Consider the following 144,179-nt stretch of genomic DNA (forward strand, 5'->3'; position numbering starts at 1 on the left):
ATCATAAACTGGGTGGCTCATAGACAATATACATTTATATCTCACATTTATGGAGCCTGGGAAATCCAAGATCAAGGTGCTGGCAGATTCAATATCTGGTGAGGGCCCACTTCTTGGTTCAGAGACAGCTGTCTTTTTGCTGTAACCTCACATGGCAGAAGGGGCAAGGGAGTTTTCTGGCGTCTCTTTTATAAGGGCACTAATCCCATTCATGAGGGCTCCTCCCTCATGACCTATTCTCCTTCCAAAGGGACCACCTCAAAATTCCATCACTTTGGGAATTAGGTTTCAAAATATGAATATTGGGTAGACACAAACATTCAGACCATAGCAGAGGGAGAATCACATCTAGTAACAGATTAACTTACTACCTTGTGGAAAGTGCTATAATAAAGGTATTACAGGGTGGTATGGGGTCTCAGGTGTGGTGAGGGGACAGAGTTTGGGAAGGGTAAATGGTACCCAATTGCCCTTCACCCCCACCTAAAGTAATGTCCATATTTTTTGCCTTAGGAATATGCAGTATATTCTCCACTACTTTAAGAAAAATAGTGCCTAAAATAAAGATTGAAAGGAACTGTGTAAAAATCTTAGAGTGGTGATAGAATTATGGGTGGCATTCCCATTCCTTTACTCTTTTCTCTGTTTTCCTAATTTTTTCCAACGAGTGTTTAATGCTAAATTTTTATTTTATTGGATTATATAAGCTCAGGATAGTAACACTTGCATCTTACATTCATGAAATGCTCTCCAGTGAATCATGATAGAGAATTTATTGTTTTTTACTTAATATATTCAACATGGTAGCTTTAAAAACATGGAGTTCATGATGGACAACTAGTAAAAGGTGTTCGTAGTAGTGAGAGGTTTGGAAGCCACCAGACAAGAACCCAACGATATTTCCTGGCTCTGGGGTTCTATGGAGAACCCCCCTGGTGTTGCTCTGTGTGTTCTCCTTTGACATGATCTCTTCTAAGAAAAGGTGTGTGGTGATCTGGCAGTTATCCACTGATCTCACTGCCAGGTTTCCATGCCTTTGTAAGATTCTTCGCAAACCATGGAAGCCCACATAGTAATTTTAATTCTTTCCCAGAGCAACTTTAAGGAGATTGGCATTTTTTTGTGTCTAGAAATGGAATCTCAATGGTCAATTGATTTGCCCAGAGAATTTCATAGTTAGGATTAGTTACTACAATTCTTAGAGTCTTCTCCATCCATAAGCCTTGAATAGCTTCAGAGCTGTTGATGGGAATCCCGTTTTGGTGATGCTGCTGTGTCAAGTGCAGCTGGTGTCCAGTCTGGGCTCTGGCATTACCCATTACCTGGTCCCTAACCTCTCTCGTCTGTGGGCTGCATGGCATCTACTTCCTCCATTAAACTCATCACATCTTACTAGAATTACATAATGTCTCTCCCAAAAAACTATAATATCTTTTTCATAGTTCCCCCCCCCAGTGCCTAACACTGTGCCTGACACAAGTGGTAATTAAGTAACTGATGTATAAATTAACAAATAAACATGTGATGTTGGGTCATGTAATGGCTAACACATATTAAGTGCATACAATGAGCGAAGCACTGTTTTAAGTGTTTTACATTCTCCTGACAATCCAAGGAGGTAGGTACTATTATTCATCTTAGTTTACACATGAGGAAAATAAAGAACAGAGTTTTATTAACTTGCCAGGTCACACAGCTAGTGAGTGGTAGAGTTGAGACTTGAGCCAAGTCAGAGTCTGCAATCTGTGCTCTTAACAACTATTCCGGATTGTATTTTTTTTTTTGTCTTTTTTTTTTTTTTTAACATCTTTATTGGAGTATAATTGCTTTACAATGGTCTGTTAGTTTCTGCTTTATAACAAAGTGAATCAGTTATACATATACAAATGTTCCCATATCTCTTCCCTCTTGCGTCTCCCTCCCTCCCACCCTCCCTATCCCACCCCTCTACGTGGTCACAAAGCACCGAGTTGATCGCCCTGTGCTATGCGGCTGCTTCCCACTAGCTATCTATTTTACATTTGGTAGTGTATATATATCCATGCCACTCTCTCACTTTGTCACAGCTTACCCTTCCCCCTCCCCATATCCTCAAGTCCATTCTCTAGTAGGTCTGTGTCTTTATTCCCGTCTTGCCCCTAGGTTCTTCATGACATTTTTTTTTCTTAGATTCCATATATATGTGTTAGCATACGGTATTTGTCTTTCTCTTTCTGACTTACTTCACCCTGTATGGCAGACTCTAGGTCCATCCACCTCACTACAAATAACTCAATTTCATTTCTGTTTATGGCTGAGTAATATTCCATTCTTTATATGTGTCACATCTTCTTTATCCATTCATCTGATTATGGACACTTAGGTTGCTTCCATGTCCTGCCTATTGTGAATAGAGCTGCAATGAACATTTTGGTACATGACTCTTTTTGAATTCTGGTTTTCTTGGGGTATATGCCCAGTAGAGGGATTGCTGGGTCATATGGTAGTTCTATTTGTAGTATTTTAAGGAACCTCCATACTGTTCTCCATAGTAGCTCTATCAATTTACATTCCCACTAACAGTGCACGAGTGTTCCCTGTTCTCCACACCCTCTCCAGCACTTATTGTTACTAGATATTTTGATGATGGCCATTCTGACCAGTGTGAGATGATATCTCATTGTAGTTTTTATTTGCATTTCTCTAATGATTAATGATGCTGAGTATTATTTCATGTGTTTGTTGGCAATCTGTTTATCTTCTTTGGAGAAATGTCTATTTAGGTCTTCTGCCCATTTTTGGATTGGGTTGTTTGTTTTTTTGATATTGAACTGCATGAGCTGCTTCTGTATTTTAGAGCGTAATCCTTTGTCAGTTGCTTCATTTGCAAATATTTTCTCCCATTCTGAGGGTTGTCTTCGTCTTGTTTATGCTTTCCTTTGCTGTGCAAAAGCTTTTAAGTTTCATGAGGTCCCATTTGTTTATTTTTGGTTTTATTTCCATTTCTCTAGGAGGTGGATCAAAAAGGATCTTTCTGTGATTTATGTCATAGAGTGTTCTGCCTGTGTTTTCCTCTAAGAGTTTGATAGTTTCTGGCCTTATATTTAGGTCTTTAATCCATTTTGAGTTTATTTTTGTGTGTGGTGTTAGGGAGTGTCCTAATTTCATACTTTTACATATACCTGTCCAGTTTTCCCAGCACCACTTATTGAAGAGGCTGTCTTTTCTCCACGGTATATTCTTGCCTCCTTTATCAAAGCTAAGGTGACTGTATGTGCGTGGGTTTATCTCTGGGCTTTCTATCCTGTTCCATTGATCTATCTTCCTGTTTTTGTGCCAGTACCATACTGTCTTGATTACTGTAGCTTTATAGTATAGTCTGAAGTCAGGGAGCCTGACTCCTCCTGCTCCATTTTTCATTCTCAAGACTGTTTTGGCTATTCAGGGCCTTTTGTGTTTCCATACAAATTATGAAATTTTCTGTTCTAGATCTGTGAAAAATGCCAGGGGTAGTTTGATAGGGATTACATTGAATCTGTACATTGCTTTGGGTAGTAGAGTCATTTTCACAATGTTGATTCTTCCCATCCAAGAACATGGTATATCTCTCCATCTGTTGGTGTCATCTTTAATTTCTTTCATCAGTGTCTTATAATTTTCTGCATACAGGTCTTTTGTCTCCTTAGGTAGGTTTATTCCTAGATATCTTATTCTTTTTGTTGCAATGGTTAATGGGATTGTTTTCTTGATTTCACTTTCAGATTCTTCGTCATTAGTGTATAGGAATGCCAGAGATTTCTGTGCATTAATTTTGTATTCTGCTACTTTACCCAATTCAATGATTAGCTCTAGTAGTTTTCTGGTAGCATCTTTACGATTCTCTATGTATAGTATCATGCCATTGGCAAACAGTGACAGTTTCACTTCTTCTTTTCCAATTTGGATTCCTTTTCTTTCTTTTTCTTCCCTGATTGCTGTGGCTAAAACTTCCAAAAGTATGTTGAATAATAGTGGTGAGAGTGGGCAACCTTGTCTTGTTCCTGATCTTAGTGGAAATGGTTTCAGTTTTTCACCATTGAGGACAATGCTGGCTGTGGGTTTGTCATATATGGCCTTTATTATGTTGAGGAAAGTTCCCTCTATGCCTACTTTCTGCAGGGTTTTTATCATAAATAGGTGTTGAATTTTGTCGTAAGCTTTCTCTGCATCTATTGAGATGATCATATGGTTTTTCTCCTTCAGTTTGTTAATATGGTGTATCACATTGATTGATTTGCGTATATTGAAGAATCCTTGCATTCCTGGAATAAACCCCACTTGATCATGATGTATGATCCTTTTAATGTGTTGTGGGATTCTGTTTGCTAGTATTTTGTTGAGGATTTTTGCATCTATGTTCATCAGTGATATTGGCCTGTAGTTTTCTTTCTTTGTGACATCTTTTTCTGGTTTTGGTATCAGGGTGATGGTGGCCTCGTAGAATGAGTTTGGGAGTGTTCCTCCCTCTGCTATGTATTGGAAGAGTTTGAGAAGGATAGGTGTTAGCTCTTCTCTAAATGTTTGATAGAATTCACCTGTGAAGCCATCTGGTCCTGAGCTTTTGTTTGTTGGAAGATTTTTAATCACAGTTTCAATTTCAGTGCTTGTGATTGGTCTGTTCATATTTTCTATTTCTTCCTGGTTCAGTCTCAGCACATTGTGCATTTCTAAGAATTTGTCCATTTCCCCCAGGTTGTCCATTTTATTGGCATAGAGTTGCTTGTAGTAATCTCTCATGATCCTTTGTATTTCTGCAGTGTCAGTTGTTACTTCTCCTTTTTCATTTCTAATTCGATTGATTTGAGTCTTCTCCCTTTTTTTCTTGATGAGTCTGGCTAATGGTTTATCAATTTTGTTTATCTTATCAAAGAACCAGCTTTTAGTTTTATGATCTTTGCTATCATTCCTTCACTTCTTTTTCATTTATTTTGATCTGATCTTTATGATTTCTTTCCTTCTCCTAATTTTGGGGTTTTTTTGTTCTTCCTTCTCTAATTGCTTTAGGTGCAAGGTTAGGTTATTTATTTGATATGTTTCCTGTTTCTTAAGGTAGGATTGTATTGCTATGAACTTCCCTCTTAGAACTTCTTTTGCTGCATCCCATAGGTTTTGGATCGTCGTGTCTCCATTGTCATTTGTTTCTGGGTATTTTTTTATTTCCTCTTTGATTCCTTCAGTGATCACTTGGTTATTAAGTAGTGTATTGTTTAGCCTCCATGTGTTTGAATTTTTAATAGTTCTTTTCTTGTAATTGATATCTAGTCTCATAGCATTGTGGTCAGAAAAGATACTTGATATGATTTCAATTTCCTTAAATTTACCAAGGCTTGATTTGTCACCCAAGATATGATCTATCCTGGAGAATGTTCCATAAGCACTTGAGAAAAATGTGTCTTCTGTTGTTTTTGGATGGAATGTCCTATAAATATCAATTAAATCCATCTTGTTTAATGTATCATTTAAAGCTTGTGTTTCCTCATTTATTTTCATTTTGGATGATCTGTCCATTGGTGAAAGTGGGATGTTAAAATCCCCTGCTATGATTGTGTTACTGTCAATCTCCCCTTTTATGGCTGTTAGCATTTGCCTTATGTATTGAGGTGCTCCTATATTGGGTGCATAAATATTTACAATTGTTTTATCTTCTTCTTGGATCAATCCCTTGATCATTATGTAGTGTTCTTCTTTGACTCTTGTAATAGTCTTTATTTTAAAGTCTGTTTTGCCTGATATGTGAATTGCTACTCCAGCTTTCTTTTGATTTCCATTTGCATGGAATATCTTTTTCCATTCCCTCACTTTTTGTCTGCATATGTCCCTAGGTCTGAAGTGGGTTTCTTGTAGACAGCATATATACAGGTCTTGTTTCTGTATCCATTCAGTGAGTCTGTGTCTTTTGGGGGAGTATTTAGTCCATTTACATTTAAGGTAATTATCGATATGTATGTTCCTATTCCCATTTTCTTAATTGTTTTGGGTTTGTTATTGTAGGTCTTTTCCTTCTCTTGTGTTTCCTGTCTAGAGAATTTCCTTTAGCATTTGTTTTAAAGCTGGTTTGGTGGTGCTCAATTCTCTTAGCTTTTGCTTGTCTTTAAATGTTTTGATTTCTCCATCAAATCTGAATGAGATCCTTGCTGGGCAGAGTACTCTTGGTTGTAGGTTTTTCTCCTTCATCACTTTAAATATGTCCTGCCACTCCCTTCTGGCTTGCAGGGTTTCTCCTGAAAGATCAGCTGTTAACCTTATGGGGATTCCCTTGTGTGTTATTTGTTGTTTTTCCCTTGCTGCTTTTAATATGTTTTCTTTGTATTTAATTTTTGACAGTTTGATTAATATGTGTCTTGGCATGTTTCTCCTTCAATTTATTCTGTATGGGACTCTCTGTGCTTCCTGGACTTGATTAACATTTCTTTTCCCATCTAAGGGAAGTTTTCAACTATAATGTCTTCAAATATTTTCTCAGTCGTTTTCTTTTTCTCTTCTTCTTCTGAGACCCATATAATTCAAATGTTGGTGCGTTTAATGTTGGCCCAGAGGTCTCTGAGACTGTCCTCAATGCTTTCCATTCTTTTTTCTTTATTCTGCTCTGTAGTAGTTATTTCCACTATTTTATCTTCCAGGTCACTTATCCATTCTTCTTCCTCAGTTATTCTGCTATTGATCCCTTCTAGAGAATTTTTAATTTCAATTTATTGTTTTGTTCATCACTGTTTTTTTTTGCTCTTTAGTTCTCAGTCCTTGTTATATGTTTCTTTTATTTTCTCCATTCTATTTCCAAGATTTTGGATCATATTTACTATCATTATTTTGGATTCTTTTTCAGGTAGACTGCCTATTTCCTCTTCATTTGTTATGTCTGGTGGGTTATTATTTTGCTACTTCATCTGCTCTGTGTTTCTCTGTCTTCTCATTTTGCTTAACTTACTGTGTTTGGGGTCTCCTTTTCTCAGGCTGCAGGTTCATAGTTCCTGTTGTTTTTGGTGTCTGTCCCCAGTTGCTAAGGTTGTTTCAGTGGGTTGTGTAGGCTTCCTGGTGGAGGGGACTAGTGCCTGTGTTCTGGTTGATGAGGCTGGATCTTGTCTTTCTGGTGGGCAGGTCCACGTTTGGTGGTGTGTTTTGGGGTGTCTCTGGACTTACTATGATTTTAGGCAGCCTCTCTGCTAATGGATGGGGTTGTGTTCCTGTCTTGCTAGTTATTTGGCATAGGGTGTCCAGCACTTTAGCTTGCTGGTCGTTGAGTGAAGCTGGGTCTTGGCGTTGAAATGGAGATCTCTGGGAGATTTTCGCCATTTGATATTACATGGAGCTGGGAGGTCTCTTGTGGACCAGTGTCCTGAAGTTGGCTCTCCCACCTCAGAGGCACAGCACTGACTCCTGGCTGGAGCATGAAGAGCCTTTCATCCACACTGCTCAGAATAAAAGGGAGAAAAAATAGAAAGAAAGAAAGAGGAGAAAATAAAATAAAGTAAAGTAGAATAAAATAAAGTTATTAAAGTAAAAAATAATTATTAAGAAAAAAAATTCTTTAAAAAAAAGGACGGACAGACCCCTAGGGCAAATGGTGAAAGCAAAGCTATACAGACAAATCACACACAGAAGCATACACATACACGCTCACAAGAAGAGAAAAAGGGGAAAAAATGATATATCTTTGCTCCCAAAGTCCACCCCCTCAATTTGGGATGATTCATTGTCTATTCAGGTATTCCACAGATGCAGGGTACATCAAGTTGATTGTGGAGATTTAATCCTCTGCTCCTGAGGATGCTGGGAGAGTTTTCCCTTTGTCTTCTTTGTTCGCTCAGCTCCCGGGGTTCAGCTTTGGATCTGGCCCTGTCTCTGCGTGTAGGTCACCTGAGGGTATATTTTCTTCGCTCAGACAGGGCGGGGTTAAAGGAGCAGCTGATGTGGGGGCTCTGGCTCACTCAGGCCGGGGGAGGGAGGGGTACGGATGCGTGGTGAGCCTGCGGCGGCAGAGGCCTGCGTGACGTTCCACCAGCCTGAGGTGCTCCGTGCGTTCTCCCGGGGAAGTTGTCCCTGGGTCACGGGACCCTGGCAGTGGCGGGCTGCACAGGCTCCCTGGAAGCGGGGTGTGGATAGTGACCTGTGCTCGCACACAGGCTTCTTGGTGGTGGCAGCAGCAGCCTTAGCGTCTCACGCCTGTCTCTAGGGTCCGCGCTTTTAGCCGCGGCTTGGGCCCATCTCTGGAGCTCCTTTAAGCAGCGCTCTTAATCCCCTCTCCTCGCGCACCAGGAAACAAAGAGGCAAGAAAAAGTCTTTTGCCTCTTCGGTAGCTCCAGACCTTTTCCTGGACTCCCTCCCGGCTTGTCCGGCACACTAACCCCTTCAGGCTGTGTTCACGGCGCCAACCCCAGTCCTCTCCCTGCGCTCCAACCGAAGCCCAGTCCTCAGCTCCCAACCCCACCCACCCCGGAGGGTGAGCATACAAGCCTCTCGGGCTGGTGAGTGCAGGTTGTCACCGATCCTCAGTGCGAGAAACTCTCCACTTTGCCCTCCGCATCCCTGTTGCTGTGCTCTCCTCCGCGGTGCCGAAGCTTCCCCTCTCCGTCTCCCGCAGTCTCTGCCCACGAAGGGGCTTCCTAGTGTGTGGAAACCTTTCCTCCTTCACAGCTCCCTCCCACTGGTGCAGGTCCCGTCCCTATCCTTTTGTCTCCGTTTATTCTTTTTTCTTTTGCCCTACCCAGGTACGTGTGGAGTTTCTTGCCTTTTGGGGGGTCTGAGGTCTCCTGCCAGCGTTCAGAACACACTCCTAGGTGTTCTGTAGGAGTTGTTCCACTGGTAGATGTATTTCTGGTGTATCGTTGGGGAGGAAGGTGATCTCCACGTCTTAGTCCTCTGCCGTCTTGAAGCTCTTCCTCCGTATTGTTTTTAAGTCATTTAATCTCTCTAGAGCTTAATTTTTCTAACAGAATAATTGATTAAAATATCTAATCACTGGATGGTTGGAAGAATTAAGAAACAAAAAGAAGTATACATAAAGTTTTGTACACAGGTATTATTACTTTTATTGTTATCATTACTATGTTATCACTAATAGTGTTAATCATTAAATATCATTTGTATAGCAAGAAAAATAGAATATTATAGTTATAAAAACACACTGCTGGGTAATTGATAATGTTAGTGTGTTCAAAGCTGAGGCTTTTTAATCATAACTTTGTTTTTAGACTTTCCGAATGACTTTGGGAAAATAATTTCTTGTCACTTTGTTGGGTTTCGTTCTCCCATCGCATAAGTGGCATTTGCTGCCCGCCCAACTTTATTCATCAATCACTGAACTTGATACAATTCAGGAGATGAGAGAGCTCTGGGCTGGTGACTGAGCAAGGGAATTTACAAGACTTTTTCAGCTGAGGAGGGAAAGAGTCTCCCCCTAGTGTTGGTCTTTGTGCAGAAGGATCTAAACCGCATTTCAGGCTCTTCACGGGGGCTTTTTGGTTTAGTCTTATTCTCAGGAATGAAGTGTGACTTTTGGGGGTAAGAGTTCAGAGTCCCAATTCTACAGCAACATAAGTGGAGATTTATCTAACATATTAAGTGTTTTATATGAGCTACGGATGACTGTAGCCACACACTGTCAAATAGCTATATAGTCACACATGTTCTGCCCATTGTTCTTTTAACCATTTAGTTTTAAGATGCTTGACCCTTCATCAGTTCAAGATTAATAGTAATTACTCTATGATCCAGGAAAGGATTGACTTGAGCAACGCTGGATAAGTAAAGAAAGGAAATTAGTTTTCACTGGGTACCTACTAAGTGACAAGTTCCTTAGCAATCATCATCTTTTCAATTCACATAATGAGTTTTAAGGCAGGTATTAGTTTACTCATAGATATGAGAACTGAGGCTCAGAGAGCTTAAGGGGCTTACCCAATTACTACACAACAAATACATGATAGCTGTAGTCTTCAAGCCCTACATGCTCTGTCCTTTACACTTTGCTGCTTAACCTGCTGCCCTTGGCCTCTCAGAGGGCCCAATATGGTGCCTCAACAGTTCAAGCCTCCACCCAGTAGAGGCTGATACCACATGTTTCTCTGTATTCTTTCCTTCGTTCAGTTAACTTACCAGTCCTAGCTTTAGGGGCTCTGTTCTTCGATAGTTAGCCTGATAAATTCCCAGTGTTACTATTCACAGATAGTATTTCGGTTTATGCTTAATATTTTTTTGATTCACATGCATTTTAATGACATAATTATTGTTGTGCTACATGGTAATTGATCATATATGGTAAGCAACTGACATACATGGTTAATAGATATGACTTTCTAGAGCCTAATCAGGTTTCTGGTTTTGCTTTCTACATATTTGGCCACCTATAATAAACATCCATGTTGATAACATTTCCTGATACCAGGTCCTGTCTAATTCCTATCATTTTTTAAAATTTTAATTTTTTACCAGTCTCTGCTGTACAGCAAAGTGACTCAGTTATATGCATATAGACATACTTTTTTTAAAATATTCTTTCCATTATGGTTTATCACAAGATACTGACCATAGTTCCCCATGCTATACTATAGGACCTTGTTGTTTATCCATCCTATATATAGTAGTTTACATCTGCTAATCCCACACTGCCAGTCCTCCCCTCCCCCACCCCCTCCCCCTTGGCAACCACAAGTCTGATCTCTATGTCTGTGAGTCTGTTTCACAGATATGTTCATTTGTGCCATATTTTAGATTCGACATATAAGTGATATCATGTGGTATTTATCTTTCTCTTTCTGACTTACTTCACTTAGTATGATAATCTCTAGTTACGTCATGCTGCTGCAAATGGCATTAGTTTGTTCTTTTTTATAGCTGAGTAGTATTCCATTGTATACATGTGTGGTTTGTGAATAATATTCTCAGTATCTTCACCCAAAAGGGTGGTGCCATAGATAGAATTGTAGAAAATTAGAGCCAGATAGGGCGTTATTTAAAACATCCTTGTTTTGGGCTTCCCTGGTGGCGCAGTGGTTAAGAATCAGCCTGCCAATGCCGGGGACATGAACTCTGGTCTGGGAAGATTCCATGTGCTGCGGAGCAACTCAGCCCATGCACCACAATTACTGAGCCTACGCTCTAGAGCCCTCGAGCCACAACTACTGAAGCCCGTGTGCCTAGAGCCCGTGCTCTGCAACAAGAGAAGCCACCACAATGAGAAGCCTGCACACTGCAATGAAGAGTAGCCCCCGCTCATGGCAACTAGAGGAAGCCCACGGGCAGCAACGAAGACCCAACGCAGCCAAAAATAAATAAATAAAATAGATAAATTTATATAAAAAAAAATTCCCTGTTTTAAAAAACCTTAGTATTTGGAGATCAAATCTTTTGAAACCTGGGTTTGTGATGGCAAAATAATGGAAGTGATGCTTGTTGGTGAAAAAGAAGGAGTGTTCTTATGTCTTACATCACAGATTTTTCATTCTATATGTAGGGCCTGCCAGGCCAGGAATTTATGATGAGCCTATGTATTATCTTATATTTTCCTATCAATTTAGTATATAACTGACAGTAGGGGAGTGAGGGGTGAGGGAGGAGGGGAGATGTTTGGCAATTGGCCAGTTCCGTGAGCAAGTTTTGGTTTTTGTGGTTCTGTAGTTATTTCAGTGAATAAAGTATCAAATTCATGTAGCCTGGACTGTTATAAGCTGTCATTGAGTGATGGCCAGTTACAAGTTATTCACCTTTGGATCGATATCCCAGACATGAGCTCATTAACCCCAAATCCCATTATCTCACACATGTGAAGCAGATTGTTTTTAATGTGATGACATTTTCACTGTCTACAAACCTGAGTTCTGATATAGTAAAAAGCCTCAGCAGATATGAGCAGAAATGAACGGCTGTGTTGATATCTACACAATGAGTGAAATGACATGTGCAAATTAACAGATGTCTGCTTATACCACTTAGGGGTTTAGCTTGAAAGTCGATGACCTTGGCCTCATCTTATTCCCCAGCACCTTGGAATTCCAGCTCATCCTGGCATCTAGAAACCTTTCTTCTTTTAATATCTGTAGATTATGAGCCCCTGTCTTCGGGTGATTTCTTTATTTTCCAAGCCTTTGGTTTTAGGCCTGTTGATGCTGTGGCTTTTATCTATTTTAATCTTCTTTGTACCTCTCCATAACAATTTTAATTAATGGGCAGACTTTCTTTAGAGATAGAATGCTCATACCTCCTAAAGATATATCATCACAGCTCTTAGAATCATTTACTCACATGCTATCCCATTTTCCATCTCTGCAGAAGCAGGCAAATTTTTCTTCAAACCATTATCTTTACAGCTAATGAATTGAGCCCAAATTAACTCTGAATTACATGGCTGCATATCACACTCGTCTTTTGTTTAAGGAGTCCTCTTTGAGGTTGGCTGCCTGATCATCCCTTTTGTAGTTCTCAAGGCAGGGGGAAAAGCTTTGTCTTTTTACTGAAATACTTTATTTAAAAAATTTTTAGACTGTTGTCTTCTGGTCTGACCCACGAAGTCATCTCAGTGATTCAAAATTTAAATTTTGATTTCACAACAGTTAGTATTACAGGATCTTGTTTTCCCCGTCTATAAAATGGAGGAGAATATATACTCAGCCTACTCACACGACTATTGTGAATATTAAATGCCTTTGCAAAGTATAACATGCCATACGAAACATATATGCACATACACTTATCAATGGTTCTCATCTTGGGGTGCTTTTGCCTCCAAGGGAATCTTTAGCAATCTCTGGAGTCACGTTGGGGTGTCAAAACTTGGTAGGGGGAGATGTTGCTCGCATCTAGTGGGTGGAGGCCAGAGATGCTGCTAAATATCCTATAATACACAGAACTGCCCCACAGCAAAGAATTATCTGGCTCCAAATGGCAGTAGCACCAAGGTTGGGAAACCCTGAATAAAAAGACTCTGATATAAAAAAGCAGAAGTTGAGGCTTGTTCAGTAATCATCCTCTCTCCTGCTCCTCACATCCAACAGTGCTTACAGATACTTTCCTAAGTAGTCTTCCTCTCTTTTGGGCAAGATGAATGAGGGAACGAAATGCTAATTGAAAGCACGACTCCTTCTACAGGTCAGTAGACAGAAGAAGCAAATTTGATAAACACTATTTTTAACCTTTCTTATTAATTAACAAACATCAGGTAGATAATTTGCTTGCTGGAAGAGTCAGGATGAGCAGTTATTCTGTGTTTTTATTTCCATGCTCTGGCTTATCTTTGGTAGAATACCTAGTCATTACAAAATAGCATCCTAGAATGCAGGGTGGTGGTCAGAGGTATCTGTTTCACCTTCTATAGGTCAGTGACTAAGTCGTCAAGACAAATGGTGTCTAATCTCTTTCCCTGTGAATTGCTATTCTAATAGCAATGGTAGTCAGCATCTATTGAGCATTTTTAGGGTTCAGGTACTTCACATACATTATTTTGTCTTCACAGCAACCTGAAAAATAGTTATATCATGTTAGTCAAAATCTTTTTTAGACAAAGTTTAGAAATAAAACTTTCTGCAGTTGAAGCTCACTTCTGCTTGTTCAGTTCTCCTAAAATCGTCAGTCAGTCAATCGCTCAATCAGTATTTGCTCAGAAGTTTCTATCTGCAGAGAATTTTCAGAATTCATTTAGATTTCTTTCAAGAAACATGAGCTTTAGTTTGAACACTACAGCCCAGATCTTTATAAAAACTGTGTAGCCAGTAAAGGAGCTAAACGTCTGCCTATAAGGCAATGGTTATATAAATCATAGAATAGATCTTTATATATTGACAAAGATAGATAATTTCAATGCAGTGAGTTTAACAAATAGACTATTTGTGGAACAGTGTGAGGCATTTATGTTGAAAATATATCTACACGTTCATAAGTAGGCAAATTGTTATGTGGAAAGGAGTTTTGCCAAATTGTGAATCATGGTTATCTTTGGGGGAAAGATTATAGAGAAACATTCCCTCTCTGATTAATTTACATCTTTTATAATGATCATGTATCATTCCAAAGAGCAATAAAGATATTTCTATTTAAAATACGCCACCATAGAAATTAATAGTAGCTCAAGAAAGCCATGTAAAATACAATTTATTACAAAGCGGCAATAATAAACCAAATAATAGCTAATATTAATTGAATGCCTACTGTGTGTGGTATGGTTCTAAGCCTTTTTCATAAATGGACTTATTTAATCATCACAACAGCTCTATGACATTAGTCTGATTTTTATTCTTATTTTGCAAATGAGGAAACTGAGGCACAGAAAAAAGTAAGTAGTCTAAAGTCATGGAGCTGGTATTTGGTTGAGTCAGGACCTGACTTTCAAATATCCTAAGATTAATCAGTTTTCTGGGTGTGGTTAGAATCCATTTCCATCCCATTTTGTAGACAAACTCTTCAGGTGGAAAAAAGGTTTGTCTCTTTTGTGTATGGTCAGAGGTGAGAGGGTATTAAGAGGTTAGAATAGATGGGCGTTTTGTTGGTCATTCAACCTGCATTCTTGAACACCTGTTGCACGGAGACAGTGTTCTGGGGACACAAGACATGCAACGTCTTGTCTTCCATAGAGTTTACATCTCAGTGGTGAAAGTTGTCAGAAACAAAGTGGGAAAACATGGGGAACACAGCGTTTGACCCTTAGGGATATGACAAGCCCGGGGTTTTGAGAGTTGTATGAAATGTATATTTTGTAATCAAGTAAAGTGTTACTTTAATAGATAACTGCAAGAAAAAAGTTCTAATGTCAGACCCATCACTGATGCTGTATTATTAAAATGAGGAAACTAAACTTAATGGCACCAGAGGGAAAATGGTAAAAATGATTTTCTGGTCACATGTTATTAACCATAATAATATAAATAGAGAGATGGTAAGTTGGGGAAAAGACTGGGTTATTCATACCCTCAAGGCCTGGCACAGTTTGCAGGAGATGAAAACTGCTGCTTCTTTCCAGCTTAACTCTTTCCTGGGCTTTACGTAACACCCAAAATGTATGTGTGGCTTTGGTATTCCCGGGGGCATAAAGTCCACCTTAAATGATTCTCATACCAGCCTCAGAGTTATTTTATGTTATCCTTGGAGACAGAAAATAAGCTTTTACCTCTCTTCTGGATTCATTTTCAAACATGATTCTTGGAAATGAGTTTTCCTTAGACACATTTATATATAATGACAGGTTAATATCTTACACACCATTGCTGTATGTAATAACAGTGTGACAAAACTGACAAGAACTAGACTATAGATGTAAGGCAATTAGCTGTGGAGGGAGAGTTATCCAGCAGGAAGTATGAGCATCATCATACTATGTGGTGTCTTAATGGTTACTAAGTGATGAATGTGGACGTCTCCTGAGGCAAAATTTCAAATAATTGAAATTTGTCCTTATGGCCCTTCTTTTCTTTTCTGGCACACACTTGCTCGCTGCCAAGTCCTCCCTGCCATGGAGAAAAGTCTTAGCCCAGAGATCTAACACTTAGTAGGTGATCAGTAGCTCTTATAGATTGGATGCCTGGACTCATTCACTGTAGGGTATAAGGAGCTTTCATATCACCCATTTAAGTTTTGGACAGTGCTTATGTCAGGAGTGAAGTGTTAATGATGGGATTTTAGGGATCAGTGAGGGATGACTTTAAATGGAAAGGACTTCTTTCTGGTACCCTTCATCTCCTGTGCAGTCCAGGTGTGGGGAGGAGAGGCCGAGTGAGCAGACTGGAGCTGGGCTGTCTGGGATTGCATCCCAGGCTGACACTTTCTAGTTATGTCATCTGGCGCATTTTCCTCAGTTGTGATATGGGGCTCATCAGCCTATGGATAGAATAAGGACCATCTCCTCTTACTTGTCCCCTTGCTCACCCTGCTCCCGTCACACTGCCTCCTTGCTTTTCCTCGAATACACCAGGCATGCCCCCCCCGCAGCGGGGCCTCTGCACTAGCTGTTTCCTCTGCCAGGAATGCATTTCCCCAGACATCCCCCGGCTGATTCCTTCACCCCCTTCAAGTTTTTGCTCCAATGTCACCTTCTACTTGAGACTTACTCTGGCCTCCCTGTAACAGTTGCACCCACCCTCTTACCCTCACTGTTTCTGATACCACTTACCATGCTTTTTAAAAAAATTTATTTTATTGAAGTATAGTTGATTTACAATGTTGTGTTAATTTCTGCTGTATGGCAAAGTGATTCAGTTATACATATATATATACATTCTTTTTCATATTCTTTTCCATTCTGGTTTATTACAGGATATTGAATACAGTTCTCTGTGCTATACAGTAGGACCTTGTTGTTTATCCATTCTCTCTCTATATATACTCTATGTTATTTATTATGATTATTGTTTATGTATTTCTCCCCCCAAGTAGGAGGTAAGCTCCCACAGGGCAGGGATTTTTGCATTTTGGGTTTATGGATGTATCCCAAGTGCTATGACAGCAGCAAGCCATATAACAGGCACTGAACAAATGTTTGGTAAATAAATGAATGGTTACAATGAATGAATGAATTACAAAGTAGTTGTAAGTCAATAAAAATGTAAAGAAAAATGATAATCCCTGCAAACACCTAAACTAGAGAATCTAGGGTTCATCTTTGAATCCTTTTCTCTCCGTTTCTTTCCATATCCAGTTGGTCACTAGGTCCTGAGGATTCTGCCTCTGAAATATCCTTCAATCCACACACTTTTCTCCATTTCTACCCCTGCCACTTCATTCATTCTTACTGATTTCTCTAATGCCAATATTTTGTCTTCTCTTCCAATTCCTTGCTACATTCTGACTCAAGGATCATTTATGTAAAATACAGATCTATTTATGTCACTGCCGTACTTAAAAACCTTCAATGCCTCCCTATCAATCCAGGATGAAACCCAAATTGACCCTAACCTAACAGCTCTGCCACTAGCAAGCCCTGTGAGGTGGGCAGAATAATTACCCACCATGTACCACACACAGAAAGATGTCCATGCTGTAATCCCTAGAACCTGTGAATACGTTAGGCTACATGGCAAAGGGAAGTTAAGGTTACAGATGGAATTCAGGTTGCTAATCAATTGACCTTAAAATAAGGAGATTATCCTTATCTGGGTGGGTCTCATGTAATCACAATGGTCCTTAAAAAGTGGAAGCGAGTCAGAGGGAAATGTGACTACAGATGAAGGTCAGAGTAATGCAATATGAGAAGGAGTTGACCATCTGGATTTGAAGATGGAGGAAGGAGGCCACCAGCCAAGGATGTGTGTGGTTCCTAGAAGCTGAAAGACAAGGAAATGGATTCACTTCTGGAACCTCCAGAAGGATATGCTACCCTACTGACACCTGGATTTATATATATATTTATTTATTTATTTATTTATGGCTGTGTTGGGTCTTCGTTTCTGTGCGAGGGCTTTCTCCAGTTGTGGCGAGCGGGGGCCACTCTTCATTGTGGTACGCGGGCCTCTCACTATCGTGGCCTCTCTTATTGCAGAGCACAGGCTCCAGACGCGCAGGCTCAGTAGTTGTGGCTCACGGGCCTAGTTGCTCCGCGGCACGTGGGATCTTCCCAGACCAGGGCTCGAACCTGTGTCCCCTGCATTGGCAGGCAGATTCTCAACCACTGCGCCACCAGGGAAGCCCTGACACCTTGATTTTAATGGAGCGAGATCTGTATTAGAATTCTGACCTCCAGAACTATAAGATAATAATTTGTGTTGTTTTAAGCAACCAAAATTTGGACAATTTGTTATAGCAGCAATAGAATGTACTGTAACTTTTTTGCCTCCTTCGGCTTAGCTTTTCAAGGCTACACTGGAAAATGGGAAACGTGATACCAACCTTTTAAGGCTATTGTGAGCATTAAAGATGATGCTGTTGACCCTTGAACAAGGGGGTTGGGGCACCATCCCTCTGTGAGTCAAAAATCCACATATAACTTTATAGTCAGTCCTCTGTATCTGAGCTTCCACACCTACAGATTCAACCAACCATGGATCATGTAGTGCTGTAGTACATATTTTTGAAAAAAATTTGTGCATACGTGGCTTCTCACATTTCAAACCCATGTTGTTCAAGGATCAACTGTATTTGCAAAATGCCTAACCATGCCCCACACATAGCAAGTTTTGAATAAATAATAGCTCTTAACTCGTCATTATTTCCTTGCAAGTCACATTGTCATTTCCAAGGGTAACCCATCATTCACTCTTAGATACACCTATGGGGACAACCAAGTGCCTCGCTAGTGAACTTCTCATCCTTTAAGACTCAGTTTAATATCCCCTCATTGGACAAGTCTTCCCAAATCCCACTTCCATGCCAGGCAAATATGATATACTCTCTGCTTCTTCAACTCCGTGATTTGTACAATAGCCATATGAAGTAGATATTACTATTCTTAGAGGCTTGGATAAGGGTGAGGCAAGGAAAGTGCCTAGAGTACAAAATTTAAGGAGGCACTTATTCTCAGGTTTGTGCAAGTGTCTTGTGTACCTCACACTAGTCCTCGTCCTGATTAGTTTCATTTTATTGAGGAAGAAACCCAGGTGCAGGAGATGAAGTGTCTTGCTGGCAGATGGTAAAGGGGACAAAGTCTATGTTCTTACTTTACTATCTACGAGTTTCTAGCATAGATCCTGGCACACAGATGATGCTCAAGGATTTGTCGAAAGAATGAACTAAGGTGGTAAGATGGGTAGCAAGTTGGCCTGATATTTGATGACATAAAAATAATGATGATGATGATGTTAATAAATATCCAACCTCTACTGCACATACTCTGTTAAGTGCTTTGCATACAATTCTACTCATAGCAACTGGATGAGTTAGGCACTATTGAATATTTGGCTCACTCAGAATAATCAAAGTCTAGTTATCCACCTAAGGGTTAGCTCTGAAGTTTCAAGGATCTAAGTGTGTTTCAAAAACCTCTCTAAGGAGGACAGGCCTGTCTTATGTCAGCAGGGCTGAAGCAGCAATGAGATACTTGAGGAGGCATTGAAGCTGAAGGAGACAAACTCAGGATAGCAGACATGCCAACCCCATTCTCGTGAAGTGTGTTTACTCATCTGTTATGAGCTCACTCTAATGCAACTTTACCTTTGGTGTAATAAATTGTATTAACTTTATGCTTGAGTGAGTTATCTCTCAAAATAGAAAAATGTGTGTTTCCAGGAGTCTTCTTTCATTTACACATGGAAGTCTATGGGAGTTTAAAAAATGGATTTTAAGAGTCTCAGTGATAGCTAAGAAATTGCTATTTCAGTCTTGAAAATTGCCTTTTCTACCAGAAACACTGAGCAAGAAATCATACCATCTGATCTTGCTGGATTGGAAAAACTTACTCAGGCACTGAGATCGCCTCTAAAATTTGATCCCCTTTCCTCTTGACAGTATGATAAAAATTAAACCTCAAGTTTCATCATCAGAATGCCTAATAAACAGGATAACACAGGAGGCCAAATTGTATCATTTCTTTTCATGAAAGAAGGTACCCAAAGGTTCTGAGTTTTTTTCTTCTCTATTGTGGTGAGATTCAGATAACTCTATTGAAGAGTGTGGTGGAAACTGGGCCTAAATAAACTCATGTGTTTAGTATTAACTTCCTCTATGTAAAGAGCTTAATCTCCTATCTTTAGACCATGGCTACCTTACTTAGGTTTGATGACAAACAGCTACAATTATTTGTCTATATCCCTGTAATTTGAGTAGCCCAAGTCCTCTAGCAATGCCCAATTATTCTTTCTTTTAAAAAGCCACAACTGTGGAAAGTCAAAGATCCTTCCCAATCAAATTCTCTCCAGTGTGGGAAGAAGTGTATTTTCTTGATGGTTGCCTTTCACCCTTGATTGCAAATGTTACCTGCTGTCAACATATTTCTTGATCACCTCTTGGTCATCTGCCACCTACTGACCTCTCTTCTACTGCTTCATCCAAAGCATGTTCCTTTTTCCTCCTTTGTAAAAGCCCCTCTAACAATGCTATAGAATGTAATGGACTTTTCCTGAAAGGTAGGGACTCAGTGGGAAATTATAACATAGAACAGGAAGCAATCCAAAAATGAATATTAGAATTTCTGATTTCTAGATAGGATGTAGAAAGCTGGAAAGAGTGTTGCTCCCATCCTACCAACAAGAAAAACTTAAATAATTGACAAAACCATAAATTTTCTTGAATCTGTCAGAAAATTGAGTTCATAGTGAAAATAGCTGTCTTGAAGTCCAAGGGAAGTCAGGGTTCTCCAAGAAGAGGCAGGGTGCAACCCTGGCACATATCAGGGTCCACCATGCCAGCAGGTAAGAAGAGTTCAGTTAAATGGTGTAATGAATTGCTAAAGCCTAAGGGTGGGCTAGTATGAGACTACAGAACACCGGGGTACCACACAAGCAAGGAAAATACATCAACTCACAGGCCCTTCTTTACCAGTGTTCACAAGAAAGATTAAGGGTAGATGGAAACCTAGAGAAAGCCTACATCTATAATGCAGGCTTAACAGAGGGAAGCAATTCCTTCTGTGGAAAAGCCATGAAGCCCTGTCTGGATCCTTTTTTTTTTTTTTTTTGTGGTACACGGGCCTCTCACTGTTGTGGCCTCTCCCGTTGCGGAGCACAGGCTCCGGACGTGCAGGCTCAGTGGCCATGGCTCACGGGCCTAACTGCTCCGCGGCATGTGGGATCTTCCCGGACCAGGCACGAACCTGCGTCCCCCTGCATCAGCAGGCAGACTCTCAACCACTGTGCCACCAGGGAAACCCCTGGATCCTTTTTTATTTGAAGAATGAAGGCCTTAAGACCCTGGAGGGAGAGCAGAAAGCCTGGAACCCCTAAGACATTGTGAAGACCAATGTGGCTGAGGGGTAGGTAAAAGGGAAAAAGCCCTCCATTTCAAGAGAAGGGACAAGAAACCATCTGACTGAGGACATTAGGGGTCTCTTATGCTTCATACCTGGGTGAGAGGTAGGATCATTAAGAAAGTCTTACCTCTGAGATGCAGAGACACAGAGCCTGCCTAGGACAGAAGCTGGACTAAGACAACAAACAATCCCCTTCCTCTTTCCCCCATCCCCCATCCCCAACAAGGTAGAGAGCACCAAGTAACAAGCAACAGCAGTCTTCTTCTGAGGGAGGGGCTGGCCCTTTCTAAGGCACAGGTGCACAGCTAAGACATAAAGCTGAACATGAAGCAGGAATGTTGAGAAAATCCCTCTGCCAAGCCAGCCTCCATGTAAGTACAGGTCATGCTAGATGAGTTTGAAAAAAGTGTTCCATTGAAGGTAATCAGAACAGTAATAAAACCGAAACCCAGCTCAACTCATGACTAGATTGACTATCCCCCTCTTACCACTACTCCCTCCCCGCTCACCATGTGTGCATGCATGCACACGAGCACATGCACACACAGTCCAATGACTTAGCAGAAGTAAAACTGCACTCATTTTCAACTTCCAGACACAAATACTATTTGACTCAGTCTCTACTTTGTTACATATGATGTCTAGCATTCGATGAAAAATTACAAACATGCAAGAAAGAGAATTCACTCTTAAGAGACAAAATAATCAACACAATCAAACTCATAAGTGACTCAGATGTTGGAACTATTCAACAGGGAATTTAAAGCAATTGTGATTAATATGTTAAAGGTTCTTTTGGAAGTAGTGTACAACATGTACAATCAGATGGGGATATCAGCAAAGACACTGAAACTATAAGAAATAGCCAAATGAAAATACTAGGGGAAGAATGTGGTAGCAGAGGTAAAGAATGCTTTGGCTTATAAGTAGACTCAGTACATCTGAGGAAAGAAATGGTGAACTTGAAGATAGATCAATAGAATTTACCTAAACTGAAATACAAAGAAAAAGGAGTGGGGAAAAAAGAAAACAACCAAAACTGAGCATCTAAGATCTGTGAGACAATATTAAACAATCTAAGATATGTGGATTTTTTGGAATCTAAGGAGAAGGGAGTCAGGATGGGACAGAAGACATATTTGAAGAGATAATGGCTGAGAATTTTCCAAAAATAATGAAATCATCAAACCAAGAAGCTCAGAGAATGCCAAGAAGGATAAATCCATATCTAGATCATCATATTCAAGCAACTAAAAATCAAAGATGAAGAAGGAATCTCAAAGGTATCCAGAGAAATAAAACATATTACATACAGAAGAACAAAATAAAAATTCATAGATGTTTTACTTTGTTAGGGGTGCCATAACAAAATACCACAGACTAGGCAGCTTAAAAAACAGAAATTAATGTTCTCACAGTTCTGGAGGCCAGAAGTCCAAGATCAGTGTTGGTTTCATCCAAGGTCTCTTGCCTTGGCTTGCAGATAGTCACCTTCTTGCTGGGTCCTCACATGGTCTTTCCTCTATGCATGTGCATCCCTGGGATCTCTCTGTGTTCACATTTCCTATTGTTATAAGAGTACCTGTCAAATTGGAATAGAGGCTACCCTAATGGTCTGATTTTAACTTCATTGCCAAATACAGTCACATTCTGAGGTACTGGGGATTAGGGCTTCAACATGTGAATTTTGGAGGGACATTGTTCAGCCCATAACAATAGACTTCTCATCAGAAACTAGAAGACATTGGAGCCTTGGAAGTGCTAAAAGGAAAAAAGTCAACCCAGAATTCAGTGAAAGTACCTATCAGAAACAAAGAAAAAATAATGAAACAAAATGTTTTGTTAGACAAATGAAAGCTGAGAGCTTTCATTGCCAGAAAACCTGCATTACAAGAAATGTTAAAGGAAGTCCTCCAGGTTGAAGGAACACGATACCAGATAAAAACTTGGATCTACACAAGAAAATGGAGATCTTTGGAAATGGCTAAAATGAAAGTAAATATGAAAGACATTTTTTCTTATTTTTGATTGCTCTAAAAGGTAAGTGACTATCGGTAAAGGAGTAGCAGTGTAGTTTGGTTTACAAGTTTATGTAAAAGTAAGATATATGAAAACAATAGCAAAAAAGAAGGGGGGAAGAAATTGGGAGTATACTTTTGCAAGGTTAGGTTCTGATACTAAACATGAAACAATATTATTTGGAGTTGTATATATTATAAACCCTAGGGTAACCAGTAAAAATTTTCACAAAAGAGATTTTTAACAAAAGCCAATTGTGGAAATATAAAGCAAGAAGAAAAAAAGCAGAAGAAAAAGGAACAAAGCACAGACAAAACAAATAGAAAACAGCTAGCAAGATGGTTGACTACAGCCCAATCATATCACTAATTATATTAAATGTAAATTGTCTGAATGCACCAATGAAAAAAACAGAGATTGACAGAATGAATTTAAACAATGACCCAACTGTCTACAAGAAACTCATTCAATAATAATGACATGGGTAGATTGAAAGTGAATGAATAGAAAAAGGTATACCATGCAAACACTAATCAAAAGAAAGTTGTAGTGGTTATATTAATATCAGACAAAGTGAAATTCAGAACAAGGACTGTTACCAGGGATAAAGAAGAACATTACATGATGACAAGGGGTCAGTGCATCAAGCAGGCATAAAAATCCTAAATGTGTATACACCTAACAATGGAGCCTTGAAATTTGTTACAGCTAGAGGGAAAAATAGACAAATTTACAATTTATAGATGAAGGTTTTAGCACTCCTCTCTCCTCTATAATTGGTAGAACAAGGCAGTATAAAATCATTAAGGATATAGAAGACTGAAAGAACTCTATCAACAATGACCTAATTGACATTTATCATAAAGTAAACCCAATAACAGCAGAATACATTCTTTTCAATTGCACATGGAACATTCACCAAAATAGACTATATTCTGGGCCATAAAACAAACCTTTAAAAATTTGAAATAATTGGCATCATACAAAGTAAGTTCTCTGATCATAATGGAATTAAATGAGAAATCAACAGAAAAATATCTGGAAAATCCCTAAATATTTGCAATAAATCAGCACACCTCTAAAGAATCCATGTATGGACCAAGGAGAAGGTCATGAGGAAAATTAGAAAATATTTTTAATTGAATAAAAGTGAAAATAAAACATATAAAAATTTGTGGAATGCAACTAAAGCAGTATGTAAAGGGAAATATATAGCATGTAATTATCAATAAACATATTTTTCTTATTTTTCTTTCCCTATTGTATTGGCCATTATCTCCAATGCTTTATCCAGTAGTGGGTAATAGTGGTGTCCTTATCTTGTTCCTAATCTTAAAAGGCAGGACTCTAAAGTTCCTTCATTAAGTATTACATTAGGGGTTTTGGTACAAAATTTTTACCAAGAATGTTCTTTACTATTCCTAGCTTGTTATTGTTATTTTTTATCTTAGTAAGCATGAACCTCATCAAATGTTTTTCTGCATCAACTGAGATAATCACATTATTTTCCCCCTTTAGTCTATTATGTCACAAATTACAATAAAGTATTTTCTGATATTGATTTTCTGATGGTGTTCCTTACATTCTTGGTTATGATATTGTTTTAATGTATTTTATTTGTTTATTCTATAATTTTATCTAATATATTTAACAAATTAATTTAATACATTTTATGTGTTAGATACATTTAATATTGTAGAATTGATTGACTAATATTTTATTTAGGATTTTTGAATCTACATGCATAGGTTAAGTGGGACCATAGTCTCCTCTTTATATTCTCCTTTCTGTCTCCCTCTTTAGCTGTCACCATCTTGTTGTACCCGTTCTCTCCCAACAAAGTGCTTTTCCATCTTACTTCTTCCTCAAGGCTAGAAGTCTTTCTTCTGGGAATTTTGGTGCAAACAGAATATTGTTTTTAGTTATTATGCTGAGAAATTTAGTTTCCTTAGCCTCAAGTCTCATTGTAAGACAAACCCAATGTGTTGTCATTCATAGTCAAAATGCCATTAATGTGTTTCCCTGGGGTTTTTTCTTAAACTCTCCAAAGGATGAGTGGAAGCTTTGAAATGACAGATTGCCTTTAATACTTCAAAATTCAAGATCACATTTTAGAAAGGGCTCAGGTCAGAGAACTTTTGCTTCTCATTCCAACCTATAGTCTCTGTAAGTGAGAAGGGACACCAGATTTTATCCATTTCCAGAGCAAATCCTTGAAGGTATGCCCCTACCATTATATCACAAACTAGTTGGTCATTCAAGTGGAAAGGGGATATATATGAGGAAAGCATTCAAAGGGCTGAGTTGAAAGACTCCTCTTTCCACTTCTTTAAAAGGAAAACAAAAGAAATATTTGTTCTTTCATTTCTTGAGATGGAGTGCATTCATTCATTCTTCCACTCAACAAATATTTTAGGGCCTAGTATGTGTCAAGCACTTTTCTAAGGGTTGAGGATATGACACTAAAAAGCAGTGAACAAAAAGATAAAGGAACAGGCTTCATGGAGTTTACCATGGAGTGAAAGAGACAGACTCACACACATAAATACATAGTGTAAAACCAGGTAGTGGTAAATGTTTGTAAGAAAAAATGGTAAAGAAGCAAAAAAAAAGTGGCATAAGATGCAGTTATGAATTACGGTCTAGAAAGGACTCTCTGAGGCCTTCTTTTTCAGTCCTTATTCTACTTTTTCCATATCTTTTCTTCATCTCTGAGGAGTTGACACTTGAGCAGATACCTGAGTGAAGTGAGGTAGCCAGCTATGCAGATGCCTGATTGAAGAGTTGTACAGAGAGAAGGAAGAACAGATACCCTGATGTGTTTGTATACTTGGCTCTTGTGAGCAACAGGAATGTAGCAGGTGTGACTAGAACAACATGGGAGAGAAGAGATGCAGGGTGACTGGGTCTGAAACACAGGCTGGGGCCATATGGTGTAGGACCTTGTAGACTGTGGTAAGAGGTTTCCAGAGTGCCTACTTTCTCTGAAATGCCAGGGGGGACTTATTCTTGGACACACACAAATAGGAATATGCTTAAATGTAGCCTCCAGTGGAATCTTTGGGTCTGGGGGACATTTCTGTTTTTGTTGTGTATTTTATTGTTAGAAGAACTCTTTGGGTGGGTACATGGGGAAATTAGGTGACCTGGATAAATGCCCGAATCCATTGCTGACCCTGCAAGTACCACAGGGAGGCTGAAGAGGGCTGGGATTAATGTAGGTAAGGGCTGCTTCAGGGAGAATGTAGATGTATATTATGTGCCTTAGTTCTGGGTGCAGTAGCAGTAATGGGGTCACTCTGGAAATTTTTTTAAGAAACATCACTTTTTCTCCTCCAGATTACTTCCTTCTTCTAGCAAAAGAGACATCTGTTTCTATGTATAGAAAAAGCTTTAGACTCTGAATTATAGTGTGGTAATTCATGCTTAACTGTTTGAATGGCTGCATAGCCCTCAGTCCTGCATCTCCTAATGCACAAGATACTAATTATTAAACTATAATTCACACTATGTGAGTTCTTATTGTTTATCTTTCTTGTAGGATGCAGATAGCTGGGAACATATAGTGCCTTTGAATGACCAGTGTACTCACTCAAATAACATTCAGCAAGCAATTCTGCATAACACTGAGGAAGGTAAGAGAGTAAAGAGAAATAACAAAATGGCCTTTGAGAGACAGGGATTGTTTTCCACAAAATGCATTAGCTAATTGTCAGGGGTGGCAAAGGCACACGGCCTGCTCATATGAAAATTCTCTATCAAAACTTTAGTCCCCCTAGTAAGGAAAAGGTCTTGTAAACAAAACATACAGTCTTTAAAAGAGATTTTGAAAAGCATTGACATTTGCCTGTGAATTCACTTATAGATCTGACAGGGCTTTCCTGATGGATTTGGGAAACCTATTATTTTGTCATAGCCTAAGGAAAAAGTTGTGGTATCTTTTGATGGTTCAAGAACTAGAACTTGTGAAACCATGGGAATAATATGAATCGGTAGAAAACAATAACATTCTCACAGCCGGACCATCTGGTAGATTATTCACACACAACCGTGTACATCACTGAATGGCTCCCATAAAACACCAAATGAAGATAAGAGCTGGCATCTACTTCTAATTTTCCAAGGCTTAAATTGCCTTCAGTTCCTTAAGTTCTGGAACTAAGGACTTCATTTGCACTGGTCTCAGCATTTTCCAAAATAGAACCTTTTAAAACAAATTGTGATGCTAGTAAACTTTAGGACAAGAACCTTACATCATTATCAGTAAAATGTGTCCTTCTTCATGTAAATGTCATGCACTCTCTTATACACTGTCCTGTATGAAGAACACTTTCTGCTTTTATTTATCTTATTTTTAAAAGCTCTCCTTTCTTTAGCAACTCATTTGTTGTGCTACTATTATATAGCAGTCCCTGTTCGAGATACTTTACACAGTCAACAGGTATTTATTACGGTCTCCTGGATGACGAAGGGTTTGGGGATGCAGCTGTGAACCAGACTAGGCTCCTTCCCTATGAAGGAGTTTGGGGATGCAGCTGTGAACCAGACTAGGCTCCTTCCCTATGAAGGAGTACTACTTCCTACTATGAAGTAGTTATTTTTAGCATTATTTTGTAGGTGAAGAAACAGAAGCTCCATGGATTTAAGTAACTTGCTTTTTGCCATGGTGTTAGTTTAAGTGGCAGCTTCCTGAGGAGCAGTCTGCTTTGAAAGCCAATGTTCTGCCCACTACATTTTGCTTTCTTCCTTAGTTTAATGCCTAGAGTCTTTGAGATTCAATAATATAAGTCACATTTGGGGCATTTTGAACACCATAAAGCATACTGTTTGTAATGTGTTGAAATACATTGAATTTTTTTAAAATCCATGAGTCATACTCAATCATGAAAAGGTAAAGTTTTTCCTCTAAGATCAGGAACAAGACAAGGATGCCCACTCTTGCCAGTTTTATTCAACATGGTTCTGGCAGTCCTAGCCATAGAGAAGAAAAAGAAATATAAGGAATCCAATCTGTAAAGGAAGAAGTAAGACTATCACTGTTTGCAGATGACATGATTTTATATATAGAAAATCCTAAAGATGCTGCCAGAAAACTACTAGAGCTCATCAATGAATCTGGTAAGTTTGCACGATATGAAATTAATATACAGAAATCTTTTGCATTTTTATACATTAACAGTGAAATATCAGAAAGAGAAATTAAAGAAACAATACCATTTACCATTGCATAAAAATAATAAAATACCTAGGAATAAACCTACCTAAGGAGGCAAAAGACCTGTACTCCCAAAACTACAAGAGTCTGATGAAAGAAATTAAAGACAACACAAACAGATAAAAAGCTATACCATGTCCTTGGATTAGAAGAATTAATATTGTTAAAATGACCATACTACCCAAGGCAATCTACAGATTCAATGCAATCTCTATCAAAATACCAACAGTGTTTTCATAAAACTAGAACAAATAATTTTAAAATTTGTATGGAAACACAACAGACCCTGAATAGACAAAACAGTCTTGAGAAAGAAGAACGAATCTGGAAGAAACAGGTTCCCTGACTTCAGACTATACTACAAAGCTACAATAATCAAAATACTATGGTACTGGCACAAAAACAGAAATATAGATCAATGGAACAGGATAGAAAGCCCAGAAATAAATCCATGCATTTATGGTTAGTTAATGTATGATGAAAGAGGCAAGAATATACAGTGAAGAAAAGACAGTCTCTTCAGTAAGTGGTCCTGGGAAAACTGGACAGCTACATGTAAAAAACTGAAACTAGAACATTCTCTAACACCATATACAAAAATAAACTCAAAATGGATTAAAGACCTGTATGCAATACTGGATACTATAAAACCTATGGGGGAAAACATAGGTATAACACTCTTTGACATAAAACACAGGGATATTTTTTTGGATCTATCTCCTAGAGTAATGGAAATAAAAACAAAAATAAACAAATTGGACCTAACTAAACTTAAAAGCTTTTGCACAGCAAAAGAAACCATAAACAAAATGAAAAGACAAGCTGCAGACTGGGAGAAAATAATTGCAAATGATGTTACCGACAGGGGATTAATTTCCAAAATATATGTTTTTTTTTATATTAAGCATACAGCTTAATATAAAAAAAAAACAAACAACCCAATCAAAAAATGGTCAGAAGACCTAAAAAGGTCTTTCTTTCTCCAAAGAAAAAATACAGATGGCAAACAGGCACATGAAAAGATGTTCAATAATGCTAATTATTAGGGAAATGCAAATCAAAACTACAATGAGGTATCACCTCAGAGCAGTCAGAATGGTATCATTAAAAAGTCTACAAATAATAAATTCTGGAGAGGGTGTGGAGAAAAGGGAACCCTCCCACACTGTTGGTAGGAATGTAAATTGATACAGCAACTATGGAGAACAGTATGGAGGTTCCTTAAAAAACTAAATATAGAGTTAAATATGTAGATATTATGTAGTAAATCCCACCCTTGGGCATATATCCAGAGAAAACTGTAATTCAAAAAGATACATGCACCACAAAATTCATAGCAGCACTATTTACAATAGCCAAGACATGGGAGCAACCTAAATGTCTGTTGACAGAGGAATGGATAAAGATGTGGTATATATATATACAATGAAATATTACTTGGCCATAAAGAAGGAATGAAATAATGCCATTTGCAGCAACATGGATAGACCTAGATATTATCATATTAAATGAAGTAAGTCAGAGAAAGATATATATCATGTGATATCACTTATATGTAGAATCTAAAAAAATTATACAAATGAACTGATTTATAAAACAAATAGACTCACAGACATGGAAAACAAACTTATGGTTACCAAAGGGCATAGAGCAGGAAGAGGGGGAGATAAATTAGGAGTTTGGGATTAACATATACACACTACTATATATAAAATAAACAACAAGGACCTACTGTATGGCACAGGGAACTATATTCATATCTTATAATAACTTATAAGGAAAAAGATTCCAAAAAAGAATATATATATAATATATATTATATAATATATATTATATAATAATATACATATTTAATATATTATTATATAATATATATTATATAATAATATACATATTTAATATATTATTGTAATTATATATATAATAGATTATATATTCGTATATAATTATTTATTATATACGAATATATATAGTATAATATTCTAATATAGTAGATTATATGTAATATTCTATATTATATAAAATATATTACATAACATTATATATTATTATATAATATAATAATATATTACATATATAATATAACAATATATTACATATTATTTTATAAATATATATTATATTCATATATTCATATATAATATGTAATATAATATATAACATATAATATATAGACTATATTAACTGTATAATTATTATATGTAATATAATATATAACATATCATATATTATATATATATTCTATGGCATGATATGTAATATATCATATGATATGTAATATATCACATATTATATGATATGTAATATATCATATATTATAATATTATAATACTATAATATAAAATTATAATATATAATAAATACATAAAATTATAATAATATAGAATCATATGATATATATTATTTATATCATATATTATATGATATATAATATATATGATATCTAATATCAGTATATTAAGTATAGCATAGATATTAAATATGTATAATATAATATATTACTATTAATATATTATATATAATTATATTATAATATATATTATAATACCTATGTTATGCATTTAGATATAATGAATATCTTATATTATTATATATATAAGAAAATTATTGTGTTTATATATAATATAATATAATAGTAGATAATTATATATATAATTTAATACTGTATATTATATTATATATAATATGTATAATGTATAATATATATTATATAACATAATATAATAATATATACTTCAGATATGATGTATCTGAAATATAATATAATATATCTGAATTACTTTGCTACACACCTGAGACTAACACAACATTGTAGGTTAACTATACTTCAATAAAAAATGGTTTAAAGAAGAGCAGGAAAAAAAAAATCTATGAATCATACAGGGGAGTGGTATTTAAGAAGAAGAAAGCTTTTCTTTAAAGAAGAATGCCAACTAATATGTAGACAGAATAGAAAATCACCATTTTACAACCCCCAATTTAATAATTGATTAAGGTAAGGATTAATAATATATCCTAAAACCACTGGGTAAAAGTTTACTGAAGATCTGGTTATTCAAAGTATCACCCCACAGATTACTTGTTATAAAGCGAAAAGGATCAAATTTAGCATCTTCGATGGTAAGCAAGCTTACCTTATGTGCAATAAGGAATATACAGCATTGTCTATGTAATACTTTGCAAAATTTTGACTCTAATCATGAGGAAAATGCCAGATTCAGAACGTAGAAAAGGTATTCTATGGGGCAGCTGGCCTATGTTCTTTAAAAAAGAAAAAGGTCATGAAAAACAAAAAGGCAGCCTATTATATATTTAAAAAACTAAAGAGATATAATAACCAAGTGTAATGCTAAAACCTTGATTGGATTCTAGATCAGAATTTTAAAAATTTTTATAAAAGACATTTTAGTGTTAAGTGGGAAAATTTGATAATATTTAATTATATTTCTTGGTTGTGATAATGTTATTGTGGGGTTGTGAAGGAGACTATTTTAATCTCAAGATAAACTTGCTGAAATGTTTAAGGTTATATGTAATGACTTCTACAATTTAATTTTAAATGCTTCAGCTCAAAATGTGTGTGTGTGTGTGTTTTCTTGGAGAGAGAGAGGATTAAGCAAGCAAATGTGGCAAAACATAAATAACCTGGGTGAAGCATATACAGGTTATTGTATTTTAGTCTTTAACTTTTTGTGTGTTTGAAAATTTTCAAGATTAAAAGTTGGGAGAAAAAAATACAAACACTGAAGTTTTTAACAGACTAAATAAAGCGGCAACGTAATGCTTCTGGCCGCAGAGCTAAGCAAAGATCAGATTGCTTTCTTTCGTTCTAGGAAGAAGGTGCTTAACCCATAGTTCCCAAATGTGCATGTCTTTGCTTCTGTTAATGGACAGAGTTTAATTAGTGTCTCTGAATCCAAATTTCTGAGAGACAGAATCTAGTTAATCTAACTTTGGTTCCAATTCAGTCTAGTTCTGGATTAATCACTGGTAATCAGGGTGTTTGGATGCTTTTGTTAGCTAACACAACTGTGTGGTGGGCCCTGTCCCTGCAAATGAGAGGGAGGATTGAAGGTACTTGCTGACCAGTCTCCATAGAAGGGGCCCTCTGTGATAGAGGGGGGCTCCTGAGCTTCACTGACATAAGAAATGGGTACAAGTTTGACCAAAGAAGAAAATTTAACAAGCAGCATACTCAGATAATAATAGACTGTGCTTAGGCATTATTCTCCAAGGTGGTAGGATCTCTACATTTTTTTTTTAGAGGAGACTGATTGTAATTCATTTAACTACTACCTTACTGAGACTTTCGATTGACCAGCCATTGCTGTAAGACTGGTACAATCTACATTTTAATAAGATGTAACTCTCAGAAAAGAGAACAAAAAAGAATTCCCATCCAAACATATGCATATTTATTTCTTAATAACTTTCACATATATTCTCTTCTATTAATATTTTATAATATAAAACATCCACAAAGATAGAAATTAACACGTGTGAGATAAAATTAAGTAGAAATCAAAGTTCATATGTTTCCTTCTCTCACTCCAATGTTTTATGCACTCCATTTTGCAACCACTTCCAGTGCTTGATATTTAACACTGGTACTCATTTATGGGTATCTAGATGTGTATTTCTTTAGCAATACCTGAAGCAGCTTTTAATTTGATTTTATAAAGCAAAAAAAAAACCAAAACACTGAAATTCTTAAATTCATGTACTTTAGAATAAGTTATATGTAGTTTTACATAAATAATGTTTATTTTCCCCTATCAATGTCTTAAGGTCATCAATATCTGTAACTTTCCTCAAAATAAAACAGGTACCTTAGCTTGCTTTCCTTCCCATTAGTTTCTGCTTCTCTCTCCCACCTCCCTTCCATTTTGGTATACACTATAGTTTTCGTTATGTACTTTTATGGGTATATTACTTATTCTTTATTTGTCCACTGATCTGTACATTTTTTTGCACTTGATCTTGACCAAAAGGCCAAGAAGTGATTGCAAACTTTTTTGATCATGTGCCCATATTAGTTAAAAGAAAAACAAACTGTGACCATACACATGTACATCTACTTAATTTTAAATTATGTTACACTATATTAGTAGATTGTGCATATTATAAAATTTTCATAAGGTGGAATTTTTTAGGAAGGATATTAAAGAAATAAATGTAAGTAAATATTTTAATAACTTCTTATAGTTTGTCACCTGTATTAGTCAAGGTATTGTCTCACACAGTTGTGGAGATTGGCTAGTCCAAAATCTGCAAGGAGGCTGACAGGCTAAAGACTCAGGGAAGAACTGATGTTGTAGTTCAAGTCCAGAGGCAATCTCCTGGCAGAATTTCTTTTTCCTCAAGGATGTCAGTCTTTTTCTTAGAGCCTTCAACTGATTGAATGATGTCCACCCACAGTATGGCAGGTAATCTGCTTTACTTGATATCTACTGATATAAATGTTAATCTCATCTAAAAAATACCTTCAAAGCAACATCCAGACATGCTTGACTAAAAATCTGCTGAGGCCTAACCAGGCTGACACATAAAATTAACCATCACACCGCCATAACCTCTTGTGTTGATCTGGCTTTCATTTGTCACACTTTGAGTCTCACTGTTTGACAAACAGTAATGTTTACTTATTGAGGCTATTTCTTTCAATCTCCGAATTTATCTTCTCATTAGATTGCTTCCCCTGAGTGTACTTTCAAAGTGGTTCATGTGATACACTTCTTGATTATGCTTGAGAGTATCTTTATTTATTATGCCCTAACATTCAAACAGGACTTTAGCTGGATGTAGAATTGGAGCTTCAGTAAATGTTGTTTTACATCAAAACTTTGAAAACATTACTCCATTATTTTCTTGTATTTAGTGTTGTTGTTTTTGAGAAGTCTCATATCAATCTGATTCTTGTTTGTATGCATGTGATTTGCTTTTCTCACTAGCAGGCCTTTAGAATGTTCTCTTTGTCTTTGATGTTCTCAAATTTCACCATAATGAATTTAGTTGTAAGCATTTTTCTGGTGTTTTCTTGAGTTCTTTAAATTTGGGGCCTTACATTTTACTTTCATTCTTGGTCATTATTTCTTCCAATAGTTCCTGCCCTGCTCTCCTACTCCAATCTACTTTTATCTCCTTCTAGTACTTCTATTATATAGAGCTTGACATTTTTACCACTTTCCTCCATATCTTTTAAACTTTTTTTTTTATACTTTCTCTCTTTAGTCCTTTATGATGTTTTTCAACCTGGTTTTTCAACTTACCAATTTGTTGTTTGGCTCTATTTATTCTGCCACTCAATTTATTGTTTGAGTTGTTTTTTATATCCGGTGTCTCCAAATGGTTTTCCTTCAAATTGCTTTTCCTGCTTCATGTTTTGAATGCCCTCCCTTTCTAATGTTTTCTCTCCTCTCTGAGGATTTTTATTTTACATATTTTAAATTCTTGTTCTATCTGGTCAATCAGTTCTGTTTTCTCTTATGTAAGTTGTTTAATTTGTCATTTTTCTTTTACACGACTTATGTTCCTCAGGTGTCTTCTTTAATCCTCCTGGAGTTCACGTTCTCTGTGGTCTACCAGGTACCTTGGGTGGTGCTGTGTATGTGGGGACAGACAGGCAGAAAGCACAGGGATTAGCTTGTATCCACAAAAATGCATGGGGGAAGAGCATGAATTAGGATGTAGAACCACTGGTATTGTAATCATTCTCTTTTATTTTCCTCTAAATTGTGCACCCTGTGTGCACGCACACGCGCGTGTGCACACCCACACCCACACACATGCACACAGGCGTCTTTTCCCTCAGGGAACCTCCCAGTAAAATCCTGCTACTGCTCTTTCCCCAAGGCTACCTCCCCATATTGTAATTGTCTGACCGATAGTACAGGGGGAGAGAAGAGCAGTAGGGAGAGAAGACGGGGAGAGAAGACACATAGGGACCAGCTAGCCCACCTGTACCTGTTGTCATCCACCCCTCAACCCAACCAGGATCTACTACTGCCTTGATCATACTCCAACCCCTGGCTGGAGTTGGGCTGATGTTGCCATTTGCAGCTCCCACAGGGGCCATAGGACAGTCCTAGAAGAATGCAGAGCATACAAAAAAAGCACAAATAGAAAATGTTACTTCCAAAGTATCCCCATCCCTGCTATCTGGCTCTCCTTTGTGCTGGGCTGTCATTTCCTCTCCAAACTGGGATTCAACTATATCTGTCTTCGAAAAAATTTCTCACTGTCCTAGGATCCATTAACCAGTCTCTTGTTTTGTGGACTATTCAGAGTTGGAGGTTAGAGGAGGGAGTCAATACTCTTTTGCTTCACTGGTGCCGATCATAAATAATGTACATTTAAAAGCATGGTGTAGGCCAGAAATACTACAAGTGTGTTGGTGTTGTTGCTGCCCAGATCCTCTTCCTTCTGTATTGCACTGGCTCTGCCTCATTTTATTCCTCCTCTGTTGTACTGGCTCTGTCTCATTCTGGGACTTGTTCAGCGTTCCATGCTTGTCTACACGAGGCTGATCACCTTTTTTCTTAGGAGCTCTATCAATCGCTATAGCCAGTGTCGCTCAAAATCCAGTCCTTAACTGAGAGCATTCAATTGTATTCACATTTGTCTGGTTCAGGGGGTTTTGTCCTGACCTCTGGATAGGCTGTGAATATTTCAAAGTTATATGTAAAATTTGTGACTATGTGGAGGGGAATTGTAACTTTGATCACATATTGAAAGGAATTTGCATACTTTGAAAAGATAAGCATTAATAACCCAATTATTTCCACTTCTATTTGCTATTTCACAAATTTATTAGCTAGAACTCCTGGGGGTGTGGCTCTTCTCTACAAAATGTGGGGACAGATTACCAATAGGAGGAAGAGGAGACGAATGCAGTGAACATAGGCAGGTAGTCTAGTGGTGAAAAGCATGGACTTGAGGACTAGATTCCCTGGATTTTGAATCCTACCTTGGCCACTTACTAATTGTGTAACCATTGAAGAATTACTTAACCTCAGTTTTTGTAAAATAGGCATGAAAAATGGTGATGTTTCTTTTTTTTAATTTTTTAATTTTATATATTTTTTATACAGCAGGTTCTTATTAGTTATCAATTTTATACACATCAGTGTATACATGTCAATACCAATCACCCAATTCATCACACCACCATCCCCACACCCTTGTGGCTTTAAACCCTTGGTGTCCATACGTTTGTTCTCTACATCTGTGTCTCAACTTCTGCCTGCAAACAGGTTCATCTGTACCATTTTTCTAGGTTCCACATACGTGCATTAATATACAATATTTGTTTTTCTCTTTCTGACTTACTTCACTCTGTATGACAGTCTCTAGATCCATTCACGTCTCAACAAATGACTCAATTTCGTTCCTTTTTATGGCTGAGTAATATTCCATCGTATATATGTACCACCTCTTCTTTATCCATTCATCTGTTGATGGGCATTTAGGTTGCTTCCATGTCCTGGCTGTTGTAAACAGTGCTGCAATGAACATTGGGGTGCATGTGTGTTTTTGAATTATGGTTTTCTCTGGGTATATGCCCAGTGGTGGGATTGCTGGATCATATGGTAATTCTGGTTTTAGTTTTTTAAGGAACCTCCATACTGTTCTCCATAGTGGCTGTATCAATTTACATTCCCACCAACAGTGCAAGAGGGTTCCCTTTTCTCCACACCCTCTCCAGCATTTGTTGTTTGTAGATTTTATGATGATGCCCATTCTAACGGGTGTGAGGTGATACCTCATTGTAGTTTTGATTTGCATTTCTCTAATAATTAGTGATGTTGAGCAGCTTTTCATGTGCTTCTTGACCATCTGTATGTCTTCTTTGGAGAAATGTCTATTTAGGTCTCCTGCCCATTTATGGATTGGGTTGTTTGTTTCTTTAATATTCAACTGCATGAGCTGTTCATATATTTTGGAGATTAATCCTTTGTCTGTTGATTCATTTGTAAATATTTTCTGACATTCTGAGGGTTGTCTCTTTGTCTTGTTTATAGTTTCCTTTGTTTTGCAAAAGCTTTTAAGTTTCATTAGGTCCCATTGTTTATTTTTCTTTATATTTCCATTACTCTAGGAGGAGGATCAAAAAAGGTCTTGCTGTGATTTATGTCAAATAGTGTTCTTCCTATGTTTTCCTCTAAGAGTTTTATAGTGTCCGGTCTTACATTTAGGTCTCTAATCCATTTTGAGTTTATTTTTGTGTATGGTGTTAGGGAATGTTCTAATTTCATTCTTTTACATGTAGCTGTCCAGTTTACCCAGCACCACTTATTGAAGAGACTGTCTTTACTCCATTGTATATCTTTGCCTCCTTTGTCATAGATTAGTTGACCATACGTGTGTGGGCTTATCTCTGGACTTTCTATCTTGTTCCATTGATCTATGTTTCAGTTTTTGTGCCACCATATTATCTTGATTACTGTAGCTTTGTAGTATAGTCTAAAGTCAGGGAGTCTGATTCCTCCAGCTCCGTTTTTTTCCCTCGAGACTCCTTTGGCTATTTGGGGTCTTTTGTGCCTCCATACAAATTTTAAGATTTTTTGTTCTAGTTTCGTAAAATATGCCATTGGTAATTTGATAGGCATTGAATTGAATCTGCAGATGGCTTTGGGCAGTATACTCATTTTCACAATATTGATTCTTCCAATCCAAGAACATGGTATATCTCTCCATCTGTTGGTGTTATCTTTAATTTCGTTCGTCAGTGTCTTACAGTCTTCTGCATACAGATCTTTTGTCTCCCTAGGTAGGTTTATTCTTAGGTATTTCATTGTTTATGTTGCAATGGTAAATGGGAGTGTTTCCTTAATTTTTCTTTCTGATTTTTCATCATTAGTGTATAGGAAGTTAAGAGATTTCTGTGCATTAATTTTGTATCCTGCAACTTTACCAAATTCATTGATTAGCTCTAGTAGTTTCAGGGTGGCATTTTTAGGACTCTCTATGTATAATATCATGTCATCAGCAAACAGTGACAGTTTTACTTCTTCTTTTTCAATTTGTTTTCCTTTTATTTCTTTTTCTTCTCTGATTGCTGTGGCTAGCACTTCCAAAACTATGTTGAATAATAGTGGCGAGAGTGGACATCCTTCCCTTGTTCCTGATCTTAGAGGAAATGCTTTCACTATTTCACCATTGAGAATGATGTTTACTGTGGATTAGTCATATGTGGCCTTTATTATGTTGAGGCAGGTTCTCTCTATGCCCACTTTCTGGAGAGTTTTTGTCATAAATGGGTGTTGAATTTTGTCAAAAGCTTTTTCTGCATCTATTGAGATGATCATATGGTTTTTCTTCTTCAATTTGTTAATATGGTGTATCACATTGATTGATTTGCATATACTGAAGAATCCTTGCATCCCTGGATAAATTCCACTTGATCATGACGTATGATCCTTTTAATGTGTTGTTGGATTCTGTTTGCTAGTATTTTGTTGAGGATTTTTGCAACTATTTTCATCAGTGATATTGGTCTGTAATTTTCTTTTTTTGTGACATCTTTGTGTGATTTTGGTATGAGGGTGATGGTGGCCACGTAGAATGAGTTTGGAAGTGTTCCTTCCTCCACAATTTTTTGGAAGAGTTTGAGAAGGATGGGTGTTAGCTCTTCTCTAAATGTTTGATAGAATTCACCTGGTAATCCATCTGGTCCTGGACTTTTGTTTGTTGGAAGATTTTTAATCACAGTTTCAATTTCATTACTTGTGATTGATCTGTTCATATTTTCTATTTCTTCCTGGTTCAGTCTTGGAAGGTTATACCTTTCTAAGAATTTGTCCATTTCTTCCAGGTTGTCCATTTTATTGGCATAGAGTTGCTTGTAGTAGTCTCTTAGGATGCTTTGTATTTCTGTATGTCTGTTGTGGCTTTTCCTTTTTCATTTCTAATTTTATTGATTTGAGTCCTCTCCCTCTTTTTCTTGATGAGTCTGTCTAATGGTTTATCAATTTTTTTATCTTCTCAAAGAACCAGCTTTTTGTTTTATTGATCTTTGTTATTGTTTTCTTTGTTTCTATTTCATTTATTTCTGATCTGATCTTCACAATTTCTTTCCTTCTGCTAACTTTGGGTTTTGTTTGTTCTTCTTTCTCTAGTTCCTTTAGGTGTAAGGTTGGATTGTGTATTTGAGATTTTTCTTGTTTCTTGAGGTAGGCTTTTATAGCTATAAACTTCCCTCTTAAAACTGCTTTTGCTGCATCCATAGGTTTTGGATCGTCGTGTTTTCATTGTCACTTGTCTCTAGGTATTTTTTGATTTCCTCTTTAATTTCTTCAGTGATCTCTTGGTTATTTAGTAACGTATTGTTTAGCCTCTATGTGTTAGTGTTTTTTATGTTTTTTTCCCTGAAATTCATTTCTAGTCTCATAGCGCTGTGGTCAGAAAAGATGCTTGATATGATTTCAATTTTCTTAACTTTACTGAGCCTTGATTTGTGAACCAAGATGTGATCTATCCTGGAGAATGTTCTGTGCGCACTTGAGAAGAAAGTGTAATTTGCTGTTTTTGGATGGAATGTCCTATAAATATCAATTAAATCTATCTTGTCTATTGTGTCATTTAAAGCTTCTGTTTCCTTATTTATTTTCATTTTGGATGATCTGTCCATTGGTGTAGGTGAGGTGTTAAAGTCCCCCACTATGATTGTGTTACTGTTAATTTCCTCTTTTAGAGCTGTTAGCAGTTGCCTTAGGTATTGAGGTGCTCCTATGTTGGTTGCATATATATTTATAATTGTTATATCTTCTTCTTGGATTGATCCCTTGATTATTATGTAGTGTCCTTCCTTGTCTCTTATAACATTATTTATTTTAAAGTCTATTTTATCTGGTATGAGTATTGCTACTCCAGATTTCTTTTGATTTCCATTGCATGGAATATCTTTTTCCATCCCCTCACTTTCAGTCTGTATGTGTCCCTAGGTCTGAAGTGGGTCTCTTGTAAACAGCATATATATAGGTCTTGTTTTTGTATCCATTCAGCAAGCCTGTGTCTTTTGGTTGGAGCCTTTAATCCATTCATGTTTAAGGTAATTATCGATATGTATGTTCCTATGACCATTTTCTTAATTGTTTTGGGTTTGTTTTTGTAGGTCCTTTCCTACTCTTGTGTTTCCCACTTAGAGAAGTTCCTTTAGCATTTGTTGTAGAGCTGATTTGGTGGTGCTGAATTCTCTTAGCCTTTCCTTGTCTGTAAAGCTTTTGAGTTCTCCATCGAATCTGAATGAGATCCTTTCTGGGTAGAGTAATATTGGTTGTAGGTTCTTCCCTTTCATCACTTTAAGTATATCATGCCACTCCCTTCTGGCTTGTAGAGTTTCTGCTGACCCATCGGCTGTTAACCTTATGGGAGTTCCCTTGTATGTTATTTGTCATTTTTCCCTTGCTGCTTTCAATAATTTTTCTTTATCTTTAACTTTTCCCAATTTGATTACTATGTGTCTCGATGGGTTTCTCCTTGGGTTTATCCTGTATTGGACTCGCTGTGCTTCCTGGACTTGGGTGGCTATTTTCTTTCCCATGTTAGGGAAATTTTAGACTATAATCTCTTCAAATATTTTCCTTGGTCTTTTCTCTCTCTCTTCTCCTTCTGGGACCCCTATAATGTGAATGTTGTTGCATTTAATGTTGTCCCAGAGGTCTCTTAGCTGTCTTCATTTCTTTTCATTCTTTTTTCTTTATTCTGTTCCACAGCAGTGAATTCCACCATTCTATCTTCCAGGTCACTTATCCGTTCTTCTGCCTCAGTTACTCTGCTATTGATTCCTTCTAGTGTAGTTTTCATTTCAGTTATTGTATTGTCCATCTCTGTTTGTTTGTTCTTTAATTTTTCTACATCTTTGTTAAATATTTCTTGCATCTTCTCGATCTTTACCTCCATTCTTTTTCCAAGGTCCTGGATCATCTTCACTATCATTATTCTGAATTCCTTTTCTGGAAGGTTGCCTATCTCCACTTTATTTAGTTGTTTTTCTGGGGTTTTATCTTGTTCCTTCATCTGATACATAACTCTCTGCCTTTTCATCTTGTCTGTCTTTCTGTGAATGTGATTTTTTCGAAAAATGATGGTCTTTTATACGTCATAGGGTTGTCTTGAAATGAAAGGAAATTAAAAAATAAAAAACACATAGCATGCTGCCTGACATCAAGCATGTAATTATTTTTATACTACTAAACCTCCAAAGTTTCTAATTTATGAGATGAGAGGATAATGGTGCCATGAATATTCATCTTTGTCTCTTATATCGACCTACTCCAGTGCCTTTCACATCAGAGGAATTCCAGAAAGGTTTGTTGAGTGGGACACAATTGAATCTCTGTGTTGAATTCTGAAAGTCTATTCCAGCCTCTGATTCAATTGGCAAATCATTTTCAAGCTCACTCTCTCTACTTTAGGACACTCCATTGGATCTCTAAGAATCCAGAAAATTTGGGGACTAAGCTGGTGCATTCTAGGAGAGGAAGAGAAATACTAGGGAGGTACATGTTTATGCATTAGCCAAACTGCTCCTTAAGAACACCTATGGGGTAAGAGGGGAGTGGTAGTACCTCTCAGCCAAAGGTGAATCGTAAAAGTTTTAAGTAGTCTAAGAGAAAATGTATTTATTTTTAATATTTACTAAATGTAAGTCTATAAACAAGCATTTTGGGTACTTCTTGTATTCAGAGATTGCTGTGGGAAAAAAAGCGTTAAAACAGAGAATACCAAGAAATTGAGAACTTGGTTTCTGTCTGTATGAATCAAGATGTGTTGATGAGAAACAGAATCAGTAGGATGTGTGTATATTTGGAAAGAGATTTATTTTAAGGAATTTGCTCACGTGATTATGGAGGCGGGCAAGTCCAAAATCTGCAGAGTGAGCTGGCAGGCTGGAGGCCCAGAGAAGGGCTGATTCTGTGGCTCAAGTCCAAAGGGCATCAGACTGAAGACCCAGGAAAGAGGCAGTGTTCAAGGTCAATTCCCTCTTCCTCAGAACAGTCGATCTTTTGTTCTTTTCAGGCCTTTAACTGATTGGTTGAGACCCACCCACACTCTGGAGGACAATCTGCTTCACTCAAAGTCCACTGATTTAAATGTTAATCTCATATAAAACCCCTCAATATCAAGAATAATGTTGGACCACATATCTGGGCACTGTGGTCCAGCCAAGTTACACATAAAATTAACCATTACACTGTCTTAAAATAGATGAGGAGAAAAGCTGGGGGTCACACATAGAGCAATAAAGAAGAGTGAATAAGGGCAGGTTTTATTTTATTTTTTTTATTATTATTTTTTTTTTTGCGGTACACAGGCCTCTCACTGTTGTGGCCTCTCCCATTGCAGAGCACAGGCTCTGGATGCACAGGCTCAGTGGCCATGGCTCATGGACCCAGCTGCTCCGCGGCATGTGGGATCTTCCCAGACCGGGTCACGAACCCACATCCCCTGCATCAGCAGGCGGACTCTCAAAAGGGCAGGTTTTAGATTCTAAAGACTTGAGTTCAAATCCTGCTTCCACACTTTGGTAATTGCGTGAGGACCTTGGGAAAATACGACAGATGCTCAAATCAGGCAATTTGAAATTGAAATTAAGGTGAATTTTCAGTTTTCCAGTGAAAGGGCCTCAAAAATACATTTTTAGTCAACTTAAATATACAAACATGAGAAAAAAGATTCAATTGGGAGATATAACTTAAAATATTTACATAGTTAGTTACATGTATATGTTTAAATTCTATTACATATGAAATAAGGTTAATTTAGAAGCATTGTTTTTTTTTAGTCTCATACTTCATGAAATACTTTGATTCGAATTCTTCCCAAGCATCTTTATCATTCCTTTGGCCACTTTCTGAGCTGCTGCACACAATTTTTTGGAGTATGTCTTCCCATCAATCCAAATTGTGCAAGAATCCAAGCTTTTTGAATGTAGTTGATGCTGTCAACTACAAAATTTATCCCAGTCTGTAAGCATAAAGTTGCATAACATTAGGAGTGTGGATTTTTAAATTCATCAGTGAACGATCATTATGTTTACAACATAACCTCTTAGAGTGATTAAAAAGACTTGAGTCATGAGTTTTATTAGCGGTCCCAAAGGAGTAATTAATAAATCTTGGTTAAACACCTTTACCTCTTTTTTTAAAAAAAAAAAAACAATTCTATTAGATTACTTTCACGAGCATCTAAAACTAGCACAAGTTATGATCATTTCAGATAAATATGTCTTTCTCATACTATTCTGATGTTCAAAATTTAGTAACTAAAATAGTGCCCCATAATAAGGGAGAACTTTCCATAGAATTGAAATGAAGGGACTTTTTTGATGGATAATTTTGGGAAAATATATTATTCGACATATATAGTATTTATTTTTCTTTTATGGAGATAATGGCAATAATTACCTCATTACCTTCATTGTAATGAAGATAAAATTAAATAATTTAAGTAAATTCATGGTATAATGCCCAATACATTGTAAGGGCTCTGAAAGGTAAATTATTATTATTATAATTAATAATAAGCAATGTGACGGTATGTTAGAGATGTTCCCTTCTTGTTCCATAATGAGTGAGAAACAAGATAAAATGGGCTTGGAAATCTTTTCTCTTTTCTCCAGTGTAGATTAGTTTCCAGACTTGGTTTGACTCTGCAGCCTTCCTCAAAGCTGTCAGATTTCACCAGGGTCCATAGTGCATCATGGATGTGACCATCAGTTTCATCCTCCTGCTTGTATCTCATTAGGAAACTATAAGAACTGGTTATGGAGGAGCTTTAAGATGGCGGAAGAGTAAGACATGGAGATCACTTTCCTCCCCACAAATACATCAGAAATACATCTACATGTGGAACAACTCCTACAGAACACCTACTGAACACTGTCAGAAGACCTCAGACCTCCCAAAAGGCAGAAAACTCCCTACATACCTGGGTAGGGCAAAAAAAAAAAAAAGAATAAACAGAGACAAAAGGATAGGGACGGGACCTGCACCAGTGGGAGGGGCTGTGAAGGAGGAAATGTTTCCACACACTAGGAAGCCCCTTCGTGGGTGGAGACTGCAGGTGGCGGAGGGGGGAAGCTTCGGGGCCATGGAGGAGAGCACAGCAACAGGGGTGCAGAGGGCAAAGTGGAGAGATTCCCACACGGAGGATTGGCGCTGACCAGCTCTCACCAGCCCCAGAGGCTTGTCTGCTTACCCACCAGGGTGGGCGGGGGCTGGGAGCTGAGGCTCCAACTTCGGAGGTCAGACCCCAGGGAGAGGACTGGTGGCATGAACACACCCTGAAGGGGCTAGTGCGCCACGGCTAGCCGGGAGGGAGTCTGGGAAAAAGTCTGGAGCTGCTGAAGAGGCAAGAGACTTTTTCTTCCCTCTTTGTTTCCTGGTGCATGAGGAGAGGGGATTAAGAGCACTGCTTAAATGAGCTCCAGAGACGGGCGCGAGCCGCGGCTAACAGCGCGGACCCCAGAGATGGGCATGAGACGCTAAGGCTGCTGCCACTGCCACCAAGAAGCCTGTGAGCAAGCACTGGTCACTCTCCACACCTTGCTGCCGGGAGCCTGTGCAGCCCGCCACTGCCAGGGTCCCGGGATCCAGGGACAACTTCCCCGGGAGAACTCACAACGTGCCTCAGGCTGTTGCAACGTCCCACCGGCCTCTGGCGCTGCAGGCTCGCACTGCATCCGTACCCCTCCCTCCCTTTGGCCTGAGCGAGCCAGAGCCCCCAAATCAGCTGCCGCGTTAACCCCGTCCTGTCTGAGCAAATAACAGACGCCCTCAGGAGACCTACACGCAGAGGTGGGGCCAAATAGAAAGCTGAACCCCGGGAGCTGTATGAACAAAGAAGAGAAAGGGAAATTTCTCCCAGCAGCCTCAGGAGCAGCAGATTAAATCTCCACAATCAACTTGATGTACCCTGCATCTGTGGACAACCTGAATAGACAACGAATCATATCAAATTGAGGAGGTGGACATTGGGAGCAATGATATCTATATATTTTTTCCCCCTTTTTCTCTTCTTGTGAGTATGTATGTGTATTCATCTATGTGTGATTGTGTTTGAATAACTTTGCTTTTACCACTTTTGCTAGGGTTCTGTCTGTCCTTTTTTTTTATTTTATTACTTAAAAAATTTTTTTTTAATAATTGTTTTTTATTTTAATAAAGGTATTTTATTTTATTTTATCTTCTTCTTCCTTTCTTTCTTTCTTTTCTTCCTTCCTTTTATTCTGAGCTGTGTGGAGGACAGGCTCTTGGTGCTCCAGTCAAGCATCAGTGCTGTGACACTGAGGTGGAGAGCCAACTTCAGGTCACTGGTCCACAAGAGACCTCCCAACTCCTCGTAACATCAAACAGTGAAATACTCCCAGGGATCTCCATCTTAACGCCAAGACCCAGATCCACTCAATGACCAGCAAGCTACAGTGCAGGACACCCTATGCAAAACAACTAGCAAGACAGGAACACAACCCCATCCATTAGCACAGAGGCTGCCTAAAATTCTAATAAGGCCACAGACACCCCAAAACACACCACCAGACATGGACCTGCCCACCACAAAGACAAGATCCAGCCTCATCCACCAGAACACAGGCACTAGTCCCCTCCACCAGGAAGCCTACACAACCCACTGAACCAACCTTAGCCACTGGGGACAGACACCAAAAACAACGGGAACTACGAACCTGCAGCCTGCGAAAAGGGGACCTCAAACACAGTAAGTTAAGCAAAATGAGAAGACAGAGAAACACACAGCAGATGAAGAAGCAAGGCAAAAACCCACCAGACCTAACAAATGAAGAGGAAATAGACAGTCTACCCAAAAAGGAATTCAGAATAATGATAGTAAAGATGATCCAAAATCTTGGAAATAGAATAGAGAAAATACAAGAAACGTTTAACAAGGACCGATTAGAACTAAAGAGCAAAGAAAACAGTGATGAACAACACAATAAATGAAATTTAAAATTCTCTGGAAAGAATCAATAGCAAAATAACTGAGGAAGAAAAACGGATAAGTGACCTGGAAGATAAAATAGTGGAAATAACTACTGCAGAGCAGAATAAAGAAAAAAGAATTAATAGAATTGAGGACTGTCTCAGAGACCCCTGGAACAACATTAAACACACCAGCATTCGAATTATAGGGGTCCCAGAAGAAGAGCAAAAGAAATGGACTGAGAAAATATTTGAAGAGATTATAGTTGAAAACATCCCTAATGTGGGAAAAGAAATAGTTAATCAAGTCCAGGAAGCACAGAGAGTCCCATACAGGATAACTCCAAGGAGAAACACGCCAAGACACATATTAATCAAACTATCAAAAATTAAATACAAAGAACAAATATTAAAAGCAGCAAGGGAAAAACAACAAATAACACATAAGGGAATCCCCATAAGGTTAACAGCTGATCTTTCAGGAGAAACTCTGCAAGCCACAAGGGAGTGGCAGGGTATATTTAAAGTGATGAAGGAGAAAAACCTGCAACCAAGATTACCCAGAAAGGATCTCATTCAGATTCGACATAGAAATTAAAACCTTTAAAGATGAGCAAAAGCTAAGAGAATTGAGCACCACCAAACCAGCTTTAAAACAAATGCTAAAGGAACTTCTCTAGGCAGGAAACACAGGAGAAGGAAAAAACCTACAAAAAAAACCCAAAACAATTAAGAAAATGGTAATAGGAACATACATATCGATAATTACCTTAAATGTAAATGGATTAAATGCTCCAACCAAAAGACATAGACTGGCTGAATGGATACAAAAACAAGACCTGTATATATGCTGTCTACAAGAGACCCACTTCAAATCTAGGGAAACATACAGACTGAAAGTGAGGGGATGGAAAAAGATATTCCATGCAAATGGAAATCAAAAGAAAGCTGGAGTAGCAATTCTCATATCAGACACAATAGACTTTAAAACAAACACTATTACAAGAGGCAAAGAAGGACATTACATAACGATCAAGGGATCCATCCAAGAAGAAGATATAACAATTGTAAATATTTATGCATCCAACATAGGAGCACCTCAACACATACGGCGAATACTAACAGCTATAAAAGGGGAAATCGACAGTAACACAATCATAGTAGGGGACTTTAACACCCCATTTTCATCAATGGACAGATCATCCAAAATGAAGAAAAATAAGGAAACACAAGCTTTAAATGATACATTAAACAAGATGCACTTAATTGACATTTATAGGACATTCCATCCAAAAACAACAGAATACACATTCTTCTGAAGTGCTCATGGAACATTCTCCAGGATAGATCATATCTTGGGTCACAAATCAAGCCTTGGTAAATTTAAGAAAATTGAAATCTCATCAAGTATCTTTTCCGACCACAACGCCATAAGACTAGATATCAATTACAGGAAAAAATCTGTAAGAAATACAAACACATGGAGGCTAAACAAGACACTACTTAATAACCAAGAGATCACTGAAGAAATCAAAGGAAATCAAACAATACCTAGAAACAAATAACAATGAAAACACAATGACCCAAAACTTATGGGATGCAGCAAAAGTAATTCTAGAGGGAAGTTAATAGCAATATACTCCAACCTTAAGAAACAATAAACATCTCAAATAAACAATCTAACCTTGCACCTAAAGCAATTAGAGAAAGAAGAACAAAAAACCTCAACGTTAGCAGAAGGAAAAAATCATAAAGATCGGATCAGAAATAAATGAGAAAGAAATGAAGGAACCAATAGCAAAGATCAATAAAACTAAAAGCTGTTTCTTTGATAAGATAAACAAAATTGATAAACCATTAGCCAGACTCATCAAGAAAAACGGGAGAAGACTCAAATCAGTAGAATTAGAAATGAAAAAAGGAGAAGTAACAGCTGACACCGCAGATATACAAATGATCATGAGAGAATACTACAAGCAACTCTATGCCAATAAAAGGGACAACCTGGGAGAAATGGACAAATTCTTAGAAATGTAAAACATGCCGAGACAGAACCAGGAAGAAGTAGAAAATATGAAAAGTCCAATCACAAGCACTGAAATTGAAACTGTGATTTAAAATCTCCCAACAAACAAAAGCTCAGGACCAGATGGCTTTACAGGCAAATTCTATCAAATATTTATAGAAGAGCTAACACCTACCCTTCTCAACCTCTTCAAAAATATAGCAGAGGGAGGAACACTCCCAAAATCATTCAATGAGGCCACCATCACTCTGATACCAAAACCAGAAAAAGATGTCACAAAGAAAGAAAACGACAGGCCAATATCACTGATGAACATAGATGCAAAAATCCTCAACAAAATACTAGCAAACAGAATCTAACAGCACATTAAAAGGATCATACACTATGATCAAGTGGGGTTTATCCCAAGAATGCAAGGATTCTTCAATATACGCAAATCAATCAATGTGATACACCATATTAACAAATTGAAGGAGAAAAACCATATGGTCATCTCAACAGATGCAGAGAAAGCTGTCGACAAAATTCAACACCAATTTATGATAAAAACCTTCCAGAAAGTAGGCATAGAAGGAACTTTCCTCAACATAATAAAGGCCATATATGACAAACCCACAGCTAACATTGTCCGTGATGGTGAAAAACTGAAACCATTTCCACTAAGATCAAGAACCAGACAAGGTTGCCCACTATCACCATTATTATTCAATGTAGTTTTGGAAGTTTTAGCAACAGGAATCAGAGAAGAAAAAGAAATAAAAGGAATCCAAATTGGAAAAGAAGAAGTTTAGCTGTCACTGTTTGCACATGACATGATACTATACATAGAGAATCGTAAAGATGCTACCAGAAAACTACTAGAGCTAATCAATGAATTTGGTAAAGTAGCAGAATACAAAATTAATGCACAGAAATCTCTTTCATTGCTACACACTAATGATGAAAAATCTGAAAGTGAAATTAAGAAAACACTCCCATTGACCACTGCAACAAAAAGAATGAAATACCTAGGAACAAACCTACCTAAGGAGACAAAATACCTGTTTGCAGAAAATTATAAGAAAGTGATGAAAGAAATTAAAGATGATACAAATAGATGGAGAGATATACCATATTCTTGGATTGGAAGAATCAACATTGTGAAAATGACTCTACTGCCCAAAGCAATGTACAGATTCAATGCAATCCCTATCAAACTACCACTGGCATTTTTCACAGAACTAGAACAAAAAAATTCACAATTTTTATGGAAACAGAAAAGACCTCGAATAGCCAAAGCAATCTTGAGAAAGAAAAATGGAGCTGGAGGAATCTGGCTTGCTGACATCAGGCTATACTACAAAGCTACAGTAATCAAGACAGTATGGTACTGGCACAAAAACAGAAATATAGATCAATGGAACAGGATAGAAAGCCCAGAGTTAAACCGACGCACATATGGTTACCTCATCTTTGATAAAGGAGGCAAGAATATACAATGGAGAAAAGACAGCCTCTTCAATAAGTGGTGCTGGGAAAACTGGACACGTACATGTAAAAGAATGAAAGTAGAACACTCCTTAACACCATACACAAAAGTAAACTCAAAATGGATTAAAGACCTAAATGTAAGGCCAGACACCATCAAACTCTTAGAGGAAAATTTAGGCAGAACACTCTGTGACATAAATCACAGCAAGATCATTTTTCACCCACCTCCTAGAGAAATAGAAATAAAAACAAAAATAAACAAATGGGACCTAATGAAACTTAAAGGCTTTTGCACAGCAATGGAAAACATAAATAAGATGAAAAGACAACCCTCAGAATGGGAGAAAATATTTGCAAATGAAGCAACTGACAAAGGATTAATCTCCAAAACATATAAGCAACTCATGCAGCTCAATATTAAAAAAACAACCCAATCCAAAAATGGGCAGAAGACCTAAATAGACATTTCTCCAAAGAAGATATACAGATTGCCAACAAACACATGAAAGGATACTCAACATCACTAATCATTAGAGAAATGCAAATCAAAACTACAATGAGTTATCACCTCACACTGGTCAGAATGGCCATCATCAAAATATCTACAAACAATAAATGCTGGAGAGTGTGTGGAGAAAAGGGAACACTCTTGCACTGTTGGTGGGAATGTAATTTGATACAGCCGCTATGGAGAACAGTTTGGAGGTTCCTTAAAAAACTAAAAATAGAACTACCATACAACCCAGCAATACCACTACTGGGCATATACTCTGAGAAAACCATAATTCAAAAAGAGTCATGTACCAAAATGTTCATTGCAGCTCTATTTACAATAGCCAAGACATGGAAGCAACCAAAGTGTACATCAACAGATGAATGGATAAAGAAGATGTGGCACATATATGCAATGGATTATTACTCAGCCATTACAGGGAACGAAACTGAGTTATTTGCAGTGAGGTGGATGGACCTAGAGACTGTCATACAGAGTGAAGTAAGTCAGAAAGAGAAAAACAAATACCGTATGCTAACACATATATATGGAATCTAAAACAAAAGAAAAAATAATGGTCAGAAGAACCTAGGGGCAAGACAGGAATAAAGATGCAGTACTACTAGAGAATGGACTTGAGGATATGGGGAGGGGGAAGGGTAAGCTGGGACAAAGTGAGAGAGTGGCGTGGACATATATACACTACCAAAATAAAGTAGATAGCTAGTGGGAAGCATCTGCATAGCACAGGGAGATCAGCTCGGTGCTTTGTGACCACCTAGAGGGGTGGGATAGGGAGGGTGGGATGGAGAGAGATGCAAGAGGGAAGAGATATTGGGACATATGTACATGTATAACTGATTTACTTTGTTATAAAACAGAGACTAACACACCATTGTAAATCAATTATACTCCAATAAGGATGTTAAAAAAATTTAAAAGAGCTGGTTATGTCCTTACTTATCTTGCCATATTCGGACAGTTATATTTCCTAAGTAACAGCTGGTGCTTGTAGGCAATTTAGACTTCTTACACAATCCAAGATCAGAATCCTGGGAGTATGATTAGTTACCATGAAATAGTCTTGCCTTCCCTGAAGGAGCATAGACTTCTTTCTTTTCTTCAGCTCCACAGTCAAAATTGAGCTAGATAACAAAAACTTCAGAAATCTTTTTTGTTAGAACTTCTCAAAATACAGAAAAAGAGAGAAAACAACCCTCAAACCTCCTTGGTAAAAGTAATAGTGGCAAAGTCATTATTTTAGCACCTCTGTCTTTCCAGTTTCGAAGGACAGAGGGAAATATCTCATGTCACCCTGTTGGTCTCTCTATTTTTTTTTTTTTTTTTTTTGCGGTACGCGGGCCTCTCACTGCCGTGGCCTCTCCCGTTGCGGAGCACAGGCTCCGGAAGCGCAGGCTCAGCGGCCGTGGCTCACGGGCCCAGCCGCTCAGCGGCATGTGGGATCCTCCCGGACGGGGACACCGTGTCCCCTGAATCGGCAGGCGGACTCTCAACCACTGCGCCACCAGGGAAGCCCGGTCTCTCTATTTTTATCCTGAAACCATGAAAAGACCCACCGATTACAAGAATGACAGCCAACTTGGAATTTTTCCCGTAACTGTTATCTTCTTCATCCCATAAATTTAAAGATCAATCTGAGAAAAACTTGTGTTGCAGTGTGATCCAAGTAAGTGCGATTATTGGGGTGAATCAGGAGAACCTGACAGTGTGATTTCTTGTCACATTAAAGGAAGTACTATCCTTATGGTTCATAGAATGAAGGGCACTTTCAGGCAATTTGGCTCAGGTTCGGAGAATATTTCACTATGAGAATGCATTTTAGTTTAACATGGACAGTAGGCAGACAGATGTGTATCAAATAGCATCTATAAGAGCATGTGAAAATTAATTTTTCACAGCCGGTAAGATATAAATATAGTAATGTTTCTCATTTTAAACTGTCAGTTCCATCAAGAAGAAGTGTGATATATTAGGGAAAAATTCACAGTCTATAAATAGTATTGCCTTGGAGTCCTCATCTTTGGGTAAATGGACAAGGGTGGTGGGGATTCCTTTCCTTGAATATAAGCTTAAGTCGAAATTTCCCTGAAACATTTACATTTGGTTGTCTTGAAAGCACATTTTTTAATTGAAGTATAGTTGATTTACAGTGTGGTGTTAATTTCTGTTGTACAGCAAAGTGACTCAGTTATACACAATATATACATTCTTTTTTATATTCTTTTCCATTATGGTTTATCCCAGGATATTGGATATAGTTCCCTATGCTATAGAGTAGGACCTTGTTGTTTGTCCATTCTAAATGTAATAGTTTGCATCTACTAACCCCAACTTCCAGTCCTTCCCTCCCCCACTCCCCTTCCCCTTGGCAACCACAAGTCTGTTCTCTATGTCTGTGAGTCTGTTTCTGTTTTGTAGATAGGTTCATTTGTGTCATATTTTAGATTCCACATATAAGTGATAACATATGGTATTTATCATTCTCTTTCTGACTTACTTCACTTAGTATGATAATCTCTAGTTACATCCATGTTGCTGCAAATGGCATTATTTAGTTCTTTTTTATGGCTGAGTAGTACTCCATTGTATATATTGTATATACCACATCTTCTTTATCCATTCACCTGTTGATGGACATTTAGGTTGTTTCCATGTTTTGGCTATTGTGAATAGTGCTGCTATGAACATAGGGGTGCATGTATCTTTTTGAATTACAGTGTTGTCTGGATATATGCCCAGGAGTGGGATTGCTGGATCATATGGTAATCCTATTTTTAGTTTTTTGAGGAACCTCCATACTGTTTTCCACAGTGGCTGCACTAACTTACATTCCCACTAACAGCATAGGAGGGTTCCGTTTTCTCCACAGCCTCGCCAGCATTTGTTATTTATAGACTTTTTAATGATGGCCATTCTGACTGGTGTGGGATGGTACCTCACTGTAGTTTTGATTTGCATTTCTGTAATAATTAGTGAAGCTGAGCGTCTTTTCATGTGTTTTTTGGCCATCTGTATATCTTATTTTGAGAAATGTCTATTTAGGTCTTCTAAATAGTGCCCATTTTGAAAGCACATTTTACTCATCATCCTCTCTCCCAAACTTGGTCCTTTTCCTGCATTTCCTCTTTTGTACATGGCACCTTCATCTGTTTAATTGAACATAACATAAACCCAGAAATCATCTTAGATACCTCCCTCTTCCTCACCCCCTTATCCAATCCATCTTAACTTTTCTGTAACCGTCCACTTTTCTTCCTCTCCACTGTGATCATCTTAGTTCAAGCCTCCATCAGAAGTCACTTGTCTTGGACTTCCCTTGTGGTGCAGTGGTTAAAAATCTGCCTGCCAATGAGTTTGAGCGCTGGTCCGGGAAGATCCCACATGCCGGGGAGCAACTAAGCCCGTGCACCACAACTACTGAGCCTGTACTCTAGAGCCCACGAGCCACAACTACTGAGCCCACATGCCACAACTGAAGCCCGCAAACCTAGAGCCCATGCTCCACAACCAGAGAAGCCACCACAATGAGAAGCCCACACACTGCAACAAAGAGTAAGCCCTGCTCACCACAACTAGAGAAAACCCACGCACAGCAATGAAGACTCAGTGCAGCCAAAAAAATAAAAGAATAATAGGAGAATATATTTTTTAAAAAAGAAGTCACTTGTCTTACTGCCCTGGCGTTGTGTTTTAAAATGTACCCAGGATTTGTTTTAATCAGGTATGGTAAGACCTACAGACACAGAGATGACTGACATGAAGGAAAAGTCACAGATCTCTAGAAACAGGAAGCATGGCACACCACTCAGTGGGCCCACATGGGGAAGCACCAGGACTGGTCAAGAGGCAGAGGGAGTGAGGGGAAATTGTGGACAAGAGCTTTTATTATGGTTTCCATGGGAAGAAATGGGTGAGGCAGGGTAAACAGGCATAGGATGTGCTACTTTGAATAATTCCAGTGGGTTCTGGGGCACAGGAGCTGTCCCTGGTTGTCTGTTACCTGTCCCTGGGTGATTAGGGCAGGAGGATATTGACCAGGAGCATAAGAGCTAGTAAAGGTGGTTGGAGGGTTGGGCTTTGGATTGGTTGGTTTGCATATAAAAGGAGCACTTGCAGGGGAGTTCTTTACTATTAGCCCTGGGAGTAGCAGTCTCTTCAGGATCAGCAAAGTCCAAATGTCAAAACCTCAGAAAGACCTGGTTAATACACCTTGTAACTAGTCTACTTATATTTCCTCTCCCCCACCAGAGTGAGAGATCCTTTAAAAATACATATATGAAAACATTTACTCCTTAGTCCCAAATCCATCAGTAGCTCCCCATTGCTCTTCCTAGGAGTCGTGAATGATATGGTCCCTACTTACCTATCAGGCTTCATTTTGCACCTTCTTCCCTTTATGAACCCCAGCCATGCTAGCTTGCTTTCAGCTCTTTAAATGTGCCCTATTCCCTCCCTGGACTGTGACATGTACAGTCCTCTCTGAGTGGAACATTCTAACTTACTTCCTCTTCCCTATGTTGCTACCTAAGCACTCTGGAGCTATCAGTTTGAGCATCGCTTCCTTAGTGAAGACTTCCCCTCCATCCCCAGACCAGGTCATGACACATTCCCTGTTTTAGACTCTCATTGCATTTCATGATCCTCCTTCAGCGTACTTGTACTTATCAAAGCTTGTGATTATACGCTGATTTGTTTGATTAATTTCTGATCCCTTGGATCCATGAAGGCAGAACTGTGTCCATTTGATTCACATTATGTTCCTGATTCCTAGCAGAGTGCCTCCATAAATATAGAAGCCTTCAATAAATATGTGTTGAATGACTGAATAAACGCCAGTTTTGGTTTAGGATATAGACAATATATTCAACTTAAAGACTGAGTTGGAAAAACAGAAATGGTCTTCCTGAGACTGCTTTTTAAAAAGCACTTGAAGCTGATGCATAATTGCCCTGAGTGATGTGTTATTGAAGTGATGGGAGCCATACCAACTGTCTCTACTGGGCATTGTGTGTCATGGCAATAAGATATCTGACATGATTTGGAACATGAAGAAAATAGATTGTGAAAAGTCATAAATATATGGAAGGTTTTTCCCTTCTCATGAGGATCACCTGAAAATTGCTCTTAGTGGCCAGTGGCATGTTTTATGGCTGACTCTTAAGGGAAGATAAGGAAAGGTGGTCTGTGGGAAGATCTTTTTAGACCGTATATAGAAAGGGAAACTTTGACTTGCTTTTCTTTTACTCATGCTTTACAAAAATTTATAAAAACACTGCATAACTTTAACTACTTCCCAGATGTTTATTATGAGGAAAGAATCCTAAAAAAACAAGCATCTATACACTGGATTAGTTAAAATTAGACTTGAGCTCTGGGTACTCTGAAAAGAGTGATAGAATTTCAAATTTTAAAAAAGATAGAGGTTGTCAAACGTGTAAGCTAGAATAACTAAAGTGCCACAGAACAGAGCAGACAATTCCCTGTCACGGTGGCTCTACTGTCCTAACGGGAGATGTCAAAGCTCTTTCTTTTATATCATTTCAGAAGGCACGATGGAGTTTTAAAATCTTTTTTTTTATATAGTACTACTCTCCAGTTCCCCACTTATCCACTTCTTCTTCTCCAGGGCTTATCTTCTCTTTGCATAGAGGAAGTAATATAAAAATTTGATCAGATGAAGCAGAGAATTGATGTAATAGACCAGATTGGATGTTGCAACTGGATGGTTATGGTGGCTGTGGTGTATATTTGATCTGCATAATACTTTGGTGTGTCCTGCAAAGGGTGTGAAGTTTTGTGAATATTTTTCAACACTTGAAATTAAGAGACTACACGTTAACATTCATACTTTAATTGAAAAAATGGGACACCCTGGGAGTCCTGAGCCTACGTTTCTGCACAACCCTCTTGCCCTTGCTGAGTGGAGTCCTTAACCAGGGCACATGCTCGCCAGTGTGCCAGTATCCCTACACGGCCCTTGTCACATTTTTGTATTAACTGTCTGGCCCCGGCAGGCATTTGACTTTGTGATTCTTAAAATATACGATACAAGCAATTACATTATTTCTCCATTTGCTCTGACTGCAGAGAGGGTCTTTTTACAGATGAATTCATGTAAAGAGCTCCTTTCTGAAATCCAGAAGATGCACAATTTGCAGTGAGCAGAGTGCAGTGACTTAGCTTGTGGATCACTTCTCTGTGAAACTTTAAATACGTAATTCCCTTAGATCTTACTGTCGTAAAGATTTTAAAAACTTACTTCTTACAAAACTGTCAGATGTTTCTCTTCATGTTTATGGCAAAAGAAGAAAAATTACTGGGCTATTTAATTCCTAAGATCTAAAAGATGGCATGCAATGGCTATTTGTAACGTTAGTGGACCATTACCTTATTTTTTGAATACTCTAAGTAGCTTAGCTTGTGAATACCCTAAGACTCTTACAAGAAAAATTGCAAATGGGCAAGACACTTACCTAGAAGCTAGTTTGTGACTATTTGCTTTACTTTTCACTATTTGCTTTACTTTGCAAATAAATGGCATAAAATTAGATTAATTAGGCAACGTAGAACAACAGGGAAGTAGAGCCAAAATATGGATCAGGAGAAAATATACATAAATAAATCAAGAAACACACCATATTTGCAGTTTGTATTCCATGGGATGAAACCTTTCTAATGTTAGTGTGTCCCTACTCTTCTTACTTATTTACATAGTGATGAGAAGTTGAATTCATGAAATTGGAAATTAGATTATTTTCCATTGTATCTTTAGCACGGACAAACTAGCACATAATAAGCATTCAGTACAAACATATACACATGCAAGTGAGTTATAATCATCTTTGTGAAGGACAGATCAAGATTATTGAAGTAAGCTTAGAGGTACTTAGAGGTAAACTTAGAGGTAGCTTAGAATACTTTAAAACTTTGAATTTAATAATGGGATAAATTGGCTTAGTTTGTGTCCCAAAACCCTTAGGCTCCCAGAATATACATCTACCTACCCTCATCCATGGACCCATGGTTCTGTGGAAAAGCATCTCTTCTTCTTGTGCCATTCTTTACTGTCAACCTTAGAACATTACTCTGCATTCAGTAGTATCTTTTATCTCAATATTTGTTTACTGGCAAACTATTCTCAGCCTACTCCAATAATAATGTCAACAAAAAACTCATGTGCAGGGCTGCTAATTTGGTTGGGTGGGTCTTGCACAACAAGACTGTGGCCAAGAGAGCTTGAAATCTAGTGTCTGGGTGGTTGCAGGGAACCTCACCATCTGATCCATCCTTCTCATTGATCACCTTCTTCTACTCCTATTGACCAGCACTTTGCTCAGGTGTCTACCACAGACTTGAACTTTCTTGTGAGTTTCTTTGTTCAAAAACATAACAAAGACTTCTAGTTTTGAATTCCACATGTAAGGAGATTGGAAATCACTGCTTCATTCTAACAACAAGTAAAAAGCTTAACAGATTGAAAAATCAACAACTCTTCTAGGATCCTTAAGAAAAGAGAGGACACAGGGTAAACTGCTGCCTCCAAATTTAGAGAGACAGACAGGCAAATATAGGGAGACATGGCTTAGTGGAGCAGAGACTCACAAGCAGAAACTGACACAGGAACCAGTGCTGGAGTAAGAAAACCTAAACTGTAATTGGTAGCTATTAAGCAAACTATATTAATAATCACTTTAAACAGCAATGTTCTAAATGCATCAATTAAAAGGCAGTGATTATCAGAGTGTATCAAAAAAATAACATCTAGCTATATGTTGTCCACAAGAAACTACCTTCAAATATAAAGAATAAAAATTAAAAGAATAAAAATTAAAAGAATAAAAAGAATAAAAATTAAAAGAATAAAAATTATATAACATCTGCTCTCAGATCACAATGGAATTAACCCAGAAATCAATAATAGAAAGATAACTGGAAAATCCCCAAATAAGTAGAGATTAAACAAGATACTTTTAAGTAACAAAGGAGTCATCTAAGAAATTCCGAGAGAAATTTTGAAATATATTGGTAAATGAAAATGAAAATACAACTTATCAAAATTTGTAGGATGCAACAAAAGCAGTGGTTAGAGGGAACTTAATAGCAGTGAATGTATATATTAGAAAAGAAGAAAGACCTAAAATCAGTCATCTAAGCTTCCATTTTAAGACAGTAAAAAAAGAAAAGCAAATTAAATCCAAAGTAAGCGGAAGAAGGTGAATAATAAGAATCATAGGAGAACACAATAAAATTGAAAACAGGGAATCAGTAGAGAAAATCAATTAAAGCAAAAGCTGGTTCTTAAAGAGATCAGTAAAACTGATAAGCCTCTAGCCAGGATAGCTAAAAAGAGGGAGAGAGAAGATATAAATTACTAATATCAGAAATGAAAGAGGGGCCATCACTGCAGATCCCATGGACATTAAAAGAATAATAAAAAATAATAATATGAACTATGCCCACAAATAAGATAATCTAGATGAAATGGGCCAATTTTTAAAGGACAATCTGCTAAAACTTACAGAAGAAGAAATAGACATTTGAATAGGCCTATGTCTATTAAAGAAACTTAATGAACAAACAGAAAGCACAAAGCCCAGATGTGTTCAGTGGTGAATTCTACCAAATATGTAAGGAAGAAATTATATTGGTTCTCTAAAATCTCTCTCAAAGGATACAAACAGAGGGGATATTTCCTGACTCATCCTATGAGGCCAGCATTACACTAATACCACAAGGAAAGACATTAAAAGAAAAGAAAACTATAGACCAATATCTCTCATGAATAGAGATGCAATTCTCAACAAAATATTAGCAAATTGAATACAAAATGTATAAAAAGAATTATACACTATGACCAGTGGGTCTATCCTATGTATGCAAGGTTGATTCAACATTTGAAAATCAATAAATATAATCCATCACATTAACAGGATAAAAAGAAAAAAACACATGATCGTATCAGTAGATGCAGAGAAAGTATTTGACAAAATGCAATGCCCATCCATGATAAAAACTTTCAGTAATGTAAGAATAGAGGGGGACTTCCTCAAGTTGATAAAGACTATCTACAGAAAACCTAGAGCTAACATCATACAATGGTGAAAACTGCAAAGCTCTCCCACTCAGATCAGGTACAAGGCAAGGATGTCCACTCCTTTTCAACATCATACTGGAAGTCCTTGCTTATGCCACAAGACAAGAAAAAATAAAAGGTAATACAGATTGGGAAGGAGGAAATAAAACTGTCTTTGTTCACAGATGACATAATCATTTTATAGAAAATCCAAAAGAATCAACAATATCCACAGAATGCACAACAGTGTGAGTGAACCCTGAAGTAAACTATGGACTTCAGATGATTATGATATGTCAATGTAGGTTCATCAGTTGTAACAAATATACCACTCTGGTGGGGCACATTGAAAATGGAGGAGGCTATGCATGTCTGAGGACAGGGGATACATTGAAAATCTCTGTACCTTCCTCTCAGTTTCGCTGTGAACATAAAACTGTTCTAAAAAAATCTTTTAAAACGACAACAACAAAACAGAATGAAGGGATCTAATTGGCTCAGATTTCTTTGTGGATATCTCTTTTTTGAGGTTAGATATTCACTTCTTACCCAATCAACTGTAATGGGAAGATTTATGGAGCCCACTATCTAGCAGGAGTTATGGATAAAGCAGGATATAATGGTGTCATAGTCTGTCTGGGCTACTACAGCAAACTACCAGAGACTAGGTAGCTTCTAAACAATATAAATTTAATTCTCACAGTTCTGGAGGCTGGAGGTCAGAGATCAGGGTGTCAGCACAGTTGGATGAGGGCAATCTTCTGGGTTGCAAACATCTCATTGTATCCTTAAATGGCAGAAGGGAATAGGGAACTCTGTGGTGTCTCTTTAAGAGCATTAATCTCATTCAAGAAGTCTCTGCCTCATGACCTAATCACCCCCAAAGGACCCACCTCCTGACGCCATCACTTTGGGAGTTAGGTTTCAACTTATGAATTTTGGGGAGATAGTAATATTCAGACCATAGCAAACTGTATAGGTGAAAGTTTGAGGAAGGGGACCACTCTGTAGCTGTAGCTGTAGCTGTAGCTGTAGCTAAAGGACATAAGCCCCTCCAAGAATATAACTGATGGAGAACACCACTCATCTAGCCTGTATGGGGCTTGAGGAGCAATGCAATTCAAGAACACAACAATCTAAGTTTGGACAAAGCTTCCATTCACTAGTGGCAGACAGAGCTATAATCAAATTGAGGTGATGAATGATGGCAGCATCATGGCAAGTCAGACCATTAGCACCCAGAAGAAGTGAGAATCACTGTGGATGGAGGAAAGTCTCCTCTGCCGTAGCAAAATCAATGGTGACTGATGGGATGGAAATTTGAAACTGGGCAATTCAGATGCTCTTAATATGACTTAAAGCAGTGCTACTCAAGTGTGATTTGTGAGCTGGATGGAAATGCACATTCTCAGTCATAAAGCTCAACCTAATGAATCAAAATCTCTGGTGGTGAGAGACTGATTCTCTAGGTGATTTGGGTATGCACTCAAGTTTGAGAAGTGCTGGCTTAGAGGATAGAGTCTTCCCTACCTGATGGAAGACTTCATAAAAGATGGGGGAGAAAATAGCCTGGGAGGGATGTGAGTGCGTTAGTTCTGGGGCTTGAAGAGACAGAGATATTTGGAGCAAATAACAATTTAAAAGTGGCATCCAGGATTTGTAAAGAGAAGCTTAGTTACTCTTAGGGGGATGTTAGTATAAATAAGGAGCAGAGCTTCTGGAAAAAGAGAAGCTTCTGGAAAAGCACCTCTTTCTTTCTACCCCAGGAAAATCTGAACTGACTCACAAGGTCAGAGATAAAGATGTCCTCCAGTCATGTCCACCTGTGTAGGATCAAGGACATGGCTCAGGGGTTCATAGACCTATAGACACAGATCTCATGGATACTGCACATACCAGATAACATTCTCTGGGGGCCCCCAGCAAGGTTTGCCAACAGTAGCAAATGCTCAAGAGTTTCTTCCCCAACACGAATTCTTATGAAAGGTGTAGAAAGTAAGGCTACATTTCTTTTTATAGTGGATGATTATTATAAAGATCTTTCTGATTTTCTCTGAGGGCCTTGGAATATGTAGATTAAATAATTGTTTCATGCCCAGGGTAGATATTTTTTTATCTGCACGAGTTTATTAAGTAGAATGTGATAATATCTATGAACCAGGCTGGGCACTCTCCTTTGAAGCCAGGCTACTTGACAGAATTTTTTAAAAGCTCTGGGTCACTGCTGTTCTCTACCTGTATTTCCTGATCTACCTTATTCCCAAAGCAAATACAAAGGACACCGGATAATGTCCAGTCACCCTTAATGCCATGGAAATAAACAAGATGACCCAAAGACTTCCTACTTTGTATGATTCCATGAAGATCAAAGTGAATCAGAGCTTTGCCATTTCTACCAGTTACAATTATTATAAACATCGTCATCAGTTCTTCAATAACATTCTATCCTGTCTTGGCTAATAAAATTGATGGACTTTGACATGTAATATTCACAGATGCTAAAAAAAACTGTTATGATAGGTATGGTCATGATAAGTTATTTTTGAAGATGCATATTTGGAGGAATGTTCTATTGTTAAATACTGTACTCTTTAAGTCCAGGTCTAGATCTAACTGCAGCTCAGCCTCAGAAAATATTGATTTTAAATTAAGTTTGACATTTAATCTTTCTATCAAATCAGAAGACCGTATGAAGACAAAAAGGGAGATAGAGTTTGGACTTTAGAAAACAAATGAAAAAGATGTGATAGTAGCTCTTAGGTAAAACTGGGTGGTATTTAAAAAGTAACCCATTCAACAAATAGTGAATTTAGATGCCGTATCTTTTAGAAAATTAGCTTATAAATCTAACTTTTAAATTTTGTGAACAATTTTAGTTGATGAGACAGGTTATGGAGAAAATCAAATTGCATTTATAATTTATCATATGAGTTTCATTATCTTTAGACAATGCTGTGTATGAGAGGACAAAGAATTCCACTATTTTCTCTCCAACATGAAACTGATAGGATCTCAGGGTAGCCACAGACATGGCTGATGGATAGATCCAGTAGGTCAGTTATCTCCCCAAATCTACCTGATAGAAACCTGAAGTAATAAGTTATTTTACATAAATAAAACCTTTAAGAACGATATGAAAATTTTTATTCTTTCAGTCAGACAGACCCACCCAAAAACTTGCCTTTGGACATAATGACCACCCTTTGAAGCCCTAATGCTGGAGTATGAGTGAGCATCATTAATAATCTGATAGTGTAATGAAGTTACCTCCCACATATTTGAGGTTGCAAGACCCTGATGTGTCATGTTTTAGGCCAGAATACTTTGTGTCAGACTGAGGACAGCTGCAGCTGGCCATTTTCTCTTCCTGATAAAGGACATCTGAATATAAGTCGGGGAACCATGGGACCAATCTCTTATGATCAGTCCATGAGTACTTGACAAACAAATCTACCTGGTTTATGGCCATGTTTGTTGTACTTACTTAATTAAATTTGACAAAAAAATTTATGGAGTATATACTAAGTGCAAGGTGCTGTGGAAGAATCAAATATAATAAAATATATAATAGTGTTTGATATAATCATGACAAGTTGCTGTTAGGTCTTCATTGTTTCCAAAGTGCTGGCACATTCATTATCCCATTTGACCTTCTCAACAACTCTTACCCCTCAGAGTTGAGGAGACTGAAGTTTGCGCACTTTCTCACTGTCACACTTATCTCTGCCCAACTTGCATCACAGCAATTGATTTGTTGCCATCCACTCTTTATTGATGAACACCATGTGGTGGAAAACATCACTGACACAGGATATCCTGGTGGCTGAGCCACTCTTCACCCTGGACGTGAAAGATGCTGCCTGCCAAGTGGAACTGACCCGGAAGGTGAGAGGTTTGCAGCATTAACAGGTGCTTGTCACGTCGTCATCAGTCACGGTCACGGCACCACTCTGGTTCTTTTAACCTTCATCTGAAGCGTGATGCCTCTGTTAAGACTTGATTTTGGATGGAAGAAAAAGAATCTCTCTCCTGAAGAACAAGCTCACTTTATCAAATGCATTTTAGGACAGGACAAAACTTACTCCTCTCTTTACTTTGTGTGAAATCCTCTCCCTAGAGCAGACTGGAGAGTCTTAACCAAGTACATCAAATGTCAACATATTTTTTCCAACAAAAGATTTCACATATTTATTACTAAGCCCCAAAGCACTAGTGCAGAAACACTGACAACAAAAGAAGAACCAACCATTCCATTTCTCCCATTAAACACATGTGGCTTTTCAGACAGTAGTGATGTTCCCACTACTGTGATATGGTAAGATGCAAGCGACCTTGACACAACATAATGTGTGCCACTTCATATTTGATCCTCCTTATAGACCCAGCTTGGTTCTTCTCCAGTGTCTTCTCTTGGAGTTGTATCTGATTTTATTACCAGTTTTCATTCAAATACATTGGAGAATGGGATGATTCAGCATTTGTTTCTTGGCCAGGAATTGCTTGATCCTGAAAGTCTTGTGAGGAGACCTGGCAAGGAGCAAATTCAACCACACATAGGATGGCAGAGAAGAGAAGAGAGCAAATGTCAACATTTGGCTTCTTATTAACATTTAGCTCCAAACCTAGGAGAACTCTATCATACTTTCCCTTTATTTTGTTTTCTGTTTGTTTTGTTTTTACTACCTGATCTAATCCATCAGTAAGTCCTCATGGCTTTTTCTCCAAAATCTATCCCCTCTGTCCAACCTTGTCCCCTCCTCTCCCTTGCGACCCCTTGAATTCAAGCTACCAAGGCCTCAGGCTGCCCTTCTCTGGCAGGCGCCATGGCTCTAATGATTCCTTCTCCTTTCACCCTTGGCCCTTTTAATGTCCAGCCTCCACAGAGGGACCAGATAAATGCTTTTAAAAATGTAATTCTTGTCACTCCCTGTCTCCTGTTTAAAATCTTTCACTGGCTGCCCATTGACATTGAACTAGAACCTGAATCCCTTACCTTGACTGCCAGGCCCTGCCTACGCGTCAGCCCTCACGGCCCCCACACCTCTCTCTGTGCTGCCTCCACACGCTGTTAGAACGTGCTGAGCTCCTCCCATCTGTGGTAGGCTGAAAAATGCTCTGCCAGAAAATGTATCCATGTCCTAATCCGTGAAATCTGTGAGTGTGACCTTACATGGCAAAAAAGGGGATGTAATTTTTTTTGAAGTTGTGATTAAATTAGGTGTCTTGAGCTGGAGATACTGATTATTCTGAATTACCTGGTGGGTCCTAAATGCCACCATGATGTCCTTATAAGAGGGAGATTAGTCAGACACACACAGAGGAGAAAATTTGAAGATGCTGGCCTCGAAGATTAGTCATTCGGACACAAGCCAAGAAATGCTGGTAGCCACCAGAAGCTGGGAAAGGCAAGGAACAGATCCTCCCCAGCACCTCCAGAGAAAGCATGGCCCTGCAAACACCTTGTTTTCAGACTTCTGGCCTCTAGAACTGTGAGAGAATAAATTTCTGTTGTTTCAAACCACCAAGTTTGTGTTAGGTTTTTACAACAGCTGTAGAAACTAATACACCATCTTAGGGCTTTTACGGTTCCTTCTGCCTGCAACTTATCCTATGAAACCTTCTGCCTCTCTCTTGCTCCTGAGGATGCAGTTGAAATACCAACTCTTCAGGGAGGACTTACCTGACCGTTCGAGCTAAGGTAGCCCGCCCCACTGAGACATTCTTTATCACATCACCTGTTTTATTTTCTTCATCATTGTTTATAAATTATTTATATTTATTTTTTCTTTGACTGGCTTATTATCTCATTCCAGTACATAAACCAGTATCTGGCTTGTAATACCTGCTTATTAAATATTTGTTAAAGGAAGGAAGAAAAGAGGAAAGAACATTACTAATTGCTTGGTGATAAAGAAAATGTTATATAATAAACATCTGGGCTTTCAAAAAAATTTTTGGCTACTATGGTGAATGTCTTCTACTAGATAGGGTTGCCTATATACAATCCTATAAATAAAATACAGGGCACTCAGTTAAGTAGGATTTCAGATAAACATAAATAATTTCAGTATAAGTATGTCCTACCAGATACTGCATGGGACATACTTGTGCTAAAAATTATTCAAATTCAAAATTCAAATTTAGCTGGGCATCTTATTTTGTTTGTCTTATTTTTACTACCCCTGGCAAACCTAGCTGTAAACCACTATAGTCTGTCATAGACAGAGACTGTCAGAAGATGAAGGGATTAAAAAAAACAACAAACAAAAAAACCCTTCCCTTGAAAATCTTGTCTCATGCAATTATTCATCAAAATCTTGGAACTACACACATATCAATAAGTTTATCCTTTTCTCTTTGAAGGAAAACTAAAGAAGTTGTGCTTGTTTACTCACATCACTCAGGGAAAGGAAGGCACCCACTCTGCTAGAGGAGAGCCCTGATGGTTTCACATGTGAATCTGCATGGGTAGCTCCAGAACTGGGTATAGATTGATTCTACAGAGTAGATCTTGACACCAAAAGCATGATGCTTACTAGACTTCATCAAAATGAAAAAATTTTGCTATGTGAAAGAGCCTGTTAAGAGGATAAAAAGACAAGCTAGAGGATGGGAGAAAATATTTGCAAACCATACATCTGACAAAGGACTCATGTCTTAAGATATAAAGAACACTCAAAACTCCACAGTAAAACAAAGAAACAAACAAAAAGACAATTCAATTTGAAAATGGTCAAAAGACATTGAGACATTTCACCAAGGATATATGAATGGAAAATATGCACATGAAAAGATATTTGATATTACTTGTCATTGATGGAGGAAGTGAGCCTTAAGCCTGCAATCCATATTTTGTCTATCAGCCAGGATCCTGGGGAATAAAGTTACAGTTGATGGCAAGTAAAAGAATGCATGCACCCACTCAGTCCAGGATGAGAGGGAGAGTGGAGACCAGGCATCCTTGGCAGGGGCAGGCCCTGCTGGCTGTACTGACTCAGAGAGACCAGAGGAACAACCCTGTGCCATGAGAGCAGAGAACAGGCATCATGAGTGCAGTGGCTCTTAACATGCCAGGTCCACTCAATAGAGAGCGTGGCCTGATAACCATCAGGTCTGATAAGCCAACCTCTTCCCATGTGGGAGGGGGGTAGTCAGGAGTAAGATGGGGTGGACACTCCCTCTCTAACACCTCCTTGTCACAGAGAAGGTATATGTGGACACTCCCTTCCCTTTGGGTCAAGGCAGGCATATGAAAAGAGGAACATAAATATTTCTCCCTAAAATGCTGCCTCAAGGGAAGAAGGTATTTACAAGACCAGGTTGTCAGTATTACTGATGGATGCGACCAGTCTTTAAGCCTGCTAAAATAAGAGACTCACTGAGAACCAAATGGTTTCCACTGGGCAACAGAAAGGTCAGAACGTCCCCCAAAGCATACTCCAATAGTTGTGTTTACCTTGAAGTCCCTTGGAAATCTAAAAATAGGAAGTTCTGTGTTGAAAAGCTACCCAACAGTAAGGAAACAGAAGTGCCAGCCATCCAAATGCAGAGCCCCAAGCTGCATGCCTCATTACCTACTGTCATACAGCGTGGGGCTCAGTTCTGCTCCGCTCTTATCAATGAGTTCACTCACCACAAATAGGAAAACATTCTAGAAGAAGACATTCTGATAATGATTAAAAATAGAAATCCATCACTAGGAGCAACGTTGTTTTCTTTTTAATTCATGAACAACATTCTTCTCAATCATCTCAGGAGGAAGGGAAATAAAAGAAGCATCTTAGTGAGGACCCACCCCCATCTTTCACAAATTTCCCTGGACTTTTGTTTTAAAGAAGCCCAGAGACTATCACAGATACAGTTTTTCTCCTCAGCACCAATTTACAAAAAGTTTTGTGATCTTTTTGTTTTCTAAAATGCATTAATTTCACATTTTAAAGAAGACACTGAGCCCTAGTGGTTACGAATAGAATTAGGTGTATTTTCAAAGACTCAAACTTCAAGAACTGAGGCCGAGGTAAATTCATTCTTCCAGACCATTGTTTAATATTTCTGATAGATAGTTCACCCAACTCTATTCTTGTGCCTTAAAGAAATAAATGTAAATCTAATGGATGAGCCAGTGTAATTGGATCATTTTATTTGCTTTAAAAAAGCCATAATATCTGGATCAAGTTGTGGACAAGAAGTTCTTCAAGTGTGGCTTCACAATACATTTTATATTCTTTCTCTTCTGTAAGTTTCTAGCAATATTTGAGACTCCTTAAAGTTTTATACATTTGAAAACTTTCTAGAATGTGTAATCAACTAATTAAAAGGATTAATTATAAAAAGCAATCTTATAAATTTCAAATTTTCATTGTTTCTAATTAAAAAATAATATGTATGTTCATTGTAAAATCTCAAAGTTTATAAAGTAAAAAATAGAAATTTCCCTTCCTTCTACTCCAATTCTACACTCCAGACATATCCATGGTTAATAGTTTGGCATGTATCTTTTCAGATTTTGTTTTCCTATTCACATAGAAATATATATGTAAATATATTTTAATTGTCTTTAATTTTTATTATGAAAAATTTCAAAGTTGAAGAAATTAGAATATCATAATGAGCCAATATATGCCTATCACCCAACTTCATCTGTTTTCAATTTTCTGTCAATCTTGCTTTATCCATTTCCCACCTACTTTCTTCCATCTCTCACTGGGTTATTTGTAAGCAAATCTAAGTCCTAATATTTTATTAGTAAATACTAAGGACTTTTAAAAATAATTACCACACTTAAAATTTTCTAAATGAATAACTCTTAAATAATATGAAATAGTGTTCAAATATTCCTAAATATTTGAAAATATATATAACTATATATATGTACATAAATATGTAACAGAACTATTACTAGACATAGTGCTATGTTTCTTCAGAAAAAATTTAAACTTTAAAAATAAATTATAGGGGCTTCCCTGGTGGCGCAGTGGTTGAGAGTCTGCCTGCGATGCAGGGGACGTGGGTTCGTGCCCCGGTCCGGGAAGATCCCACATGCCGCGGAGCGGCTAGCCCTGTGAGCCATGGACGCTGAGCTTGCGCGTCCGGAGCCTGTGCTCCGCAACAGGAGAGGCCACAACAGTGAGAGGCCCTAGTACCGCAAAAAAAACAAAACAAAACAAAAATAAATTATAGATGAAAGAACGTTGTTGGGATCCATTGGGACTTTTCAGCTTATGTTTTACACCCCTTCTATTAATTTATAAAGTTCTACTATCTGAGGTCAGGCTTAAGGCTCACTTCCTCCATAAATGACAAGTAATATCTTTTCATGTGCATATTTTCCACTCATATGTCCTTAGTGAAATGTCTCAATGTCTTTTGCCCATTTTCAAATTGAATTGTCTTTTTGTTTGTTTTACTGTGGAGTTTTGAGTGTTCTTTATATCTTAAGATATGAGTCCTTTGTCAGATGTATGGTTTGCAAATATTTTCTCCCATCCTCTAGCTTGTCTTTTTATCCTCTTAACAGGCTCTTTCACATAGCAAAAGTTTTTCATTTTGTTGAAGTCTAATATGCATCATGCTTTTGGTGTCAAGTCTAAGAAGTCATCACTAAGCCTTAGATTGCCAGGGTTTCTCCTATGTTATCATCTAAAAGTTCTATAGTTTTATGTTTTGCATTAAGGTCTATGACTCTTTTTGAGTTAATTTTTGCATAAGGTATGAGACTTAATTCAAAGTTCACTTTTTCTATGCATATTCAATTGCCCCAGTACCATGGGTTGAAAAGACTACCTTTTCAGAAATTGCTTTTTGCATCTTTGTCAAAAATCAGTTGGCTGTTCTTGTGTGGGGTTACTTCTGGCTTTTCTGTTTTGTTCCATTGATCTATGTGTCAATTGATTAATATAAATTTTATGTAATGTTTCTAAATATTTCCTACTATACACCCTAGGCACCTGCCCACTACAGTTCATTGCTGCTCTCAATCAGGGACTCTTAATTTTGTTCCTGGAATAAGTTTTTTGGTCTGTGAAGAAGATACAGAGAATCTTGAATATTATTCTGTTCTAATGGTACTGTGTGAATTTCCTTGTGAAAACATCTAATCTCTTTATTAAAAAAATTTTAAATTATCAAGAAGAGGAAAATTTCGAGTCTATCTTCATGTCATTTCTTATTTGATGTTTATGTAATCCAAATGGCCCACATTTCATTTCTCTTTAATGCCCAACTTTCAACAACATGAATCCCCTTTCCATTTGCCTGTAGAAATTCGATTCTTTCTCTCAGGTCTCTGAGAATACTCCCTCATGCTTACATGTCTCACCAGTGTATCCCAGATGGCTGTCACTTTAGCTGGCCATCTGGTCTTGACCTCTGCTTAGCTTTTCTGGAGGCCCCTCTCGCTGCCTTGAGATGGGTCTTCTGCCAGCTGCTGCTGTATTTCTCTCTATACTGCTTTGCTTCAGATATGGACACAGATGTCCAGGCCAGTCCCTAAATTTCCCAACATAATAGCTGGGACCAGGCTGCCTATTTAACAAGACTTTACTAAAAACTTGAGTGTAATGCAGAGGATTGTGCCATAGACCATTTGAAACACACATGAAAATGATTCAGGGTCAGGCTCGAGGCCCTCCACAGGTCCCCTACCAGACGCTCTCTCACCAGTCCCTGGCCTGCCCTGAAGTTGTGAAGGCTCACTGCTCTTACCCCAAAAGGGGTGCCCTTGGGCATCTCCCCTTCTATATCTCAAGCTGCCAAACTCCTTGAGGCTCCAGAAAAGAAACTCTTTATTGTATAGCACAGTTTAAGGCCCACCTCCAAGAATTCCTTTTTACTGGACCAGGTTAACATCTTGAAACAACCTTTTTTTTTTTTTTTAAGATTTAATTTTATTTATTTTTGGCTGCGTTGGGTGTTCGTTGCTGTGTGCGCACTTTCTCTAGTTGTGGTGAGCGGGGCTACTCTTCACTGCGGTGTGCAAGCTTCTCCTTGCGGTGGCTTCTCTTGTTGTGGAGCACGGGCTCTAGGCACGTGGGCTCAGTAGTTGTGGCACATGGGATCCAGAGCACAGGCTCAGCAGCTGTGGCACACAGGCTTAGTTGCCCCATAGCATGTGGAATCTTCCCGGACAAGGGATTGAACCTGTGTCCCCTGCATTGGCAGGCGGATTCCTATCCACTGCATCACCAGGGAAGTCCAAAACAACTTATTTTTATAAGGAGAACTTACTTCTTATTCAAAGGAGTTGGCCCTAGATGTCCCACAAGAACTATAGTTTAGCATGTATAATAAGGAGTCTGACTCCACTGGTTAATGTTTGGCTGTATGTCCTCTTTAGCCTCATTCTTCCCTCTTCTTCTCATGTCCCACATCTGGGAAAATGATGGAGCAAGTCCAGATGCTCCCTCCTTCGGGATGGTAGGTGGTTCAAGCCATGCAAGCCTTTGCCTGTGCAGGGAAAGCCTCACCCCTGGCTCCATCCCCTAACCACAGTAAAAACTCAAAGCCAGTCTCATTTCTTGCTCTCTTGAGCCATTTTGGGCCTGCTTGGGAGGCCTGCCCTGCTCGCCTCAGAAAGCCTCCACTATGTAATAATAAATCTCTTCATACCCTCTTGGTATTCGTGTGACATCATCAATCTTGACACTCAAACCAAATTTTGGATGCGGGTCCATCCTGCTGAGACTGATTTGGATATCGTGATAACATCAGAATATGTCTCAAAAACACATTAGAGAATAGCTTGAGTTAAGTTTTGGCACTTCTTGCTCTTTTGGCAGTCCAGCGCTCTTTAGGGTTCCTTCATAAACAGGACGTAAAGGTGAGACTTCATGTCTTGTTTTGTTCATGCAAGACACACAAACATTCCCAAGAAAATTTCAGAGCTCATAGTCTAAATTTGTATTTAGAAGGCACCAATCTTCCTAAAGGAAACAGCTGATGGGAATCAACTCTACCCACAAAGAAAATTTTTAATTTTTATATGGATCAGAAACACTTTCTACTCTGGAATATCAACTTTACCTTTTTATAATCAAAAGTCCTATTAAAAGGTCCCTACCCTCTCCAAAAAAAAGAAAAGAAGTGCAAAGTTAAATCAAATCTTGGCCAGCAAGGAAACAGAAAAATACCTTGAAGCTTTAAAACAGCAGGTCTTACTCTGCCTCTGGATCTCCTCACCATCAGGGTAACATGTGGGAAAAAAACCACCTCCACCAAAACCTAACCCAAACACCTTCATTCCTCGACCTTTCATGAGTAGCTGCAGAACTACCAAATTTAACCAAAAATGTTATTCTCTTCCATGAATTCACTCCTAATTTCCCACCTTGTGAGTTTCCTTAAAGGATTAATCCAGGCTTATTTAAAAAATAAATCTAGATAAGATTGAATTTTTTCAAAGGTAATAGACATGTAATTTAGGTATTTGTTATATACAAGAATACAGAAATTCCAGAAACATGAATACTCTCCAACAAAGTTGTCCTGTATTAGGTACTGTACCTTGAGGTCTCTCTGCAGAACTTTACTTATTTAAGCTATTGCAGCGTCATTTCACTAGGAAAATTAATGCCCAAACTACTTAAGACATGAGGACATGGAGTTTGAGAGCTTTGCCCATGTTTGCCATTACCAAGATGCAGTAAATAGAAGTAGTAGCCACAGAGAAGAGAGAAGGGAGTCTCAACGACAAAGATGAACACTCAACTAAGAATCATTAACCATGTAAGGAAAGCAGCACCATGAAAGGTATACAGCAAATAAACTTAAAAGTCAATACCTGAGCAAACAGACTTAATAGGATACATAAATATATTTTAAAATGTCGTGATCATGATTAATATCTTCAGAGGGGTAACAGAAGATATTATACCCACCAAATGAGAAGGCCCTACTATTAAAAAGAACCAATTGGGGATTCTATAAATAAAAATACAAAAATTAAGTCACCAAGATAAATAAGTAAATAATGTATAAATTGTCAGTAGAAGATTGAGATGACTAAAGAACCAATTAGAAAGTGGGACTATTGAAAATTATTAAGGGATTCTCCCAGATTATAAAACAAAAGAGTAAAGATAAAACATGAGAGAAAAATAGAGACATGGAAAATAACTCCAGAAACTCCAATATCAACATGGTACATGTTGCAGAATAGCAGGTGTTACAGAAGAGGAGAACACAAAGAATCAAGGAGAGGAAATAATCAAAAGAATTATAGCAGAAAATTCTCCACCAAGACAGAAATCTTCAGATTGATAGTGTTCATCAGAGGCTGGGCAAATGACATATCATAGTAAAATTTTACATATCAAAGATAAAGAGAAAATCGTAAAAGTTTTCAATGAATAGTGAAAACAAAACCAAATGAACAAAATATCGGGTTATCTATAAAGGAATAAGAATCAGGATGTTATGCCAAAGAAAACTATACCTCTTCCAGAGAACTAATTTTTTCCCCTTCAGTAAAAGAGTTATGAAATCTATCATATTATTTGCCTTTTTGCCCTGGATGACAGAAAACTGTAATGATTACGCACTGGAGCCATGTTGCCCTAATATGCTAGAATATTTTAACTTTCTCTTTTATTTGTTTCTGGTTGTCAATTACTTTGTCTATTTTACTAAGCTTTTTTTATGTCTTAAAATTGTTTTTAATTGTTAAATACATAAAATTTACCATCTTAGCAATTTAAGTGTACAGTTCAGTTGTGTTAAGTACATTCACATTGTTGTGCAACCAATCTAAAGAATTCATTTCATCTTAAAAAACTGAAACTGTGTACCCATAAAAAACGAACTCCCTCCATTCCCTCTCCCCTCAGTCTCTAGTAACCACTGTTCTACTTTCTGTCCCTATGATTTTGACTACTCTAGGTACCTCACATACATAAATTCACACAGTATTTGTACTTTCCATGACTGACTTATTTTGCTTATCATAATGTCTTCAAGGTTCATGCATATTTTACTGTGTCAGAATTTCCTTGCTTTTTAAGGTTGAATAATATTCTATTATATGCATATACCACATTTTGTTTAACCATTCATCTCTCAAAAACTTGCATTGCTCCGACATTTTGGCTACTGTGAATAATTCTGCTATGAACCTGACTATACAACTCTCTCTCCAAGACCTTGCTTTCAATTCTTTGGGGTATACACCCAGAATTTGGATGGCTGGATCATATGGAAATTCTGTTTAAAATTTTTGAGGAACTCTCATACTGTTTCCCATAGTGCTAAGCCATTTTAGATTCCTACCAACAGTGTACAACAGTTTCAATTTCACCACATCCTCACCAAAATTTTATGTTTCTTTGCTAGTAACCATCCTATTGGTTATGAGATTGTATCTCTTTGTGGTTTTGAGTTATATTTCTAACAATTAGGGATGTTGAACATGTTTTCAGGTTCTTCTTGGCCATTTATATGTCTTATTTGGAAAAATGTTAAATTGAATCTTGTGCCATTCTTTTTTTTTTTTAACATCTTTATTGGAGTATAATTGCTTTACAATGTGTGTGTTAGTTTCTGCTTTATAACAAAGTGAATCAGTTATACATATACGTATGTTCCCATATCTCTTCTGGACTGCGTCTCCCTCCCTCCCACCCTCCCTATCCCACCCCTCTAGGCAGTCAAAAACCACCTACCTGATCTCCTTGTGCTACGTGGCTGCTTCCCACAAACTATCCACTTTATGATTGGTAGTGTATATATGTCCATGCCACTCTCTCACCTTGTCACAACCTACCCCTTCCCCGCCCGATAAGCTCAAGTCCATGCTGTAGGAGGTCTGTGTCTTTATTTCCATCTTACCCCTAGGTTCTTCATGACTTTTTTTTTCTTAGATTCCATATATATGTGTTAGCTTACGGTATTTGTTTTTCTCTTTCTGACTTACTTCGCTCTGTATGACAGACTCTGGTTCCATCCACCTCACCACAAATAACTCAATTTCGTTTCTTTTTATGGCTGAGTAATATTCCATTGTATATATTTGCCACATCTTCTTTATCCATTCATCTGTCGATGGACACTTAGGTTGCTTCCATGTCCTGGTTATTGTAAATAGTGCATCAATGAACATTTTGGTGCATGACCCTTTTTGAATTATGGTTTTCTCAGGGTATATGCCCAATAGTGGGATTGCTGGGTCGTATGGTAGTTCTATTTGTAGTTTTTTAAGAAACCTTCATACTGGGCTTCCCTGGTGGCGCAGTGGTTGAGAGTCCGCCTGCCGATGCAGGGGACATGGGTTCGTGCCCCGGTCCGGGAAGATCCCACATGCTGCGGAGCGGCTGGGCCCATGAGCCATGGCTGCTTAGCCTGTGTGTCCGGAGCCTGTGCCCCGCAACGGGAGAGGCCACAACAGTGAGAGGCCCGTGTACCACAAAAAAAACACAAAAACAAAAACAAAAACAAACAAACAAAAAAAGAAACCTTCATACTGTTCTCCATAGTAGCTGTATCAATTTACATTCCCACCAACAGTGCAAGAGTGTTCCCTTTTCTCCACACCCTCTCCAGAATTTATTGTTTTTAGATTTTTTGATGATTGCCATTCTGACCGGTGTGAGATGATATCTCATTGTAGTTTTGATTTGCATTTCTCTAATGATTAATGATGTTGAGCATTCCTTCATGTGTTTGTTGGCAATCAGTATATCTTTGGAGAAATGTCTATTTAGGTCTTCTGCCCATTTTTGGATAGGGTTGTTTTTTTGTTATTGAGCTGCATAAGCTGCTTATAAATTGTGGAGATTAATCCATTGTCAGTTGCTTCATTTGCAAATATTTTCTCCCATTCTGAGGGTTGTCTTTTGGTCTTGTTTATGGTTTTCTTTGCTGTGCAAAAGCTTTGAAGTTTCATTAGGTCCCATTTGTTTATTTTTGTTTTTATTTCCATTTCTGTAGGAGGTGGGTCAAAAAGGATCTTGCTGTGATTTATGTCATAGAGTGTTCTGCCTATGTTTTCCTCTAAGAGTTTGATAGTTTCTGGCCTTACATTTAGGTCTTTAATCCATTTTGAGTTTATTTTTGTGTGTGGTGTTAGGGAGTGATCTAATCTCATACTTTTACATGTACCTGTCCAGTTTTCCCAGCACCACTTATTGAAGAGGCTGTCTTTTCTCCACTGTATATTCTTGCCTACTTTATCAAAGATAAGGTGACCATATGTGCGTGGGTTTATCTCTGGGCTTTCTATCCTGTTCCATTGATCTATATTTATGTTTCGGTGCCAGTACCATACTGTCTTGATTACTGTAGCTTTCTAGAATAGTCTGAAGTCAGGGAGCCTGACTCCTCCAGCTCCATTTTTCCTTCTCAAGATTGCTTTGGCTATTCGGGGTCTTTTCTGTTTCCATACAAATTGTGAAATTTTCTGTTCTAGTTCTGTTAATAATGCCAGTGGTAGGGTGATAGGGATTGCATTGAATCTGTAGATTGCTTTGGGCAATAGAGTCATTTTCACAATGATGATTCTTCCAATCCAAGAACACGGTATATCTCTCCATCTATTTGTATCATCTTTAATTTCTTTCAACACTGTCTTATAATTTTCTGCATACAGGTCTTTTTTCTCCTTAGATAGGTTTATTCCTAAATATTTTATTCTTTTTGTTGCAATGGTAAATGGGAGTGTTTTCTTAATTTCACTTGCAGATTTTTCATCATTAGTGTATAAGAATGCAAGAGATTTCTGTGCATTAATTTTGTATCCTGCTACTTCACCAAATTCATTGATTAGCTCTAGTAGTTTTCTGGTAGCATCTTTAGGATTCTCTTTGTATAGTATCATGTCATCTGCAAACACTGACAGCTTTGTTTCTTTTCTGATTTGGATTCCTTTTGTTTCCTTTTCTTCTCTGATTGCTGTGGCTAGAACTTCCAAAACTATATTGAATAAGTGTGGTGAGAGTGGGCAACCTTGTCTTGTTCCTGATCTTAGTGGAAATGGTTTCAATTTCGCACCATTGAGGACAGTGTTGGCTGTGGGTTTGTCATATATGGCCTTTATTATGTTGAGGAAAGTTCCATCTATGCCTAGTTTCTGTGGGGTTTTTATTGTAAATGGGTATTGAATTTTGTTGAAAGCTTTCTCTGCATCTATTGAGATAATCATACGGTTTTTCTCCTTCAATCTGTTAATATGGTGTATCACATTGATTGATTTGCATATATTGAAGAATCCTTGCATTCCTGGAATAAACCCCACTTGATCATGGTGTATGATCCTTTTAATGTGATTTTGGATTCTGTTTGCTAGTATTTTGTTGAGGATTTTTGCATCTATGTTGATCAGTGATATTGGCCTGTAGTTTTCTTTCTTTGTGACATCTTTTTCTGGTTTTGGTATCAGGGTGATGGTGGCCTCGTGGAATGAGTTTGGGAGTGTTCCTCCCTCTGCTATATTTTGGAAGAGTTTGAGAAGGATAGGTGTTAGTTAGCTCTTCTCTAAATGTTTGATAGAATTCGTCTGTGAAGCCATCTGGTCCTGGGCTTTTGTTTGTTGGAAGATTTTTAATCACAATTTCAATTTCAGTGCTTGTGATTGGTCTGTTCATATTTTCTATTTCTTCCTGATTCAGTATTGGCAGGTTGTGCATTTCTAAGAATTTGTCCATTTCTTCCAGGTTGTCAATTTTATTGGCATAGAGTTGCTTTAGTATTCTCTCATGATCTTTTGTATTTCTGCACTGTCAGTTGTTACTTCTCCTTTTTCATTTCTAATTCTATTGATTTGAGTCTTCTCCCTTTTTTTCTTGATGAGTCTGGTTAATGGTTTATCAATTTTGTTTATCTTCTGAAAGAACCAGCTTTTAGTTTTATTGATCTTTGCTATCATTTCCTTCATTTCTTTTTCATTTATTTCTGATCTGATCTTTATGATATCTCTCCTTCTGCTAACTTTGGGGGTTTTTTTTGGTTCTTCTTTCTCTAATTGCTTTAGGTATATAGTTAGGTTGTTTATTCGAGATGTTTCCTGTTTCTTAAGGTCGGATTGTATTGCTATAAACTTCCCTCTTAGAACTGCTTTTGCTGCATCCCATAGGTTTTGGGTCATTGTGTCTCCATTGTCATTTGTTTCTGGGTATTTTTTGATTTCCTCAGTGATCACTTCATTAGTAAGTAGTGTATTGTTTAACCTCCATGTTTTTATAATATTTACAGATCTTTTCCTGTAATTGATATCTAGTCTCATAGCATTGTGGTCAGTAAAGATACCTGATACAATTTCAAATTCCTTAAATTTACTAAGGCTTGATTTGTGACCCAAGATATGGTCTATCCTGGAGAATGTTCCATGAGCACTTGAGAAAAATGTGTATTCTGTTGTTTTTGGATGGAATGTCCTATAAATATCTATTCAGTCCATCTTGTTAAATGTACCATTTAAAGCTTGTGTTTCCTTATTTATTTTCATTTTGGATGAACTGTCCATTGGTGAAAATGGGGTGTTAAAGTCCCCTACTAGTATTGCGTTACTGTTGATTCCCATTTTATAGCTGTTAGCATTTGTCTTAGGTATTGAGGAGCTCCTATGTTGGGTGCATAAATATTTACAATTGTTATAACTTCTTCTTGAATTGATCCCTTGATCATTATGTAGTGTCCTTGTTTGTTTCTTGTAATAGTCTTTATTTTAAAGTCTATTTTGTCTGCTATGAGAATTGCTACTGCAGCTTTCTTTTGATTTCCATTTGCATGGAATATCTTTTTCCATCTCCTCACTTTCAGTCCGTATGTTTCCCTAGGTCTGAAGTGGGTCTCTTGTAGACAGCATATATACGGGTCTTGTTTTTGTATCCATTCAGCCAATCTATGTCTTTTGGTGGGAGCATTTAATCCATTTACGTTTAAGGTAGTTATCGTTATGTATGTTCCTATTACCATTTTCTGAATCATTTCGGGTTTGTTTTTGTAGGTCTTTTCCTTCTCTTGTGTTTCCTGCCTAGAGAAGTTCCTTTAGCATTTGTTGTAAAGCTGGTTTAGTGGTGCTGAGTTCTCTTACATTTTCCTTCTCAGTAAAGGTTTTAATTTCTATGTCGAATCTGAATGAGGTCCTTGCTGGGTAGAGTAATCTTGCTTGTAGGTTTTTCCCTTTCATCACCCTAAATATGTCCTGCCACTCCCTTCTGGCTTATAGAGTTTCTGTTGAGAGATCAGCTGTTAAACTTATGGGGATTACCTTGTATGTTATTTGTTGCTTTTCCCTTGCTGTTTTTAATATTTTTTCTCTTTATTAATTTTAGATTGTTTGATTAATATGTGTCTTGGCGTGTTTCTCCTTGGGTTTATCCTGTATGGGACTCTCTGTGCTTCCTGGACCTGACTGACTATTTCCTTTCCCACATTAGGGAAGATTTCAACTATAATCTCTTCAAATATTTTCTCAGTCCCTTTGTTTTTCTCTTCTTCTTCTGGGACCCCTATAATTCGAATGGTGGTGTGTTTAATGTTCCAAGGGTCTCTGAGACAGTCCTGAATTCTATTCATTCTTTTTTCTTTTTTCTGCTCTTCAGTAGTTATTTCCATTATTTTATCTTCCAGGTCATTTATCTGTTCTTCTGCCTCAGTTATTCTGCTATTAATTCCTTCTAGGGGATTTTAAATTTCATTTACTGTGTTGTTCATCATTGTTTGTTTGCTCTTTAGTTCTTCTATGTCCTTGTTAAATGTTTCCTGTATTTTCTCTGTTCTATTTCCAAGATTTTGGATCATCTTCACTATCATTATTCTCAATTCCTTTTCAGGTAGACTGCCTATTTCCTCTTCATTTGTTTGGTCTGGTGGGTTTTTACCTTTCTCCTTTATCTGCTGTGTATTTCTCTGTTTTCTCATTTTGCTTACCTTACTGTGTTTAGGGTCTCCTTTTTGCAGGCTGCATGTTCGTAATTCATGTTGTTTTTCGTGTCTGTCCCCAGTGGGTAAGGTTGGTTCAGTGGATTCTATAGGCTTCATGGTTAAGGGCACTGGTGTTGTGTTCTGGTGGATGAGGCTGGATCTTGTCTTTCTGGTGGGCTGGACCGAGTCCGGGTGTGTGTTTTGGGGTGCCTGTGAAATTATTATGATTTTAGGCAGGCTCTCTGATAATGGATGGGGTTGTGTTCTTGTTTTGCTAGTTGTTTGGCATAGGGTGTCCAGCACTGTAGCTTGCTGGTCGTTGAGTGGGGCTTGATCTTACCATTGAGATGGAGATCTCTTCATGAGCTTTTGCCATTTGATATTACATGGGCCTGGGCGGTCTCTGGTGCACCAATGTCCTGAACTCAGCTGTCCCACCTCGGAGGCTCAGTTCTGATACCCGGCCATGCACCAAGATCCTGTCAGCCACACAGCTCAGAAGAAAGGGGGGGGGGAGATAAATAAAATAAAGTTATTAAAATAGAAAATATTATTAAAAATTAAAAAGTAATTTAAAAAGATAAAACAAGAAAGAAGACAGCAACCAAACCAAGAAACCAATCCACCAATGATAACAAGCACTGAAAACTATACTAAAAAACAAACAAACAAAAAAAACCCTGACAAACAGAACCCTAGGACAAGTAGTAAAAGCAAAGCTATACAGACAAAATCACACAATGAAGCATACACACTCAGAAAAAGAGAAAAAGGGGAAAAAATATATATATATTAAAAAGGAAGAGAGCAACAAAATCAATAAACAAATCTAGCAGTGTTAATTAGCTCTAAATACTAAACTAAGATAAACATAAAACCAGAACAAAATTAGATGCAGAAAGCAAACCCCAAGTCTACAGTTGCTCCCAAAGTCCACTGCCTCAATTTTGGGATGATTCATTGTCTATTCAGTTTTTCCAGCAATGCAGCGTACATCAAGTTGACTGTGGAGATTTAATCGGTGCTCTTGAGGCTGTTGGGAGAAATTTCCCTTTCTCTTCTTTGTTTGCACAGCTCCTGGTGTTCAGCTTTGGATTTGGCCCCAAATTTAAATTTTGGCCTCTGTGTATATGTCGCCTGAGGGCGTCTGTTCCCCGCCCAGACAGGAGATGATTAAAGGAATGCCTGATTTGGGGGCTCTGGCTTACTCAGGCCAGGGGGCGTAGGGAGTGGTATGGAATGCAGGGTGAGCCTGCAGTGGCAGAGGCCGGCATGATGTTGCAACAGCCTGAGGCACGCCATGTGTTCTCCCTGGGAAGTTGTCCCCGGATCACAGGACCCTGGCAGTGACAGGCTGCACAGCCTCCAGGGAGGGGAAGTGTGGATAGTGACCTGTGCTTGCATACAGCCTTCTTGGTGGCTGCAGCAGCAGACTTAGCGTCTCATGCCTGTCTCTGGTGTCTGTGCTGATAGCCGTGGCTCGCACCCATCTCTGGAGCTCATTTAGGTGGTGCTCTTAATCCCCTCTCCTCGCGCACCCCAATGGTCTCTTGCCTCTTAGGCAAGTCCAAACTTTTTCCCGGACTCCCTCCCTGCTAGCTGTGGCACACTAGCCCCCTTCAGGCTGTGTTCACGCAGCCAACCCCAGTCCTCTCCCTGGAATCCATCCTCGGAAGCCTGAGCCTCTGCTCCCAGCCCCCACCCACCCCGCAGGTTAGCAGACAAGCCTCTCAGGCTGGTGGGTGCTGGTCAGCAGTGATTCTCTGTGCAGGAATCTTTCTGCTTTGCCCTCTGTACCCCTGTTGCTGCACTTTCCTCCGTGGCTCTGAAGCTTCCCACCTGCAACCCCCGTCTCCACCAGTGAAGGGTCTTCCTAGTGTGTGGAAACTTTTCCTCCTTCACAGCTCCCTCCCAGAGGTACAGGTCCATCCCTATTCTTTTGTCTCTGTTTTTTTCTTTTGCTCTACCCAAGTAAGTGGGGGTTTTCTTGCCTTTTGGGAAGTCTGAGGTCTTCTGCCAGCATTCAGTAGGTGTTCTGTAGGAGTTGTTCCACTTGTAGAGGTTTTTATTTATTTATTTGCGGTACACGGGCCTCTCATTGTTGTGGCCTCTCCCATTGTGGAGCACAGGCTCCGGACGCACAGGCTCAGTGGCTATGGCTCATGAACCCAGCTGCTCCACGGCATGTGGGATCTTCCTGGACCAGGGCACGAACCTGTGTCCCCTGCATCGGCAGGTGGACTCTCAGACACTGCGCCACCAGGGAAGCCCTGTAGATGTATTTTTGATGTACTTGTGGGGAAGAAGGTGATCACCATGTCTTACTCCTCTGCCATCTTGAAGGTCCCCCTTCTATTTGAATTTTAGGATTGAATTTTCTATTTGTGCACAAATGTTATTGGGATTTTGATAGTGATTTTATTGAACTTATAGATCCCTTTGGATAGTATGACATATTTATAATATGTCTTCCAACTCATGAGTATGTCTTCCATTTATCAGTGTCTCCTGTAATTTCTTTCAGCAACATTTTGTAGTTTTTATTGTACAAGTCTTTTGCCTGCTTGGCTAAATTTATTCCTAAGGATTTTATTCTTTTTAATACCATCATAAATAGAACTATTCTCTTAATTTCCTCTTTAAATTATTCATTTTTGGTGCATAGACACATAACTGATTTTTGCATGTTGATTTTACATCCTGTGACTTTGCTAAACTCATTATTAGTTTTAACAAGTTTGTGTGTGTGTATGTGTGTGTGTGCATGTGTGCATAATCTGTATGGTTTTCTACATATAAAATTATATTATTTGTGAACAGAGATAATTTCATTTCTATCTTTTCAATTTGGATGCTTTTAATTTCTTTTTCTTGCCTAATTGCTCTGGTTAAGACTTCCAGTACTATGTTGAATGAAAGTGATAAAAGTAAACACTCTTTTCTTGTTTCAGGTCTTAGAGGGAAAGCTCTCAGTCTTTCACCAATAAGTATGTTAGATGTGGGCTTTTCATATATGGCATTTATTATGTTACCTTTTATTCCTAGTTTGTTACATCTTTATATCCCAAAAAGGTGTTAAATTTTGTCAAATGCTTTTTCTACATTAATTGAGATGATCATGGGTTCATCCCCCCTTTATTCTGTTAATGTTTTATATTAAGTTGATCAATATTTGTATGTTGAACTATTCTTGCATTCCAGGTATAAATCCCACTTGGTCATAGTGTATAAGGCTTAAAATTTTGCTGTTAAATTCTGTCTGCTGATATTTTCTTGAGGATTTTAGCAGCACTATTCATAAGAGATATTGGTCTGCAACTTACTTTTCTCATAGTGTCTTTGTTAGGATTTGCTATCAGTGTAATGCTGGCATCATAAAATAAGTGTGGAAGTGTTCACTCCTCTTCAAGTTTTAGGAAGAGTTTGGGGAGAATTTGTGTTAATTCTTCTTTAAATGTTTGGTAGATGTCACAAGTGAATTCTTCTGGGCCTGGGCTTTTCTTTGTTGGAAGTGTTTTGATTACTGATTCAATCTCCTAACTAGTTTTGAGTGTTCAGATTTTCTATTCATGATTCAGTCTTGGTAGGTTTTGTGCATCTAAGAATTTGTCAATTTCACCTGGGATATCCAATTTGTTGGTGTACGTAATACTCTTATAATACTTTTTATTTCTGTAAAATTTATTGTAATATCCCTTCTTTCATTTACGATATTAGTTGAGTCCACAGTTCTGCAGTCTTCCTGCAGCTTTTATGTCCCAGTGTCCACCACTGCTTCCAGAGGCCTCCAACCTGACGCCCAAATTAAGCCACCATTCCCGCCTGTGCCCCAAGTAATATGAGGCAGAAACCAGAGCTCCAGGCATCCCCCAGACAAGCCAGAACATTGCAAGCAAGTTCCACTCTTTCCTTTCTGTCCCAAGGGAGGAACCAGGAATTGGTTACCTTTGTTCCAACCACACCTCAGTGCACTGGGGAGGAGGTGGGGCAAGAGTGAGCAGAAATGCCATGAAATTTCCTGCCCTTTGGAGTGCGACTTTTTCTTGGTTAAGCATTTGCTTGTTGCAACTTTTTAACTGATTTCTAGAATTCTTGCAAAGCTGCTTTGGTTTGTAAGTTGTTGTTTATTTGGTGTTTTTGTGGGAGATTGAGAGTATAGAGCTTACTATCCGGCCATCTTACTGATGTCACTCTCCTGTATAAATATTGAATATTTTGAAAAAATAAGTACTCATATCTTTTGTGGAAACATGTCATAAATAAATTGAATAAATAAGGTTAAATTCACATCATTTAAGAGGGAAAAAAATTATAGAATATTAATGTATTTGTGTTTCAGGTTGTTGAGTAGGAAAAACTAAGATTTTCTTGAGAGTCTAGTGTTCAGAGTAAGTGCAAAGGGGTGCCAAAAACAAACAAAAAAACAGTAAATGGCAGGGTTTAAATAGCTATAGACCTGGGGGGCCAGACGTTTAAAAAGGACCTCCAAATAATCTTCAGTTAAATAGAAAGTAATAAGACTATTTAGTGACGATGTTGTAACATCTGGAGATTACTTAATTGGTACTTAAGAGGTTTTTTTTTTTTGCAAAATAGGCTTTGCATCAGTTAGGAGTATGTTCATTTGCAAAAAAAAAAATATTAACCATCAGTGGTTTAATAAATTTGGTTACTTTTTCTAACATAGGAAGCCTGGAGGTAGAAAGATTCAGGCTTTGGTTCAGCAGCTCAGTGATATCAGAATATGTGTTGACATTCTTCTAACTTTAAACTCATGGCTGCAAATAAGTTCCCACTGCCCCACATTCAAAGCAGGAAGAAGAGGAAAAGTTAGTGCCAGTTATCAGACTCTATCAGGAATGCACATATTTCTCAGGAACACCTGGGAGACTTCAGGTTACAGCTCATTGGCCACAACATGGTCATATGGCCTTCTTTGCTACAGAGGATACTGAGAAAGTGAGCTTTTACATTTTTCAGGCTGTGCTGTGAAAGACGGCAAGAGAGAAGTGGTGGGGGTGGGAATGACTGTTCGGTAAGCAGAACCAGCAGTGTTTCCCCAGGGGCACTTAATGAGTAAAATCCCACTTGGTCCTCTGGTAAAGAAGCAAGACGTTCTATGTCTTTATTTTATCACAGACTTCCTTAATCTCCAGAGTACTCTTATAGAGAGATGCATTCACAAAGTATTCCTCAGTGTCTATTTTAAGATAAGATTTTGTAATTTGGAACAAAAGCATATATTACTTTTTTCCTCTACTAACAATTTTAATAATATTATGACATTTTTATGGTCATAATATTATTCAACCAATATTTATTAGGCATCATCTATGTGATAGTAATTATGGTAGATACTGATAATTCAGAGATGAATAAGATAAGCTCCATAGCCTCAAGTAGTTCATAGTCCAGAAGTTAAAACACTTTGGTGTAGACAATTATATACATACAATTATAATTTATTTCTAAAAAGAGCATTGATGATCATATATGATAATATTTATATCCAGCTCTGGTGATTACATATTCTTAGTCTGTGGACAATCTTTTTTTTTTTGCGGTACGCAGGCCTCTCACTGTTGTGGCCTCTCCCGTTGTGGAGCACAGGCTCCGGACGCGCAGGCTCAGCGGCCATGGCTCACGGGCCTAGCAGCTCCGCGACATGTGGGATCCTCCCGCACCGGGGCACGAACCCGTGTCCCCTGCATCGGCAGGTGGACTCTCAACCACTGTACCACCAGGGAAGCCCTGTGCACAATCTTTTTAGTTTGACAGTTCTGCTAAGAGATTCAGGGAGCTCGGTTTAGAGATAACTCAAATTTCTTTAAGCAAATGTCATTTTGTAATGACATTACTTTTCTTTAATCTTTGTATCGTCCCTGAAGTCACTGAAGTCTGTAGGTCTTTAATAAGCTTACCCAACTTGATGATAATACAAAGGTTTGAATTTAGGTACCAGTGCTATACTTGAAAACTAAGAATGTGATTGGTATTTAGCCTTCTATCTTAAAAGAATTGGTGAGTTACTATGCCTGGTTCACTTGATGTACCTGGGTTCTGAGTGAGAAAAAGAATACAAGTCAGAACTGCACCTGGCAGCCTGAGGCACTCCTTTTTAGGGCCACTGAGATCTGCTGCTCCCAAACAGACGGTATAGAATGGTTCCCCCTTCCCTTCTCTGCTTTCAGCAACTCACAACTGCCTGGAATCATGAGAAACTTTAATGCCTCTTCTTGGCGAGGAATCTTTTCCCCTTTGCCCCATTGGATTACATGAGATCAGGACATGGCATTAAAGCTTGCTGTCCTTTACCTATACTTTGTGACTCTGTGTCTCTGTAGAAAAGTCCTTCATTTAGAATAGAAGTCCATGAACACCAGCTCATGGGACAAATACTGTAGTTGTATACCCTAAGAATAGTTTTGTATTTTTAAATAGCTGAAAAACTCAAAAGGAGGATTTTTTGGTGATATATGAAAATTATGTAAAATTCAAAATTCTGCGTCCACAAATAAACTCATATTGAAACACAGCCACGTTCATTTTTTTATACATTGTCTATGGCTGCTTTTGAGGTACAATGGCAGAGCCGAAGAGCTGCAACAGAGACTGTATCATTTGCAAAGTATAAAATGTTTCAGATTTGGCCCTTGATAGGAAAATTTTGCCAACCGCTGAGTTAGAAGAAATATTTCCACCTCTGCATATAGAGAAGAAATCCATAATCACACTAATATACTTCACTAAGCAAATTGGGATTGTATATCACCTGTCAGTCTACCAGGTGTAGGGCACTGGCACCATGGCACAGCACAGTAGTGATCAAACATTTTTAGCAGCAGAACTGTTTTTTTCTGGAATGGTCTCTAAGGTCCCTCAGGTGACCTCTAAGTTCTGTAGCTCTATGTTTGCCTGAATCTCAGCCTCTTATCGTCTATGTGTCTATGCTCCTAGTTAGGGCTCTGTGTCATTGCTAAGAGGAGCTCTCCATCACCCAGAAGGTTCATTGTTCCCATCTTAGTAAATCATCCTACAAACCAAAAACCTCCATATCAACTGTGATCACCTCTTTTCTCCTTTATCCACACATTCAATCCACCACCAGGTTCTATCAGCACCATCTCCTAAATGTCTTGCTCAAGTGTCCTTATCTTTCCCTTCGCACTGCTACCTCCTTACGCAAGGTTACTAGCACCTGGACTCCTGGAAAATCCTCCCAATGATATCATTATTCACTCCCTCCCACCAGACCTGGAGAAAATCTGGTGCAAGATTACCTGGTTTCATATCCTTCAGTGTTTTCCCATTGACTGCCCCTTCAGCCCCATCTCTTACCTCTCTCTGCCTAGAACCCAACCCCACTGTTCTCCGTGCAGCTCCTTTATTGAGTAGCACTCTGTTCTACTTCAGGGCCTCCATACCTGCTCTTCCTTGCCTTCTCATTCCCTTTGCCTAACTATTCCATTTTATCTTTTAGTTCTTGGTTTTCATTTATAAAGTGAAATACTGAGTACTTATTATGTTCCAGAAACTGTGTTAAGAACTCAGAGAATAGGTATGGAGAAGACACAAGTGTCCCACAGGCCTTATAATCTAATAGGGGATACAGACATGAAGCAAATTATTCTCAAATAATGAATTAATTACTAGTGTGATAATGTTAGGGAGCTGAAATATAGGAAGATTCCAGAGAATAAAATGGGTATTGATCTAATCTTGGGGGCACAGAGAAACCTTTGTGGAAGTGATATTTAAGCTGAACCTCATAGGATGAGTAACAATTCCTGAGGTAAGAGAGATAAGAAAATTCCAAGCCAAGAGAAAAGCATGTACAACGGTCCTGAAGCTGAAAAGAATTGATAGAGGTCCAGTTCCAGAGCACGAAGAGTAAGAGAAAAAATGACTTATAATAAGTTGAAAATAAAGGGAGGGCCCAGATCATTCAGGGTCTTTTAGGCCCTGATAGGCATTTTGGCCATTGAGGAATTTAGGCTTAAATATCCTTTCTCCAGAAACCTTCCTTCACTCTCCAATCTGGGTGAGGAACCCAACCCCATCCCCAGCTCTGACATCACACACATTGTTCCATAGTTTCTCTTCTTCTTTGCTGGTCCTATTGCCTTGTCTTGTTTTCCCTGCTAGTCCAAGAGCTCCATGAGTGTAAGAACCTTGTCTGTCTCCTTCATCACTGTTTCCTCTGTCCCTAACACAGTGCTTGGAATATAATAGGAGCTCAATATATACATGTTGAATGAATGACCCTCCTTCTTTTCTGTCACTGTGCCATATGGGCTCTCCTAGTGCTTCCCAGAAGTATGGAGGTTACCAGCTGTTCTGGTAGCGGCCCTATTTGTGGATCATTCTCCTTCATCATTGGGATTAGCCTCTCTCCTGCTCTCCTGATTTCCATACTCTTGTGTCTCCAGTCCATCCTCTTCACTACTACCCAAACTACTATCCTAGAGAAAAATTTGGACCACGTCCTTTTTAAATGCAAAATTTTTTATCCTCAAACACCTTCCATCACTCCTCAGTGCCCACAGAATAAACTCTAAACTCCTTTGCTGCTGTCTTAGACCCTCCACGAATGGGCCCTACGCATCTTTCCAGTCTTATCTCTTCCTCATTTCACGTATACTGAGCTCCAATCATAGCAGACTTCCTACAGATCCTCAGATATGCTCCACTCTGATTATTGTCCCAACCAGGAATGCCCTTCTTTCCCTTCTCCGTCAATATTTAGCTCATCCTTTGCCACCCATCTGAAGCCTAGCATTCTGTTCTTTTGGCTCTGTTTCTATAACCCAGTGGTTCTCAAAGTGTGGTCCTTGACCAGCAGGAAACTTGTTAGATATGGAAATTCTCAGGTCACACCACAGACTTACTGGAAAACTCTGGGGTTGGGGCAATCTGTGGTTAAACAAGCCTTCCAAGTGATTCTAATGTCCATTAACATTTGAGAGTCACTGTCCTAAACATATTGCTCTATTTCTAGTTTAGAATTTTATTTTTTTTTATTTCATAGATAAGAAAATTGAGACTCAGAAAAGTTTCGTACCTTTGCCTAAAATTGCTCAGCTAGGAACAGAATTTTAACCCAGGGGATCAGACTCCATTTAGTTTAGAATTTTAGACCACATTAAGTTCTGGTTAGTTGTTTACTTTTCAGCATCCCTTACTAGAATAAGCAGCCAGAAGACAAGGACCAGATCTTATCTATTTTATCTCCACCACAATGAAATAAAATGGCAATAAAGTACTACTGTGCTGGGTAGTTGTAGAGTCCTTCTATTCCTAATACAATTTAGGGTTTCCTCCTCTGCAAATAAATTTATTTGGAAAGGAAGAGAAATTATATTACATTTTATTATATTATATTAATTATCACACATTACATTACAGTATGCTATATTACATACATATCTCACTAGAGCAATTCATTCACCTGTAACATTCTTGATGATGAATCCTGGACTTGAATTTCAAGAACCTGATAAGAAGAAATTGTTCTAAGGGGAGACTGTCTTGCCTAATTAGGATTTAAGATTTTCAGCAGTGCTTCTCAGACTTTAATGTGAATATGAATCACCTGGGGATCTTTTAAACTATAATTTCCTGATTTAGTAGGTCTGTGGAGAGGCCTGAGAGTCTGCATTTCTCACAAGTTCCCAGGTGATGCTGCCGCTGCTGGTCTGAGTGGACCCCAGAGGAAATTTTACAAACTATCTTCTTGCAGACTGGCTTTGTAGCTTCTTCTGGCAAAGGGAGATTTAGTGTGTGGTACAACTTCTTTGTCGTATTTTTAATCAGTCATGGGTCAAAGGCCCCAGCCAATGGTTCTTAACCATAGCTGCACTTTTGACTCACCTGGAGGTGCTTTTAAAAAAACACCAGTGCGTAGGCTCTACTCTCTGAGAGCCAGATGTAATGAACCACTGCCCTAGGCAATGAAGTAAAACAGATGCATAAATTGCTGCTTTGTTCTACACAGCAGATCTATGACAAGTCTGCCCTTGAGAAGTTTTTCTAACTGATAAGATGGTACAATGCATATTAAGAAGGACTTAACATTAAAATTATTCAAAGGAAAAGTAAAAGCCAAACCTTGCTTTTGCTGTAAAATGTGATCCACCACCTACTTCTTAAGGTGAAAACCCAACCGTAGGCATGTTAATATGTGCCCGTTTCTCTGCAAGCACCCCTAAGGAAATTGTTATTTGGAAGAATAGAATTATTGCTTACTTGCCTGGATGACGAGGCAGGCCATCATTATTTGTGTAGCCTGGCACGTTTTCAGACATTCAGCTTTAGTGATTGGATTATTCTCCAATTCTTCATTCCCTCCCTTGTTACAGAATTACAGGACATCCACGCCCTTGCTTTGTGACTGTGCAGTGCCTCCCACAGGGGCAGGGAGAGCCTAATTCTTGTCTCATTGACGCTGGGCTGGACCAGTGGAATGTCACAACACAGACTTCAAATGTTCTTGAGTGGTTTTGTTTGGCTTCTTGTACTGCTGCCATTCCACAAGAAGATCACACCTAGGATAGCAGAGGTTCTGATTGACCCCCAAAAGTTCTGGGGTACAGCTCAGACATCTGCATTTATTAAATAGTACACACAGGGACATGCAAGGCCTAGCCACCTCTGTGTCCTTGGACATGTCATTGAAGCTCTCTGGGCCTCATTTTATTTATCTACGAAAGGAAGGGTTTAGATTAGGTGGTTTTTAAGGACTTTACCAGATATGAAATTCTGTGATACTATTTTACATCCATATAATAACATCTCTGAATGAAGAGAAAAAATGAGGTAAGTTTGGCCAAGTTATTCCTCACCACTTTCTTGGTAAGGCAATGTTTTTGTAAATGAAGAAACAGAGCCACAAAAGGGTTAACCAACGTGCCCAAAATCACACAAAAAACTTTATACTTGGTCTTTTGAATCTACAACTTTGAACTATATATAGATCTATTTTTCCAGAAGAGCAGCTCCAGAAAATGCCCATTATCTAGATTTTACTTTGGGCAGATATCAAAATTATTTTTACATTTTTCAGTGGATTATTAGATCTGGGGAAAATTTTCTGATTTACAATTAAACTATTTCTAAATACTAAGAGTCCTGACTTTAAAAAGTCTTTACATCTTCCCCTTAAAAGATAATCAAAAACCAATTCAATAAGCTGAGAAACTACTCCTTGGTTTTTTTCCATTTGTATTACATCTGCGTGTATGTATATGTCACAGAGAGGAAGAGGTTAACATAATCTCCCATCACTCTTTACTCAGAGTCATTATAACATAGGAATTATCTGAGACCTATAAGTCTTTGCCTAGGTGAAACCTGCTATCCTCAGTTTTCGGATAAAGAGATTGAAGCACAGAGGCGTTAACTGACTTTCCCAAGGTCACAGGGAAAATTACAATCAAGGCCGGGATTAGGATCTAAGTTTTCTGACCCAGATGCTTTATTCCATTAGGCTGTTCTTTCCCAGAGTCCGTTTAGATTCCCAACTCCTTTGCAGGACTTAGAGACTCTTAGGAAATGCATCCTTAATAATCACAGGAGCACAAGTGGCATTTCCAGGAACAGATGGTGGCTTTTGAACAGGAAGTTAGGAAGTTTAGAGCATTAAATTCACAGGAAAATAAACTAAGGTGTAAGGACAGCCTGGACTTCCACTAACAATCAAGCCAGGATTTTCAAACCAGTTCAATTTTTTCCCCTGGGCTGACCACTCCACTTCCACCAAGCATTTGCTTCTAACCTCGTGCTGTCCCTGGGACTAATATTCAATGGCATAAAGACTTTGTCTCTACTAGGTGTTTTTTTTTTTACTTAGTAAGAGCACATTTCTGCGTATTTTATAAAAACTCCATTGACAATCCTGCACAAATCATATTCAGATGTTTCCCCAACCCTAATTAGAATATTGTTTTATTACACTGCACATTTCCTAAATCTCACACTAATTAAATGTATATTTACTTCCTTATTACCAAAAAACAACTCTCTGTACTCAAGATTTGTGGTCATATGCTGCAGTGGTTGACGACTGTATCAGCATTTCAATTTCAAATGCGTTTCAGAGGTTTAGGGCTTATCTGGAAAATTAATTGCAGCTGAAAACCTGGCAAGCCTATTCTTCCACAGACCAGCCTGGGAGCCCCCTCCAGCTCCAGGCTTCTTTTCTTGGAACAGCTGCCAGAGGGAGCGGAGTGAGGAGTGGAGGAGAAGGGAGTGAAAGGGGGATGGATGGGGGAGCGTGGAATGCCATCCTTTTCTCAGAGCTTTCCCTCCAATCGCTGGAACCTGTCTGCAGGGGAAATGAACATTCTTCTCTGCCTAATGAACACAGTGAGTAGACGGAGGCCCGGCTTCCTAACACTCCGTTAGCAAGAAGGCCAGGTTTTGGCCTCTGCCCTTTTCCCCTTTGTTTATGATTATTATTATTTTTTAAAATAAATGTATTTATTTTTTTATTTTTGGCTGTGTTGGGTCTACATTGCTGCACATGGGCTTTCTCTAGTTGTGGCGAGTGGGGGCTACTCTTCGTTGTGGTGCTCAGGCTTCTCATTGCGGTGGCTTCTCTTGTTGCAGAGCACGGTCTCTAGGCGTGCGGGCTTCAGTATCTGTGGCATACGGGCTCAGTCATTGTGGCTTACGGGCTCTAGAGAGCAGGCTCAGTAGTTGTGGTGCACAGGCTTAGTTGCTCCGTGGCATGTGGGATATTACCAGACCAGGGCTCAAACCTGTGTCCCCTGCATTGGCAGGTGGATTCTTAACCACTGAGCCACCAGGGAAGTGCCTATTTATTCTTTTTTAAGCAAAGATTTCAGGGTTTTTTTGGTTTGCTTTTTTTGTTGTTGTTTTTGGTTTGTTTTTCATTAAGCTCAGCTGCGGGTATTCAGAATATGGCTGTATTTGTTGGCTTAGAAGCACACAGGTGACCCTTGAAGGCAATTAGACTTTTTCCTGCCAGCTTGTCCTTCAAAGGGAATGCAGGGAACAATAACACAGTTACTCTGGCTAGTGGCCTTGCAACCCAAATATTCGACGTTTCTGCTTTATGAGTTTTTGTTTGTTTGGTTTTTGGTTTTTGGCTGTGTCACGTGGCTTGTGGGATCTTAGTTCCCTGACCAGGGATCGAACCTGGGCCCCCAGCAGTGGAAGCGCAGAGTCCTAACCACTGGACCGCCAGGGAATTCCCTGCTTCGTGAGTTTAATTGTACTCTGTCTATGAGTATAAAAGAGCAGTTAAAAAAACAAAACAAAACCCAGGACAGTTTACCTATTTTTGTTTTCTTACTAGTTTACCACGAAGGTCCTGGTAGTAGACTAGGAACTCTCTTAGCTTATCACGAACATTGAAAAGCAAAGAATTCCTGTTTAATTCAGGGGCCATTCAGTTGCAAGAAGCAGAAACCGATGAATACCAGTAAGCAAACGGAATCTGAGACCTGGAAGGACAGCTGAGCCTAATGAGAGTTTGGAACTGGAAGCTAGAGGGCCTTCAGGAAACAAGATTCCTGTTCTTTTCATCTCTCTCTCATGCCCATGCTTTGCTTCTCTTTCTTTCCAAGGTGTATTTCATTTCCCTCTTCTAGGATATCTGTTTGCCCTCTGCTTCTTCCTGTGTCTGGTTCTCTTGGTTTGCTCATCCATCCACACCGTCCCCAAACTCCCAGCCTTGAGGGTCTCCACTTCCACTGGAGTGACTCTCCACTTGCAGTGACTACCACTAATTACTACAGTTTTGCTATCTCAGTTTAAATTATTAAGAGAGAGGCCCTAATTTGTTCAGTCCATGCCAAATCAGTTTTGATGGGTGTGGTGGCACCATGACCACTAAATACATTGCTGACTTTTGCAGAATAGCATTGCTAAACAAGAGCGCACTGGCTGGGCATCTAGGCATCCATCCCAATTGTGATATAGTAGGATCCACTGTTTCTCTCTCTCTCCCTCCCTCCCTCCTTCCCTCCCTCACACACACACACACACACACACACACACACACACACACACACAGGAAATGGCTTAATGACAATTGTTATCACGTGTGAAATATGACTAATACAAAATACTTGAGTTCGATGGTTTTCACGTGTTAGAGGGCATACATACACTTGGAGGGCCTATTAAAGATGCAGATGCCAGGGCTCCCTTTAGAGATCCTGACTGAGTGAGGTGGCAAACAACTATCAGTACTTTTTCATAAGCCCTTCAGGTGAATCCGCTGAAAGCGGTCCACATACCTCATTTTGAGGAACACTGATTTCTCAGGTGATTCTTAACATGTGTTCAGGTGTAACAGTGATAGTGGTGGAGGATTTCTTTGACAGTTATGGTAGGGCACAAGGAATTCTGACCCCCTCGTAATGACTGTAACAGGTTAGGTAGCGAGAATGAATTGCACTGTACATCTAAGCTTCCACGGGGACTTAGGGATGTGGGTATATAAACAGTTCAGGGTCCTAGTCAAAGAAACCCCAAGTGCTTTCCTTTTACTAGATGTCGTTCCTGCCTGTAAAATAAAAGATACGTTAATTATGAAATTACATGGTCGTATTAACAATGCCATTCTAGTCCATGCTACAGTGAAACATACCAGAGTTGATTTTGTTAGTTTGCCTGGGAGGATTGATACTAAACTGTCAGGAGTGACATGAGAGAAGTGGCAGTGCCATTATTCCAACCCCACAGGAGCATCATCAGAAAGGATAATTTAATATGTCTTATCCTTGTTTCTAGGGTTTCATACCTTCCTGAAAATGCTAATTTTGAAGAGCACAGTTTTATAGTTTTTCATTCCCAAAGTTAAAAACACACTTCACATTTGCAGGCTCGCTGCTTCATGTGTGGTTTCAGGTTTGCTGTTGGGCTAAATATCTACCTTAAAACACCCAGGGTTCAGCGTGCTTTATTGGATGGAAAAAATAAAGTGGTGCAGAAAGAGCAAATTAAAAAGAAATTAAGATATGAGCTGTATACAGCCAAGTACATCATCTTCTTCCACGTGAAGCACAGGGGGTGGTTTTTCCAGGCGTACACAGGCGCGTGGCACCTGTGTTCATTTAAATGATGACACATTCAACAAAATTCGAATGTGTGATGTGCAATCATTTGAATCGCTCATTATACGTTAAAATAAACTGACACAAACAGAACTCGTTCTCTGCTGCTTTTGAGAAACTAAGTACATTAAACGAAAGAACGAAATGACGATGATGCTAGGCTGAAAATGTGACATACAATAGAGTCAGGAAATTCAACATTCTTTGACCGGGATCAAATAACTTTCAGTGCTGGTGTGCAGTGAGAAAAGCAGTAGAAGGAGGGAGAATGTCTCCCCGCTTCCTGGGACCACCATGCCTGGCTCCCAGACCACTTACTCCTCACTGGGCTTTGGGCACTAGCCCAGAGGACCACATAGTACCAAGGGAAGCAGTAGGGAAAAACAGTAAGAAAAAAAGGGCAAGTGGAAAGGATATCGTCTTCAGGGGAAGTACAGGTGTTTTTCCCAGCTCTCCCGTTATAATTGTCTATGGTTGCTGTGTCTTCTTTTTTTTATGGTTAATGATTTCTACAACCTACTTGAATGGGGCTTCTGACCACATCAATCCACTGAAACTGTTTCAAGATTTATAAACTTACCAAATCCAAATGTCCCTTGTTTCTTACCTTTCTTTTTTTATTTTTATTTTTTGCGATACACAGGCCTCTCACTGTTGTGGCCTCTCCCGTAGAGGAGCACGGGCTCAGGATGCGCAGGCTCAGTGGCCATGGCTCACGGGCCCAGCCGCTCCGCGGCATGTGGGATCTTCCCGGACCGGGGCACAAACCCGTGTACCCTGCATCTGCAGGCGGACTCTCAACCACTGCGCCACCAGGGAAGCCCGTTTCTTACCTTTCTTGACCTGTCAGCATGTGAAATGGATGACCCCTGCCTCCTACCTGAAACATCTTCTCTTGCCTTCCACACTAAACACGATTCTAGTTTTCCTCATGATAGTTCCAAATCTCCTCCTTCCATAGTCAGTGTTTAAATGACTGACAAGTGCCAGAGTGTGGTTTGTGATGGTCTTCTTTTCTCTTTCTAGGAGGTCATATCTGGTCTTCCACAGGCATGTAGATGAATCCAGACTTACACATCTAAGTTGAAAGGCATCCCCAAACCACACATTTATATATCCAATGCTTACTTGATATCCTGTCTCAGAAGTCTAATTAAGATCTGAAACTTAACACCTGGGGAAAACAGAACTCTTAATTTTATACTGACCTCTCTAAACAATATCTTCTTCACCTACCTAGTTGCTCCAGCAAAAAATGTAAGAGTTTTTTGCAACTCCTGTTTCTCCCTCTTTTCATCCCACATCTAATTCATTAGCAAGTCCATTCAAGACTACCACCAAAATGTTTCCCAAAACCACCAGCCTCCATTATCCTTCACTCTGATGACTATGGAAGCTGTCTAACAGGTTTCTCTCCTTCTAGCAGTAGCCAGAATGTTCTTTCTCCCCAATTTTCTGTATCTTTTCTGATATCGTCCTTGTCAATCCACCATCATATTTTTTCCTGGCTGGTGTATTTTGCCTTTTAACTGATCTCCAAACTCTGCAACCAAATTCTGTATTTTTGTATCCCTCTAAAAATACAAATAAGCTTTGACATTTCCTATAGTAGTTTCCTATTACATTTAGAATAAAATTTGAGCTTATCGAAGCATACAAAGGCTTGAAAGATCTGTTTCTGAATTCAATGACTACATTTTCTACAATTCTTAATTTCACAGAATGTTCTTTGAAAAACTTAAATCAGATTTTGTCATTCCCCAGATTAAGAACCTTCAAAGTCTAGTAATCCTTGCCACATTGTACAATGTTATGTCTGTTAAGAATATTTTTGGCTCCAAGTAGTGGAAAAACTGATTAATGCTGCCTTAAAAAAGGATTAATTTTTCTCACATAACAAGAAAACCTGAGTAGGCAGTTGTTGCTATTGGTGCAGCTGTTTAATGATTCCATGAAGTACTCAGACTCTCTTTTTTTTTCTCTGCCATCCTTAGTATGTTAGCATTTGACCTTATGCCTACTGCCTCATGAACCCTAGATGGCTCTTATAGCTTCAGACATCACATGTATCACATCCATGTTCAAGGTAAGAAAAAGGTTAGGAGAGGTAGGAGCAGTACCAGCAAACTCATTCCTGTTCCAGGGCCTTTGCGCTTATTATTTATTCCAGCTGGAATGAGTTTTGCCCAGATTTTCATACAGTTTGCACCTTATAACTATTCAGGTTGCAACACAAATGTCATTTCAGAGAGATGAGTTATTAATCCAGAGTAGCACCTCCTGATATTTCACCATAACTATCTGTTTGTTTTCATATTGAAATCTGCATCAGTTTGCTAGAGCTGCGGTAACAAAGTATCACCGACTGGGTGGTTCAGGCTGCTAATGTCTTAGTTCAGGCTGCTACAACCAAAAATGCCATAGACTTGGTACTTTACGTACAGAAATTTGTTTCTCATAGTTTTGGAGTCTGGGAAGTCCAAATCAATGTGCCTGCTGATTTGATTCCTGGTGAGAACCCTCTTCCTGTTTGTTTGTTTTTTTTTAATTTCATTTTATTTTTTTCTACAGCAGGTTCTTATTAGTTATCTATTTTATACATATTAGTGTATGTATGTCAATCCCAATCTCCCAATTCATACCACCACCACCCCCCGCCTTCCCCCCCTTGGTGTCCATACATTTGTTCTCTACATCTGTGTCTCTATTTCTGTGTTGTAAACTGGTTCATCAGTACCATTCTTCTAGATTCCACATATATGCCGTAATATACGATATTTGTTTTTCTCTTTCTGACTTACTTCACTCTGTATGACAGTCTCTAGGTCCATCCACATCTCTACAAATGACCCAATTTCATTCCTTTCTATGGCTGAGTAATATTCCATTGTATATGTATACCACATCTTCTTTATCCATTCGTCTGTCGATGGGCATTTAGGTTGCTTCCATGACCTGGCTATTGTAAATAGTGCTGCAGTGAATATTGAGGTGCATGTGTCTTATGAATTATGGTTTTTTCTGGGTATATACCCAGTAGTGGGATGGCTGGTAGTTCGATTTTTAGTTTCTTAAGGAACCTCGTACTGTTCTCCATAGTGGCTGTATCAATTTACATTCTCACCAACAGTGCAAGAGGGTTCCCTTTTATCCACACCTTCTCCAGCATCTGTTGTGTAGATTTTCTGATGATGCCCATTCTAACTGGTGTGAGATGATAACTCATTGTAGTTTTGATTTGCATTTCTCTAATGATTAGTGATGTTGAACATCCTTTCATGTGTTTGTTGGCCATCTGTATGTCTTCTTTGGAGAAATGTCCTTTTAGGTCTTCTGCCCATTTTTTGATTAGGTTGTTTGTTTTTTTAATATTGAGCTGCATGAGCTGTTTATATATTTTGGAGATTAACCCTTTGTCCATTTATTGTTTTGCAAGTATTTTCTCCCATTCTGAGGGTTGTCTTTTTATCTTGTTTATACTTTCCTTTGCTGGGAAAAAGCTTTTAAGTTTCATTAGGTCCCATTTGTTTATTTTTGTTTTTATTTCCGTTACCTCTAGGAGGAGGGTCAAAGAAGATCTTGCTGTGATTTATGTCAAAGAGTGTTCCTCTTATGTTTTCCTCGAAGAGTTTTATAGGGCCCAGGCTTACATCTAGGTCTTTAAACCATTTTGAGTTTACTTTTGTTTATGGTATTAGGGAGTGTTCTAATTTCATTCTTATACATGTAGGTGTCCAGTTTTCCCAACACCACTTATTGAAGAGACTGTCTTTTCTCCATTGTATATCCTTGCCTACTTTGTCATAGATTAGTTGACCATATGTGTGTGGGTTTATCTCTGGGCTTTCTATCCTGTTCCATTGATCTATATTTCTGTTTTTGTGCTAGTAACATGTTGTTTTGATTACTGTAGTGTTGTAGTATACTCTGAAGTCAGGGCATCTGATTCCTCCAGCTCCGTTTTTTCCCCTCAAGATTGCTTTAGCTATCTGGGGTCTTTTGTGTCTCCATACAAATTTTAAGATTTTTTTGTTCTAGTTCTGTAAAAAATGCCATTAGTAATTTGATAGGGATTGCATTGAATCTGTAGATTGCTTTGGGTAGTATAGTCATTTTCACAATATTGATTCTTCCAGTCGAAAAACATGGTATATCTCTCCATCTGTTTGTGTCATCTTTGAATTCTTTAATCAATGTCATAGTTTTCTGAGTACAGGTCTTTCACTTCCTTAGGTAGGTTTATTCCTAGGTATTTTATTCTTTTTGTTACAATGGTGAATGGGATTGTTTCCTTAATTTCTCTTTCTGACCTTTCGTTGTTAGTGTGTAGGAATGCAAGAGATTTCTGTGCATTAATTTTGTATCCTGCAACGTTACCAAATTCATTGATTAGCTCTAGTAGTTTTCTGGTGGCATCTTTAGGATCATCTATGTATAGTATCATGTCATCTTCAAACAGTGACTGTTTTACTTCTTTTCCAATTTTTATTCCTTTTATTTCTTTTTCTTCTCTGATTGCCATGGCTAGGACTTCCAAAAGTGTGTGGAATAATAGTGGCAAGAGTGGACATCCTTGTCTTGTTCCTGATCTTAGAGGAAGTGCTTTCACCTTTTCACCATTGAGATGATGTTTGCTGTGGGTTTTCATATATGGCCTTTATTATGTTGTGGTAGGTTCCCTCTGTGCCCACCATCTGGAGAGTTTTTATCATAAATGGGTGTTGAATTTTGTCAAAAGCTTTTTCTACATCTATTGAGATTATCATATTGTTTTTGTTCTTCAGTTTGTTAATATGGTGTATCACATTGGTTGATTTGCCTATATTGAAGAATCCTTGCATCCCTGGGATAAATCCCACTTGATCATGGTATATTATCCTTTTAATGTGTTGTTGGATTCAGTTTGCTAGTATTTTGTTGAGGATTTTGCATCTATTTCATCAGTCATATTGGTCTATAATTTTCTTTTTTTGTAGTATCTTTGTCTGGTTTTGGTATCAGGGTGATGGTGGCCTCATACAATGAGTTTGGGAGTGTTCTTTCCTCTGCCATATTTTTGAAGAGTTTGAGAAGGATAGGTGTTAGTTCTTCTCTAAATGTTTGATAGAATTTACCTGTGAAGCCATCTGGTCCTGGACTTTTGTTTGTTGGAAGATTTTTAATCACAGTTCCAATGACATTACTTGTGGTTGATCTGTTCATATTTTCATTTCTTCCTGGTTCAGTCTTGGAAGGTTATACCTTTCTACGAATTTGTCTGTTTCTTCCAGGTTTTCCATTTTATTGGCATAGGGTTGTTTGTAGTAGTCTGTTAATATGCTTTTTATTTCTGTGGTGTCCATTGTAACTTCTTTTTCATTTCTAATTTTATTGATTTGAGTCCTCTGCCTCTTTTTCTTGGTGGGTCTGGCTAAAGGTTTATCAATTTTGTTTATCTTCTCAAAGAACCAGCTTTTAATTTATTGATTTTTCCTATTGTTTTCTTTGTTTCTATTTCATTTATTTCTGCTCTGATCTTTATTATTTCTTTCCTTCTACTAACTTTGGGTTTTGTTTGTTCTTCTTTCTCTAGTTTTTTTAGGTGCAAGTTTAGCTTGTTTATTTGAGATTTTTCTTGTTTCTTGAGGTAGCATTGTATTGCTATCAACTTCCCTCTTAGAACTGCTTTGGCTGAATCCTGTAGGTTTTGGATCATCGTGTTTTCACTGTCATTTGTCTCCAGGTATTTTTTGATGAGCTCTTTGATTTCTTCAGCGATCTCTTGGTTATTTAGTAATGTATTGTTTCGCATCCATGTGTTTGTGTTTTTTTATGTTTTTTCCTGTAATTGATTTCTAATCTCATAGCATTGTGTTTGGAAAAGATGCTTGATATGATTTCAGTTTTCTTAAATTTACTGAGGCTTGATTTGGGACCCAAGATGTGATCTATCCTGGAGAATGTTCCATGTGCACTCGAGGAGAAAGTGTAATCTGCTGTTTTCAGATGGAATGTCTTATAAATAGCAATTAAATCTATTTGGTCTATTGTGTCATTTAAAGTTGTGTTTCCTTATTAATTTTCTGTCTGGATGATCTTTCCATTGTGTAAGTGAGTTGTTACAGTACCCCACCATTATTGTGTTAGTGTTGATTTCCTCTTTTATAGCTGTTAGCATTTGCCTTATGTATTGAGGTACTCCTCTGTTGGGTGCATATATATTTATAACTGTTATATCTTCTTCTTGGATTGATCCCTTGATCATTATGTAATGTCCTTCCTTGTCTCTTGTAACATTCTTTATTTTAAAGTCTATTTTATGTGATATGAATATTGCTATTCCAGCTTTCTTTTGATTTCCATTTGCATGGAATATCTTTTTCCATCCTCTCATTTTCTGTATGTGTCCCTAGTTCTGAAGTGGGTCTCTTATAGACAGCATATATATGGGTATTGTTTTTGTATCCATTCAGCAAGCCTGTGTCTTTTGGTTGGAGCATTTAATCCATTCACATTCGAGGTAATCATTGATATTATGTTCTTATTACCCTTTTCTTAATTTTTTGGGTTTGTTTTTGTAGGTCCTTTTCTTATCTTGTGTTTCCCACTTAGAGAAGTTCCTTTAGCATTTGTTTTAGAGCTGGTTTGATGGTGCTGAATTCTCTTAGCGTTTGCTTGTCTGTAAAGCTCTTGATTTCTCCACAAATCTGAATGAGATCCTTGCCGGGTAGAGAAATCTTGGTTGTAGGTTCTTCCCTTTCATCACTTTAAGTATATCATGCCACTCCCTTCTGGCTTGTAGAGTTTCTGCTGAGAAGTCAGCTGTTAACTTTATGGGAGTTCCCTTGCATGTCATTTGTCATTTTTCCCTTGTTGCTTTTAATAATTTTTCTGTGTCTTTAAATTTTGTAGTTTGATTACGGTGTATCTCGGCATGTTTCTCCTTGGGTTTATCCTGCCTGGGACTCTCTGAGCTTCCTGGACTTGAGTGGCTATTTCCTTTCCCATGTTAGGGAAATTTTTGACTATAATCTCTTCAAATATTTTCTCGGGTCCTTTCTCTCTCTCTCTTTCCTTTTGGGACCCCTATAATGCGAATGTTGGTGCATTTAATATTGTCCCAGAGGTCTCTTAGGCTGTCTTCATTTCTTTTCATTCTTTATTCTTTATTCTGTTCCATGGCAGTGAATTCCACCATTCTGTCTTCCAGGTCACTTATCTGTTCTTCTGCCTCAGTTATTGTACTAGTAATTCCTTCTAGTGTATTTTTCGTTTCAGTTATTGTATTGCTCATCTCTGTTTGTTCTTTAATTCGTCTAGGTTTTTGTTCTTTAATTCTTCTAGGTCTTTGTTAAACATTTCTTGTATCTTCCCAATCTTTGCCTCCATTCTTTTTCCGAGGTCCTGGATCATCTTCACTATCGTTATTCTGAATCCTTTTTCTGGAAGGTTGCCTATCTCCACTTCATTTAGTTGTTTTTCTGGGGTTTTATCTTGTTCCCTCATCTGTTACATAGTCCTAGTCCTCTGCCTTTTCATCTTGTGTATCTTTCTGTGAATATGGTTTTTGTTCCACAGGCTGCAGGATTGTACTTTTTCTTGCTTCTGTCGTCTGTCCTCTCGTGGATGAGGATATCTAAGAGGCTTGTGCAAGATTCCTGATGAGACGGACTGGTGGTGGGTAGAGCTGACTGTTGCTCTGGTGGGCAGAGCTCAGGAAAACTTTAATCCACTTATCTTCTGATGGGTGGGGCTGAGTTCCCTCCCTGTTGGTTGTTTGGCCTAAGGCGACACAGCACTGGAGGCTACAGGCTCTTTGGTGGGGCTAATGGTGGACGCCAGGAGGGCTCATGCCAAGGAGTACCTCCCAGAACTTCTGCTGCCAGTGTCCCTGTCCCTGCAGTGAGCCATAGCCTCCCCCCACCTCTGCAAGAGGCCCTCCAACACTAGCAGGTAGGTCTGGTTCAGTCTCCTATGGGGTCACTGCTCCTTCACGCTGAGTCCTGATGGGCACACTACTTTGTGTGTTCCCTCCAAGAGTGGAGTCGGTGTTTCCCCCAGTCCTGTCAATGTCCTGCAGTCAAATCCTGCTAGCGTTCAGAGTCTGATTTTCTGGTAATTCCTCCTCCCATTGCCAGACCCTAGGTTGGGAAGCCTGACATGGGGCTCAGAACCTTCATTCCAGTGCGTGGACTTCTGTGGTATAATTGTTCTCCAGTTTGTGAGTCACCCACCCAGTGGTTATTGGATTTGATTTTATTGTGATTGCACTCCTCCTACAGTCTCACTGTGGCTTCTCCTTTATCTTTGGATGTGGGGTATCTTTTTTGTTGAGTTCCAGTGTCTTCCTGTCGATGATTGTTCAGCAGTTGTCATTCTAGTGCTCTCACAAGAGGGGGTGAGCACACGTCCTTCTACTCCCCATCTTGAACCAATCTCCTCTTCCTGGTTTGCAGATGGACACCTTCTTGCTATGCCCTCACATGGCAGTGAGAGAGAGAGGAAGAAAACTCACTTGTATCTCTTTATAAAGACAGAAATTCCATCATGGAGGCTCTACTCTCATGACCTAATTACCTCCCAAAGGCCCCACCTCCAAATACCATCACTCTGGGGACTGGGGTTTCACTGTAGGAATCTGGGGGGACATTCAGTCCATAGCACTTAATGGAAATTTATTGTTTCATAATTCTGGAGGCTGGAAGTCTGAGATTAAGGTGTTGGCAGGGTTGTTACCTTCTGAGTGCTGTGAGCAAAGGAGCTGTCACAGGTCTCCTTGGTTTGTAGACAGCTGTCTTCTCCCTGGGTCTTCAATTCATCTTCCCTTTGTAAATGTCTGTATCCAAATTTCCCATTCTTATAAGGACATCAGTCATGTTGGATTAGGGTTGACTCTAATGACTGCATTTTAACTGTAAAGACCCTATCTCCAAATAAAGTCATATTCTGAGGCACTGGGGGTCAGCAATTCAACATAGACATTTGGGGAGAGGGCAAATTACAAACTCAATAAATATCTGCTGAATGGGTGGGTTTTAATCATAGCCACCATTTGCTGAATGTTTGTAATGTGCCAAGTGCTATGTGAAGTGCTTTATCCTATCTTCTTTAACTTGCACAGTGATCCAATGAAGGGGATACTATATGTGTTCTTTTAGAAATGTAAAAACCATAGTAAGAGATATAGTAAGTGGTATGGCAGGAGAGTGGAGGCAAGGAAGAAAACGAAGGCTGGGTTGTCTCCAGCAAAATAGTGAGGAAACATCCTTTGAGACCTCTTCATTACCTTTGACTGGTTGCATTGGATCCTGAGTAGACGAGGAGACTGAAATAGAAAGTTTATATGGGGGTCAGCAAACTTGTTTCTGTAAAGTACATATTTTAGGCTTCCAAGTCACATGGTTTCTGTCGTAGCCACTCTGCCTTTGTAGTATGAAGCAGCCATAGATAACACATTAACAAATGGTTGTGGTTGTGTTCCAATAAAGCTTTATTTACAAAAGCCAGTGGCTAGCCAGATTTGGCCTGTGGGCCATAGTTTGCTAAAGCCTTGGTTAAGAAAATTTTCACTTGATTTTCTTTCCTTTTGTTTTCCCAAAAGTAAATTAATTGTGTGAATTTAGAAAAACTGTGCTGACCTGATGTCTTTGAGATGCCCAGCATTTGCTTCTGTCTTTTAGAGAAAGTTATACTAAACCATACAAAACCTGAGAGGGACACTCAAAGAGTCCACAAATGTTCTGTCCTCTGGGAAATTCTTCATCACCTCCTGTCACAGTGTGAATTTATTTCCTCAGTGGTGGTGGAGGAGAGCTGTGGGGACAGAGGAGAGATCAAAGGACAGAGGTACAAAGCCTATCAATCCTGAGTTTCATTCCTGGCAGAGGGATGAATGAACACGTGGCTTGGGTGACAGTTATTTCAATTCACTATGAATTGTTTTCTTTCCTGATGAGATCAGAAAACAAATCTTACTTATCTAAGGATGACTTTAAAGGTCATCTTGATAAACATACTTGATAAATAAGCAGGGTAAGAATATCCTGATTTAGGGGTACTGAAGAATTCTCCCCTGTCATCTGAATATTTATGTTTTGAACTTATGAATCCCTGTGCCCCTTGTTAGCCTGATTTTTTCCCTCTCCTCACAATCTACCCTGCCCCACTCTAGTCTTTAGAGTTCTTCATTTTTCTGGTCTAGACTCAGAGAAAGATGAACTTTCCATTTACCTTACCCTCCAACCCCCAGTAGCAGTGTCCTTAAGGACCCATGCCCATCTCATTTAAAGTAGTTTACTACTAAATCAACCTGGGAAACAGAGAAGAAATAACAGAAGTGAACATGGGAGTTAGATGTCTGATAAAGATCTTACACTAGTGGACCCTGATCTAAGTCTCCTCCATGTTCTCATTCTCTTATTCTAAGGCAAAAAAAAACCTTCATTTTTTCCTACTACAGCAGTAACGTGTGGGCCTATAAATCTGGCAATATGGTAGACTAAATATCCTAAAGAGCCACCCCATACAAAACTCCCACGAATGCTAGATAAAATATAACAAACATCCTTTAAACACAGAGCTGAAATCATAAGAAAATGAGATAAATCTCCAGGGGCCAAAAACAAAGAAGGAGCTGGAAACCTGTGTGGCAAGTTCATTCTGTAGCACTGGCTTCCCAGGGAACATTTGTCAATTCTAATAACCAAAAGGCTTTCATTTCAACAGTTGAACAGGAGATAAAAGATGAAGCTTTAGACCCTTGCTGGATGGAGAATTGGAGCTTAGAGACTCCTTCACAATCAAGACCTCAGGGAATATATTCTGAATGAAAGAATGGACTAGAAAAAAATTCACCTGCTGGCAAAGAGAAATGACAAGGGCACTTGCTTATCATGGCCTAAGCTCCAGGTTGAAAACAACATTTTTCCCGATATAATCGAGGCCATCCCATATGAGGGCTTGGGATTTGAATTTATACTACCTGAATGACTAAGAAACTCTAGACTGAGGAATTAAAGTGGTTCTTGTTTGAGAGGACCCTGGGACACCTAGCAAAAGCAAATGCACGTCCCCCAAGGGGGCTTGTCTCCTTACTCAGGCTCTTCAGGATTCTTACAGATTAAACTCAAATATGATTTCACAGTTCAAAATTTCGAAACACATAGGAAATGAACCATTATGTGTGAAAACATTAGCAGAAAACAGCACAAAGCAAATTAGATACCCACGACCTTCTGATATTGAATGATCAGATACAAGATATCAATTAAGTAGATATGTCCTTTTGCCGTACAGGTACACTGATTACTGTACCTTTATAGTTAAGTTTTGGAATCAAGAAATATGAAACCTCTAACTTTGTTCTTCTTTGTTTGAGATTGTTATGACTATTTGGAGTCCCCTGAGATTCCATATGAATTTTAAGATCGATTTTCCTAATTCTGCAAAGAATGTTATTGGAATTTTGATAGGTATTATACTGACTCTGTGGATAACTTTGGGTAGTATTGACTTTTTTTTTTTTTTTTTTTTTGCTGTACGCGGGCCTCTCAGTGTTGTGGCCTCTCCCATTGTGGAGCACAGGCTCCGGATGTGCAGGCTCAGTGGCCATGGCTCACGGACCCAGCCGCTCTGCGGCATGTGAGATCTTCCCGGGCCGGGGCATGAACCCGCGCCCCCTGCATTGGCAGGCGGACTCTCAACCACTGCACCACCAGGGAAGCCCAGTATTGACATTTTAACATTAAGTCTTTGAATCCATGAGCATGGGACATCTTTCCCTTTATTGATGTCTTCTTTAATTTCATTCAGCAATAATTTTTGGTTTTCAGTGTACAAGTTTTTCATCTCCTTAGCTAAGTTTGTTCCTGAGTATTTTGTTTTGATGCTATTATCAATGGAATTATTTTCTTAATTTTATTCTGATGTTTCATTGTTAATGCATAGAAAGGCAATTGATTTTTGTGTTAATTTTGTATCCTGTAACTTTGCTGAATTAATTTATTAGTTTTAATAGTTTCTTTGTAGAGTCTTTAGAGTTTTCTCCATACAAGATCATGTCATCTGCAACCAGAGATAATTTTACTTCTTCCTTTCTAATTTAGATGCCTTTTGTTTCTTTTTCTTGCCTCATTGCTCTGGCTAGGACTTGCAGTATTTATTATGTTGAATGGAAGTGAGGAAAGTAGGTATTCTTGTCTTGTTCCTGATCTTAGAGAGAAAGCTTTCAGTCTTCCACCATTGAGTATGATGTTATCTGTGGGCTTTTCATATGTGTCATTTATTATGTTGAGGTAGTTACTTTTCATTCCTAGTTTGTTGAGTGTTTAAATACTGAAAAGGTGTTAAATTTTGTCAGTGCTTTTTTCCTCCATTGATTGAGATGATGATGGGTCCCCCACTCTCCCTTATTCTGCTAATGTGGTGTATTATGATGATTAATATTCGTGTGTTGAACCATCCTTGTATTCCAGAAAAATATCCCACTTGGCCATGGTGCATAATCCATTTAATGTGTAGCCAATTCTGTCTGCTAGTACTTTCTTTAGGATTTTAGCAGCAGTATTTATCAGGGATATTGGTCTGCAGTTTTCTTTTCTTGTGTCTTTGTCAGGATTTGGTATCAGTGTAATGCTGATCTCACACAATGAGTTAGGAAATATTCCCTCCTCTTCAATTTTTTGGAAAAGTTTGAGGAGGATTGGTGTTAATTTGTGTGTGTGTGTTTCTAGTAATTTTTCCATTTCACCTGAGATATCTAATTTGATGTACAATTGTTCATGGTACTCTCTTATAATACTTTTTGTTTATGTAAAATCTATTATATAATGTCCCCTCTTTCATTTCTGATACTAATTGTTTGAGTTCTTTCCCTTTTTTCCATCACTTTAGCTAAAGTTTTGTCAATTTTGTTGATCTTTTTGAACAACCAACTCTTGGTTTCACTGATTTTCTCTATTAGTTTTTTAAATTCTCTATTTTGTTTATTTCTGTTCTAATCTTCATTCTTTCTTTCCTTTTGCTAGCTTTGGGTTTGCATTTTTCTTATTTTTTTTATTTTTTTTTTTTGTTCTTTAAGGTATAAAATTAGCTTTGGTTTGATATTGTCCTTCTTTTTTAATATAAGCATTTACTGCTATGAATTTCCTGCTTAGCACTGCCTTCACTGAATCCTCTAAGTTTTGGTATGTTGTGTTTTCATTTCCATTTTTCTCAGGATATTTCCTAATTTTCCTTGTGATTTCTCCATTAACCCAAAGGTTAAAACCGTGTTGTTTAATTTCTACATATTTTTGGGTTTTCCATTTTCCTTCTGCTATTGATTTCAAATTTCATTCCTTTGTTATCAGAAAAGACACTTAGTATATTTCAGTCTTTCAAAATTCATTGACTTTTTTTGACCTGATATATGATCTAGCCTAGAGATTGTTCCACATACATTTAAAAAATTTTATTGAAATAAAGTTGATTTATAATGTCATGTAGTTTCAGGTGTACAGCAAAGTGATTCAGATATATATATATATATATTCTTTTTTACATTCTCTTTCATTATAGGTTATTACAAGATATTGAGTATGGTTCCTGTGATATACAGTAGGTCCTTCTTGATTATCTATTTTATAATGTGTATATGTTAATCCCAAACTCCTAAAAGTTCCATGTACACTTGAGGAAAATGTATATTCTACAACTGTTGGATAAAGTGTTCTCTATATGTCTTTTAGGTCCAGTTAGTCTATAATGTTGATCAAGTCCTCTGTTTCTTTATTGATCTTCTGTCTGGTTGTTCTATCTATTATTCAAAGTGGGATATTGAAATTTACTACTATTATTGTAGAGCTATTTCTCCTTTCTATTCTGTTACATTTTGCTTCATATATTTTGCAGCTCTGATGTTTCCTGCAAATATGCTTATAATTGTTACATCTTCTTGGTGAATTGACACTTTTGTCGTTATACAATGTCTTTCTTTGCTTCTTATAAGTTTCTGACTTTAAGTTTATTTTGTCTGATATTAGAATAGCGTCCCCTGCTCTCTTTTGGTTGCTATTTGCATGGAATATCTTTTCCATACTCTCACTTTCAGCCTGTGTGGGTTCTTTGATCTAAAGTTGGTCTCTTATAGACATCACATAATTGGGTACTGCCTTTAAATCCATTCTGCCTATCTATGTCTTTGGGGAATTCAATCCATTTTGGTTTCAAGTAGCTACTGATAGTGAAGGACTTACTATTGCCATTTTGTTATTTGTTTTCTGAATGTGTTATAGCTTTTTTTTTTGTCCCTTATTACCTTCCTTTGTGTTACATGGTATTTTTTGTAGTGACACATTTTGATTCTCTTCTCATTTTCTTTTGTGTATATTCTATATATATATATATAGATATTTTTTGGCCGTACCATGTGGCATGCAGGATCTTAATTCCCTGACCAGGGATCAAACCTGTGCCCCTTGCAGTGGAGCATGGAGTCTTAACCACTGGGTCACCAGGGAAGTCCTAGATATTCTCTTTATGGTTACCATGGGAGTTATATATAACATCCTAAAGATATAACAATTTATTTCATTTTTAATTGAATTATGATTAACATACAATATATTGGTTTCACGTGTATAACACTGATTTGATATTTTTATATACTATTAAATAATCATATAACTATTTGAAACTGTTACCAACTTAAATTCAGGTGCATACAAAACCTACTCTATTTCTCACAAACTAAACTGTTATATCATGTGTTTATATATATATATGTATATGTATATTATGTATAAATATATGTATAATATGTATGCATATTATATGTACCTATAATGTATACATATTATATATATAAATATGTAAATTTATTTTATGTTAAATCTTTATGTAATGTGCCTATTAACAGATTTATGATTACTTTTTGTGCATTTTCTTTTAAGTCTGTAGAATAATAAAAAGTGGAGTTATAAAACCAGATTATGATAATACTGCTTTTTATATTTGTCCATGTATTTACCTTTAGCAGAAAACTTTATATTTTTCTGTGGCTCTGAGTAACTGTCTGATGTCTTTTTGTTTGAACTTGAAGAACTCCTTTTAGCATTTCTTGTAGGGAAGGCCTAGTTGTAATGAATTACCTCAGTTTTTGTTTACCTAGGAATGTCCTAATTTCTCCCTCATTTTTGAAGGATAATTTTGCCAGATATAGAATTATGTGTTGACAGTTTTTCTCTCATAGCACTTTATTTTTGGCTGAGTTGGGTCTTTGTTGCTGCACACAGGCTTTCTCTAGTTGTGGCGAGTGGGGGCTACTCTCTGTTGTGGCGTGCGGGCTCCTCATCACACTGGCTTCTCCCGTTGCAGAGCACAGGTTCTAGGCGTGTGGGCCTCAGTTGTGGCTCATGGGCTCTAGAGCACAGGCTCAGTAGTTGTGGCACATGGGCTCAGTTGCTCCATGGCATGTGGGATCCTCTTGGACCAGGGCTTGAACCCACATCCCCTGTATTGGCAGGCAGATTCTTAACCACTGTGCCACCAGGAAAGCCCTCTCATAGCACTTTAAATATATTATCTTAATGCCCTCTGGCCTGTAAGGTTTCTGCTGAGAAGTCTGCTGGTAATCTGGAGGATTCATTGTATAGATGTCATTTTTCTTTTGCTCCCTTCAAGATTCTCTCTTTATATTTGACTTTAGAGAACTTGATTATAATGTGTCTCAGTATGAGTATCTTCTGGCTTGTTCTACTTAGAGTTCATTGAGTTTCTTGTATTGTATATCTATGTTTTTCCTCAAATTTGGGAAATTTTGGCTCTTATTTCTTCAATAAGCTATCTGACTTTCTTTCTCTCTTTCCTTCTGGGTTTTCCATTTTGTATATATGTTCTCCTTGGTGGTTTCTCATAAGTCCCTTAGGCTCTGTTCACTTTTCTTCATTTGTTTTTCTTTCACTCCTCAAACTTAAATGATCTATTTTCAAGGTTGCTGTTTTCTGTCTAGTGGTTTGGGTCCACTATTGAATCTCTTTAATACATTTTTCAATTTTATTTTTTATTTTGAGCTCCAGAATTGTTGTCTTTTATATAATTTCTATATCTTTGTTGATATGCACATTTTGTTCAAATATAATTTTCCAGATTTCCTTTAGTATTTTGTTTGTGTTCTCCTTTAGGTTCTGAGCATACTTAAGATGGTAGTTTAAAAGTCTTTGTTTAGTAAATCCAAAGCTCTTTTTCTTTAGGTTGGTTTCTGGAGATTTATTTTGTTCCCTTGAATGGCCCATGTTAACCTGTTTCTCTGTTTTTATTCTCCTTATTACATCTCTCTTTAATCACTTCTCTACATGATTTATAGAATAGTCAGCACATTCATTCAGAGAAATGATATAAACATGAAAAGCAAATAGCACTCCTAGAACATCTTTCTTATTTTAGTTTTTTCAGCTTTATTGAGATATAATTGATAATAACATTGTGTAAGCTTAAGGTATGCAACATGTTGATTTGATATGCTAATATATTGCAAAATGATTACCACCAGACTGTTCGTTAGCACCTCCATCATGTCATATGATTACCATTTCTTTCTTTTTTTGCAATGAGAACATTTAAGATCTATTTTCTTAGCAACTTCCAAGTATATAATACAGTATTATTAACTATAATCACCATACTGTACATTAGATCCCCAGAATTTATTCATCTTATAACAGGAAGTTTGTACTCTTGGACCAACATCTTTCTACTTCCCCCACCCCCAGTCCCAGTCACCACCATTCTAACTTTCAGGTTCTATGAGTTTGACATTTTTTAGATTCCATAGATAAGTGATATCATACAGTATTTATCTTTCTCTGTCTGACTTATTTTACTTGGCTTAATGCCCTCAAGTTTCATCTAAGTTGTCACAAATGATAGGATTTCCTTCCTTCTCATCGCTAAATAATATTCCATTGTATCTATACACCACATCTTCTTTATTCATTAATCTGAAGAAAGACACTTAGGTTTTTCCCATATCTTGGTTATTGTGAATAATGCTACATGAGAAGGCAGATATCTCTTTGAGATCTCTTTTTAATTTCTTTGAGATATATACCCAGATGTTGGGTTGCTGGATCATATGATAGTCCTATTTTTAATTTTTTGAGGAATATCTATATGGTTTCCCATAGAATACATGCACCAGATTATCTTCCCATCAACAGTACATGAGGGTGCCCTTTTCTCCATATTCTTGCCAACCTACTTTCTTTCTTTCCTTCTTCCTTCCTTCCTTCCTTCCTTTCTTTCTTTCTTTCTTTCTTTCTTTCTTTCTTTCTTTCTTTCTTTCTTTCTTTCTTTCTTTCTTTCTTTCTTGATGAGAGCCATTCTAACAAGTGTGAGGTAATATCTCATTTGGTTTTGATTTGCATTTCCATGATGATTAGTGATATTGAACACCTTTTCATATACCTGTTGGCCATTTGTATGTCTTCTTGGAAAACATGTCTATTCAGATCTTTTGCCCATTTAAAAAAATTGAAGTATTGTTGATTTACAATGTTGTGTTAGTTTCTGGTGTACACAAATTGATTCAGTTAGTGTGTGTGTGTATGAATATATATATATATATATATATATATATATATATATATATATATATATATACACACACACACACATATGTTCTTTTAGAATTCTTTTCCATTATAGGTTATTACAAGATACTGGATATCATTCCCTGTGCTATGCAGTAGGCCCTTGTTTTTTACAAATTTTATATATAGTGGTGTGTATCTGTTAATCCCCAACTCCTAACTTATTCCTCCTCCTCCTTTCCCCTTTGGTAACCATAAGTTTGTTTTCTATATCTGTCAGTCTGTTTCCATTTTGTAAATAAGTTCATTTGTATCATTGTTTTTTGGATTCCACATATAAATGATATCATATATTTGTCTTTCTCTGTGTGACTTACTTCACTTAGTATGATAATCTCTAGTTCCATCTATGTTGCTGCAAATGGCATTATTTCATTCTTTTTTATGGCTGAGTAATATTCCATTTTATATATATATATATATATATATATCTGCATCACATTTTCTTTATCCATTAATTTGTCGATGGACATTTAGGTTGCTTCCAAGCCTTGGCTATTGTAGTGCTGCTATGAACATTGGGGTGCATGTATCTTTTTGAATTAAAGTTTTCATCTTTTTCAGATATATGCCCAGGAGTGGGATTTCAGGATCATCTGGTAACTCTATATTTAGTTTTTTAAGGAACATCCATACTGTTCTCCATAGTGGTTGTACCTATTTACACTCACACCGATAGTGTGGAAGGGTTCCCTTTTCTCCACACACTCTCCAGCATTTATAATCTGCAGACTATTTGATGATGGCCATTCTGACTGGTGTGAGGTGTGACATGATACATCATTTTAGTTTTGATTTGCATTTCTCTAATAATTATCAATGTTGAGCATCTTTTCCTGTTGCGCATCAGTATATCTTCTTTGAAGAAATGTCTATTTAAATCTTCTGCCCATTTTTGATGATTTTCTTTTTTTTTGCTTTTGTTTTTTTCTACTCTCCTCCTTTGTATTGTATATATATTTAAAAATTTTTATTGGAGTATAGTTGATTTACAATGTTGTGTTAGTTTCAGGTGTACAGCAAAGTGAATCAGTTATACATATACATATATCCACTCTTTTTTTAGATTCTTTCTCATATAGGCCATTACAGAGTGTTGAGTAGAGTTCCTGGTGTTATACAGTAGGTTCTTATTAGTTACCTATTTTATATATAATGGTGTGTATATGTCAATCCCAAGCTCCTTTTTGATTGAGTTGTTTTTTTGATATTGTTCATGTATTTGGGAAATTAATTCCTTGTTGTCTGCATCATTTGTAAATATTTTCTCCCATTCCATAAGTTGCCTTTGGTTTTGTTCATGGTTACTTTTGCTATGCAAAAACTTTTAAGTTTAATTAGGTCCCATTTCTTTATTTTTGCTTTTATATCCATTAATCCAGAAGGTGGATCCAAAAAAATGTTGCTGCAATTTATGTCAAAGAGTGTCCTGCCTAAGTTTTCCTTTAGGAGTTTTATAGTATCTGGGCTTATGTTTAGGTCTTTAATTCATTTTTGTTATTTTTGTACGTGGTGTTAGAGAATGTTCTAATTTTGTTCTTTTACATATAGCTGTCCGTTTTTCCCAACACCACTTAGCGAAGAAACTGTCTTTCCTCTATTGTATATTCTTTCCTCCTTTGTCATGCATTAATTAACCATAAGTGTGTGGGTTTATTTCTGGGCTTTCTGTTCTGTTCCTTTGATCTATGTGTTTGTTTTTGTGCCAGTACCACACTGTTTTGATTACTGTAACTTCATAGTGTACTCTAAAGTGGAACATGATTCCTCCAGCTCTGTTTTTCTTTGTCAAGATTATTTTGGCTATTCAGGGTCTTTTGTGTTTCCATACAAATTTTAAAATTATTTGTTCTGGTTCTGTGAAAATTGTCATTGGTATTTCAATAGAGATTGCATTGAATCTGTAGAGTGTCTTGAGTAGTTTGGTCATTTTAACAATATTGATTTTTTTTCCAATCCAAGAACACGATATATCTTTCCATCTGTTTGTGTCGTCTTATTTCTTTCATCAGTGTCTTACAGTTTTTGGAGTACAGGTTCTTTTGCCTCCTTGGGTAGATTTATTCCTAGGTATTTTATTCTTTTAGGTGTGACGGTGAGATTTTTTTTCTTAATTTCTCTTTCTGATATTTCATTGTTAGTGTATAATAATGCAACAGATTTCTGTGTATTAATTTTGTAACCTACAACATTACCAAATTTGTTGATGAACTCTAGTAGTTTTCTAGTGTTGTCTTTAAGATTTTCTATGTATAGTAACTTGTCATCTGCAAACAGTGACAGTTTTACTTCTTCCTTTCCAATTTGGATTCCTTTTATTTGTTTTTCTCCTCTGATTGCTGTGGCTAGGACTTACAAAACTATGTTGAATAAAAGTGGTGAGAGTGGGCATCCTTATATTGTTCTTGATCATAGAGCGAATGCATTCAGCCTTTCACTGTTGAGTAGGATGTTAGCTGTGGGTTTGTAATATATGGTTTCTATAATGTTGAGGTAGGTTCTCTCTATGCCCAATTTCTGGAGAATTTTTATCATAAATGGATGCCGAATTTTATCACTTTTTCTGCATCTATTGAGATTATCACATAGTTTTCTTCAATTTGTTAATATGGTATATCACATTGATTGATTTGCAGATATTGAAAAATCCTTGCATCCCTGGGATAAATCCCATTTGATCATGGTATATGATCCTTTTAAGGTATTGGTGGATTTTGTTTACTAGTATTTTGTTGAGGATTTTTACATCTATGTTCATCAGTGATATTGGCCTGTAATTTTCTTTCCCTTTCTTCCTTTCTTCCTCTCTTCCTTCTTTCCTTCCTTCCTTTCTAATATCTTTGTCTGGTTTTGGTATCAGAGTGATGGGGGCCTCATAGAATGAGTTCAGAAGTGTTCCTCCCTCTGCAATTTTTTGTAATACTTTCAGAAGGATAGGTGTTAACTCTTCTCTAAATGTTTGGTAGAATTCCCCTGTGAGGCCGTCTGATCCTGGACTTCTGTTTGTTGGGCATGTTTAAATTACTGATTCAATTTCAGTACTGGTAATTGGTCTGTTCATATTGTCTCTTTCTTCCTGATTCAGTCTTAGGAGATTGTACCTTTCTAAGAATTTGTCCATTTCTTCTAGGTTATCCATTTTGTTGGTGTATAGTTTCTCATAGTAGTCTCTTATGATCCTTTGTATTTCTGTGGTATTGGTTGTAACTTCTCCTTTTTCCTTTCTGATTTTATTGATTTGGGCCCTCTCTTTTTTTTCTTGATGAATCTGGCTAAAAATTTATCGTTTGTCTATCTTTTCAAAGAACCAGCTTTTAATTTCATTGTTCTTTTCTATTTATTTTAGTCTCTATTTCATTTATTCCTACTCTGATCTTTATGATTTCTTTCCTTCCACTAACTTGGGGTTTTGTTTGTTCTGCTTTCTCTGGTTCCTTTACATGTGAGGTTAGTTTGTTTATTTGGGATTTTTATTGTTTCCTGAGGTAGGCTTTTATCATTATAAACTTCCCTCATAGAAACGCTTTTGCTGCATCCCATAGGTTTTGGATCATCATGTTTTTGTTTTTATTTGTCTCTACGTATTTTTTATTTCCTCTTTGATTTCTTCACTGACCCATTGGTTGTTTATTAGCATATTGTTTATCCTCCACGTGTTTGTGTTTTTTGCAGCTTTTTTTCCTGTAGTTAATTTATAGTCTTATAGCATTGTGCTTGGAAAAGACGCTTTGATATGATTTCAATTTTTTAAAATTTACTGAGGCTTATTTTGTGGCCTAGCATGTGATCTATCCGGGAGAACGTTCCATGTGCACTTGCAAAGAATGTGTATTCTGTTGCTTTCAGATGGAATGCTCTCTATATATCAATTAAGTCCATTTGGTCTAATGTGTTATTTAAGGCCTATGTTTTCTTATGGATTTTCAGTCTGAATAATCTGTCCATTGATGTAAGCAGGATGTTAAAGTACCCTACTATTATTGTGTTACTGACAATTTCTCATTTTATGTCTGTTAATATTTGCCTCATATATTGAGGTGCTCCTATGTTGGGTGCATATATATTTACACTTGTTATATCTTCTTCTTGGATTGATCCCTTGATCATTATGTAGTGTCCTTCTTTGTCTTTTATAACAGTCTTTATTCTAAAGTCTATTTTGTCTGATATAAGTATTGCTACTCCAGCTTTCTTTTGATTTCCATTTGCATGGAATACATTTTTCCATCCCCTCACTTTCAGTCTTTATGTGTCTCTAGGTCTGAAGTCAATCTTTTGCAGGCAGCCTATGTAGGTGTCTTGTTTTGTATCCATTCAGCCACTCTATGTCTTTTGGTTGAAGCATTTAGTCCGTTTACATTTAACGTAATTAATGATGTGTATGTTCTTATGGCCATCTTATTGTTTTGGATTTATTTTTGTAGGTCTTCCCCCCCCCTTTCGTTTTTTCCCCTTCTTTTATTCTCTTCTCTTGTGATTTGATGACTATCTTTAGTGTTATGTTTGAATTCCTTTTACTTTTTGTGGGTATATCTATTATTGATTTTTGTTTTGCAGTTACCATGAGGTTTTTGTATAGCAATCTATCAGACAATCATATATATATGATTGTTTTATTTTGCTGATCTCTTATTTTCAAATGCATTTAAAAACCCTACATTTATATTCTCCTCCCCTCATAATTACTGTTTTAGATATCATATTTTATACCTATTTGTTTTGTGTACCCCTTAACTTCTTATTGTGGGTATAGATGATTTTAGCACTTCTGTCTTTTAACCTCCCTTGTAGTTTTGTGTGTGGATGATTTATTACATTTACTATTTGTGTGCCTTTAATTTTTCATTTCATAATTTTCTTGTTTCTAGTTGTGGAATTTTCTTTTTCACCTAGAGAAATTCCTTTAACATTTGTTGTAAAGTTGGTTAGGTGGTGCTGAATTCTTTTAGCTTTTCGTTGTCTGTAAAGCTATTTATTTCTTCATCAAATCTGAATGAGAGACTTGCTGGGTAGAGTATTCTTGGTTGTAGGTTTTTCCCTTTCATCACGTTAAATATATCATGCCACTCCCTTCTGGCCTGCAGAGTTTCTGGTGAAAAATCAGTTGATAGCCTTATGGAAGTTCCTTTGTATGCTATTTTTTGCTTTTCCCTTGCTTTTTTTTTTTTTAACTATGTCACAATTTTTTTCACACACACACACATTGTATTTTATTTTTACAAGAGATAAATAAACTGACACCAAGCATTGTAAATGGATGACCACAACAAAAGCAACAATGATTGCAATTACCAAACACGAAACACACTCATACTATGTCATAATATTGACATTCAGTCCAGTAATCCTCCACTGTAACAGCTCCTTTACTTTGCAGTGAAAATTGATTTGTATATTTTTTGCCTCTGAGTCCTTGTGGGAATTTTTTTTTATTCACACAGAAAGTCAAAAAATTATAATCATCCTCATCACTTCACTCAGTCCCATGTAATTAATTTTTTTTTCATTTGATCTTTTGTTAGCACTTTTATGAATTCATCAGTTTTCCATTAGAGTTCTGAAAATGCTTATTCATTCAGTTCAGCAGTATAGGCAGTTACAAGAAACATGTATTTTCAGAGTCTTTCCCATGAATTCCTTGAAGATGAAACCCTTTTATAGGAACATTTTCGCAAAAGCATCAGAATACACAAAGAACTGTCTATAAATAACAAAAGACTTAAAAATGACTACGGTTAAAGATTTGATGAAAGTTCATACTAATGCAATTGACAAGGAAATTTAGTTATTTCTGAGATATACATTTTAAAGTAATAACTAGAATTATGACTTATAACATTATACCACAGCATATAAGATTTAGAAGTTTCATGTAATGTCTGAAACATTTATATTAACATATTTCCATACAAATAACCCAAAGAAAGTTTAGTATTAGTTGTTTTTTTGTTTGTCTGTTTGTTTTTTTATATTGCAGGTTCTTATTAGTCATCAGTTTTATACACATCAGTATATACATGTCAAGCCCAACCACCCAATTCAGCACACCACCATCCCCACCCCAGCGCAGTTTTCCCACCTTGGTGTCCATACGTTTGTTCTCTATCCCTGTCTCTGAACTTCTTCCCTGCAAACCAGTTCATCTGTACTATTTTTCTAGGTTCCACATACATGCATTAATATACGATATTTGTTGTTCTCTTTCTGACTTACTTCAGTCTATATGATAGTCTCTAGGTCCATCCACCTCACTAAAAATAACTCAGTTTCATTCCTTTTTATGGCTGAGTAATATTCCATTGCATATATGAGCCACATCTTCTTTAACCATTCATCTGTTGATGGACACCTCGGTTGCTTCCATGTCCTGGCTATTGTAAATAGAGCTTCAGTGAACATTCTGGTACATGACTCTTTTTGAATTATGGTTTTCTTATGGTATATGCCTAGTAGTGGGATTCTTGGGTCATATGGTAGTTCAATTTTTAGTTTTTTAAAGAACGTCCATACTGTTCTCCATAGTGGCTGTATCAATTTACATTCCCACCAACAGTGCAAGAGGGTTCCATTTTCTCCACACGCTCTCCAGCATTTGTTGTTTGTGGATTTTCTGATGATGCCCATTCTAACTGATGTCAGGTGATACCTCATTGTAGTTTTGATTTGCATTTCTCTAATAATTAGTGATGTTGAGCAGCTTTTCATGTGTTTCTTGGCCATCTGTATCTCTTCTTTGGAGAAATGTCTATTTAGGTCTTCTGCCCTTTTTGGATTGGGTTGTTTGTTTTTTTAATATTGAGCTGCATGAGCTGTTTATATATTTTGGAGATTAATCCTTTGTCCATTGATTCATTTGCAAATATTTTCTCCCACTCTGAGGGTTGTCATTTTGTCTTGTTTATAGTTTCCTTTCCTGTGCAAAAGCTTTGAAGTTTAATTAGGTCCCATTTGTTTATTTTTGTTTTTATTTCCATTACTCTAGGAGGTGGATCAAAAAAGACATTGCTCTAATTTATGTCAAAGAGTGCTCTTCCTATGCTTTTCTCTACGAGTTTTGTAGTGTCCAGTTTTACATTTAGGTCTCCTATCAATTTTGAGTTTATTTTTGTGTATGGTGTTACGGAGTGTTATAATTTCATTCTTTTACATGTAGCTGTCCAGTTTTCCCAGCACCACTTATTGAAGAGACTGTCTTTACTCCATTGTATATCTTTGATTCCTTTGTCATAGGTTAGTTGACCATAGGTGCATGGGTTTATCTCTGGACTTTCTATCTTTTTCCATTGATCTATTTTTCTTGTTTTTGTGCCAGTACCATATTGTCTTGATTACTGTAGCTTTGTAGTATAGTCTGAAGTCAGGGAGTCTGATTCCTCCAGCTCCGTTTTTTTCCTTCAAGACTCTTTGACTATTCGGGGTCTATTGTGTCACCATACAAATTTTAGGATGATTTGTTCTAGTTCCGTAAAAAATGCCATTGGTAGTTTGATAGGGATTGCATTGAATCTATAGATTGCGCTGGGTAGTATAGTCATTTTCACAATATTGATTCTTCCAATCCAAGAACATGGTATACCTCTCCATTTGTTGGTATCATTTTTAATTTCTTTCATAAGTGTCTTATAGTTTTCTGCATACAGGTCTTTTGTCTCCCTAGGTAGGTTTATTCCCAGGTATTTTATTCTTTTTGTTGCAATGCTAAATGGGAGTGTTTCCATAATTTCTCTTTCAGATTTTTCATCATTAGTGTATAGGAATGCAAGAGATTTCTGTGCATTAATTTTGTATCCTGCAACCTTACCAAATCCATTGATTAGCTCTAGTAGTTTTCTGGTGGCATTTTTAGGATTCTCTATGTATAGCATCATGTCCTCTGCAAATAGTGACAGTTTTACTTCTTCTTTTCCAATTTTTATTTCTTTTTCTTCTCTGATTGCCGTGGTTAGTACTTCCAAAACTATGTTGAATAATAGTGGCTAGAGTGGACATCCTTGTCTTGTTCCTGATCTTAGAGGAAATGTTTTCAGTTTTTCACCATTGAGCATGATGTTTGCTGTGGGTTTATCATATATGGCCTTTATTATGTTGAGGTAGTTTCCCTCTATGCCCACTTTCTGGAGAGTTTCTATCATAAATGGGTGTTGAATTTTGTCAAAAGCTTTTTCTGCATCTACTGAGATGATCATATGGTTTTTATTTTTCAATTTGTTAATATGGTGTATCACATTGATTGTTTGGCCTATATGGAAGAATCCTTGCATCCCTGGGATAAATCCCACTTGCTCATGGTGTATGATCCTTTTAATGTGTTGTTGGATTCTGTTTGCTAGTATTTTGTTGAGGATTTTTGCATCTATATTCATCAGTGATATTGGTCTGTAATTTTCTTTTTTTGTAGTATCTTTGTCTGGTTTTGGTATCAGGATGTTGATGGCCTCATAGAATGAGTTTCAGAGTGTTCCTTCCTCTGCAATTGTTTAGAAGAGTTTGAGAAGGCTTGGTGTTAGCTCTTCTCTAAATGTTTGGTAGAATTCACCTGTGAAGCCATCTGGTCCAGGACTTTCGTTTGTTGTTGGAAGATTCTTAATCACAGTTTCAATTTCATTACTTGTGATTGGTCTGTACATATTTTATCTTTCATCCTGGTTCAGTCTTGGAAGGTTATACCTATCTAAGAATTTGTCCGTTTATTCCAGGTTATCCATTTTATTGGCATAGAGTTGCTTGTAGTAGTCTCTTAGGATGCTATGTCTTTTGCAGTGTCTGTTGTGACTTCTCCTTTTTCATTTCTAATTTTATTAATTTGAGTCCTCTCCCTCTTTTTCTTGATGACTCTGGCTAATCAATTTTGTTTATCTTCTCAAAGAACCAGTTTTTAGTTTTATTGATCTTTGCTATTGTTTTCTTTGTCTCTATTTCATTTATTTCTGCTCTGGTCTTTATGATTTCTTTCCTTCTGCTAACTTTGGGTTTTGTTTGTTCTTTCTCTAGTTCCTTTAGGTGTAACGTTAGATTGTTTACTTGAGATTTTTCTTGTTTCTTGAGGTAGGCTTGTATAGCTATAAACTTCCCTCTTAGAACTACTTTTGCTGCATCCCATAGGTTTTGGATCATCGTGTTTTCATTGTCACTTGTCTCCAGATATTTTTTGATTTCCTCTTTGATTTCTTCAGTGATCTCTTTGTTATTTAGTAACGTATTGTTTAGCCTCCATGTGTTTGTGTTTTTACGGTTTTTTTTTTTTTTTGCCTGTAATTCATTTCTAATCTCACAGCGTTGTGGTCAGAAAAGATGCTTAATATGATTTCAATTTTCTTATATTTACTGAGGCTTGATTTGTGACCCAAGATGTGATCTATCCTGGAGAATGTTCCATGCGCACTTGAAAAGAAAGTGCTATCTGCTGTTTTTGGATGGAGTGTCCTATAAACATCAATTAAATCTATCTGGTCTATTGTGTCATTTAATGCTTCTATTTCCTTATTTATTTTCATTTTGGATGATCTGTCCATTGGTGTAAGTGAGGTCTTAAAGTCCTCCAGTATTATTGTGTTACTGTCGATTTACTCTTTTATAGCTGTTGGCAGTTGCCTTATGTATTTAGGTCCTCCTATGTTGGGTGCATATATATTTATACTTGTTATATCTTCTTCTTGGATTGATCCCTTGATCATTATGTAGTGTCCTTCCTTGTCTCTTGTAACATTCTTTTAAAGTCTATTTTATCTGATATGAGTATAGTTACTCCAGCTTTCTTTTGATTTCCATTTGCATGGAATGTCTTTTTCCATCCCCTCACTTTCAGTCTGTATGTGTCCCAGGTCTGAAGTGGGTCTCTTGTAGACAGCATATATATGGGTCTTGTTTTTGTATCCATTCAGCAAACATGTGTCTTTTTGTTGGAGCATTTAATCCATTCACATTTAAGGTAATTTTCGATATGTATATTCCTGTGACCATTTCCTAATTGTTTTGGGTTTGTTTTTGTGGGTCCTTTTCTTCTCTTGTGTTTCCCACTTAGAGAAGTTCCTTTAGCATTTGTTGTAGAGCTGGTTTGTTTGTGCTGAATTCTTTGAGCTTTTGCTTGTCTGTAAAGCTTTTGATTTCTCCATCGAATCTGAATGAGATCCTTGCTGGGTAGAGTAATATTGGCTGTAGGTTCTTCCCTTTCATCACTTTAAGTATATCATGCCACCCCCTTCTGGCCTGTAGAGTTTCTGCTGAGAAATCAGCTTTTAACCTTACGGGAGTTCCCTTGTATGTTATTTGTCATTTTTCCCTTGCTGCCTTCAATAATTTTTCTTTGTCTTTAATTTGCTGATTTGATTACTATGTGTCTCATTGTGTTTCTCCTTGGGTTTATCCTGTATGGGACTCGCTGCCCTTCCTGGACTTGGGTGGCTATTTCCTTTCCCATGTTAGGGAAGTTTTCGACTATAATCTCTTCAAATATTTTCTCGGGTCCTTTCTCTCTGTTCTACTTGTGAGACCCCTATAATGCGAATGTTGTTGCATTGAATGCTGTCCCAGAGGTCTCTTAAGCTGTCTTCATTTCTTTTCATTCTTTTTTCTTTATTCTGTTTCGCAGCAGTGAATTCCACCATTCTGCCTTCCAGGTCACTTATCCATTCTTCTGCCTCAGTTATTCTGCTATTGATTCCTTCTAGTGTAGTTTTCATTTCAGTTATTGCATTCTTCATCTCTGTTTGTTTGTTCTTTAATCCTTCTAGGTGTTTGTTAAACATTTCTTGCATGTTCTCGATCTTTGCCTCCATTCTTTTTCTGAGGTCCTGGATCATCTTCACTATTATTATTCTGAATTCTTTTTCTGGAAGGTTGCCTATCTCCACTCCATTTACTTCTTTTTCTGGAGTTTTATCTTGTTCCTTCATCTGGTACATAGCCCCCTGCATTTTCATCTTGTCTATCTTTCTGAGAATGTGGGTTTTTTTCCACAACCTACAGGATTGTGGTTCTTCTTGCTTTTTCTCTCTGCCCTCTCATGGATGAGACTGTCTAAGAGGCTAAGTTTCCTGATGGGAGGGACTGTTGGTGGGTAGAGCTGACTGTTGCTCTGGTGGGCAGAGCTCAGTAAAACTTTAATCCACTTGACTGCTGATGGGTGGGGCTGGGTTCCCTCCCTGTTGGTTGTTTGGCCTGAGACAACCCAACACTGGAGCATACCTGGGCTCTTTGGTGGGGCTAGTGACAAACTCTGGGAGGGCTCATGCCAAGGAGTACCTCCCAGAACCTCTGCTGCCAGCGTCCCCGTGCCCAGGCTCAGCCACAGCCACCCCCCGCCTCCACAGGAGACCCTGCAATGCTAGCAGGGCAGTCTGGTTCAGTCTCCCCTGGGGTCACTGCTCCTTCCCCGGGTCCCGATGCACACACTACTTTCTGTCTGCCCTCCAAGAGTGGAGTCTCTGTTTCCCCCAGTCCTATTGAAGTCTTGCAATCAGTTCCCACTAGGCTTCAAAATCTGATTCTCTAGGAATTCCTCCTCCTGTTGCCGGACCCCCAGGTTGGGAAGCCTCACGTGGGGCTTAGAACCTTCACTCCATTTGGTGGACTTCTGTGTTATAAGTGTTCTCCAGTCTGTGAGTCACCCACTCACCAGTTATGGGATTTGATTTTACTGTGATTGCGCCCCTCCTACTGTCTCATTGTGGCTTCTCCTTTGTCTTTGGATGTGGGGTATCTTTTTTGGTGAGTTCCAGTGTCTTCCTTTCAATGATTGTCCAGCAGCTAGTTGTGTTTCTGGTGTTCTTGCAAGAAGGAGTGAGAGCACGTCTTTCTACTCCATCATCTTGGTTCCTCTCTCTGTTTTCCTTGCTTCTATAAGATTCTCTCTTTATCTTCAATTTTTGTCATTTTGATTACAATCTGTCTTTGTGTTTTCCTCTTGGGTTAATCCTGTATGGGATTCTGTGCTTCCTGGACTTGGGTTACTGTTTCCTTTCCCAGGTTAGGGATGTTTTCAGCTATTATCTCTTCAAATATGTTCTCAGCCCCTTTCTCTTTCTCTTCTCCTTCTGAGACCCCTATAATGTGAATATTATTGCACTTTATATTGTCCCAGAGGCCTCTCAAAGTGTTCTCATTTCTTTTCATTCTTTTTTCCTTTTTCTGTTCAGCAGCAGTTATTTCCACTATTCTTTCAGCTCACTGATCCATACTTCTGTATCATTTAGTCTACTATTGATTCCTTCTAGAGTATTTTTCATTTCAATTATTGTATTCTTCATTTTTGGTTATGTTCTTCATAACCAAACATGTTCTTCATGTTTGGTTATTCTTTATATTTTCTAACTCTTTGTCGAAAACTTCTGACTTCTCACTCTGTGAATCCATTCTCCTCCTGAGTTATTTGATCATCTTTATGATCATTATTCTGAACTCTTTCTTGGGTAGATTGCCTATTTCCACTTCACTTAGTTCTTCTTCTGGAGTTTTATCTTGTTCTGTTGTCTGGAACTTATTCCTCAGCCGTCTCATTTTGTATAAGTTGCTATTTGTATTTTTCTGTATGTGGTAGGTTAGTTATGTTTCTCAACCTTGGAGAGATGGTCTTCTGCAGCAGATGTCCTATGCTTCCCAGAAGTGCACTCCCCTCTCATCACCCAAGCTATATGCTCTAAGGTTTCCCCCTAGGTGGGCTGTGTGGGTCCTTCTTTTGTGGCAGGCTGACTATGTGGGTGACCTGGTAGGCTTAGTTGGCCACCACTCCATTTAATTGTGCCAGGCCCTCACTTGTGTGGATGCTGCTGGCAGCTGTTTATCAGGGCTTGATTGTGAGGCAGCTGGTTGCAGAACCCTAGGGGACCCCAGGGCTAGTGCTGGCTCACTGGTGGGAAGAGTCAGGGTCCTGAAGACTCTAGAGCTGTTGCTGATCCACTTGTAGATGAAGCCAGATCCTGGAGTTAGTGCCAAACTATTGGCAGGTGGAGCTGGTTCCTGGAGTCTGGGTATAGGACCCAGGTATGCCAATTCTCATTTCAGATCATTGGTTGTGGGCAGGGGAAGTTCCTGACACAGTTGAGTATGGGGTCTGACCTGTCCTAAAGGTTGCATTGGCCTGCTATTGGGCAGGGCCAGGGCCCAGGTGGTCCCAGGGTAGGGTCTGGCTTGCTGTTGGCAGGCTTGGTCTGAGGGCTATGGGATTGTTGTTTTCTGCTTCTGGTGTCTGCCCCCTGGTAGGTGAGGCTGGTCTAGAGGCTAGTGTAGGCTCCCTGGTGGGAGGGGCTGGTGCTTGCTCACTGGTGGGTGAAGCTGGGTCTTCGCCCTCTGGTGGGCAGGGCTGTGTCTAGAGGCAGCTGAGGGCTCAGGGCGTCTTTAGACAGCCTGTTTGTCAATGGTAGGGCTATGTCTCTGCCCAGTTGGTTGTTTGCCCTGAGGCATGCCAGCACTGGCACCTATAGGCTGTTGGGTGGGGCCAAGTCTTGGTGCTAATGAACCAAGATGGCAGCTGCCAGCAGCAATGTTCATGCATTTGAATGTTCCCCAGTATGTCTGCCACCAGTGTCTGTGTCTCCAGGGTGAGCTACAGCCATTCCTTGCATCTCCAGGAGATTCTCCAGACCAGCTGGTAGGTCTGGTCCAGGGTCCTATTAAATTGTGGCTTTTGTCCTGGGTTCCTGTTGGTGGGGGGGTTGTGTGCATCCGTTAAGAGTGAGGTCTCTATTTCCCCCAGTTCTGTGGGGCTCCTGCAATTAACCTGCACTGACCTTCAAAGCCAAATGCTATGGGGGCTTATCTTCCTGCAGGAACCCCGGGCTTGGGAGGCTGACGTGGGGCTCAGAACTCTCACTCCTGTGGGAGGACCTCTGCAATATGATTTTTCTCCAGTTTCTGGGCTGCCTAACCAGGTGGTATGGGATGTTATATCACAAGTCTGCCCCTTCTGCCAGTCTCATTGTGGTTCCTTCTTTATGTCTTTAGCTGCAGAAAATCTTTTCTGGTAGGTTCCAGTCTTTTTCATCAATGGTTATTCTATAGATAGTTGTGATTTTAGAGGTGGTGAGCTCAGGATCTTTCTACTCTTCTCTCTCTCCTCAGTTGGCCCAGGTGGCCATGCCCACCAGCCAAGTCATCAATCCCCTATGTCCAGCATGGGCCCAGCTTTCCCCTCTGCCCATTTTTTAATTGGGTTGTTTGTTGTTTTGATGTTGAGTTGTGTGAGTTCTTTGTATATTTTGGATATTAACCCCTTATCTGATATATGATTTTTGCAAATATTTTCTCCCATCCCAAAGGTTGTCTTTTCATTTTGTTGATGGTTTCTTTTGCTGTGCAGAAATTTTTAGTTTGACGTAGTCCCACTTATTAATTTTTACTCATGTTGCTTGTGGTTTTGGTTTCATATTCAAAATATTGTTGCCAAGACCAATATTAAGGAGGATTTTCCCTATGTTTTCTTCTAGAAGTGTTCTGGTTTCAGTTTTTACGTTTAAGTCTTCAATTCATTTAGAGTTAATTTTGTAAGTGGTATAAAATTGGAGTCAGTTTCATTCTCCTGCCTGTGATTATCCAGTTTTCCCAGCAACATTCATCAAAAGACTATTCTTTCCCCATTGAGTGTCTTGGTCTCCTTGTCAAATATTAGTTCACTGTATATGTTAGGTTTACTTCTTTTTTTTCAAAGAGCTTTATTAGATAAAAAGTTTCCATGGTTTAGCCTGTACATTGTACATTTTGAAATATGGTACATGTCTGAAAAGTATTCTGAGAAAAATGTTACTCTACATACATTTAAGTGAATGGAACTTAAAATGAACAGATATTGTCATCCTGATTTCAAAGTCAAAGGTCAGATGCAAGAAAAAACAGCCAATTAAATGACTTTCCCACAAAGGAAGAGTTTGATGATGACTCCAATTGCCAGAAGTGTGCCTGTTATCCTCTTGTATCCTTTTCTTCCTTTTTGTCCTCTTTATTCTTACCAGTGGTTCAGGAGTTTATTTCTTCTTATTAGCTAATTACAATTGCCCTTTGGTATTCCTTCATGTTAGGGTTTACTTCCAGGGTCTCAATTCTGTTACATTGGTCTTTGATTTTCTATTTCTTCATAATTTAGGTTTGGTAGATTATATATTTCTAGGGATGCATCCATTTCTTCTAGGTTACCCAATTTGTTGGCATAAAATTTTTCATAGTGGTCTCATTCTTTATTTCTGTGGCATTAGTTGTAATGTCTTCTCTTTCATTTCTTACTTTACATTTTTGAGTGTCCTTTTTTTCATAGTTTAGCTAAAGGTTGTTAATTTTGTTTATCTTTTCAATAAATAGCTCTTAGTTTTGTTCTCTTTAACTGTTTTTCTTCTCTGTTTCATTTATTTCTGCTCTGATCTTTGCTATTTTATTCCTCTGTTAACTTTGGGCTAAGTTTGTTTTTTTTGTAGTTTCTTCTTTTAAAAAAAAATTTATTTATTTATTTATTTTTGGTTGTGTTGGGTCTTTATTGCTGCATGTGGGTTTTTCTCTAGTGGTGGCGAACAGGGGATACTCTTCATTGTGGTGCGTGGGATTCTCATTGCAGTTGTTTCTCTTGTTGCAGAGCATGGGCTCTAAGTGCGCGGGCTTCAGTAGTTGTAACTCGCAGGCTCTAGAGTGCAGGCTCAGTAGTTGTGGTGCATGGGCTTAGTTGCTCCACAGCCTGTGGGATCTTCCCAGACCAGGGTTTGAACCCATGTCCCCTGCATTGGCAGGCAGATTCTCAACCACTGCACCACCAGAGAAGCCCTGTAATTTCTTAAGGTGTAAAGTTAATTTATTTGAGATCTTCCTTCCTCCTTACCTCTCTCCTCTCCCTCTTTTTTCCTTCCTTTCTGCCTTTCTGCCTTCCTTCTTTCCTTCCTCCCTCCCTCCCTCCATCCCCTCTCTTTCTTTCTCTCTCTCTCTTTCTTTCTTTCTTTCTTTCTTTCTTTCTTTCTTTCTTTCTTTCTTTCTTTCTTTCTTTCTTTCTTTCATTCTTTCTTCTTTTTCTCTAATGTAGGTATTTATCACTATAAAGTTTCCTCTTTGAACTGCTTGGCAGTGTCCAATAGGTTTTGATATGCTGTGTTTCCATTTTTATTTCAAGATATTTTTGGATTCAAAAAAATTTCTTCTTTTGACCCAGCAGTTTTTCAGAAGTGTGCTGTGTAATTTTCATATATTTGTGAATTTTCCAGCTTTCCTTTTATCATTGTTTCCTAACTTTATACCATTGTGCTTGGGAAAGTTACTTAGCATGACTTCAGTCTTCTTAAATTTCCTAAGACTTGTTTTGTGACCTATCATATGATCTATCTGAGAATGCTCCATGTGCACTTGAGAAGGATGTCTATTCTGCTGCTGTTGGATGGAATGTTCTGTATATATTTGTTAGATTCATTTGGTCTAAAGTATGGTTCAAGTCCAATGTTTCCTTCTTGATTTTCTGTCTGGATGATCTATCCAATATTGAATGTCGGGTATTGAACTCTCTTACTATTGTTGTATTTTTGCTTATTTCTCCCTTTAGGTCTACTAGAATTTGCTTAATATACTTAGGTGCTCCAATGTTGTGTGCACATATATTTACAATTTTTATATCTTCTTGATGAATTGACCTCTTTATCATTACATAATGACCTTGTTTGTCTCTTGTTACTGTTTTTGGCTTAATTTCTATTTTGACTGATATAAGTATAGCTACCTGTGCTGTCTTTTTGCTTCCACTTGTATTGAATATATTTTTCTAGCCTTTCACTTTGGGCCTATGTGTGTCCTTAAAGCTAAAGTGAGTCTCTTGTAGGTGATATATACTTGGGTCTTGATTTTTTTACCTTCCCAGCCACTCTATGTCTTTTGATTGGAGAATTCAATCCATTTATATTTAGACTAATTATTGATAGGTAAGGACTTCCTAATCCTGTCTTATTGTTTTCTGGTTGTTTTATAGTTTATGTGTCCAACATTCCTAAAACCACTTACTAAAGATGTTTTTTCCCATTGTATATTCTTGCCTCCTTTGTCAAAGATTAATTGATCAGAGGTGTGTGGGTTTATTTATTTCTGGGCTGTCTGTTCCCTTGATCCATATGTCTGTTTTTGTGCCAACACCACACTGTTTTGATTACTGTAGCTTTGTACTATTGTCTGAAGGCTGAGAGGGTGATTCCTCCTGATTTGTTCCTTTTCCTCAGGATTTCCTTGGCAATTCTGGGTCTTTTATGGTTCCATATAAATTTTAGGATTATTTGTTCTAGTTCTGTGAAAAGTGTCATGGGTAATTTGATAGGGATCACACGAAATATGTAGATTGCTTTGAGTAGTATCGCCATTTTAACAATATGAATTCTTCCATTCCAAGAGCATGAGGTATCTTTCCATTTCTTTGAATCATCTTCAGTTTCTTCTTTATTAACGTTTTATAGTTCTCAGCCTATAAGTTGTTCACTTCCTTAGTTCACTTCCTTAGCAAGGGAAAAATGACAAATAACAAACAAGGGAACTCCCATAAGGTCAACAGCTGATTTCTCAGCAGAAAATCTACAAGCCAGAAGGGAGTGGCATGATATACTTAAATTGATGAAAAGGAAGAACCTACAACCAAGATTACTCTACCCAGCAAGGATCTCATTCAGATTCGATGGAGAAATCAAAAGTTTTACATGCAAGCAAAAGCTAAGAGAATTCAGCACCATCAAACCAGCTCTACAACAAATGCTAAAGGAACTTCTCTAAGTGGGAAACACAAGAGAATAAAAGGACCAAGAAAAACAAACCCAAAACAATTAAGAAAATAGTCCTAGGAACATACATATCAATAATTACCTTAATGTGAATGGATTAAATACTCCAACCAAAAGACACAGGCTTGCTGAATGGATATAAAAACAATACCCATATATATGCTGTCTACAAGAGACCCACTTCAGACCTAGGGACACATACAGACTGAAAGTGAGGGGATGGAAAAAGATATTCCATGCAAATGGAAATCAAAAGAAAGCTGGAGTAGCATTACTCATATCAGATGAAATAGACTTTAAAGAATATTACAAGAGACAAGGAAGGACACTACATAATGTCAAGGGATCAATCCAAGAAGATATAACAATTATAAATATGTACGCAACCAACATAGGAGCACCACAATACATAAGGCAACTGCTAACAGCTATAAAAGAGGAAATCGACAGTAACACAAAAAGAGTGGGGGACTTTAACACCTCACTTAGACCAATGGACAGATCATCCAAAATGAAAATAAGGAAACAGAAGCTCTAAATGACACAATAGACCAGATAGATTTAATTGATATTTATAGGACATTCCATCCAAAAACAGCAGATTACACTTTCTTCTCAAGTGCGCATGGAGCATTCTCCAGGACAGATCACATCTTGGGTCAGAAATCAACCTCAGTAAATTTAAGAAAACTGAAATCATATCAAGCATCTTTTCTGACCACAATGCAATGAGATTAGAAATGAATTACAGGGGGGGAAACCCGTAAAAAACCACAAACACATGGAGGCTAAACAATACGTTATTAATTAACCAATAGATCATTGAAGAAATCAAAGAGGAAATCAAAAGATACTCAGAGAGAAATGACAGTGAAAACACGATGATCCAAAACGTGTGGGATGGAGCCAAAGCAGTTCTAAGAGGGAAGTTTATAGCTATACAAACCTACCTCAAGAAACAAGAAAAATCTCAAATAAACAATGTAACATTACACCTAAAGCAACTAGAGAAAGAAGAATAAACAAAACCCAAGGTAGCAGAAGGAAAGAAATCATAAAGATTAGAGCAGAAATAAATGAAATAGAAACAAAAAAAACAATGGCAAAGATCAATAAAACTAAAAGCTGGTTCTTTGAGAAGATAAACAAAATTGATAAATCATTAGCCAGACTCATCAAGAAAAAGAGGGAGAGGACTCCAGTCATAAAATTAGAAATGAAAAAAGAGAAGTTACAACAGACACTGCAGAAATATAAAGCAGTCTAAGAGACTACTACAAGCAACTCTATGCCAATAAAATGGACAACCTGGAAGCAACAGACAAATTCATAGAACAGTATAAACTTCCAACACTGAACCAGGAAGAAATTCAAAATATGAGCAGACCAATCACAAGTAATGAAATTGAAACTGTGATTAAAAATCTTCCAACAAGGGCTTCCCTGGTGGCACAGTGGTTGAGAGTCCGCCTGCTGATGCTGGGGACACGGGTTCGTGCCCCGGTCCAGGAAGATCCCACATGCCATGGAGCGGCTAGGCCCGTGAGCCATGGCCGCTGATCCTGTGCGTCCGGAGGCTGTGCTCCACAATGGGAGAGGCCACAACAGTGAGAGGCCCGCATAATGAAAAAAAAAAAAAAACTTCCAACAAACAAAAGTCCAGGACCAGATGGCTTCACAGGTGAATTCTATCAAACATTTAGGGAAAAAATAACACCCATCCTTCTCAAACTCTTCCAAAAAGTTGCAGAGGAAGAACACTCCCAAACTCATGCTATGAGACCACCATGACCCTGATACCAAAACCAGACAAAGATACTACAAAAAAAACCAAAATTACAGACCAATATCACTGATGAATATAGATGCAAAAATTCTCAACAAAATACTAGCAAACAGAATCCAACAACACATTAAAAGGATCATACACCATGATCAAGTGGGATTTATTCCAGAGATGCAAGGATTCTTCAGTATACGCAAATCAATCAATGTGATACACCATATTAACAAATTGAAAAATAAAAACCATATGATCATCTCAATAGATGCAGAGAAAGCTTTTGACAAAGTTCAACACCCAGTTATGATAAAAACTCTCCAGAAAGTGGGCATAGAGGGAACCTACCTCAACATAATAAAGGCCATATATGACAAACCCACAGCAAACATCATTCTCAATGGTGAAAAACTGAAAACATTTCCTCTAAGATCAGGAACAAGACAAGGATGTCCACTCTAGCCACTATTATTCAACATAGTTTTGGAAGTACTAGTCACAGCAATCAGAGAAGAAAAAGAAATAAAAGGAATACAAATTGGAAAAGAAGAAGTAAAACTGTCACTGTCACTATTTGCAGAGGACATGATGCTATACATAGAGAATCCTAAAAATGCCACCAGAAAACTACTAGAGCTAATCAATGGATTTGGTAAATTTGCAGGATACAAAATTAATGCACAGAAATCTCTTGCATTCCTATGCACTAATGATGAAAAATCTGAAAGAGAAATTATGGAAACACTCCCATTTAGCATTGTAACGAAAAGAATAAAATACCTAGGAATAAACCTACTTAGGGAGACAAAAGACCAAAAGTTTTCTGTATGCAGAAAACTATAAGACACTGATGAAAGAAATTAAAGATGCTACCAACAGATGGAGAGATATACCATGTTCCTGGATTGGAATAAGCTATATTGAGAAAATGATGATACTACCCAAAGCAATCTACAGATTCAATGCAATCCCTATCAATTTACCAATGGCATTTTGTACAGAACTAGAACAAAAAATCTTAAAATTTGTGTGGAGATACAAAAAACCCCAAATAGCCAAAGCAATCGTGAGAAAGAAAAGTGGAACTGGAGGAATCAGACTCCCTGACTTCAGACTATACTACAAAGCTACAGTAATCAAGACAATATGGTACTGGCACAAAAACAAGAAACATAGATCAACAGAACAAGATAGAAAGCCCAGAGATAAACCCACGCACCTATGGTCAACTAATCTATGACAAAGGAGGCAAGGATATACAATGGAGAAAAGACTCTCTCTTCAGTAAGTGGTGCTTGGAATACTGGACAGCTACATATAAAAGAATGAAATTAGAACACTCCCTAACACTACACACAAAAATAAACACAAAATGGATTAGAGACCTAAATGTAAGACTGGACACTATAAAACCCTTAGAGGAAAATATAGGAAGAACACTCTTTGACATAAATCACAGCAAGACTTTTTTTGATCCTCTCCTAGAGTAATGGAAATAAAAACAAAAATAAACAAATGGGACCTAATGAAACTTCAAAGCTTTTGCACAGGAAAGGAAACTATAAGCAACCCTCAGAATGGGAGAAAATATTTGCCAATGAATCAACGGACAAAGGACTAATTTCCAAAATATATAAACAGCTCATGCAGCTCAATATTAAAAAAACAAACAACCCAATCCAAAAATAGGCAGAAGACCTAAATAGACATTTCTCCAAAGAAGAGATACAGGTGGCCAAGAAGCACATGAAAAGCTGCTCAACATCACTAATTATTAGAGAAATGCAAATCAAAACTACAATGAGGTATCACCTGACAGCAGTTAGAATGGGCATCATCAGAAAATCTACAAACAACAAGTGCTGGAGAGGGTGTGGAGAAAAGGGAAACCTCTTGCACTGTTGGTGGGAATGTAAATTGATACAGCCACTCTGGAGAACAGTATGGATGTTCCTTAAAAAACTAAAAATAGAATTACCATATTATCCAGCAATCGCACTACTGGGCATATACCCAGAGAAAACCATAATTCAAAAAGACACATGCACCCCTATGTTCATTGCAGCACTATTTACAATAGCCATGTCATGGATGCAACCTAAATTCCCATTGACAGACGAATGGATAAAGAAGATGTGGTACATATATACAATGGAATATTACTCAGCCATAAAAAGGAACAAAATTGAGTTATTTGTTGAGACGTGGATGGATCTAGAGACTGTCATACAGAGTGAAGTAAGTCAGAAAGAGAAAAACAAATATCATATATTAACGCACATATGTGGAACCCAGAAAAATGGTACAGATGAACCCATTTGCAGGGCAGTAGTTGAAACATGGATGAGGAGAACAAATGTATGGACACCACGGGGGATAAGCTGCAGGGGTGGTGGGGATGGTGGTGTGATGAATTGGGCGATTGGGATTGACATGTGTACACTGATGTGTATAAAATTGATGACTTATAAGAACCTACTGTATAAAAAAGTAAATAAAATAAAATTAAAAAAAATTTTAAACGTCTTCCTATTATTATGAAAATAGTTTTGATTTTGTGGACCTCATGAAAAGGTCTAGACCCTCCCAAAGGAACTTAGACCACATTTTGAGAACCACTCTTCTAGAAACTGATGGTTGACAAGGTGCTTTCAAAATATGTCAATATTTCATAGACTTTTCCATCCGAGTTCCAATGAAGAGAGGAAAGCAAAGGTATTACCTAGCGGTCTAGATGAAGTAGCTCACCATAAACATACAATTCCTTGAAGATTGTTATTTTATATTAAAAATGCATTCACATTTTATATTTAATTCTATAGCATATCTGTGCTTTAATACAATCATTTCTTTCTTAATCATTGAAACACTCTCCTCCAAGAAGATGTCTTGTATTCAAACCCTGGTTTCTTATACTTCCTGGCATGCTGAATCCAGTGTGAGACATTAGGGACTTCAAAATGACACTGCGTGGTGGAACTATATAGACCCATTTCATGGATTAGGAAGCTAGAGTTTAGGTTAAACAATTTAGTGGAAATAAAAACCAACCAAATGAGAACAAGGAAAGGGCTATTTATTCTGAGCTTGCTATAGCAAGGGAGTCAGCCACTGTCACTTGTGTTTTGGTAGAAACTCAAAGGCAGGCAGAGGAGTGGGAAAGCTTTTAGTGGAAAACAGGGAAGGCTTCAGGTGAGCTCCGACGGGAGGCAGTTGGCATGGGGAAACTGGAGGTCGGCTAATACTAGCAGGGCATCCTGTGTGATTGGTGAGAGTTACATATTTGGCTTTCTCTGGTTGGTCCTAAGGTGGAAGTAGGGATAGAAATTATGGAAGCTGTCAGTTATTACTCAAGTCCTGGCCACTTGGGGCTAATTGTTTCTGGGGCTATTGTTTGGCTTCCTGGACTATCACTAGAGAGAAAACAGTCTGACTTCTTACAAGTCTGGCTGGCTTTCTGGTCTGATTATTATACATAAGGTGTTGGTTTCCTGGGCTGGTGGCTGCAGGCTGTGGGTCAGAGTTCTATTTTTATATATGATCTAGCCATTGTCCACTTGTACATTCAGCCTACTGGTAAAAAGGGGTGACAAGGGAGAACATGGCTTTGTGGAAGGAATCCTCTAAAGAGAACAGCGGGAGAAAGAAGAGTTTGCAGTTCCTCCACTTATGACTCCTTGGTCACAGTTGGTTGCAAAACTGGAGTACTTAGAAAGGAAATCGACTGGAATAAATTTATAATTGTTATTCCAGATACTTTAAAGCATTTCAATAAGTTTGCAAGTGGAAACATTCAAAAGTCTTTTAAAAAGCGGTAGGGCTTCCCTGGTAGCACGGTGGTTGGGGGTCCGCCTGCCGATGCAGCAGGCACGGGTTCGTGCCCCGGTCTGGGAGGATCCCGCGTGCTGCGGAGCGGCTGGACCCGTGGGCCATGGCCGCTGGGCCTGCGCGTCCGGAGCCTGTGCTCCGTGGTGGGAGAGGCCACAGCACTGAGAGGCCCGCGTACCGCAAAAAAAAAAAAAAAAAAAAAAAAAAAAAAAAGTGGTAAAATATGCTACATTTATGAAAATAATAGGATTTAGGCTCAGCTTAAAAATTTAAGAACCAGCTTTTCTGATCTGTAAATTTAACACACTGAATATGATCTTTTAAAAAATTTATTATTTTTTTTTATTTTATTTTAACATCTTTATTGGAGTATAATTGCTTTACAATGGTGTGTTAGTTTCTGCTTTATAACAAAGTGAATCAGTTATATATATACATATGTCCCCATCTCTTCCCTCTTGCATCTCCCTCCCTCTGACCCTCCCTATCCCACCCCTCTAAGTGGTCACAAAGCCCTGATCTGATCTTCCTGTGCTATGCGGCTGCTTTCCAAGAGCTATCTATCTTACGTTTCGTCGTGTATATATGTCCATGCCACTCTCTCACTTTGTCCCAGCTTACGCTTCCCCCTCCCCATATCCTCAAGTCCATTCTCTAGTAGGTGTGCATCGTTATTCCCGTACTGCCCCTAGGTTCTTCATGACCATTGTTGTTTTTTAGATACCATATATATGTGTTGGCATATGGCATTTGTTTTTCTCTTTCTGACTTACTTCACTCTGTATGACAGTCTCTAGGTCCATCCACCTCATGACAAATAACTCAGTTTCGTTCGTTTTTATGGCTGAGAAATATTCCATTGCATATATGAGCCACATCTTCTTTATCCATTAATCTGTTGATGGACACGTCAGTTGCTTCCATGTCCTGACTACTGTAAATAGAGCTGCAATGAACATTTTGGTACATGATTCTTTTTGAATTATGGGTTTCTCACAGTATATGCCTAGTAGTGGGATTGCTGGGTCATATGGTAGTTCTATTTTTAAATTTTTTTTTTTTTCCCCTACGTGGGCCTCTCACCGCTGTGGCCTCTCCCACTATGGAGCACAGGCTCCGAATGCGCAGGCCCAGCGGCCATGGCCCACTGGCCCAGCCACTCCATGGCACGTGGGGTCCTCCCGGACTGGAGCACGAACCCGCGTCCCCTGCACTGCTAGGCGGACTCCTAACCACTGTGCCACCATGGAAGCCCTATTTTTAGTTTTTAAAGAACGTCCATAGTGGCTGTATCAATTTACATTCCCACCAACAGTGCAAGAGAGTTCCCTCTTCTCCACACCCTCTCCAGCATTTATTGTTTGTAGATTTTTTGATGATGGCCATTCTGACAAGTGTGAGATGATATCTCATTGTAGCTTTTTTTTTGTTTTTGTTTTTTTTGCTGTATGCGGGCCTCTCACTGTTGTGGCCTTTAACATTGCGGAGCACAGCCTCCGGACGCACAGGCTCAGCGGCCATGGCTAATGGGCCTAGCCGCTCCGCGGCATGTGGGATCTTCCCAGACAAGGGCATGAATCCATGTCCCATGCATCGGCAGGCGGACTCTCAACCACAGCACCACCAGCGAAGCGCCTCTCATTGTAGTTTTGATTTGCATTTCTCTAATGATTAATGATGTTGAGCATTCCTTCATGTGTCTGTTGGCAATCTGTATATCTTCTTCGGAGAAATGTCAATTTAGGTCTTCTCCCCATTTTTGGATTGGGTTGTTTGTTTAATATTGAGCTGCATGAGCTGCTTGTAAATTTTGGAGATTAATCCTTTGTCAGTTGCTTCATTTACAGATAATTTCTCCCATTCTGAGGGTTGTCTTTTCGTCTTGTTTATGGTTTCCATTGCTGTGCAAAAGCTTTTAAGCTTCATTAGTTCCCATTTGTTTATTTTGGTTTTTATTTCCATTTCTCTAGGAGGTGGGTCAAAAAGGATCTTGCTGTGATTTATGTCATAGAGTGTTCTGCCTATGTTTTCCTCTAAGAGTTTGATGGTGTTTGGCCTTACATTTAGGTCTTTAATCCATTTTGAGTTTATTTTTGTGTGTGGTGTTTGGGAATGTTCTAATTTCATTCTTTTACATGTACCTGTCCAGTTTTCCCAGCACCACTTATTGAAGAGGCTATCTTTTCTCCACTGTATATTCTTGCTTCCTTTATCAAAGATAAGTTGACCATATGTGTGTGGGTTTATCTCTGGGATTTCTATCCTGTTCCATTGATCTATATTTATGTTTCGGTGCCAGTACCATACTGTCTTGATTACTGTAGCTTTCTAGAATAGTCTGAAGTCAGGGAGCCTGACTCCTCCAGCTCCATTTTTCCTTCTCAAGATTGCTTTGGCTATTCGGGGTCTTTTCTGTTTCCATACAAATTGTGAAATTTTCTGTTCTAGTTCTGTTAATAATGCCAGTGGTAGTTTGATAGGGATTGCGTTGAATCTGTAGATTGCTTTGGGCAGTAGAGTCATTTTCACAACGTTGATTCTTCCGATCCAAGAACATGGTATATCTCTCCATCTATTTGTATCATCTTTAATTTCTTTCATCATTGTCTTATAATTTTAAGCATACAGGTCTTTTGTCTCTTTAGGTAGGTTTATTCTTTTGTATTTTATTCTTTTTGTTGCAATGGTCATTGAGACTGTTTTCTTAATTTCTCTTTCAGATTTTTCATCATTAGTGTATAGGAATGCCAGAGATTTCTGTGCATTAAGTTTGTATCCTGCTACTTTACCAAATTCATTGATTAGATCTAGTAGTTTTCTGGTAGCATCTTTAGGATTCTCTATGTATAGCATCATGTTATCTGCAAACAGTGACAGCTTTACTTCTTTTCCGATTTGGATTCGTTTTATTTCTTTTTCTTCTCTGATTGCTGCGGCTAAAACTTCCAAAACTATGTTGAATAAGAATGGTGAGAGTGGGCAACCTTGTCTTCTTCTTGAACTTAGTGGAAATGGTTTCACTTTTTCACCATTGAGGACGATGTTAGCTGTGGGTTTGTCATATATGGCCTTTATTATGTTGAGGAAAGTTCCCTCTGTGCCTACTTTCTGGAAGGTTTTTTTAAATCAGAAATCGGTGTTGAATTTTGTCAAAAGCTTTCTCTGCATCTATTGAGATGATAATATGGTTTTTCTCCTTCAATCTCTTAATATGGTGTATCATATTGATTGATTTGCGTGTACTGAAGAAGCCTTAAATTCCTGGGATAAACCCCACTTGATCATAGTGTATGATCCTTTTAATGTGCTGTTGGATTCTGTTTCCTTCTATTTTGTTGAGGACATTTGTATCTATGTTCGTCAGTGATACTGGCCTGTAGTTTTCTTTCTTTGTGACTATGTTGGCTGGTTTTGATATCAGAGTGATGGTGGCCTCGTAGAATGACTTTGAGAGTGTTCCTCCCTCTGCTATATTTTGGAAGAGTTTGAGAAGGATAGGTGTTAGGTCTTCTCTAAATGTTTGATAGAACTCGCCTGTGAAACCATCTAGTACTGGGCTTTTGTTTGTTGGAACGTTTTTTTTCTTTTTTTTCAACATGTTTATTGGAATATAATTGCTTTACAATGGTGTGTTAGTTTCTGCTTTATAACAAAGTGAATCAGTTATACATATACATATGTTCCCATATCTCTTCCCTCTTGTGTCTCCCTTCCTCCCACCCTCCCTATCCCACCCCACTAGGTGGTCACAAACCACCTAGGTGATCTCCCTGTGCTATGTGGCTACTTCCCACTAGCTATCAGTTTTACGTTTGGTAGTGTATATATGTCCATGCCATTCTCTCACTTTGTCACAGCTTACCCTTCCCCCTCCCCGTATCCTCAAGTCTATGCTCTAGTAGGTCTGTGTCTTTATTCCCACCTTACCGCTAGGCTCTTAATGACATTTTTTTCCCCTTAGTTTCCATATATATGTGTTAGCATACGATATTTGTTTTTCTCTTTCTGACTTACTTCACTCTGTGTGACAGACTCTAGGTCCATCCACCTCACCACAAATAACTCAATTTCGTTTCTTTTTACGGCTGAGTAATATTCCAATGTATATATTTGCCACATCTTCTTTATCCACTCATCCGATGATGGACACTTAGGTTGCTTCCATGTCATGGCTATTGTAAATAGAGCTTCAATGAACATTTTGGTACATGACTCTTTTTGAATTATGGTTTTCTCAGTGTATATGCCCGGTAGTGGGATTGCTGGGTCATATGGTAGTTCTATTTGTAGTTTTTTAAGGAAACTCCATACTGTTCTCCATAGTGGCTGTATCAGTTTACATTCCCACCAAAAGTGCAAGGGTGTTCCCTTTTCTCCACACCCTCTCCAGCATTTATTGTTTCTAGATGTTTTGATGATGGCCATTCTGACCAGTGTGAGATGATATCTCACTGTAGTTTTGATTTGCATTTCTCTAATGATTAATGATGTTGAGCATTCTTTTATGTGTTTGTTGGCAATTTGTATATCTTCTTTTTTTTTTTTTTTTTGCGTTATGTGGGCCTCTCACTGTTGTGGCCTCTCCCGTTGGGGAGCACAGGCTCCGGATGCACAGGCTTAGCAGCCATGGCTCACGGGCCCAGCCACTCCACGGCATCTGGGATCTTCCTGGACCAGGGCACGAACCCATGTCCCCTGCATCGGCAGGCGGACTCTCAACCACTGCGCCACCAGGGAAGCCCTGTATATCTTCTTTGGAGAAATTTCTATTTAGGTCTTCTTCCCATTTTTGGATTGGGTTGTTTGTTTTTTTTGTTATTGAGCTGCACGAGCTGCTTGTAAATCTTGGAGATTAATTCTTTCTCAGTTGCTTCATTTGCAAATATTTTCTACCATTCTGAGGGTTGTCTTTTAGTCTTGTTTATCATTTCCTTTGCGTGCAAAAGCTTTGAAGTTTCATTAGGTCCCATTTGTTTATTTTTGTTTTTATTTCCATTTCTCTAGAAGGTGGGTCAAAAAGGATATTGCTGTGATTTATGTCATAGAGTGTTCTGCCTATGTTTTCCTCTAAGAGTTTGATAGTTTCTGGCCTTACATTTAGGTCTTTAATCCATTTTGGGCTTCTTTTTGCATAGGGTGTTAAGGAGTGTTCTAATTTCATACTTTTACATGTACCTGTCCAGTTTTCCCAGCAGAACGTATTGAAGAGGCGGCCTTTTTCCACTATATATTCTTGCCTCCTTTATCAAAGATAAGGTAACCATATGTGTGTGGGTTTATCTCTGGGATTTCTATCCTGTTCCATTGATCTATCTTCCTGTTTTTGTGCCAGTACCATACTGTCTTGATTACTGTAGCTTTGTAGTATAGTCTGAAGTCAGGGAGCCTGATTCCTCCAGCTCCTTTGTTCATACTCAAGATTGCTTTGGCTATTTGGGGTCTTTTGTATTTCCATACAAATTGTGAAATTTTTTGTTCTAGTTCTGTTAATAATGCCAGTGGTAATTTGATAGGAATTGCATTGAATCTGTAGATTGCTTTGGGTAGTAGAGTCATTTTCACAATGTTGATTCTTCCAATTCAAGAACATGGTATATCTCTCAATCTATTTGTATCATCTTATTTTCTTTCATCATTGTCTTATAATTTTAAGCATACAGGTCTTTTGTCTCCTTAGGTAGGTTTATTCCTAGATATTTTATTCTTTTTGTTGCAATGGTAAAATGGAGTGTTTTCTTAATTTCACTTTCAGATGTTTCATCACTAGTGTATAAGAATACAGGAGATTTCTGTGCATTAATTTTATATCCTGCTACTTTACCAAATTCATTGATTAGCTCTAGTAGTTTTCTGGTAGCATCTTTACGATTCTCTATGTATAGTATCATGTCATCTGCAAACAGTGACAGCTTTACTTCTTCTTTTCTGATTTGGATTCCTTTTATTTCTTTTTCTTCTCTGATAGCTATGGCTAAAACTTCCAAAACTACATTGAATAAGAGTGGTGAGATGGGCAAACTTTTCTTGTTCCTGATCTTAGTTGGAATGGTTTCAGTTTTTCACCATTGCGGACGATGTTGGCTGTGGGTTTTTCATATATGGCCTTTATTATGTTGAGGAAAGTTCCCTCTGTGCCTACTTTCTGGAAGGTTATCAGAAATTGGTGTTGAATTTTGTCGAAAGCTTTCTCTGCATCTAGTGAGAGGATCATATGGTTTTTATCCTTCATTTTGTTAATATGGTGTATCACGTTGATTGAGTTCCATATATTGAAGAAGCCTTGCATTCCTTGGATAAACCCCACTTGATCATAGTGTATGATCCTTTTAATGTGCTGTTGGATTCTATTTGCTAGTATTTTGTTGAGGACATTTGCATCTATGTTCATCAGTGATATTGGCCTGTTGTTTTCTTTCTTTGTGACATCTTTGTCTGGTTTTCGTATCAGAGTGATGGTGGCCTCATAGAATGAGTTTGCGAGTGTTCCTCCCTCTGCTATATTTTGGAAGAGTTTGAGAAGAATAGGTGTTATCTCTTCTCTAAATGTTTGACAGAATTCGTCTGTGAAGCCATCTGGTCCTGGGCTTTTGTTTGTTGGAAGATTTTTAATCACAGTTTCAATTTCAGTGCTTGTGATTGGTCTGTTCATATTTTCTATTTCTTCCTGGTTCAGTCTCAGAAGTTGTGCATTTCTAAGAATTTGTCCATTTCTTCCAGGTTGTCCATTTTATTGGCATAGAGTTGCTTGTAGTAATCTCTCATGATCCTTTGTATTTCTGCAGTGACAGTTGTTACTTCTCCTTTTTTATTTCTAATTCTATTGATTTGAGTCTTCTCCCCTTTTTTCTTGATAAGTCTGGCTAATGGTTTATCAATTTTGTTTATCTTCTGAAAGAGCAAACTTTTAGTTTTACTGATGTTTTCTACCATTTCCTTCATTTCTTTTTCATTTATTTCTGATCTGATCTTTATGATTTCTTTCTTTCTGCCAACTTTGGGGTTTTCTTGTTCTTCTTTCTCTAATTGCTTTAGATGTAAGTTTAGTTTGTTTATTTTAGGTGTTGCTTATTTCTTAAGGTAGGATTGTATTGCTGTAAACTTCCCTCTTAGAACAGCTTTTGCTACATCCCATAGGTTTTGGGTCATCGTCCTTTCATTTTCATTTGTTTCTCTGTATTTTTTTATTTTCTCTTTTATTTCTTCAGTGATCTCTTGTTTAATAAATAGTGTGTTGTTTAGCCTCCATGTGTTTGTATTTCTTACAGATTTTTTTCCTGTAATTGATTAGTAGTCTCATGGTGTTTTGGTCGGAAAAGATACTTGATATGATTTCAGTTTTCTTAAATTTACCAAGGCTTGATTTGTGATATGATCTATCCTGGAGAATGTTCCAAGAGACTTGAGAAGAATGTGTATTCTGTTGTTTTTGGATGGAATGTCCTATAAATATCAATTAAGTCCATCTTGTTTAATGGATGATTTAAAGCTTGTGGTTCCTTCTTTATTTTAATTTTGGATGATCTGTCTACTGGTGACAGTGGGGTGTTAAAGTCCCCTACTATGATTGTGTTACTGTCAATTTCCCCTTTTATGGCTGTTAGTATTTGCCTTATGTATTGAGGTGCTCCTATGTTGCGTGCATAAATATTTAAATTGTTATATCTTCTTCTTGGATTGATCCCTTGATCATTATGTAGTGCCTTTCTTAGTCTCTTGTAACAGTCTTTGTTTTAAAGTCTATTTTGTCTGACATGAGAATTGCTACTCCAGCTTTCTTTTGCTTTCCATTTGCATGGAATATCTTTTTCCATCCCCTCACTTTCAGTTTGTATGTGTCCCTAGGTTTGAAATGGGTCTCTTGTAGACAGCATATATACGGGTCTTCTTTTTGCATCCATTCAGCCAATCTATGTTTTTGGATGGAGCTTTTAATGCATTTACATGTAAGGTAATTATCGATATGTATGTTCCTATTACCATTTTATTAATTGTTTATTATTGTAGGTTTATTATTGTTGGTCTTTTCCTTCTCTTGTGTTTCCTGTCTAGAGAAGTTCCTTTAGCATTTGTTGTAAAGCTGGTTTTGTGGTGCTGAATTCTCTTAGCTTTTGGTTGTTTGTAAAGGTTTTAATTTCTCCATCAAATGTGAATGAGATCCTTGCTGGGTTGAGTAATCTTGCTTGTACGTTTTTCTCCTTCATCACTTTAAATATGTCCTGCCACTCCCTTCTGGCTTGCAGAGTTTCTGCTGAAAGATCAGATGTTAACCTTATAGGGATTCCCTTATGTGTTATTTGTTTTTTTTCCCTTGCTGCTTTTAATATATGTTCTTTGTATTTAATTTTTTATAGTTTGATTAATATGTGTCTTGGCATATTTCTCCTTGGATTTATCCTGTATGGGACTCTCTGTGCTTCCTGGACTTGATTAACTATTTTCTTTCCCATATTAGGGAAGTTTTCAACTATAATCGCTTCAAATATTTTCTCAGTCCCTTTCTTTTTCTCTTCTTCTTCTGGAACCCCTATAATTCGAATGTTGGTGCGTTTAACGTTGTCCCAGAGGTCTCTGAGACTGTCCTCAGTTCTTTTCATTCTTTTTCCTTTATTCTGCTCTGCAGTAATTATTTCCACTATTTTATCTTCCAGGTCACTTATCTGTTCTTCTGCCTCAGTTATTCTATTGATCCCATCTAGAGTATTTTTAATTTCATTTATTGTGTTGTTCATCGTTGCTCATTTCATCTTTAGTTCTTCTAGGTCCTTGTTGTTTCTTGCATTTTGTCTATTGCATGATTTTGGATCTTTACTATCATTATTCTGAATTCTTTTTCAGGTAGACTGCCTATTTCCTCTTCATTTGTTAGCTCTGGTGGGTTGTTATCTTGCTCCTTCATCTACTGTGTGGTTTTGTCTTCTCATTTTGCTTATCTTACTGTGTTTGGGGTCTCCTTTTTGCAGGCTGGAGGTTCATAGTTCCCATTGTTTTTGGTGTCTGTCCCCACATTTCTTTTTTAATCATGTACCTTCATCATTTTTTAAAACGTTACTAAAAATTTCCTTGCTACAAAATCATGTTGGCAGTGAGATCTGTGTAAGTAAACAACTGGCACTGTACCTGGTGGGGTCAGATAAATACCAGTTATTTAAGATTTCATCATTTCCCCAAAATGAGAAGGGGGTACTTTGCTAAAGAAGTTCTAGTTGCTCCTTTGCTGGAGTTAAAATG

Source organism: Globicephala melas, chromosome 10, assembly GCF_963455315.2.
Source record: "Globicephala melas chromosome 10, mGloMel1.2, whole genome shotgun sequence".
In the NCBI taxonomy this organism is placed as follows: domain Eukaryota; kingdom Metazoa; phylum Chordata; class Mammalia; order Artiodactyla; family Delphinidae; genus Globicephala; species Globicephala melas.